This window comes from Eulemur rufifrons, chromosome 6 (assembly GCF_041146395.1).
Source record: "Eulemur rufifrons isolate Redbay chromosome 6, OSU_ERuf_1, whole genome shotgun sequence".
Lineage (NCBI taxonomy): Eukaryota > Metazoa > Chordata > Mammalia > Primates > Lemuridae > Eulemur > Eulemur rufifrons.
Genome location: NC_090988.1, coordinates 78,205,483 through 78,349,661, shown reverse-complemented (window position 1 = coordinate 78,349,661; position 144,179 = coordinate 78,205,483). Strand labels below are relative to the sequence as shown.

At 44.2% G+C, this 144,179-nt stretch overlaps 1 protein-coding gene across 13 annotated transcripts; it reads left to right on the top strand.

Annotated features, from left to right (window-relative positions):
- The first annotated feature begins 60,863 nt into the window (after positions 1-60,863).
- WT1 (WT1 transcription factor) lies at positions 60,864-107,642 on the top strand. 13 transcript variants are annotated; one of them, XM_069469773.1, is made up of 10 exons: positions 60,864-61,693; positions 67,380-67,502; positions 67,925-68,027; positions 77,839-77,916; positions 78,967-79,017; positions 97,166-97,262; positions 99,877-100,027; positions 102,972-103,061; positions 103,682-103,765; positions 106,236-107,642. In XM_069469773.1, the coding sequence occupies exons 1-10, from the start codon at positions 61,249-61,251 to the stop codon at positions 106,355-106,357; spliced, it is 1,344 nt and encodes a 447-aa protein (XP_069325874.1). In that variant the 5' UTR covers positions 60,864-61,248; the 3' UTR covers positions 106,358-107,642. The 13 variants fall into 13 exon arrangements, with proteins under 13 accessions (XP_069325874.1, XP_069325873.1, XP_069325877.1 ...); XM_069469772.1 differs by having other exon boundaries at positions 103,682-103,774; XM_069469779.1 differs by lacking the exon at positions 60,864-61,693 and adding an exon at positions 65,281-65,558.
- Positions 107,643-144,179: the final 36,537 nt, after the last annotated feature.

The following is a 144,179-nucleotide window of genomic DNA, read 5'->3' as shown; positions in this document are numbered from 1 at the left end:
CCACCGCGCCCGGCCTTCAGCCTGGTTTTTAAGCGTCAAGTGGCCTAGACGTTCCCATGAGCACTCCTTGTCTGCTAGCAAGCTCGGAGTGTTCACCCACACAGCACCTGTCCCCTCAGTCCCCACTAAACTCCTCCTTGGCCTTCATACTCCCTTCTCCTGCTAAATCATGCTCTCAGGAAAGAATTTCCATCATTTACTCCAACTTCTATGAATTAAAGCCCACAGGGTACAGGAAAGGAGAAGGAAGCCAGGATTTGGGGGTACACACCAGGCATTGGGTGAGGGGAATCTACATACATTCCTTTTAAAAAAAATGTTTGAGCCTCATATCTAAAATTAGGAGTGGAGGAGATTTGACCACCGTTTTTTGACCACCATGTTCAAAAGAATTTCAGTGAGAAAGTTAAAAAAAAAAATTTCTTTTTTTGAACAGATGGAGTCATTCATTTTATAACATCAGATAGCGACTCTACTCAACCCATTCAGAATGTTGGAGGCAACACCATCTTCCACTTCTGCTTGTCTCTTCCTCATGCCCTGACAAGTCTAGTTCCTTCTATAATAGATTTTAAACAATATTAGCTGAAGATTAAGTTGCTTTTTCTGACAATCAGAACAGATTCTGTTCTCTGGTTGAGTTCATTTCACAAATATTTATTGAGTTCCTGCTTCATAAATCTCATTTCCTGTTAAAGGATGACTGAGGCAGGACCTATCTTTGAGAAGCTCACAGCCTAGTTATAAACATACATACAGAGCGCAACTGGAGAGTATGTGTGTATGTGTTTGTCGCCAAGGGTCTCCATGCCATGTAACTTCTGCTTCCTAATCTCTCTCAGTCTCCAAGGCTCTAGGACGCCCATGTGAAGTGTTCTGATTTCCCTCTAACCTGCCATAAACACAGCCACTTTCTCTGGCTCTCAGATGATAATAAACATGGTGGGTGGGTGATAAATAACTCCAGGAGGACTGTTCTGTTTCCAGCTGGAAGGAGCCTCCTTATCCTTGTTAGTGCTAGGCGGGATTTAGGGGCTTAAGTTTGGTGTCAGAGCACTCTTTTCTCTCCTGAGATACATTACTGTTTTTCACGCTTATCTTGATTCGCTCAGCTGTGTCTCTTTATTGACTCTCCTGCACCAACACGGGGTGGATGTGAGAGTGTGCTGGTACCTTGTCTTCCTGGCAGAGTTGACAGAGACGCCCGAGTCCCTCATCCCAAGAACATCCTCATCCTCCAGGTTCTTTCCCTGCTGATGGGCGTGTGATCAATTCAGAACAAGAAAATAGAATAGTTGGGTTGGCTGTGACCACTGTGAACTTCTTCTCTTCCCCCCTCGTCTCTCTGGAGTCCTGGGTGTGGGATAGGATTCCACTTCATGTTTATTTTCTCGGGGTTTGCCTAGGACTTGATAAGAAAGGTGACTTCTAAGTCTACTCTTGGACTCATCCCAGCTGGTTTCATTAAAATGCCAGCTATTCTGACAGCTGAGTGTCTTGGGTGTACCCTGTTTGTTGAGATGCATTTTCTGAAGGGCCCTGCGCTCTTGAGAGGTGTGGTTCAGGGCTTGGTCATGCCATACGTGGTAACCACAGGGTGGGCAAATCTTGTCCCACAAGCACATACCCCATTTCCTCATCCTCAGATGGGACCATGTGGTGTTGGTTGTTGCAGAGAGATCTCTGTGAGGGAGAGTGTGTCTCTGGCTCCCAGCTTTCCTTTGCATATGTCTCTAAATCTAGAGAAAAGCTGAAGGCAGAGTATTTCCTAGGAAGGAGAAACAGGCCATAGTAGCTATAGCTACTCTGGCTTCACAGAGAAATAAAACAGTTACGGGTTCTCTGACATACTTCCTCATCCCAAACTATTCATAGATTTGGGAACCTAACACCTTGGACCTCCTTGAAGGAAACTGAAAAGATAGCAATGAGGAAGACAAAGCAGAAATTTTGATTTTCTTTGTTGAGTGTCTCATAGAATTTGGGTAAAGACCTCGCAACTCTGCCTACAGTTTCTAAATAACAGCTGAGAAAGATGTCTACGATAATTTGGCCTATGGGGGAAAAGAAAGCAAGTTGCAGAACAATATTAATCATACGTCTATATGATTATCTGGAGTGTGTATCGACACTTTAAAAGTATTTTTAAAGTATTTACGAGTCATGGAAGGATATTCACAAACTGGTTGTCATTGGCTACCTCCCGGGACGGGAGGCATAGAGTAAAAAGAGTGGATATAGACTGATCATTTTCTATTTTATACACCTCAATCTGTTCAAGTTGTTGTAATGAGTAGTTTTTACATTTATAATTAGGAAAAAAAAATAAAGCATTTTGCTTTAAAAAGTAACCAGAAGGTCTGCTTACCTGCCTGAGGCTGTCTGAGAGTCGGATTAAATCAGAGCCTTGCTAATCAGGTGGGAGTGCGCTGGGCCGCATTGAGCCCCTTGGACCGGGCAGAACTGCCCAGTGGTCTTCTCTGCCACATGGAGGAGGTTGAGGCTGGCTGTCGGCGACTTGCCAGCAGGAGCCTGCAGTTCCTCAGCCCTGACCTCCAGTAGATGGATGTCATTGCAGGCACCAGGAGTGATCAATCAAGAGTCTGGCTAGACCTGGGGCTGGAGGGAGGAGCCTGAAACCGAAGGAGCTGATAACCAGGGAGTCAAACGTTGTTTCAAGCTATAGCCAGCACTGAGCAGGCACTCTGGGGCCCGGAGAGCATGCTAGCACTCTGCAAACATCTCATTTGATCTACCACATGCCTGTGAGTTGGTACTGTTGTTATTACCCATCTTACGGATGAGAGACACAAGTTTAGAAAGCTAAGTAATTTGTCCACGGTCAATGCAGGTTTTTGGCAAAAATGTAGTTACAGTCACTATAGTTATAGTACATGAGGTATATGTGTGCATAGTTATGTATTGATATATTTATAGTATATGCTCCTATATGCCTAGTTTTTTGTTTTGTTTTGAGACAGGGTCTTGCTCTGTCACTGGGGCTGGAGTGCAGTGGCATCATCATAGCTCACAGCAACCTCAAACTCCTGGGCTCAAGTGATTCTCTTGCCTCGGCCTCCTGAGTAGCTGGGACTACACCATGCTAGGCTAATTTTTGTGTTTTTGTATTTTTGTAGAGATGAGGTCTTGCTATGTTGCCGGGGCTGGTCTCGAACTCCTGACCTCAAGCAATTCTCTTGCCTCCACCTCCCAAAGTGCTAGGATCGCAGGTGTGAGCCACAACCCCTGGCCAAGTTTCTCCAGCACTTTCTCACACCTGGGTAACCTTCTCTAGTCTGAAGTCTCCTAAAAAGCAACAAACTTACTGGACTGCCTTCAATCTTCCACAGTGCCCTCCATGTGGCAGGCACTCATTAAATAGTTTCGTTGTATTTGTTGGATACAACGCTGACAGGACTCAGAACACAAACAGCTTGGAATAGAACCTCTCCAGGGGGAAGCAGTTAGAAGCAAGTCTAACTCGGGGCAGAGCCTTGGTAACAACACTACCTTATGCAGAGAAAGCGCCTCTGTTTCTTCAGCCCTTTCTTTCCTCGTATCTTTCTCCTTTTCCTCTTCCTTCTCTTATAAAAATATCTGAGTCTGTGCTCTGGGCAAGAGGAAAATGTGGGTTCTGCCCAATTTAGCTCTTCCTCTACTGATCTGATTAGAATAAACAAGGGCCTCCTAGGACTTGAAAAAGAAAAAATACCCTTACTCAGATCTTGGATGAATTATTGCGGAGAGGTTTTAATTGGCTGTGGTTGGCCTCTGACCTCTTGTACAGATTGATTTATGAGGTGAATTTGCCATCAACTGTTGCAAAAATTGATAGCAGCATAGAGTACATGGTAGGAGATAGAAGTTGCTGTTTGAATAGGGCTTGGAAAATATTTATGCCATCCCTGCCCCCACCACACACACACACACACACACACACACACACACACCCAGTTTCTAGTCTGTGCACAACATTCCCCAGGAACACTGATGGGCCCCAAGCTAGCCCTACACGTCCTGCTTCTGGAGTCGCATGAAGCTCGCCATTTTCCACTCTGCAGGAGAAAAAATATAAGTTAATGTGTAGACTTATCTGTTTTATTTCTTCCCATAACTGTTCTTCAAGCCGCTGCAGGATTTTATATATGAAGTTTTCTCTTTCAACACAAAAGTGATTTGTTCTTTCTTTCTCCACCATTTTAGTTTTTCTCGTGGTTCCTCAGGGGGAGTGATGACTTCTACTCGAGAACTGCTTTCTGGAGATTTTGGAAAAGCCCTCATACTAGTGTAGCAGTTTCTCTCCCCTTGCTCAAAGGAGGGAGCCGGATTTAGAGGGACTGCACGAGACAAAGGGAGGTGTGGTCACATGCGAAGCAGTGCAGGCTGGGACCACATCAGCTGTGTCCCTGGTCTTGGGTACTTAAGAATAACGGGAGGCCTGTGCTCAGTGATATTTCTCTTCAACTCATACTACTTGTAGGATGCAGGACACAGTTCAGAGCCAATGAGCCATTCTTAGAAAACGGTTTAGAAACAAGTGATGCATTTCCTTGTTGGAATTGTTGTAGCCCATGTATTATTCTGATTATACAGCCATCTGCTGTCTAGTTCCTGTCTTCTTCCTCCAACGAGCTTCTAAACCTTTCACGGCACTTAGCTAGATACAGAGTCAGTACCTAATAACGTCATATTAACTGGATTCATTCATTCAACAAATATTGATTGAATGCCTACCGTAAGGAGCCTCTCCATAGGCACCTGGTGTACAGTGGTGAACAAAATAGGTGTGGTTCTTACCCTTATGGAGGGGCCTAGAATATACAAGAAGCAGACACTGAACAAGGAAGACAGATGAAAAAATTACAAATTTTGTGGTATGTGTTCAAAAATAAAAGGAACAAGATGCTGTGTGAGAGAATAAAAGGGGATTCTTGCGTTACAGTAGGTAGTCAGGGAAGGACCCCTTGAGGAGGTGACATTTGAGGGGAGACCTGAAGAAAGGACACAGTCATGAGATGAATGGCAAAAAGCATTCCAGGCAGAAGGGACAGCATGTGCAAAGGCCCTGCCTAGCGCTGGGGTTGAATGGAGCTAAAGAAGGCCTGTGTGGCTGAGGCACGGTGAGCAATGCAAAGGTGCATAGGTGGTCAGAAGGCCAATTCATTGAGGACCTTGCAGCCTGTGTTAAGAAGTCTGGACTTGGTCCATCAGCAATGGGGAGATGTGTTGGTCTTTACAGAAACTCACAAAAACCCTGCATTGAACCTTTGCCTAAGGAACCAGGGCCAAATTAAACATGTTCACGTCTTTTGGGAAAGTTTCGTGTATCTCTTTCAATATTTTTTCAATGCATATTATATACTCTGTATGTCCATTATACATCTGCTTGCTTGTGTTCACTTAATGTGCCACAGGAGTGTCCCCATGTCATCAAATATTCTTCTACAGCATGATTTTTAATGATTTCATAAAATTTCCAGTATGTATGTACCCTAATGGATTTAATAACTTAGTAACAGTATAATGACAATATTATTAACAATAATAAATAACTTAAGTAACAATGTATAGAGCTTACTTGCACATTAAACTTTTACACACATGTATCTGATTCTTCCATAGGCAAAACTCCTAGAAATGAAATTGCTAGGCCAAAAGAGCATGCCTATTTTTATGCTTAGGTCAAAAGTGCCGAAGTGTCAGCCTAAAAGTCACCAATGTACACACTCGTGAGTGAAGTTTGAGAGCAGCCACTTCAACTGGAGTACTGTTTTCAAATGGTGTGTATTGGGCTGCAGAGAAAATGGGATGTTACACCCACTTAGGCTGGAATCTTGGATCTGCCTCTCATAAACTTTGGCGATTGCAGGTAAGAGACTTAACATTAAGGACTCAGTCTCCTCATCTGTAAAACAGGGGAGATAATAGCATTTGCCTCACAGCATTGATGCAAAGATTTAGAAAAATCGTTCATGGAAAGCATTGGTACCTGCTCAACGTATGCATTTAATGAATATTAGTTGTGTGGTTCTCTTTCTCTCTCTCTCTCATTGTCAGTGTGTGTCTTGTGGGTGTGAATTTGAACACTCTCTTGAGCAAATGAAAAAAGGAAAATTCCTGTCTCCGTTATCACATCTTTTAGGCATTGAATAAAGTGTTCACCCACTTTCTCCTGACAACTGAGAGTGTAATCTCCGCACTCAAAGGTGAAATTTCTCCCATATGGATATTTCCTTTTTAAGAAGACAGGACATCTTTGGCTAACACTAGCTTAGAATCTATCTGTTTCTCACTTAAATATTTATTTATTTGCTCATATTATGAGCCTAAAATGGGACAGGGGAGTAAGAGCCCCTGAACTCCAGGTTTGAAGGCCGACTCTTGGGTCTCGCAGGAGATGTGGCCTTGGTTGGACAAGTCACTCACACTCTCTCAGCCTCATTTTCTCCTCCTGGAATAAAAGATAATAATCCCGCTTCTCAACATGGTTTTGAGGATTAAATGAGACCAACATAAGCAGGAGCACTTAACCTTTGCTGCATAGATCAATAAATGTTGTTGAACTCACATCTCTCACCCACCTCCCAAGCAATGAATAGTGAGCACATAAAACTTCCAACATTCATGAGAAAAGACATCTGCTTTTAGGTGTAGTTCAGTCTTTTATTTCTACAGTGATCAATTGCCTCCCCCACTTTCATACGCTGTCTAAAAAAAAAAATCACAGTGACCCTGACTTATAACCAAGATAAGAAAACATAGGTGATAAGACACTGATGAATCTCCAACACATTGCAGGGTTATTTGAATGATGAGGTTGACCCTGGATCTTCCTCCTTGGCCAACCTAGAGAAACTCCGAAATGACTAAGAAGTTCAAGGCAGCCAGTAGTCCAACAAACAGAAGCGCGGAAGGAGTGCCTGAGTTCACGGTGGTCCTAAGAAAGTGTCAGCAAACAGAGAACCACTGTTCTGTAAAGTTCACTGTGCAAGGTACATTCAGTCCCATTGGGAGTTGATGGCCCTATTGTTATCATGCCAGAACCAACTTGAGCATACATAGATTTTATTTGGGGTGGGAGAGGGGCCCAGATAATCAGAAAAAGCTTGGGAGGACCAGAAGTTTAAAAGTCATAGCTGAAATGAGATTTTGAGATTTTCTAATTCTTTTTTTTCATCCTTGTTATTTTGGAAACCTCTTCTTCCCACCCCTATAAACAGATAGGAATCCTCAAATTTCAAGTTCTTCAGATATTAGCTAGAGCGCGGGCCTTGAGACCTACTGATCCCTGCAGCCTGGTTGCTCCATCCCTCCTGGACGTCTAACAGACATCACAAACCTCTCTATCTCTGTGAGTGACAGCTCCATTCTTGCATTAGCAGGAGCCAGAAACCTTGGTGTTCCTCTTGTCTCCTGTTTTTTCCTTTTCTCTTTTTTTCCTTGCACACTCTGTCCAATCTCCTGGGAAATTCTGTTGAGATACCTTTAAAGTATATCCAAGCTGATACAACCCTTTGTAACTACTCTCATTGCCACCCCTTTTCCTTCTCCCTTCAGTCTATAACCAACACAGCAAGCAGATCTCGTCAGAACCTTCCAGTTGTTTCCCATCTCCCTGAGAAGTGTCCTCTCTAGACCTTTCAAGACACAGGCACTTGGGCCCCATTACCTGCCTGCTTTTCTTCCCACTCACCTCATTCACCCCACTTCTGCCACGCTGGGCTGTCTGCTGTTCCTCTGACACCTTAGCAGGCACACACCTGCCTCAAAGCCTCTGCTCCTGCCCTTCCCTCTGATTGGAAGGTTCTCTCCCCTTATACACACCTGGCTGGCTCTCTTACTTTCGTCACATCTTTACTTGTGACCTTCTCAGTGGTGCCTTCCCTGGCCACCCCTTCTAAAATTGCCTCCCTGCCACCCCTCACCCCCACCCCGTGTTAGTCAGGGTTCCCCAGAGAAACAGAACCAATAGGAGAGATAGAGATAGAGATAGATTTGTTATTGGAATTGGCTCATGTGGATTGTGGATGTCCCATGATCTGCATCTGCAAGCTGGAGAACCAGGAAAGCTGGTGGTGTAATTCAGTCCAAGTTCAAAGGCCTCAGAACCAGGAGTGCCCATGTGTGAGGGCAGAAGATGGAAGTCCCAGCTCAGACAGGAAGCAAGTCCCCCTTCCTCTGCCTTTTTGTTCTACTCAGGCCCTCAGCGGGCCGGATGACGCCCAGTCCCATTGGTGAAGGTGACCTTCACAAACTCCACCAATTCAACTCTAAACTCTTCCAGAAACACCCTCATGGCCATACCCAGAAATAGTATTTCACCAGATATCTGGGCATCCCTTAGCCCAGTCCAGTGGACACATGAAATTAACCATCACACCCCTTCTCCATCTAACCTCCTCTCCCAGAAATATCTATTTAGGTTTCCTATAATGTTTTGTATTACAGTGTTATACTCTAAGGTCATTAAAATTTAATTGTTTCCATAGTTTTGAAATGATTTATAAACTTTGTATAACTATAACTTATAACTTTATAACTGTAATCTTATAACCTCTTAAGTATTCTTTTGTAAAACTAATCCTTTTGTTCTCAGAAAATTTTGTAGAATAGACAAATAAATCCATAGGAATATTAAAGACTCATAGTCTGTCACATAATTGATAACATTTTATGCAACTGCCTTATTTACTATTTATGAATTTTAATAATGTTTATTTAATGGTTTGGTTTGGTTTTTCTAGGTGATGCATGGCATTCACAATTAATGACAATGAAAATTAGGTATTTTTTAAACTTTATCTCTCTTATGTTTATGTTTTTTTGCATTGTACAGAGCAGGGTTTCCCAACCTTGGCACTATTGACACTTTGTGCTGGGTAATTCTTTGTTGTGGGGGCCTGTCTTGTGCATTGCAGGGTGTTTAGCAGCATCCCTGGACTCCACCCACTAGATGCCAGCAGCTCCCCCATCCCCAAGGTTATGACAACCCAAACTGGCTCCAGCCATTGCTAGGTGTCCTCTGGGAAGCAAAATTTCCACCATGTGAGAACCACTGGTCTAGACTTTTCAAAACATTATAAAATAATAACAGTGATATGGGCATCCCTAGTTTGTTTCTGATTTTACAAGGAATAATGCTTCTGGTATTTTTCCATTAAATATATCAGATTAGCATAGGCAGTCTTTATGAGGTCAAGGAAATAGAATTTTACACTTATTTGAAAATAAATAAAATGTTAAATTGCAACAAGTATCGATTGGTGATAACGTAGGATAAATTCCTAGTGGTCTAAAAGAATTTGTACAATTCACAGGCTCCTTAGGACCAAGGTTGGGGGTGTGTGTGTGTGTGTGTGTGTAGGGAATGTTGTGTAACTCTTGACTCTGGACTTGACTCATAGAAGCAGAAAAGATTATGTGCTAAGAGAACACAACCTAGGCTTTTGCACAGGGAAGGAAAGGAAACCAAATACTAGCTTATTGCTATAACTGAGAACTAACCCCTAGGTATTTTGAGTAGACGGATTCTTTAGCCACTCCTTCCAAATGGTAATTTATAGCTCTTTTTGTTTTTCTGAACTCATTTTATTAGGCTTCTGCTTTCAACATTTCAAATATCATAATGACGTGAAGAGTCCCTGTTATTAGCCTCCAATGGCCTTGAGAAATCTGCTTCTCTGACGGAGGTGATGATGGCAGACTTGGCAAGGAGCTGGGAGGTTATGTTCAAACCCTCCCAAACAGACTGGAGCTGAGGCCACAGGCAGGCGGCACAGGTGAGAGGAAGCATAAATTCTGCGGCTTAGTTGCTCAGACTCCACTTGGCCTGAATGGGCCTCCCTCTGTGGAGGGCTCTGAGGTCCCCTGGGCTGGCGGATTTATGTCAGCAAAGGCAGTGTAGTAGAAAGAGATTAAGAGCTCCTTCAAAGGGTGCGTGAGTGGGTTGCTTCTCCGTCTGAGCAGTCTGGGACACAGAGCTCAGTCTGTGAGGACCTGGGCTGGTGCCAGCGAAGGGAGTAGGGCAGGCCTGAGGAATGGAAGGTCACTGGCAAATTGGGTGCTGTGATAATTATATCCTTGTTTCCTTGAAGGTACCAGCGTCCTTGATTTCCCAGCTTCAAAGTGAACAAGGGGACAGTCACACCTGCTCTGCTGCCGTTGATTTCTGCCTTCCTGGCTGCAGACTCAACAAGACAACAATACGCCTGTTGACATTTCCAAGGCCATATTCATAAACCAAGCCTGGGAAGCTTCTCTTCCACCCTTTCTAAATGAAAACGAAAAGGTTAGTGTGCTTAGTGGGAATTCAGCAACAGACCCAATTTAATGGTTTGATCTTAAATTCAGATGCTTTATAGGTCAGATACTCTAAACCATCACCACCTTATCCTCTCTCCCTCCAGTTCTCACCCCCTCCTACAAGGACAATCACAGGACCGGCAGGTCTAGTAGTGACTAGAGGTGTCAATCTAGAATGCACCTGGAATGGCTTTTTTCCCCCTCTATTTTTTCTTATCCATCTCCAGAGAAGCTGCGCCAACAACATTAAAAAGCATAAGCATAGTTCTGCCTTTCATATTTTCCCTATAACACTTTGATTCCTATGTAACCTTAAGGGAGTAGAGAGAAGGCCCTGTTTGTCTACTGAGTGCAATACCTGGGATCTGAAAGTGGAGTTTGCACCAACTAAACATACATATCTGCCTTTTCACCCCAAATTTCCACTGATCATCTGAACCCTCGCATCATTAAATGGCCAAATTTAAGACCATATTCTGATTTTAAAATTCCACTTGTTAAAGATCCGATGACTGGTTTCTGGCACTTAAAGCCTTCCTAAGAAGTGAACTGGATGTTACACGTAAGTTCCTGGATCCTGTCCTCTGATGTCTTTCTGCTGTCGCTATCAGTTTTATAGACTATGCTTTCCTGCTTTTTCCCTAGGCACAAGCAGGTACTGGTCAAAACCTAGAAATTAGAGAAAGGGAATATTGCTGGGTAGTTCTTGTTCTGGCCATGACAGTGATAAATATTGGTTTCATAGACAAAATATTGCCTAACTCTTCTTGACCCTGCTCTGAGATTGTAAAAATAGGCACTGTTACACTGCTAAATTCCCAGTTCAGTGATACATAAATAACTAAAGTCTTCTCACATTGAAGGAAGATGCTCCCCTACCTCTGTCTTTCCCTCCCTCCCTCCCTCCTCTCTTTTCTTTCTCTCTCTCCCCATTGTTCTGAGAATTTTCCACTCCCTAAGACCAAGGGTAATGACCGCTATGACACCTAGAAGGGAACAAAAGCTTCATCCTCCAAAATCAGCTCCTACCTGTCACCCGGGACCCTGGGATTCTGAGGTCTTGCCTGTGATTTAATGATGAGACCCAGTGGTGCAGCCCAGGTGCTGTATCTCATACCCTCGCTGATTGCCAAGGGAACATTTAATCTGTTGACTTTATTCAGTTATGCTCGTCTGGCAAACATACCTGGAGCTGTAAATTATTTAAATGCTTAATTTATTTGGTGTAGAAGGCACTCTCTTATACCTTAGCTGTCTAATAGCAGAAGATGAAAAACCAGTTCGTTTGCAAGTCATAAAAACTTTAACAGATTTTTGCCTTAAAGAGTGAGAGAGACCTCGCTGACCTTAAAAGTATAGTCGGGGTCCAAACAGGCATCGTTAGCACATTTTTCCCTAAGAGAAAAATCACGGTGTAAACCTGACTGGCTTGGGAGTGGAACGGAAACAAACACTGACCTGAGGGAAGCTGACCTGTCAGATGTTCAGAGCACAAGACTAACTGCAAATGAGGAGTAGTGGGGTGCAGCAAGGACCTTTGTCACAGTGTCCCTCCTCCGCCATTATCACCTACTTCCCAATGACCCAGGGGAGGGAGAAGTTTAAAACTATAGTGCCGGGCACCAGTGGCTCACACCTGTAATTCTAGCACTCTGGGCCGCTGAGGTGGGAGAATCGCTTGAGGTCAGGAGTATCGCTTGAGGTCAGGAGTTCGAGACCAGTCTGAGCAACAGTGAGACCCCTTTTCTACAAAAAATAGAAAAAATTAGCTGGGTGTGGTGGCGCATGCCTGTAGTCCCAGCTACTTGGGAGACTGAGTCAGGAGGATCGCTTGAGCCCAGGAGTTTGAGGTTGCAGCGAGCTACGTTGACACCACAGTACTCTACCCGGGACAACAGAGTGAGACTCTGAGAAAAACAAAAAAAAAAAACAATAAACACTGTAGGAAGTTTGATGTAACTTAAGCCCTGCTAATATAAAAAATTACTACCTAATAGTCAAATATCATTGTTTTACTTAGTGACTTTGTATTCAGTACATTTTATTAAAATAGAAACAAAAAACAAAAATAAATAATCTCATGGAGTGACTGACCACTACCACATCAGATTATGGCCCCAACCTTTCACTATTTCACTCATTTTCTTGATGAAAAAGGGTTGATCCAAAGCAAAAATAAGCATGACCTATAGCAATACAAAAATACAAACTACAGGAGTATAGAAGTTCTTGGGAAAATTTTTCTAACTGCCTTATTTTAAAGCTACTTCTGGAATCAGGTGACATTATTGGGCTTTTGTTTATTGTCATCCAAACATTTTTTAAATTTTTCTTCAGTGAGAGGCAGTACAGTTTTAGCTAAGACTGCTGGTTCTTCAGTCTGGCTGCCTGGGTTTGAATTCCTGACTAAATTTTATTAGCTGTGTGACCTTGGGGAAGTTAGTTAACTTCTCTGTGCCTCAGTTTTCTCATCTGCAAAATAGGGATGTTATCTTCTTCATACTTCTTCTTTACTTCTTTTGTGGTAAAATATATAAAATGGCACCTGACATGTGATAAGCAATGCACACGTTAACTTATTGTAACTAATCATTTACTATGTGCTTTGGATTCATTTCCTTATAATACACAATTCTATGAGGTAGTTATTGTTATTCCCGTTTTACTGAAGAGGACATTTCCTGCAGGTCCCGCAGCTAGAAATAAGAAGAGTCCAGTTTGGATGTCAGGTGTGTATGTCTCTGTGGCAGGGCTGGATCCCCAGGAAGCCAACACTGAGACAGAGATCTCTGTGCAAGACGTTAACCGGGGAATGTTCAGGGGAAGGAGGGAGAAGCTGACCTTTGGTGCAGCAGAGGTGGCCCCAACAAAAGCCTCAGCCTGCCCTGCAGGAGCTCTGGTACTGATATGGCCCTTCAGAGGGGGACTCACTGGGGCAAGGGCTGGCCGGCCATTAACCCTCTCGTCCACCAATTCTCCAGTCCTTAGTTGTAGGCAGCCCCAGAAGGGTATGTGGCTTTGGGCAGAGCAGCTCCGTTCAGCCAAGGACTAGCCCCAGAGAGCCAGTACGCCCAGCCGCTGGGGCCGCAAGCACTTCCGTCTGGAGGGGGAAGCTGGGCCGTGTGTCACAGCGTCCACACCTCTCTGCAGCTTAGCGTGAAGGTGTTCAAAGTCATCTCACGGACCATGGGGGTTGTGGTCACTGCTCTTTTTGTCCTGAATCTCTCAGACCCCATTTGTGTCGGGGAGTCCAGGAGGCACACGGATGGACTGCTGTTTCTGTGACCTGATGACTTGAAACGAGCACAGCAGCTGCTAACCGCCACCAAAACCAAGTAAATCACCGATAGGCCCTGGCCGCCACAGTTTATATTCTCTTTACAGCCCGGTGTAGGATTGATCGCTTACAAAAGACTTAAATAGCCCAAGTTTTAAAAATTCAATCCCTCTAGCAAGTCCTTTTTTATGGTGTATGTCATGATCCATAGGCTAGAACCACAGAATTTTAAAACTGGAAGGAGTCTGAGAGATCCAGCCCCTTCATTTGAGTCAGGGGGGAGGGGAAAGATTTAGTCAAGGTCACATAGCAAGTTAAGAGTTATACACAATGGGATTGGGATCATATGCATGAAAATTGATATCTCAAGTAGAGGTTAGCTGTTTGCCAACTGCAAAGAAATTATAAAAACAAATTCTTGGCTGAAAACTTGAAAGGATAGGTTTGGAATGTTATCTTAATGCACATTACAATCTTGAAGTTTCTTGTCATATCCAAGATAAAGTACTGTGTTTATATTTTATTCATTTCCATGCAAAATGGCTTCTAAAACTAAATGCCAAGAATTCTCACTGACGTGGTGTGGTTCGCATTTCTTTGACTCTATTTTGTTTCTCTTCGACAAGAAAATATTTTATGATTAAAATACTCCTATACCCTTAGCACTATAGTTTTTCTGCATATAATTGGTACAATTACATCAATACTGTATGGTGTTGGAAATCTTTAAAGAACCTATTTCAGATTTGAGAGTAAAGTCTTATCTTTGAAATACTTTCAGAAAACTTATCAGACATATGGAGCTGTCGTGTTTAAAACAGTACCACCAATTTTATAGTAACTTATTATCTAAAGTGCAATATTCTCTGGCATATGGATATATGCATGACCATAAAGATTAGTGCTCAGCCAAAAAAAAAAAAAGTTTTAAATTTTTCATTATCTCCTTAATACACTACCTGGCTAAAGTTAGAGACATTTAAAAATCCCATATGATTGTTCAGCTCTTCAGATATATTAACCCTTAAATTTCCAGCATAAAATGTACTGGTCAATATCTGACTATTAAGAACAGTGGCAGTGGCTGGGCACAGAGGCTCACACCTCAGCACTTTTGGAGGCTGAGGCAGGAGGATCGCCTTGAGGCCAGGAGTTTGAGACCAGCTTGGGAAACTAAGTGAGACCCCATCTCTACAAAAAATTTTTTAAAGAAATAGTCAGGTATGATAGTACATGCCTGTAGTTCCAGTTACTCTGGAGGCTGAGGCAAGAGGATCACTTGAGCCAAGGAGTTCAAGGCTACTAGAGTGAGCTATCACTGTACCACTGCACTCTAGCCTGTGTGACAGAGCAAGACCCTATTTCTAAATAAATAAAAATGGGGTAATCTATGTGAAATGCTTAGAACAGTGCCTGCAAACAATAGTGCTCAGTTGATGCCATATCATAATTTGCTTTTTAAACTGCAGAGGACTGAACCTTTACAAAGAAAGCTAAAGATGAAATTTAAAAACTGGATTCATCTAAGTGATCACATTAAATTTTTGATTCTTACAATGGAATGAACTCTTTGGTGAAACAGAATCATAGGCCTGGACAGACCATAAGTTTAGATTCTAAAGATTCATTCCACAACTTGATACACATAATGAATGAGACAGTACAGTAACAATTTTTAACCAGAAGAAGTTTGATTCTGGAAATCAAAGAATAATGTTCTGATAGTGAGCTCTAGAGAAACAGTCTCAGCTGGCAGCTCCATGAAAGCAGTGACTCTGCCAATCTGGCTCACCAGAGTATGCCCAGCACTTTGCACATTGTCACACAGTGGGCATTTAATGCATGTGAAATGACCGAATGATTGAATATAAGAGTCATGGCCCTTCAATTAATAGAATTTTAGAGTTGGAAGGGGCTGCCTGCTCATGATATCACACATAAGGAACGTGAGGATAAATGACTTAAAACTAGGGCCGAGTGTGGTGGTTCACACTAGCACTTTGGAAGGCTGAGGTGGGAGGATCGCTTGAGGCCAGGAGTTCGAGACCAGCCTGGGCAACATAGCAAGACTTCATCTCTACAAAAAATAAGAAAAATTAGCGAGGTGTGGTGGTATGTGCTTGTAGCCCCAGCTACTTGGGAGGCTGAGGTGGGAGGATTGCTTGAGACCAGGAGTTTGAGACCAGCATGAGCAACACAGCAAGACCCTGCCTCTACAAAAGAAAAAAAAAGAAAGAAATAGAAAAATCATCTGGTTGTGGTGGGGAGGCCTGTAGTCTCAGCTACTTGGGAGGCTGAGGCAGGAGGATCGCTTGAGCCCAGGAGTTTGAGGTTGCTGTGAGCTAGGCTGACGCCACTGTACATTGTTCCTCTGCATCCTGGCATCCCCTGTGCTCTTGAGAAGTCTGTTGACAGTCTGATTATCAGTCCTTGGTAAATGATCTTTCTTTTCTCTCAGGCTGCTTTTAGGATTTTCTCATTGTCTTTGGTGTTTTCCAGTTTCCCTATAACATGTCTGAGGTATAAACCTCCTTTTATATATTCTTCCAGAGATATGCTGTACTTCTTAAATCTGTGGACTGAAGTCTTTTCATCAGTTCAGAAAAATCCCCAGCTACTATTGCTTCAAATATTATGTCTTCTCCATTCTCTCTCTCTTCTCCTTCCAAAACTCCAAATAAATGTATATTAGAACTTCTCATTCTATCTTCCATATCTTTAACCTTCTCATATTTTCCATTTTCTTTTTTTCCTGTGCCATGTTCTAGATAATTTCTTTTGATATTTCTTCAATTCATTAATTATCTTTTCAGATATTTAACATGTTCATTAAATGTCTACTTTCAACAATTTTTATTTTTTTATTTTTAGAAGTTCTTTTTTATTCTTTCTCAAATTTACCCATGAGGGTCTTTTACTTACTTATGTTTGACATTCTACTCCTTAATTCTTTACATCTTCCATATGTAGCCATTCTTTTTTAGGAGGGCAGAAAAGTGCAGTGGTGAAAGTGCGGGCTCTAGAACCAAACTGCTTGGACCCAAGTCGTGGCTCTACCATTTCAGACAAGTTAGCCTAGGACAAATTACTTAATTTCTCTGTGCTTCAGCTTTTTGCTTTATGAAATGAGGATAATAACAATTTTTGCCTAGTAGGCTTGTTATGAGAATTAAATAAGTTAAAATTGGAAAAAAATCTTTATAGTGGTACCTAGTACATAATAATTGCTCTATAAACTTTTTTTATAAATTAAAAAATATTCTATATCTGAGAATTCCAACATCTAAAGTTCTTGCAGTCTAAACTGGTCAGTTGTTTCTCCACTGACCCTCTCTCTCCTTGGCTGGCCTCGTTCTGTGCTTGATCTTTGATTTGGACTCAAACTTTGTGGATCTTAACTGCTTTCTTACTATGAGGATTTATACCTGCTTCCGTTGGGAGGCAGGGGGAATTGACCAACCTGAGGCCCTTTAGCCCTTCTGGAGTGTCCTGGCCTAATGTAGAAGTCTCAGAGTCTTGGCTTCCCCACCTTCCTGTTGTTACCGGGCTTCATGCAGTGCTACTAATGGCATCAGTCCTCAGGACAATGCAGTTTTCTTAGCACTCTTGGCTCCCAGTTCTGGCTTCAGCTAATTTTTTGGGAGAAGGGCTGTCCTTAGACAATTCCCTTACTACTGATAAGCCCAGCAATACATTTTTAAAATGGTCCAATTCTTTTGTAGTAGGAAGACCTTCAGAGTATCTAGTTGTCAATACTGCCAGAAGCTACCTTCTGATTTGTATCAGTCAGAATGGGCAACCTTATGCTGCAGCAACAAACAAGCCCCAAACCTTAGTGGCCAGCCTGGGCAACACAGCAAAACCTCGTCTCAAAAAAAAAAAAAAAAAAAAAAACACAAAACAAACAAACAAACAAAAAAAACCCTGTAATTCTCAGAGTGGAGGTACAAAAGCTTGTTCTTCTTGGGAGCCCCCTACATTCCTGGCAGCCAAGAATCCCAAGACACATGAAGAGTCAGACACTCTCCCCATGGGCAGCCTTGGGTGTCAGTCTAGTCTGGGGTAAACCCAACCAGGTCCTGCACTTGCCTTCCATGGACTTTTGAGGCCATGGGCTGCAGTGGAGAGGGCTGGATGGTGAACGCAGGAGACTTGGGGGTTTCTTCTCCAAGACTAGAGGTTGGATTTGCTGGTGACAGGTTTGGGATTCAGCCTGTACACACTTGGTCTGGCCTTCCCCAATGTCTCCAGACTGTGTCATTTCTGATTAGTCAGGTATCTACTGTACAGAGATTAAATATTTTGGATACCAGCCTTACACTTGGGTCCTACCATGTGAGGACATGTCTCTTGCAGGTCTTCAGAAGACAGGTAATTTGGCTGTCCAGAAACAGAAGAATCACAGGAATTCACTGAAAACATTGATTTATCCTGATTATAAACACTGTCCCGATGACTCCAGGAGCAATTGCTATGTGCGTTATAAAACTGACTTCTCATCACTGGCTTTGTGCCCCCATTTTCCATTCTAAAATTCTTTTGTCCTTTTACTATAAAGTAATATTTTCCTTGGCTTCAAAACCTGTGGACACCTTTCCCATCAATGTGGAAAATAAGAATAGGTGGCTTGAACCCAGAGTTTCTGAGGTTCTTCCTTGGGGCCTGACCACTCCTCCTCGGGAGAAGCCAAATACAAAGAGAGGATGCTGCTTAAGACAGGAAGGCCGCCCAGGAGTACAGACGGTCGCCAGCTCACCGTGGTTCTACGTAGGATTTTTTGACTTTACGATGATGAGAAAGTGACAGGTATTCCGTAAAAAAACATCCTTCTCTCCTGGTGCTGGGCAGTGGCAGCAACCCACAGTTCCTAGGCAGCTGTGCATTTTCAACTTACGCTATCTTCAATTTGTGATGGGTTTATCTGGAGACAGCCCCATCGTAAATCAAGGAACATCCGTATTATGTGTTCTCTCACCTCTTCTTACTTTTGCCACTGTTTCCTCCATCTGGAAAATCTTCTCTTCTCCTTTTCCCCTGGTGAGCTTCTATCCACCCTTCAACACCCCAGTCTATGGTTATTCTGTTTCCAACACACTTGTACAAAATGAGCTAATCATTTTGTAATATGAGTGTTATTTACAAGTCTGTTTCCTACCAGAACTCCGTAAGGGCAGGAACTGGGTTTGATTCTCTGTGTGCCCCATTGCCCAGCACAACAGTTGACAGAGAAGTCAGATGTGCTAGAAACATCAATCATGTCCTCAGTACACTAGCCCACGGCCCTGGGCACAGCTAAGTGAACCAGGCACGCACACATGACCTCGGATTGACAAGTCAGATTTCTTCACAAGATTTTGAAGCAGGAGTAACAGGGCCCAGGAGTCAGAAAACATGGCCACTGGAGGGTCACAGAGAACTGGGACCTCCAAAAGCTGACCTTGAGATACGGACATGAGTATAGGAAGTTTATTTGGGAGGTAGTCCCAGGAAGCCTCAGGGATGATGGGGAAAGTGAGACAGAGAAAAGGCAACAGTCAATAAAAGATGCATTAACAAGCAGGTTACCATCTTGGGAATCTGTGGCTTAGTCCCTCTTGAGCCCGTTGAGAAACCATGTGGGACACACCTCAGAATTGTCCCACTGGGGAACAGAAAGACTGGAGCATTTATCCAATGACTCCCATCCTCCACTGGTTGTGGCTGCGCCTGCCTGCAGCCCAGCAAGCCCTCCCGGAGCAGGAGAAATCTTGCAGAGAAGCAGAGAGGGGTGGGTGTCTGGGGCAGGGAGTTGCCAGCCTGTGGGCAACTGTCTGCCATGATTGCAGATGACCTCCAAGGTAGGCAAGACATCAACAACACCTGCTGCAGTGACCCAAAGCCAAAGCCAAGCCCACATTACGGGGTGGCAGGAACCAACAGCCCTGCAGAGGAGGCTGATCTGCAGAGAGGAAAATGTGGTAGAGAGGCAGGAGAAGCAAAAGAACAGATCATGCAGTCACCGAGACAGAGCAGAGCCTGGCTGTCACACCCATGGTCTCCAGCGGCAGCCCGCAGGAGCCCGCCTAGAACGGTCACCAGGGAGATCTGACCCAGGATTTGTACACCAGCAATGGCTCTTCCATTCTCCTGCCATAATTGCTCCCAGCTCCCGTTCATACAATCTTTGGTGAATTCTTCCAAGCTGCACTGACCTGTATGAAGCCCTACAGAATGTCAATGGATTCCTGCCTACCCCTATTTGCTTTCTGAACTAGACCCTTTGCTGCTCCAATGCCACAGAGGACCTAGGACCGCTGGAAAACCTGCATCCTAACACCCAGCATGATACTCTCTCTTTTATTTCTTTGTCGTAGGTCTGGTATTATCTCCCAAATCCCCTAGTCAGCTAGTCTGGGGTAAAACTCTTTGCCAGAACACAAAAGTGATGGCAGAAAGGGAGGCCAGGGCAGAATAAGCAACATGCATTGTAGGACACATTCAACGTAGGCGGTGCAGTAAAGACCTCACCCACTGCCTGGAAGCGGCTACGGTACTGTACATTGATGCTCATTGGCTGGGAATAGTCAGTTTGGTTTCTTTGCTCCAGGCCTCATTGGCTGAGAGCAAATGATAACACTCAGAAACTGGGAGAAGTTATACACATAAGCAGAGGATTTTTATTTTGGAAAATATAGTATTTCAGATACAAATAGTGCTATAATGAATTGGAATTGAGGAGGTTAATATTGAATATTAAAATTATTTTAAAAGCATCCTCTTAAATTAGCTTGAGAGGTTTTCTGTTCCTTTGCCACAAGACAATCCTATGCAAATGACATGCCACCTGTGTTAGTCGGGGTTTTCCAGAGAAACAGAATCTCCAGGAGGGACATGTGTATCAGGCCACGGGTGAGTGTTAAGGAATTGGCTCACATGACTGTGAAGGCTGGTAAGTCCGAAATCTGCATGGTGGGCTGCAGGCTAGAAACCAGGGAAGAGATGCAATTCAAGTCCAAAGGCAATCTGCTGGCAGAATCCTCTCTTCCTTGGGGGATGTCAGTCTTTTTTTTTTTTTTTTTTTTTTTTGAGACAGAGTCTCCCTCTCTCACCCTGGCAGTGGTGTCATCATAGCTCACAGCAACCTCAAACTCCTGGGCTCAAGCAATCCTTCTGCCTCAACCTCCCAAGTAGCTGGGACTACAGGTGCATGCCACCATGCCTGGCTAATTTTTTCTATTTTTTGCAGAGACAGGGTCTCATTCTTGCTCAGGCTGGTCTTGAACTTCTGACTTCAAGCGATCCTCCCGTCTTGGCCTCCCAGAGTGCTAGGATTACAGGAGTGAGCCATCGTGCCCAGCCCAGTCTTTTTTTTTTATTAAGGCGTTCTATTGATGGGATGAGGTCTAGCCACATTATGGAGGATAATCTGCTTTATTCAAAGTCTACTAATTTAAATTTTAATCTCATCTTAAAAATACCTTCACAGAAATTCTAGAATAATGTTTAACCACGTATCTGAGTACTGTGGTCTAGCCAATTTGACCCGTTAAATTAACCATCACACCATCCATCTGTGATCCATAGCGGTGATTGTCTTGAGGACTATGTTGCAAACGATTGTGAAACCATATCTGGAGTCAACAGTAAAGAACAACCTTATAGACTACTAATGTCTGCTCTGAGCACAGAAGGGAGGAGAGGCAGCCTGTGTCACATATTTGCTATTCCTATAATAGAAATTTGGTTTGTGTTCACTGAGTGAATGAACAAGTGACAAATCTTGCCGATTTTGCCATTAAACTTAGGACTAGCCTTGATGCAAACTGTGCTCAAATAAGATTGTTTGACCTCAACCAGACAGCTGAACAAATTGTGATGTGCGTCAGCAAACATGCACAAGAACGCTCCCAGCAGGCTGATTAGTCACATCCCCAAACTGGAAATAACCCGAATGTCCATCAGCAGTGCAAATAAAAAATACTATGCCTTGATGAATATGAACTACTGTTACATTCAAGGTGGACAGTTGTCACAAATGCAAGGTTGAGCAAAAGAAGCCAGATCCAAAAGAACAATGCATTAATTCCATTTATATAAAGTTCAAAACAAAATTAAGCCATATGCTATATGGATGCACACTTAGGTGCTAAGTCATTATTTTAAGAAGCAAAGAATTGATTCCTATAAAAGCCGTGATAGTGGTTATCTCTAGGAGCATGGGAGAAGCTTCGGGGGAGAGTTAGGGATATTACACGTCTTGACATGGGTATTAACTTCATAACAACGTGTCAAACTGCGTTTTTCTGGATGAGTGTTATAATTTCCCCCAAGGGCTCCTTATGCCAATACCTGAAAAAACCAAAAGTGCAGGGAAACCCACAAACTGCTGACTCAATTTTCAGTTAGCCTCTGGCCAAAGAGGCCAGTACCTTCACTCCCTGGCCTGCCTCCCCGCTAGGGTCCACCCTTTTTTGTTTTGCCTCTTCCTCTAGAGCAAATGTCTTCATTTTAGTACAGTGATGAGATTTACAATATAACCAATTCAACAGTTGAAAGCCCTAAAATTCATCCTCAGCAGAACTTGCAAGGCAGCTGCAAAAACGATGAATGTCACTCGTGGGATCAAAAGCCTAGAAGGTTTTTGGGGAAAAGTTCAGTAGTGTGTGCACGCAAAGCCTATTCTTAGCAGCGGCCCCGTTAGGGGATAGAGTGTCCGTCTGTCTCATTATCAGCTGGAAGTGCCTGGGATGAGTGGGCTTCGGAAGGCTCCCCGTTCTTGTACTGAAATCCCGGTACAAAGGGCAGGCTCTCATGATCCGCCTTCCAGGATCCTAGGCTTAAAATTCAGAATTCAGCTTCAAGGGAGTTAGAGAAAAGGCAGATTGATTTTAAGGGCAGGTGTTGGAGGTTTACTTTTGCTTCTTTCATAGCTTTTAGTACTTAGAAATGTGTAGTTCAATATGCTTTCTTCCCTCTGGAAAACGGATTCCACTCCCTCCCACCCCCATTGTGCCTGGGGAATAACAAATTTCATATGGAAACCTGAAAACCCAAACAGAAATATGCAATGCTACAGACACCTCGTGTCGGACTGGCTGTCACAGACCCTGATTTGGGTCAGGCTGTTTAAACTTCTTTGGAAGAAGCATTTATCTACAGCAGGGTCATTTTATAGATCCATTAAATCTACATTTTCTCTTGGGCTCCTTTCCCCGGCTCCCCTCAACCCCGCTCCAGTCACACACTCTAAAAACCCCCTTAAGCCCCAGAAATAAATCTCTATAAACTGCCAAGTGTTCAATCAGGCTTTTACTATATCTCTTTGCAATTAGAATAAATTTACTGCTTGGAGAGATGGAGGGAAATATGCAAGGTACTCCTTGGATAAATATACCCGCAGTGAGAAAAGTAGAGGCTCTGTAAAAATTATCTCTGTGAATTCAACAAGAATCAAGGTCACGGGAACCGCTACATCCCAGGGAATGTTAATTAATGGGCCTGCAGCTGGTGGTACCACTTGGCTGCTTCGCCCCAGCTGCCTGCTCCATATTTCTCTCGTTTGTAGGACCATTTTTGGACCAAATCCCATCGCTTTTTTTCCTCCAAGTACAAAAAGTACATAAGTCTATCCTGGAAGGATGCCAACCTTTCAGAGAACTAAGGAAAGTGTTGTTTCTTAGCTATTTTTATCTCCTTTTTTAAGAAAGGACACTCTATCACCTCTGGAGCTGGATTTTACTTGTAATCAGCGTTCAAGCTGTGGTCTGAGGTCACTGTTCTGGCACCGTGTCTACAGGGAGATGTCCTGAAGACGGAGAACAGAGAGGGACACTTGTAACTTCTCCTCAAACTAAAACAGAAACACCCAAAAAGATAACACTTATCTTCCTTGACTACACGGTTTGCATTTTAGCCCAGGCTGAAGGCAAGGTAACATGCAACCAGAATGCACTCAGTGTCTCTGAGCTGCAGAGGGAGAGGGAAGGAAATGGGGGAGTTAGGAGAAAAGAGTCTGATGGAGGAGGCAGAAAGTGTTTCCTCCAGGGTCAGGGTGGTTTCTGCCATTTAAACCTGCCAGGAAGCATTAAATGAGACCATGCATGTCAACCACTTAGCACACTTCGCTGAGACACAGGTAGCTATTGTTAATTATAAAATTCTGAGTGGAGGTACAAAAGAAATGTTCAACATAGGTCCACCCCCCTACCCCCCCAACCCCGTACTGCCTAAGAACTGTACTTTTACAGCTGGTTAAGCACAGACTTCAGAGTCAGAAAGATCTGGGTTCAAATACTGCTTCACCACTAAGTAGCTGTGACCCTGGGCAGCTTAGTTAGCTGTCTACACCTCAGCTTTTGCATCTGTAAAATAGGGCTAGTAATAGTATCGCTGCTGTTCGGGGATTTAAAGAAGAGATTTAAAGAGATACTGCATGTAGGACCTTTAGCACAGTGCTGGGCCACATTGTTGGTCTCAATAAATATTCATTGTTACACCTGGGGCTGTTTTAACTGTTTCCATGTGGCTGTAAGAGAAGAATCAGGGAAGAGTTTGCCTCACAGCAGGTGAAGGTAGCTTCAGAAGAACAGTTTTCTGAAGCAGCAAAAATAGTCTCACTTTGCCTCTGTTGGTCCCAGCTTTGTTTTTCTTCTCATTTGGAAACTTTCTTGCCTTGAGTGTTACGGAGGGACTGGGCGTTCTTCCACACAACGACAGACATGAGAATCACACCCAGAAACAACAGGGAAAATGCCTGACTCTGCTTCTTTAAGGAATTCTCCAGGTAGTCATTAGCCGTGAACTCCCGGCTCAGGGCTGGGGGGCGGGGTGGGGGGGGGGTGGCTGCTTCATCCCACCCCTAAGAGAGCAGGGCCACTGTCCACTTGGGCCAGTTCCTTTATGAAGGAGACCCAGCTTTACTGAGCTCTTTTTTTTTTTTGAGACAGAGTGTCGCTTTGTTGCCCTGGCTAGAGTGAGTGCCTAGCTCACAGCAACCTCAAACTCCTGGGCTCAAGCGATCCTACTGCCTCAGCCTCCCGAGTAGCTGGGACTACAGGCATGCGCCACCATACCCGGCTAATTTTTTCTATATATATTTTAGTTGGCCAGATAATTTCTTTCTATTTTTAGTAGAGATGGGGGAGGGGGGGGTCTCGCTCTTGCTCAGGCTGGTCTCGAACTCCTGACCTTGAGCGATCCACCCGCCTCGGCCTCCCAGAGTGCTAGGATTACAGGCGTGAGCCACCGCGCCGGCCTGAGCTCTTTTTTTTTTTTTAAGAAAGGAAGAATGTTCTAAAAAATTGGAAATGTTCTCCATTACTACTTCCAAACTGTAAAATGATATTTGGGCTTTTTAAAAGACTTGAGATATTTTCTGAAATTAAGGAATATGGATTAAAGGAAGCCTTGGGGGATTAGATTTTTTTCCTCTTTGAAGCATCTGAAACAACTTTAATCTGCTTTCAGAGTGCTATCCAATTTGGCATGGCATTCTGGTAAAGTATTGTTGCCTTCTCCATGGAACTGATACTTGTGTGCCTCTTTTTAAACCTGTTTGGAGAAATATTAGGGTATAGAAGAAAATAAAGCTTGAATGTAAAAAATAAGACTATTTAGAGTGAAGAGATGTCTACTAAAAGGCTCGAAAGAAATTTTAAAAGTTTTGTTTGGCATATAAGAAAATTAAACAAACACAAATCTAGTTGTATAGGCAGCTACAAGAATATTACTGTTAATTAATCTCCCAGTTATTGGTCCTCCTATCATATATATGGTGCTTTATAATATGCAAAAAAAAAATATGTACTGTCATGTAATAGCACTGCTCCGGGAGACAGATACTAACAATTCTTGTTTTACTGACAAGGAAACTGAAGCCTAAAGAAAATGTAATATAATGGCAAGAATTTGTGCTTGGAACTTTGAGTTTTGATCCTAATACCTTTTCCACATCATCCCATCACCTTTAACCTCCCATGTGGCCCAGGCAGACGTGATCAACCCTAGGTGCCTCAGTTTCCCAGCCTACTGGATTAGAATAATACCTCTCTGGCTTCCTTTCAGGGGCTGGTGGATAAATTTTCCAGGGCCATGTCTATCTGTCATGTGACCAAGATCTCCAGGAACAGTGTCTGATGAGTCTCAATTAAGTTCACTCGGCAAAGACCAGCGAAATACTAAGGCCCTGTCCACAGCAGGAATGCTTCAGACAGAGCTCCACGGGAGATGTGGGAGATGCTTTAAAATGACACTGTTTGCAAAAGACAAAAAAGGAATGGGTACAAAAAATGGCAGGTGGCCTGGAAGCTGTAAGTAATTGTGAATAGTTCATTATCCCAGGAGCTGGGGAACCTGGAAAAGTGGCAGATAGGGAAGAGGCACACACTTGTCACTCTGAGCCCTTAATTCGCTGAAGCTATAAAAAAGGAGGTAAGTGTAACATCAAAATGAATAAAAACTCCATAGCTATGCAACTCTAGACATAGAGTCTTGAAACGTCTAGGAAAATAATTATACAATTCTCCTTTCTATTTATCTTTTACAAAAGCAGTATCTATCCATTGTCAAAACAGTCAATAGTATAGAATTACAGAGACATTCATTTGCCCCTCCTCTAACTCACTTGCTAGAGTCCCCAATGTCAAAACGTTGTGTATCTCCTAGATCTTTTTCCATTCAGCTACAATATACTTACATGTGTATATATATGTATATACATATTATACAGATTCACATATATATATATTTTTTTATATATATATATATATATATTTTTTTTTTTTTTTTTTGAGACAGAGTCTCATTCTATCTCCCAGGCTAGAGTGCAATGGCCTCACCATAGCTCACTGCAACCTGGAACTTCTGGACTCAAGCAATCCTCCTGCCTCAGCCTTCCAAGCAGCTAGGACTAACAGGCATGTACCACTGCGCCTGGCCTCAAGTCTAATTTTTCTATTTTTGGTAGAGATAGGTCTCACTCTTGCTCAGGCTGGTCCGAACTCCTGGCCTCAAGTGATCCTCCTGCGTTGGCCTCCCAAAGTGCTGGGATTACAGGTGTGAGGCACCATGCCTGGCCAGATTCACATCCATATTTTACATGGGGTCACATACCATATATTGTTCTGCAATTTGCCTTTTTTTTCCAGTGTGTCATAGGTACTTGCTCATACAGATCTCTCATTCTTTTTAAAGGCTGGAGAGGTTTCCATTGTATAGAAATACTACAGCTTAACCAACTCCTTACAGATGTACATATTGCCTATTTCTGTGTGCTATTTAACTATTAAAAATAATGCTTCAGTGGATAATAATGATTTATTAATATGGAAGAAAAAATCTAGGGATAAATGGACTAGAAAAAAATCTGGGGAAAATGGTACGTAACAAAACCTTGACCACTGAGCACAGTGCTGGGAGTCAGAAATGAGCAGATTCTCCTTGGTTTAGCTCCCCATTATGTCAGGCTGATAGCTAGCATCCAAGAAAGAACCCCCCAAAAATAAGTTAAAGGGGGAAAAAAAGCACAGCAGGATTTTTAAGAGGCTGGGTAAACTGCATTATATGCACATCTTAAAGAGAACTAAGAAAGTATCCTTATCGAGTGTGCAGAAACTATAGAGAAATGGTATGATGTATAAGGAAGATCATTTATAAAACTCAGATTGATGGCATTGTAAGAAGAAAAATGTTTGACATGTAGTCTCCATGTCAGCCCCACAGGACAGAGGCTGTATCTTACTCCATCCATTTTGTAGCCGCGATAATTTGGCATAATTCCTGACAAGGGAAAGGCGTTAATAAGTACTTGGAAAAAGAGCAAAGAATACTACTCTTGGCTGGGTGTGGTGACTCACACCTGTAATCCTGGCACTTCAGGAGGCAGAGGCGGGAGGATCATTTGAGGTCAGGAGTTCAAGACCAGCCTGGGCAACACAGTGAAACCCCATCTCTACAAAAAATTAAAAAATTAGCCAGGTGTGGTGGTGTGCACCTATAGTCCCAGCTACTTGGGAGGCTGAGACAGGAGGATCTCTTGAGCCCAGGAGTTTGAGGTTACAGTGGGCTATGATGTCTCAAAAAAAAAAGACTGCTACTCTCAAAAGGACCAAGCCTTCTGGACACGAGCCAGCAGAACCTACCTGAATGTAGATAAATCTCAATTCGTGACTTCAAAAATAAGTGAAAAATTTACAAACATTAAACTTAAATTGAAAAGCAGTAAGTTCAAAAATGGCTTCACTACTTAATATTCTGTTATTTAATTTACTGAATGTGTTTCTCTGATTACTATTCATTGTGTTTTAATTCATTGGCTATTCAAAAATGTGCTAATTTAAACTACAACTGAACATTGAATTTTTAAAAATTATTTAAAAAAATTGACCTGATTTTTCTTGAACCCAGAACCAAGTTGTTCTGTGTCTGGTTGCCAGTTGTGTCAGTGGGCTGGTTTCTGCCTTGTGGCCTCAGTATTCACGCTCCTAAAGAGTGTGAAGAATCAAGTGACCCCTGGCATGTCCTCAGCCTTGTTAACACAGATTTCAGGGCAAAAGTTTAAGACGTGATCCTCTGTGTGATGACCCTTTCCACTGGGTACCCACTGTCCAGTCAACCAGAGACTCAGATAGCTAGGGGTGTGTGTGTGTGTGTGTGTGTGTGCGCGCGCGCATGTGTGTGTGCATTCCTCAAGGTATTTTACTTCCCTAACATGCTAAGTGAAGATAAACAGATATTAGGAATTTACTTTTGAGAGAGAGGGGGAGAGAGAAAGAGAGAGAAAAGAGCCAGTTTGGGCACCCTCAACTTCTACATTAAGGTCAGCCAATTACCAAAAATATGCTAATGGGAAGATTGCTAACCCTGTTCTCCATCAACTGAATTCTCCAGAGTGGTGATTCATCCTCACTATTATGACCTTGAGGCACTATGGGAAGAAAGATTGAATTAAATTCAATAGAATTGCTGTTATTATATTTTAATGTTCCCCATATTCATTCATTCAACAAACGTGATCAGAAGCATTAGATGATTCACAGAGACCATCCCCTAGTCACTCTGAATCAGCAGGGTTGCTTGACTGAGCCTTTTCCCAGTTCAGTTCAGTACCCAAACCAAAGCGAGATCCTCCCTCCCCATCCAGGCAGATGCTCCAGCTCATGACAAGACATGCTTTAGAGGAGTGGTCCCCAACCTTTTTGGCACCAGGGACAGGTTTCATGGAAGACAATTTTTCCACGAACCGGGAGAGGTGGCGGGGGGTTGGGGGGATGCAGAGCTCTGTGGCCTGGTCCCTAACAGGCCATGGACCAGTACTGGTCCGCAGCCTAGGGGTTGGGGACTGTAGATTTAGAGTGTTTGAAATTAGTTTGTGGATAGAATTATCTGCAGGGAGGTGGCCTGCTGACCTTGTAAAAGAGAGGAGTGATCTGTTTAGGAAGACATTTGAAAAATTGTGTTTTGGCAGTATGGCTCAGAGGGCAGAGAACTAGACTCAAGTCGGGGGCCTTGGGTTCCAGGCCTTTATTACTAACTACATTGCTGTATGACTCTGGGCTTCAGTTTCTTCATCATAAAATAAAGAGTTCAACTATTAAAAGGTGATTTCATGGCATGGAGTAGAGTGCCCTCTATTAGACTGTGGGATAAAGGATGCTGATAAAACCAAATTAAGAGAAGTCTCCATAATCCTAAAGATGTGTGATTCTTTACTGAGAAGAAAAAATCCTGAGGATGCTAAGAGTACTTCTCTTGGACGCTAGTCCTAGGTGTGGATTTTTGTCCTTCAAATCAGGCCTTCCATGTACTCAGGCATTCTGGTAAGAGCTTTTCCTTCCCAAACTAGATCATCTGTCAACCCTGTCCGTCCTGAAGGCCGTGAGAACCTGCGGTTTTCATCGGGGACTCACAGCTATAAACCTGGTCCTTTTCCAGTTCTCTCCAGAAAGTCCTTTATTTCCAGCCCCCAAGCACCGTGAGGCCCACCCAGGGAGCTAAGCCTGGCCGACCTTCCCTTAGCTCCCATCGCAAAAGGCAGCTTCAGGGCATCTCAAAGAGAAGCCTTCACAGGGCCATGGGCTGGGGTCACTAATTAAACTGTATTTATGGTCCTTACTAAAGCCATCATTTGTTTGATAATCATGACTGTCTTAGTCTGTTTGGGCCACTGTAACAAAGTACCATAGACTGGGTGGCTTATAAACAACAGAAATTCATTTCTCACAGTTTTGGAGGCTGGAAGGCCAAGATCAGAATGTGACATGGTTGGGTTCTGAAGAAGGCCCTCTTTCGGGTTGCAGACTGCCAACTTCTCCTTGTATCCTCGCATGGCGAAAACAAGGGGAGAAAACTCTTTGGGGCCCCTTTTCTAAGAGCACTAATCCAATTCATGAGGGCTCCACCCTCATGGCCTAATCACCTCCCAAAGGCCTCACCTCCTAATACTGTCACAGTGGGAGTTAGAATTTCAACATATGAATTTTGGGGAAATACAAACATTCAATTCATAACAATGATCAAGTTAGAGAAGTTAATAAAACATCAACTCCAGGGCTTTTAATATCCATAAGTCACTACCAGGTAGGTAATGTCTTGTGTTATCTTTGGTACTTTTAGGTACCTAGAGTGGTTCTAAAGGAACAGATTCGGATGATATTTTTGAATTGGTTCTGGGATTTCTGAAATTAGTTCTCTAATCTAATTTGATTTAAAGTCACTAATGACTGTATTTTCAGTGGTAAAGAGAGCACTGAGAGTGCACAGTGTGTTGTAGCAATAGCGATACACAAAATATCGTCATTGGATACTCCTAATCAAATACTTATAATAGGCAAGGTTCTGGGTGACTATGAAATGCCTCTTCAAGGGAAATCCATTGCTGGCTCGTAGAAGAAAGAGTTGTTCTTCCCTTCTTCCCCTCCACCTCCCACACTTTCCTGTTAATATAAAGACTTAACGCTGGCTTTGGAAACGGATGGTTTCCCTTTGCTCATTGTTATAAGCCCTGGGACTGGGAGCAGTGGCCTGGAGGCAGCACTTCTGTGTTACTTGGCCAGGAGAAATCTCTTGAGGCAAAGGGAAATGGTGTCTCGTTGGGTCATTTGCTTTTTTCCTGCTTCTCTGTCCCATTCTTAAGAGGCTGTAGAGTAATAATAACAACCACAACAATAGCGGACACTCACATGGTCCTTACTACTTGCCAGGCACGTAGCCCTCAGTGCTACAGACAGATTCATGTATTTCATCCTTACCACAACCTTATGGGGCAGGTGTTTACCCATTTTACAGGCGGGAAAACAGAGGCAAAGTCAAACAGCTAACAAGGAAAGAGCCGGGGTTTGAGCCCAGGAAGTCTGGCTCCAAAGTCTATGTTCTTGGTGTTCTTGGCTTTTACACAGGTGCATGTTGAATTCTGGCCCTGCCACTCAGTAGTGATATGATCTTGAACTGCACCCTCAACTCCCTGAGCCTCTGCTGCCGAATGTTATGATAAAAGCATTCACCTGGTAGGGTTGCTGGGAGATTTAAGTGGGATGACAAATGCACAGGGCACAGTACAGTGCCTGCCACATCGTGAGGGCTCAGTACATGGGTTTTATGTCCACCGAGATGCCAGCAGGTTGCCGGCACAGTTAGCCCAGGTCTGGTGCCAGGGATAGAAGGGTGGTTGGCAGGGAGTAAGCTCCTGGTGGTGACCGCAGCACCGCAGGACAGCTCTGAACTTAGGAGCATTATGTGGAGAGGAGGGACACACAGGCAAAGTGCTTCTCTTCCAAAAGAGGTTGGAAAAATGTTGCTTTGGGAAAGACATTTAGTGCTTAGTGTCCTAGAGAGGCAGGTCAGGCCTGTGGCTAGGAGGCCGCTGAACTTGCCCTGCCGCTTGGCAGACAGGCTGCTCGTCTCCGCCCCCTCCCACCCCACAGCCGTTCATTCTGCTGGCCTGCCATCTCGGGTGGGCCACGTGGATACCCTCACCTGTACAGATTCTGTGGATCCCAGTTAATTACTCACCTAATGAAGCACGGTTATTTCAGCAGGTGATGCTGGGCCTCCATAATGCCCCCACAGGTCCGCTTTGATGTGAATGGTGAGTGGTCACAGGTCACTAGCTCAGGCTGGAGAGAGTTCACTGGACTAATCAGATGTAAAAGAGACAGTACAGGAAGAGAACAAAGGAAATTTCCATTAAAAACAAAAATTAAGGGCCGGCGTTGTGGTGGCTCACACCTGTAATCCTAGCACTCTGGGAGGCCAAGGCGGGTGGATTGCTCGAGGTCAGGAGTTTGAGACCAGCCTGAGCAAGAGTGAGACTCCTGTCTCTACTAAAAATAGAAAGAAATTATATGGACAGCTAAAAATATATACAGAAAAAATTAGCCAGGCATGGTGGCGCATGCCTGTAGTCCCAGCTACTTGGGAGGCTGAGGCAGAAGGATTGCTTGAACCCAGGAGTTTGAGGTTGCTGTGAGCTAGGCTGACGCCACGGCACTCACTCTAGCCGGGGCAACGGAGTGAGACTCTGTCTCAAACAAAGGAAAAAAAAAAAAAAAAAAAATTAAGGGCCAGGTGTGGCTCATGCCTGTAATCTTAGCACTTTGGGAGGCTAAGGAGAGAAGATTGCTTGAGGCCAGGAGTTGGAGACCAGCCTGGGCAATAGTGAGGCCCCATCTCTACAAAAAAATAAAAAATTAGCTGGGTGTGGTGGTGTGAGCCTGTAGTTCCAACTACTAGGGAGGCTGAGGCAGGGGGATTGCTTGAGCCCAGGAGTTTGAGGTTGTAGATAGCTATGATTACACCACTGTACTCTAGCACAAGCAATAGAGCAAGACCTTGTCTCAAACAAAACAAAACAAAAATTAAGCACAATAGAGTATTATTCAGCCATGAAAAGGAATGCTGTGCTACAAATGGATGACCCTGAAAACAATATGCTAAGTGAAAGAAGCAGACACAGATGGCCATATGTTGTATGACTCCATCTATATGAAACGTCCAGAGTAGACATAGGGACAGAAGGCAGATTAGTGCCTGGGGCTTGGGAGAGGGGAGGGTGAGGAGGGACCGGTAATGGGTGTGGGGTTTCTTTTTGGGGTGACGAAAATATTCATAGTGGTGATGGTTGCACAACATTATGAATATATCAAAACCACCACTAAATCGTACACTTAAAAAATGCTTAAAATGGTGTTTTATGTTATTTGAATTTTATCTCAGAAAAAAATAGCAAACAAAAATTAAGCAGTAAATTCCAGCATTCTAAAACAAATACCAAAACAGTTATGAATTTTAAAAGTAGCATTCTTTACATTTTTCTGCATATTCTACATTTCCTACATAAGCATGAATGGCTTTTTAAAACACTTTTCTATTTTGAAATAATTATAGGTTCACAGGAAGTTGCAAAGATATACCAAGGGGTCCTGTGTACTCTCAGTTTCCCCCGATGGTTACAATCTTACATAACCATAGTACACATGGAAACCAGGAAGTTGACACTGGTACAATGTGTGTGTAGAGTTCCATGCCCCTCTATCCCAGGTGCAGGCTGTGTAACCGCCAGTGCAGCAGAGACACAACTATTCCATCACCACATGATCTCTCTCATGCTGCCCCTTTGCAATCACACCCATCCCCCTTCTCCCTACCAACCCTAACCCTTGGCAACCGCTCATCTGTTCTCCATTTCTGTGATGTTGTCCTTTCAAGACTACTCTATAAATGGAATCATATAGTATGTGACCTTTTGAGATTGTTTTGTTCACTCAGCGTCTTGCCCCTCCAGGTCCATCCATGTTGTTGCATATGTCAATAGGGTTGCTGTTTTTATTGCTGAATGGTATTCTATGGCATGGATGTACCACAGTTTGTCTAATAATTTACCTATTAAAGGATATTTTGGTTGTTGCTGGATTTGGGCTTTTACAAATAAAGCTGTTATGAGCATTCACGTGCAGGGGTTTTTTTGTTTGTTTGTTTGTTTGTTTTTGTTGTTGTTTGTAGGTGTAAGTTTTTATTTCTCTGGAATAAATTCCCAGGAGAACAATTGCTGGGTTGTGTGGTAAGTATGTTTAAGTTTTTTTTTTTTAAAACTGCCATACTGGTTTCCAGAGTGGCTGGACTGTTTCACACTCCACCAGCAACGTATGAGTGATCCAGTTTCTCTGCATCCTGCCATCACTACTCTTTTAAAGTTTTATTTTTTGCTGGTTTTTTTTTTTTTTTTGAGACAGGCCCTCTCTCCGTCACCCAGGCTAGCGTGCTATGGCGTCATCATAGCTCACTTGAACCTCAAACTCCTGGACCTCCTGCCTCAGTCTCCTGAGTAGCTGGGACTACAGGCATGCACCACCACACCTGCCTAATTTTACATTATTTTTTGTAGAGACAGGGTCTCATTATGTTACCCAGCTGGTCTTGCACCCCTGGCCTCAAGCAATCCTCCCACCTCAACCTCCCAAAATGCTGGGATTACAGGCATGAGCCACTGTACCTAGCCCACTATTTTTTAATTTAGCTGCTCTAGTAGGTGTGCTGTGACGTCACCTCATGATCTTGATTTGTATTTCCTTAAAGGTAGTGATGTTGGATATCTTTTCATGCGCTTATTTGCCATCCATACCCTTCAGTGAAATTTCTTCACACCTTTTGTCCATTTTCTAATTAGAGTGTTTGTTTTCACTATTGAATTTTAAGAGTTCTTTATAAGTCCTTTGTCAGAATGTGTGGTTTGCAAATATTTTCTCAGTCTGTAGCTTATCTTTTCATCCTTTTAACAAGGTCTTTCCCAGAGCATAATTGTTTTTTAATTTTTGATGAAGTCTAATTTACTGATTTTTTTATAGATTGTGCTTGTTGATGTTGTGTCTAAGAACTCTTTCTTCCTCAAACCCTAGATCCTGCAGATTTTCTCTTGTGTTTTCTTCTAAAAGTTTTATAGTTATGAATTTCTTTTTGAAAAGGCATTTTTTAATATAAAAGAAATGCATGCTGATTGTAGACTCTTTGAATATAAAAAAACTCAAAGGGAAAATTTAAATCACTAGTAATACCAACATCCAGAAACATGTTTTGGTGTTAGATGCCTGAGCTCGAAACCTTAATAAAAGTGTGACCTCTTTTATAATGGGCAAACAGAAGCCTCCAACAGCAAACTATGCTAGTGAGTACCAACTGGGAGTGCTGAAGAAGAGGTGTCTCTCTTAATGCTGGTATCAGCTGGGGGAGTTGCCGTTCAGAAAAGACCAAGAACTACTGACCCAAACGGTAAAACTCTTATTTATGAACCGCAGCTGTTAGTCACAGACCATAATTACTCCACCAGATAAAGAAGCTATTTAGGAGAGCAGGTTGCTACAGCTGAAAAGAAACAGAAGATAGAGTCGTTTTGGAAATCATTGGATTGTAACTAAGGGAAATGTCAGGTTTGAGGGTGGAATGGATCTTTGTGTATTTTTGCAGGCTTGAAGACAGGCTGATCTAGTAGGAAGATGGCCAAGCCTGTCTGTTTTGTTGGGGAGTAATCCGTTGAGTTTCCCTTTTTCAAGCCCTGGCATGTGAGGGCTTCTGACAGCCAGCACCCTCCCAGCCTACCCACTTCTGAATCCTGGGTGCCTGGAACTCTGCTTCTTACCCCACATGCTCTTCCCCTACCTGACTTGTGTCACATGGTAACAGCTGGGATCAAAGTAACAAACTCCAGCCACAACCCTTCTCCCCCAACAAACATGAGCTAGTCTTAAAATGAGCATTAGTTATTTCAGAGACATCTCTCCCCACCTCTCACCCCCAACCTTCCAGGAAGCTGATACTCCAGTGAAATTTGCTATTTTCTTTTGTGAAGTTATGAAACAATCCTGAACTTGATTTGGTCAGTTCACGTGTTCATATATCAGGTTTGTACCCAGTAGAACATTGCTTGAATTATTTGACTATGTACTTGCAAAGAAAATCTTATTTTTTGATGACCAAGTAAGAATCACTGTTGTTTGTTGAATATTGAGGAATCAGGCGAAACCCCTGGATAGTGACAGACACATAAAATTCACAAATATTTAGATTAAAAGTTAATTATACGGTGAAAATTGCAACCTATATGTCCATCAAAAGGGAATTGGTTAACATAAGTTATGATACACCCAAACAGAAGCTCGGCATTGATTGCCACGGAAAGGTGCCTACATATGTTGAATTAAAAAGCAGGCTATAAATTAACATGGAGAATTTGATCGTATATTTTAAAGCACTGGGAAAGAAATACACCAAAATATCATTAGTGGCAATCTCTGAGTGATTAAGTTTACAGTGAATTTTATTCTTTCCTTAGTTTTCCAAATCTGGTTGTATTGAGCTTATACGGTATTGCATTAATAATCAGAAAAAGAGGATGAAGAGATTTTGAGTAATGGGTACAAATATTCAGCTAGATAGAAGAAATAAGTCCTAGTGTTCAACACATCAGTAGGGTGACTACAGTTTACAATAATCTACTGTACATTTCAAAATAACCAGAAGAGAATAATTCAAATGTTTCTAGCATAAGGCAAAGACAAATATTTAAGGTGATGGATAGCCTATTATACCGATTTGACCTTTACAAATTATATGAATGTATTCAATTATCACATGTACCCTGAAAATATGTACATCTATTATATATCAATAATAAATAAATTTAAAAATAAATTTTAAAAGTAATCAAAAAAAGAAAACTAATTCTCAGCAATGGTCCCAGGGTGGCATGTTAAACAGAACTGCATAGATAGTTTACTGTTTTTACTTACTGGTTTTATAATATAACTTATGAAAAGTTGATAGTTAAAAATTCCCAAAGGGGACACGGAGTATACGGTGAAAAAAAAGAGTTCTCTTCCTTGTGAATCCCCAGGACCACCACCACATGTAATTACTGTCAACAAAAATGTGTATTTAAAGCAGAAATTGAACAGTGAGAGCAGATGGGAAATACAGAGGCTCACGTGAAGAGACATGAGACAGCTTTGCCGAGAAGCAAGTGAAAGTCACCAGCCCATTGCCTCGGCCACTCTCACAGCACCCCCTCGTAATCACACGCCCTGCACATAAGGGAAGTCGGCCTCTTTAAACTCTGAACTCATGGGTTCCAGCAGACGGTGACACCCAGCAGGGCATGCAAATTAGCATGGGCTCTAAAACCCAAAGGAATCAAGTCAGGTTTGAATTTCTTGGCACATTTCAGCAGCGAGTCACAAAGGCAGTGGACACTGCCACTGCTCCCTCCCCCCATTTGCTTTACAAATAGTTTAATAGCTGACTCCTCATTCTCTATACTTCAGCTTAAATGTCACTTCCTCAGAGAAGAGAGAAATTGGCTAAATTGATGTAGCCTTCTATTCTCTAACGCCATTCCCTGATCGTATCATGGGAGAACTTATTATAATTTATAATTTTTTATTTAATTTATTTATGCCTGACCCCTGCTTTCCTGCTCTCCCCAGATTGCAAACTCCATGAGGGCAGGGACTGTGTGTGTATGTGTTTAAATTAACCTTTGTTTAGTCAGTTTAGAGCCCCCAATAGGCATTCAATAAATATATGTTGAATGAATGATTGTGCTAACAAGATGGAAAATTTGACAAGTCCATCTTTGAAATGAAACTCTAATTTTATTGATGTTTTAGATAACGGCTGACCCTAGAAGGGTAGGTCTGTTCATGCCTTCATTCTTTCTTTCATGGAGTAATCAACAAACTTTAAGAGCCTACTATTTGCCAGACCCTGTGCTAGGTGCTGGGGCTAGAGGTGCCTTACCGACTGCTCAGTCTAGCAAGGAAGACAAATAAACGCAGGTGACTATGATCTAGGGAGATGGAAGTTATGATACGGGCAGTACAGGGTTTGGGGTGAGCGTTGACACAGCTATTTCCTGAGCTTTATGAGAACTGCAGCTAATTTTTTCTCTGCCTGAGTCTCCCTGTGCCATCCGTTCAAGCTCAATCACTTGAAATGCTGATTTGAGTTATCCGTATATCTGTAAGTTTGTATAGAAAGATCATAATCCACTTTTTAAGCAGAGGGTAAATAGTGTAAGAGATTGACACTATAACAAATAAGAAACGAAAGGGACAGTTTTAAAAACTATCTGTGCAAAGTAGGGTTTTATAAAGTGCAACCTCTTCCTCTTTCTTCCTCCCTTCCTTCCCTCTCTCCCTCCTTCCCTCCTTCTCTCTCACACACACAGCTCAGACACAAGACGCTGAGAAGCAAATGTTTTCTGATTCAATGCCTTCAGAGGATTAGTGCTCCTTTGAAAGTGATATTGTTAAAGCCATAACGTGTTTATGTGTAGCACAGACATCTTTATGTATAACACAGACGTGTCTGCGTGGGGAACGTTAACATCCTGGCCTTGTCATTTAGTAAGGTAGGAAGTTCAGCCTAGAACTATAGATCCCTAAAGCTTTGGGGAATCATGATACGGGGGAAGGAGGGAACTAAAGAGAAGAGGGGAGATTTCTTTAAGGGTTATTTATCTGTTCTTTTTTTTTTCTTCTAACTCTCCTGGGCTTAACTCCTACTCTCTGAGAAACAAGCCCTTTCCAACACAGCTGGGACGGCTGTCAGGCAGAGGTATCCTTGTTGAGGATAGCAGTAATCAAAAAAAGGGTCAGGCAATTAGAAACTGCTGGTAAATCACAGAGACACCGCAGTGAAAGTTCCATTTTATAATGAACTGATGGCAAAACATTTATTTGAGACCCTGACACACCCTCACAAAAGAAATAAATTAGAGGGAATATTTTTTCCAATAATTTTCTTAGTATATCAAAATACATCACAGAAGTTAACTTTTTATTTTAACAATTTAAAATTCTTTATTGTTCTTTGTAAATTATGAAAGTAACCCATGCTTAGCATAACAAAATCAACAATATAAAAAGTATATAAAGTAGCAAGTTAAAGTCTAGCCCCTTCCTCTCTACTCGCGAGTGGCACTGTCCAATAACAATGTATTAATAACATGAGCCACATATGTAATTTAAAATCTTCTAGTAGCCACATTAAAAAAGTAAAAAGAACAGGTGCAATTAATTTTAATTATGTATTTTATTTAAATCAGTGGATCCAAAATATTTCAACATGTAATCAACATTATCAAGTTATTAATGATGTAAAATTATTGAGATTTTTCATTTTTTTGTACTGTCTTCTACATCTGGTGTGTTTACACTTACAACACATCTTAATTTGGATGTTAAAGTTTCACTGGAAACACTCCATCTGTATTTACCTTTCATGAAACATTAAAAAAGTAGGTACACATGCTCAAGTTGTTGCAAACATACTTAAAAGGTTTCTGATAACTGAGTCAAGTACCAGTTTTTAAATTAAATATGAAGTAATTAAAATGAAATAAATTAAAAATTCAGTTCCTTGGTTTCACCAGCCACATTTTGAGTACTCAGTAGCTACACGTGGCTCGCGACCATCCTGCTGAACTACGCAGCTCTAGGGGGAACCACTCTTAGAGGTCTGATGTGAAATCTTGTCAACCTGTTCTCCATGTATCTCTATGTAAATATATAATTTGACAAATATGATATTACACATATCTGAATTTTATTTCCGAAAAAATGTGGTCATACTAGATATTTTATTCAACAATCTAATTTTTTCAATGAAAGTTATATTTTAGGTATTTTTCCTTTTCAGTACATAGGGATTTTCTTTATAATGGTTGCCTGGCAGATTTATTTAACCACTTCCCTCCTAACAGGTATATAAATTGTTTTTGATGTTTGGCAGTTATAAACATCCATGTTTGCATACCTGTGCTAGTATTTCCAATAGAATACATTTCAAGAATGGACACTTCTCAGCCAAAGGGTATGCCCGTTAAAAAATTTCAAAGCTAATACCAAATTCCCGTCCCAATAGTTGTGTCAGTTTTTATCACACACTCTTTGCCGTCATTCCTCTCCAGCATCTGTAGCTCTAAATGCCAGAATCACAAAATATCGGAAAGAAAAAGCCTCAGAGATGAGCTAGTCCTGGTCCTTCATTTTATGGACCAGGAAAACCACGCCTAAGCTGAGGGAAGGGGCTACACCTGCAGCGTGTTCGGGCACAGCTGGGACTCGAGCAGCTCTCCAAGCTCTTGCCCTCTGTCCAGGGTGTGCAGAGGGCCTGGCAGGGGCTTTCCGAGGCGTTCTCCGGAAGGTCATTCCTCCTCCTGCTCAGCGGGCCTCCCTTGGCTCCCCCCATCATTATCAGCCCAGCGCTGGCGAGATCAGCAGGCTTTTCAATGGAGCATCGCACCACGCCTCGGTAAGCAAGGAGTGGGGAGCCAAGGGAGCTTTTCCTTGACATTTGTATCCAAAATTGAATTCAGTCTGCTCAAAGGCTCGCTACACTTTCAAAGTGTGCCTTTCCTACCTCCCTTCTGCTCAGCACAGCCAAGTCATAGACCTAGGCAGAAGAAAAAAAAAGAGGTATTTTGTTGCATCCAGAAATAACACTTCAGTGTTCAGCAATTCTTGGTAGGCCAGCTCAGAAACACTTTGCCTTTAATAGGAGTCACTTTGGGAGGACACGGGCAGAAGGCCCTTTTGGGGCCACCCCCAACCTGGTGGGGCCGATTCCCTAGAACAGAGTCCATGAACACACGTGCCATCTCATCTCCTGGAAGGGTAGGCTGAGTAGGGAGGTTATGGGGCTTTCCATGCTCAAATTCTCATTGGTGGCAAAGCCAGGGCTAGAAACCATCTCTCCTGACTCCATCTTCAGATGTTTCCTCTTTTTCATCAGTCCCTGCCCCGTGCTCTACCCTGAACAGCCACAATGGGCCTGGGTCCTCTCTTCTCAGCCTGCTGCCCACACTCCAGCCCAATCTCATTATGGGCATTAAAAGAAAAAAAAAAAAAACCCAAACCCATTTGCTCATGTTACCCATTTATTTTAAAAAAATCAATTCAGACATTTTAATTCTATTTATTTTTCTTCCTCTCTTGTCTTGCACTCCCCATTCTAATTACAATGTCTTCTTCACGAGCTGGCACCAAGAGGCCAAAATTCAAATAGAAGAAAAATCTCCTATTTTTGCTATATGTTGCCAGATAGTTTATGCTGCTATACTGGGTGCTTCTTTTTGGTCCTGCATTTTATTTTTCTGATGTTTCTTTATTCTGGAAAGAAGGAAAAGAGGTATCACAGTAGGAAAAGATGGTGGAAGGGAAGGAGGGAAGCAGAAATACAAAATAAGGAGTTATTTCATATTGTGTTAGCATGTCATTACAAGACGTCATTATGAGTCTTCTGCCTGTGTCATCCTTGGCACATCCTCACCCCCATACGCAATTCAACAGGCCTTGTTGATTTTTACCTCTGCAATATTTCTCAAGTCTGTTTCTTTCCATTTCAACCATCATTGACCTAATTCAATCTTCCCCAATTGGCTCCTGTCAACTTGCCTCTCTAGTGTGTTTCCCACACTATCGACAGAGTGATCAAAAATGGACTTTTATGCCTCATGCTAAACCCTGTAGGGAATAATAATAACAATCATCATCACCATTGTTAAAACTTCTGAGCACTTACTACGTGACAGGCACTATTTTTAATGCTTTCGTGTCTAATTCATTTAATCTTCACAATAACCCTAGAGGAAGATATTATTATTACCCTCATTTTAGAGCTGAAGACATCAAGTGTAGAGATGTATGTAATTTGCACAAGGACACACAGCAATTTAAGTGCAGAACTACTCTAAGAACCCAGATCTGAAGGAGTTATCAAAAAATACCCCCATAATTAATATCTGTATATATGGCAATGCAGGCGGGGTCACAATCAAGTGTAAATTGTTGTACAGACCCCACAAGACAGCAAGTGACTTGCTTTGCACTGACTGATTGGAAGTAGGTTTCCGGACTGCTGGGTTGAGAAGGATTGTGAGGCTGCCTCTGGGTCCAGCGGGAAACTGGGAGGGATTAAGAGGGATACCTGTTTGGGCTGGGTCCTGGCTGGAGTGAGGAGCGTACTTGTTTTCTACTGCTGGTGTAATGCGTTACCACAAATTTATTACCTTACAGTTATGGAGATCTGAAGTCCCAAAGGGGTCTCATGAGGCTAAAACCAATGTGTCGGCAGCTTTGCATTTCCTTCTGGAGGCACTTGTGGGGAATCCGTTCCTTGCCTTTCCTAGCTCCCCGAAGCTGCCTGCATTCCCTGGCTTGTGGCCCTTTCCAGCAATGGCATCGTTCTCACTCTGCTTCTCTTCTCACACCTCTGACTCTGATCCCCCTGCCTCCCTCTCCCACTTTTATAAGAACACTTGTGATTGCCTTGGGCCCACCCGGATAAGCCAGGATAATCTCCTCATCACAGGATCCTCACCTCAATCACATCTGTAAAGATCCTTTTCGCCATGTAAGGTAACACATGCACAGGTTCCAGGGACCAGGGCAGGGGTATCCAGGGTGGTGGCATTATTCTGCCTACCACAGGGGACAATGGCATCATGTGGTGTGAGTGCCTCCCTGGAACCAGGCTCTGGCCCTGTGAGCACAGGGATCCCGGTCTTATTTACTTTGGTATCTTTCAAGTCTGCCACACAATAGGTGTACAAACCTTTGATGAATGAATAAGTGAAAGAACTGGAAAACAAACACACAGAATAATAGGGTGTCTCTCTTAGGAGTGTAGGGAAATGCTGCCATTTTTAACATGGAAATTTGGGGAGAATCATTTTTTTTAATCTTAATGGGGTCCCACTCTTTGGGCAATGCCAAAATTTATGGCAATAACTGAGATTATTAACATTAAGCAGATCTCAGTGCTGAATGAACTTTTGTATTTGCCAGGCTTTTCTTGATATCATTGTCTTGTAACTGCACCAGAGGGCAGGAGTCTGTTAAAGAAGAAGTAGGTAGAATCCACTTATTCCTACAGAAGATGGGGGGAAGGAGGGGTGAGTTACAAGCTCAGCAGAGGGCTCAGTCTCCCGTGCAAAGAGTACTTCTTCTTCCCTGGCTGTAGCAGTTGTGCCTGGAGCAACACCAGTCAGTTCCAGATAAGTTAGATCTTCCAGTAGCTCCCACTTTGCTCCAGATTGAGTTGAAGATTCTTAACAGCATTTACAAAGTCCCACCTGCTCTGACCTTTTTTTTTTTTTTTTTTAACCTCTGCAGCCTTGCCCCTCTCGCCCACCTCTGCACTTGTCTCACTGGCTTCCCCAGAACATCCACCGCCAACCACCCTCCTGCTCAGAGCCTTTTGACATGCTATTCCCTAATTCTGGAATACTCCTGCTATCTTCTTTTGGCAATTAATTCCTACTTATCCTTGAGGCTTAGCCTAAAATCACATCCTGAAAGATATTTTCTTTAACCCTCAAATCTAAATCAGCACCCTCCACTCCTCACCTAGGTTATAAAAAAAAAAAAGGTAGCCCTAGCTGAAATAGCTCAGTTGGGAAAGCATTAGACTGAAAAAAATAAAAGGCATAGTGTCAGGAACTTGGGCTGTGGACTCACACTGCTTGACTTTGCATTCTAATTCCTCCACTCGCTAGCTGCGTGACCTTGGGTAAGACGTGTCGATCTCCATGACTCTATTCCTCATCTCTAAAATGGGGCTGATGGTAGCACCTACAGCAGAGGATTGTTACGAGGATTAAATGAGATAATCCATGTAGAAAGCTTGGCAGAGTGCCTGCACTATTTATTTTCCTTAGTAACATTAATCAAAATTGTAACTATAAAATTATTTTTGTTTTTATTTGTTTAATATCTGTTTTCCTACATGCCATACAGTGTCTCTTGTTCTCCACTGTGCCCACAGTGCCTAGCACACAGCCTGCCATGTTGTAGGCCCTCTGTAGATATTTCTTGAATGGAGAGATGGATGGATGGATGAACATACGCCCTATTCCTGGGCTGGGTCCCATAAAAATGTACCCCTTTGTCAGGAAATAATCAATATTATTAAAAACACTGTAGAAATTTTTGATCGTCAGATTTTGAGCTTACTAATGGTTTAAAGTTAGACCTTGTTAGGTCCAACACTCACCATCTTTCCCTTTCTGGGGCCTGTTCTCATGCAGGGCCTCGTGATGCTCATTGCCAGGCAGATTTATGAAACATCTCAACAGAGCTTACATTCCATATGTTACAATTTACACATTCCTGCTGGGGTCAGGGTGGGGAATGGCATGTGTGCTAATAGCTGCATTTCTCATATGAACTTTCACATAAACCCTCTTTCCAGCTCGTTTTACTGATGCATTATAATATAGTTTTATAAACGGTTTTTTCAAGGTCATGAGTGAACTCTTCCTAATTTCCAGTTTTAGAGGATTACAAGTCTAGAAAGGGCAACTAGAGGTTTCTTAGCCTAGCCCCTTCCACCAGCTGGAACTCTGTCTGAACCATCCTAGCAGATCTCCAAGGAAACAAAGCACAATTTTCAGTGGAGGCTCACAACCTCTCTCCAGTTCTGCCTTCCTTAGGTCTCAAGGATACTGTGGCTGTATGTGTCAGTCGTGCATATTTTATTCTAAGTATGCTTGAAGTCCTGGGAAAAGTGCCCTTTTGTAGAGAACATCCAACAAAATCACCAAATCCAAATAGCCGCTGTTGAACCAGTTCACATGTCGCTGGAAACCCCCCACGGACTGCTTGCTTCCTGGCAAGGAGGCAGACCAGCATCAGTCTTCCTGTGCCTTAATTTTCTTTCTGACCTGAATTGTCAGTCAAACTCTATCTTTGTTCCATTTGTCAAAACACCATTGTTCTCTCTCCTCCCTATGGCAGTTTCTTTTCTATTGTTAAAAAATGAAAAGTCAGAGCAGCCTTGGGTTGACGGAAACAGTCTTCTTGACTGTGCAGTCTGGTTTGTGGCCCTGAGCCAGTCTCGTCTTTGGTGCTCACACACCGTGGAGACCATTGCCTGCCAAACAACTTTGGCTCCATCATCGGAGACTACAACTCATAAAAGAGTTTCTGTCACCAATTGTTCTGTGTCAGGGCCACAACATATCAGATGGTGGGTTCCTGCAACAGGGCGAGCTCGTCTTCCAGCTATAATATCTTTATGTAAAATAATAAGCTCATTAGGAATAAAACATCATTTATCTAAGAGAAACATCTGGTAGGTCTCCGTTTTGAAGGGTCTGTGGCCCCAAGTTGTTATTGAAAAGATACACACTGTTTTGTGCTAACCTGGGCCTACATTGTTCAGAAATCTCAGTAGCAATTTTTATGTGGGGATGGAATAACTAAGGCATTTTAGATGCTGAGAGAAATATTATAATTCTGGATGCTCCCACAATAATGAATTGTTTTCTACTCTTCGTTAACATTATTTGCCCAAAGAATGCATTTTAAAAGAGAATTTAAAATTCAACACCTATGTTAGGTTGGGTTCCAAATGCTGCTTAAGGAAAAAGTGATTTCTCCAAAAATTGATAAGTAATTCCTTTTCCTGTCTCTGTAAATTGGCATTCTAAAATTTGTTGGGATCACTTATGAAATAGGTTGATTCCTGATTTTTAACAAGGATTATTGGGAATCGAATTGGGCACTTTAGGGGACTCCTGAAGAAAAGGTCCTATCAATTTCCAGAGGGGGGAAAAATCTAGTTTCACATATGGGCTCAGGAGTCAGAATGGCTTTTGATTTCTCAAAAGCAATGCTAGAAGCTAAAAGCAAAGAGCAGTGACTTCAAAATCTGAAAAAAAAATTATTTCCAGTACATAATTACATAACCATCTAAATACCAGTCAAGAGAAGGTTAGAATAAAGTCATTTGAAGACATACCAACCCCTTGAAGTCCCTCTCCACCTTTCTTCATCCCACTCTGGGCCCCAGGAGGCTGACCTGTATGGACTGCATCATGGGCTTCTTTGCTTCCAGTAGGTTTGGCCAATGGGAAATGCTGGCAGAGCTTGGAGGGAGACAGAAGTACGAGGTGAGGCTATTTGTTCCCTGGCTCCTTCCCTGCCAAGTCAGCTCAAGTTGACTGTGCTCCTTTCAGAAGCTCAGCCTTTCTGTAAGGTAGACCTTTCCACTCTCTCTAACAACTCCAGTTCCTCTGTCTGGGTTCTCGGAATCACTCCCTCCCTTGTCCCCTCTCTCAACCACAGGGATGTAACCAGCTCCCTGCAGCATCTAGAGCCAGGGGACTTCAGCACCCCTTGCTGGTTTCCCTTAGCCCCCGGCCCACACCTTTTTTTAGTTTTGTTTTGTATTTTCAAGACAGCATTTGCTCTGTCACCCAAGCTAGAGTGCAGTGGCATCATCACAGCTCACAGCAACCTCAACTCCCGGGCTCAAGTGATCCTCCTGCCTCAGCCTCCCAAGTAGCTAAGACTACAGGTGCATGCCACTATGCCTGGTTAACTTTCTTTTTATTATTACTTTTTGTAGAGATGGGGTCTCACTATGTTGCTCAGGCTGATATTGAACTCCTGGGCTCAAGTGATCCTCCCGCTTTGGCCTCCCAAAGTGCTGGGATTACAGGTGTGAACCACCACGCCTGGTTCCTGCCCACACATTTTTAAATAAACCTTGCATTAAATGTTCCTCGATTACCCCATTTGAGTGAGTTTCCTGCAGGATCTTGACCAACACAGTTGCCTGGGTGACCAGTGGATGGTTTCACTCACTCCTCTAAGGCAATATGGCAGTTGGATCAAAGGCTTTAGAAGCACATCAACCTGAGCTCTGGCATTTTCTAGCTATGTGACTTTGGACAAATGACAAGCTGTCCATGCCTTATTTATAAAATGAGGATTTATGACTTTTCACCCAGGGTTTCTGTGAGGATCAAATGAAATAATCTAAGAAAACATGTAATGCCAGTCACTTAACCAGCACTCTATAAAAGGTAGTTACTATTTCTCATTATTATCCTTATGCCATTGCTAGACTGCCAAGAGCTGCCTGTTCCATAAGGGGACTGAATGACCCAAATGAACCCCCAAAGCTTCATTAATGTACCCTGAAGGGTGCAGAAGAAAGCTGAACCAAGTGGGAAGCTTCATGCCTGGCCCCTGAAGTGTGTCTTGGCTTGAGAACACTGCTTGGTTGAACCCGGATAGGCAGGGTGGAGCATCCTCGGGCAGCTGCCTCTGAGTTCTACCCATAGCCCTTCTTAGTTCATGATTGTGGTCCTCTTTGCCAGAGATAAAGGAGTGACAGGAACCAAGACACATTGGTCTAGAAGAGTTGTGATCCCAAATACCTAACTGAGGATGCATGGCTCTCTTCCTAAGCTTTTGAGTACTTGACTCCCTGCCTGGGGTATCTGACCTCTCCCTCTCTCCTACCAACTGGATGAGAAGCCCCAGAAAGCCAACATCAATGGAGATCTGTCCTTCAGTGTATGTGGAAGGTGCCACTTTGCCCCTATGAAGCCATTTTCCTTTTTTATGGGTAACAGTCCATTAGCTCGACACTTCAGGATAGTGTGTGTGATGGAAGTGTAGAAGAGAGAGGTGAGCATGAGAAGGCGCAGCTTAGTAAATGAGAGATTAACTGGGGAGAGAAGAGCATAAACAGGATTTATGTTAAGGGCAGAGAAGGGAAGATAGAGACTTCAGCAATACATGATACAGCTTCCTTAATTCAGAAGTATGCACGTGTGGATGCATGTGTACGTGCGAACGTCTGTACAGAATTATGAGCCTCTGGGTTTTATAAATGCAAAAGCCTCTGCGTTTTTTTTTTTTCTTCCTGTGCCCATCAGAAATGGCCTAGTTCTGCAATCTTTGGAGAGCCACCTTGTTAAAATCCTGAGTGGATGCTTCAGTAGAGCTGCCTTTTGCTCTAGTTAGATACCATATGGGTGTGCTCATACATTCCACCTCCGCTCTACTCAAACTCAGCACATGAAAATGCAAGTTTGGAGACGGAGGGAGGGAGGGGAAGAGAGAAAGATGAGTGTTCACAAGGAGGAAAAATCACCTTGGGATTCCCTGAAGTGGCAAATTCTTTTTGTAACTCCCCCACAGTGTCTTGACATTGTTATTCAGTGTATTTAACAAAAAAATAATAATTTCAGGGACATAGCACAGCCATTGTAGGCAGCAGGGTGTGCTAGAATTTGATACAGAAAGGAAGTAGGTGGGTGAGACTTTAGTTGACGTTGTATGGTGGAAACAGATTCTGTGGCAAAGCAATGTAATTTCACTTTGGCCTGTGGGTCTTGACATGATTGGGCTAGACAATAGTTTGATTCTAAGGATAAGCTAACCCTAGGGCTGGTGCCCAAAGGGATCCCCAACATTTGGTTATCTCCATGTCAGTTCCTCCTGGAATTCTGATGCTACACCATCCAAACTGATGACTGCCACTCTGGCTACATCACACTCGACACAGCTAACAGTGGCCAAGCCAAACCTCCCAGCATCTGTTTCCTCATCTAAGAAATTGTGAACCTTTAACTGAAATGTTTGTTGTGAAAAGTAGAGAGAACATATGAGACAGCCTAGGCACGCAATAAGTGATGGCCAATAATAATAACTATTATTATGAAAAAAAATAGGAGGAGGAAGGAGAGGGAGGGAGAGAGGAGAGAGGGGGAGCCCAAATTCTAATTACATAAAGAAGTCCCCCCACAGAGCCATCTGGGCAACATAAGAATGATTTTATAGTATGCTTTAAAAAAAAATCTTACTTAACATTCTCTTAAATAAGCTTGCTAATTTTCCTGATAGGGTTATTTCTTTGTTTCTAAGCTTCAGCATTTTATTCTGTTTTAATTATACAATATTTTAGCTCTGACATCAAAAAGTGCATCATCTGTTTTTATCTTTTTCAGCCTCATCCACATCCTTGGTTACTGTTGCCCAGTAATCCTGAGGTCACCCAAAGTACTTATGTTCTAGAGACCTTTCAAAGTAAGCCAAGGCAGTGGTTTGAAAACTTGTTTGTAGACAAAAATACATTAAAACAACCAAGGGAGTGATTCCTTTCTGGGATAATTATTTTTAATGCCTTACTGGACACGTTTGAAATGCCTTTCAGGTCCTTTGGGAGTCAAATTAGGAGAAATTCTTTTTTGTCTTAGTTTTGCATCTTGGAACTTGATCTTTGGTAAATGTCTGCATGTTTGCACATTGTGTAATACTCACTTCCCCCCACCCCTAAATGCTGTCAGGATTTCATCAAATAAGCAACAAAAACACAGGGTGGAGAGGATTAATAATTTCTATGTGACTTTCTGGTCATCTTCCTTTGGCTATGCTACTAAATGCAGCTCTAAAAGACTTGTGTTTTGGGGTTTGATTAGCCAGTCACTTCAAGTCAGTTCCAAACCAGAAGAGCTCCCCCTTCGGGCACCCTTGTTGCTAAACCTCTATGAGACATTGACTAATTCAAGCAAAAAGATGCTGTCTGCATGTTAGGTGTCTTTACATGTCGGATCCCCCAGGAAGTACAATGATGCCTTCCTAATTTCAACAATGTTGTGATTAGTTAATTATTTGCATACCCACCAGAGGCCCTTTGTAAAACGTAATGAACTGGCTTTTAGCCTCCCTGAATAACAGGGAGGAACTGAAGAGAATTCTTGGATCTGGTGTAAGTGAGGGTTGTTACAAGTTCTTATAGCAGAACTCACACATCTTGTCTTGATTATGACCAAGTCCTGTAGCACAGCCAGACTATAAGTCAGTTGAGAGCCAGGACTGTGTATCTCCGGTTTGGTGGCTGGGTCTGTAAAAGGTACTCAGTAAGTGTACATGAATGACTAGATCACACACTAGGTGACTTTAAGGAACTAGAGCAAACTTGACCCTAACAGATGTTCATGTTTATCCAGTAATAATAATGATACATTGTGTTTATTTGGAACAGGACTAAATCGTTCATGCCGACTTCTAGATCCCAGTGCAAAATCCTGGATTCAGATCCTGTGGATTTATCACACCCACCGGGGGACATTGGCTTTATAAACCTCTGAATGGATTATCCTATTCCATTAGAGTGGGCTCATCCTTTCCAAAAGATAACATCTTGCTTTTCTGGCCTGAATTTCCCCTGACTTCTTTCAAAACACAATTTGCAAAAACAATGTGTGAGAACACATGACAATGGGAAGTGTTCAGCGGGAATGCGGCAATAAATATGTCAGGTATATAAACTAGCTGATGATATTTATTTGGTTCTTAAGAAGAAAGTATTGGGATACGATAAATTACAATACTTTTTCAACATCTCAGATTTCTTCATAACACATATATGTTGGCGGGCCTTAGTGAATCACACTAATTTATTTGTAAATCATCAAAGGAAAGCATAAAATATATGTCTCCAGGCAACAGAATGGACTGGGAAGCTGAATTGGGCAACAGCAATATTTTCTTACACCAGAAGTAAACATGTCGACATAGTGACGAGGGTTTTGTCCCACTCCTGGATGAACTTTGAGGGGTGAGATGGCTAATATCGAGGGACCCAGCTTTGTAGTCCTTTCTCACAAAGCATTCCATGATTCAAGAGAGGGACAATCTGCAGCGTGACATGGAGAACCAGGCCAGAGTAATATTTCTTAATAGAGAGTCCTACAATGTTGTATTAATTACAGCAGTGGTTCAGAATTTTCTGTGTCTTGATAGGTTGTATTTTTAAGTAGGCACACATTTTTAAATTTAATGTGATATAAAACTGAGTTCCAAGGAATCCCGATTATGTAAGTGGTAAAAAATGATGTGGGGGAGAAAAAGCAAAAATATGTGCATATCCATAGATACACCATGAGCCGGTATTCGAAAGATGGTCTTTCGGAACATAAAAGTTTATGCTGCTCTTGATTTGTGTGGTTTTAAAAAATACTAGCAATATTTAGGGATCTTGGAGCACAACATCAGAACAGAAACTCTTTGCCCTAAATTTGCGTGTACTCTCTGGCTTGCTTTTCTTATTGTTCCACGTGGATTCTTCCTCTTTTCTAATTAAACCAGTTTCCCCACCATTCCCTTTGTGGACTGCATCCCCACAACATACCTTGCCTCTCCTCATCTCTCATCTCCTTATTTCTTCTCCTGACATTTCTTAAGCCTGAGGAGAGACATTCTCCAGCTCCACCGGGGTGGCATGGAGGAATCTAGCCCCAGACCTCCTCCCCCATGAGGTTTTTCTTTTTATCCCACTAGAAATGATGTCTCCATCCCTTCTACTAACAGTAGCCTAGAGCAGGGGTTTCTCAACCTCCGCCTTAGGTTGGATAATTCTTTGTTCTGGGGGGCTATCCTGGGCAGCACCCCTTGGGTCTACCCACTAGATGCCAGTAGCGCTCACAAGTATTGGCAATCACAGATGTCTCTAGCCAGTTGCCAGATGTCCCCTGGGGAGCAGATCATTTCAGTTGAGAACCACTGCCCTAGAGCTCTCCCCAAATCCTTCAGAGATTCTGAAGAACGACGATCAGGTCCTTAGCAGTGTTTTGGTTCATGTCCAAAGGTAACTGATGATTTTTTTTTTTTTTTTTTTTGAGACAGAGTCTTGCTCTGTTGCCCGGGCTAGAGTGAGTGCCATGGCGTCAGCCTAGCTCACAGCAACCTCAAACTCCTGGGCTCAAGCAATCCTTCTGCCTCAGCCTCCCGAGTAGCTGGGACTACAGGCATGCGCCACCATGCCCGGCTCATTTTTTCTATATATATTTTTAGTTGTCCATATAATTTCTTTCTATTTTTAGTAGAGACGGGGTCTCGCTCTTGCTCAGGCTAGTCTCGAACTCCTGACCTTGAGCGATCCACCCGCCTCGGCCTCCCAGAGTGCTAGGATTACAGGCGTGAGCCACCACGCCCGGCCGGTAACTGATGATTAATGAACAAAACATGCTTTTTAAAAATTACTAATAGGGAATTTCTGAAAATTAACAAATCAGGTTAACTTGAATCCAGTCCGATCCCCCAGAAAACTACAAAAAGGGATTGTGTGTGTGTATATAAAATATATGCACACACTTCATATGTACATAAAATATATACACACAGTTTTTGGTTTGTTTGTTTGTTTGTTTGTTTTTTGAGACAGGTCCTCACTCTGACACCCAGGCTGGAGTGCAGTGGCACAATCATAGCTCACTGTAGCCTCAGACTTCTGGGCTCAAGCTGTCCTCTCCTGTCAGCCTTTCGAGTTGCTGGGATACAGGTGTGAGCCACCAAGCCTGACTTAGAAAGGGACTGTATTATTGCCTTTCTCCTCTTAGAAAGAGTTTATAGAACTGTAATTTTAATACAATGGACATTGGGTTGAAATGAGAAGCCACCAGTCAGAGAATGTCTCTGCATCTTTTGAAACATCACTGTTGAAATCACTAACCGTTGTCTGATGATCCTTATAGAAAGGACAATATGATAAATTCCTCTTAGAGTTCAGTACTAGAAAAGTTTGTTTCTTCTGAAAAACTAGTTTCCTTTTTTATTGTATACTGTGAGACATGTAATTAATGCTATTTTCCCTTTTTGACTTGGATATCAGGAAGCCCAGAACTAAGTTTTATGCTCAATTACAGTAACTATCCTTCTCCTTTGATTTTTAATATTAATCTAATCTTTTCTTCTTCTCACTAGCTCCACTTAACCCTTGTCTTTCATCCTTGCTCTAATGGCTTTCTTAAATATCTTTTTTATAAAATAAAATTTTAAGTAAGTGGAATCCTTATCACTTACCATCAAAAGTAGGATACTTTTGAGAGTAAAAGAACAATTAATAATTAAGTTGGGACAACAGCTTAAACTGAGACTGTCCTGGGCAAATTCAAAGTGTGGTATCACTCTAAATAGAAATAATAAATATAACAGATAACATTTATTCCATTCCCAGGTTGGGGATGAGCAAAGATAAACATGTGCCCTACATAGTGAATCAAAGCTAAATTATGTGCTTCTTATTTATCTTGTGTCACATCTGTTGATTAGAGTTTAATATTTATCATCTCTTGGGAAATTTTGTAATTAGCCTCTGTATCAGTAGAGGAAAAAATACTGGGCTTTCTGAAATGTATTTAATTTCTACGAAGGGGGGTCACTTAGATCTGGAACAGTGATCACAATAGAAGTTTCATTGGTTTGTGATTTATGGAGACTTGAGATAAAGGTACTATTGAGCAGTATCAGATTTTAATGACTCTATCTTGTTTTTCCTAAGCAACTTCTCATAAACTTTTGTAATATCTTGAACAGCAAGCTGATACTGTGTTCCAGCCTGTTTACAGAGCTATTAATAAGTGCTATGTTGTAACTCCAGGAAGAGGATCAAGCTGCTTTTTCTCTCCATTGGCTAAAAACAATTTCCTCCTTATTTTGAAAGACATAGAATTACTAAAATCCTTGATATATGCTGGGTATTCTGCAATGAAACCCACCAAAAATACATGGGATTCAAAATTTTAACCTAAAGGGCTCACAGTCAAAAAGGAAACTTGTTGTCAATGCCTTGATGGCAAAGTCTTTCACATACGAAAGAATGAGATTTCAGTGTGGTGCATGTGAGTTTAAAAGAAGATGGAAATTCCTTTCTGTGTCTGCTCAGAATCATACATAAATTCAAGCTCTTGCTGGCTGATCTATTTCTTGAAGTCATGGTTAATACTGTCTGATTAGGAAAATAAAAAGTTTAATAACTACCAGTTATTGATTTCCTACTACATACCAGGCATCATGTAAGCACTTTACATATGTAGTTTTAATGTGTTCTGAAAGCAACTTTGTGAGATGACAGTATTATTCACCCCATTTTACAGTTATGAATATGAAGGCTCAGAGAGAATAAGGAAGTCCCCCAAAGTCATACACAAAATAAGGAGCAGAGAAGGATTTAAATCCAGCCATCAGATCCCAAAGCCCTGCTCTTTATACTATTCTGTACTTGTACAGTAAGAAGCTACCCATGTGAAAATTCCAAGGCTCAGCTCTGGGCCCAAAAAGATGGCCAGAGAAGGGTAACAATAACAGTGTCAGTAACACTTAACATAGCACACGCTCTATGCTAGGTAATATTTTGAAAATGTACACATATAATCTAACTTCTCACAACAGCCCTGCGAGAAAGGCACTATGCCCACTTGGAAGAACCATGAGTGCAAGAATGTGCCCCAGTCCTCTGAACAGACATATTCCTTTCCACATGTTCACGTGTAGCAGATGTCATGATGGGCCTCCGCATTGTCTAGCACTTTAGTTTTCAAATCACTTTAGGATGCTTTATTTCATTTCTCAGAGATTATCATCCTCATTTTACGGATAAAGTTACTAAAAACTTCAGAGCTTAACTTATTTCCCCAAGGTCATAGTCACTGGCAGAGACTGGACTTGAACCCAGGTATTTTATACCTAGCCCAGGATTTTTTATTCTGGACCAGGCTGCACACCTGAAATGCAGCTGTAAGGAACAACACAATGCCAAGCTTTTCAAGCTGATGTTAACCTAGACTTCTGCATTGAAAAGAAGAACTTAAACTTGGTTTTGAAGCAAAAGCTACACATTTCCTGTTTTAGGGCCCAGGTGTAGGGCAAAATGATTTAAATTTCTTTCAAGGTGGCAACAACCTCATTAAAGGTCAGACTCGTTGGCAAAGGCTTCTCTTCCTGCCTTTCTCCCTGATCTAACAAGAATGAAGATTGCTACCTTTTCTTAACTCACACCAATATCGACACTAGGTCTAGAACTTACCAATTAATTAGAAGTAAAGTAAAACATAGAATCTATCGCTATATAGATAATATCTGCCATTTATTGAGTACTTTCTATGGGCTAAGATATTTACATGCCTTACTTTATCTAGTTCTTACAACTTGAACAGGTGCTGTTGTTATTTTTACCTCGAAGAGGAAAAAAACTGAGCTGTTCAGGGGTTAAGTAACTTTCAGAGTCAGTCAGCTAGGGGTGGTGATTTTAAGCCCAGCTCTATATAAACAGCTGCCCCGATGATTCCATAAAGCCCAGTCTTGTAAGCAGAGATTCATCCAGACCACGAATTCCAAATCCTTCAAACCCTTCCTGCTTCTGGACAGGAGAGTGGAATACTTACTGAACATATTGAAACATGATAGTGTGGCAGAAGGTGAAAAGAAGTGAGGGCTCTGTTGCTCCCCATCCCCATCTCACCCTTAGTCACTCTTGAGTCTAACAGATCTCCTTGTTTCTTTATAGCAGTTTTTACTATCTGAAAGTATCTCATTTGTTTCCTTGTAATTTGTCTGTCATTCCTGCTGGAATATAAGCTCTGTGAGAGCAGAGCAGAGCCTGTCATGTCACTGCTGTAGTCGGACTCCCTGCTAGAGTGCCTGACAATCATGATTGCATGGTGCATGAATGAATGGCACCAAAAGGATGAGGATAAACCTAATGGGGAAAAAAGGCTGGGGTGGGGGGAAGGGAGCTATTCCCTTTTTCTGGTGGACAACTTGATTTTTTTTTTTTTAAAAAAAGGCTTGAGAACAATCATTTCTAAAAGGCAAAAAATGCCTTGATTTGCCAGGATTTACAGAGAGCCATGATTATGAGCTATATAAGCAATTGCTTCTTAAACATTTTGTCTGATTTTTGTCTTGGTAAACCTCTAACAGGAATTTTGTCAATTCCCCTCCCACACTCCCCCAGCCCTCTCCTCCTCCACCTCTAGTGAACACACATCTTTCTCCAGCCCTGACTGGCAGCTGCATATCCTTCGCAGAAGGCCCAGGTGGCTCTTCACTAATGGCTAATCTGTTATCTCTGCAAAGAGCCAGTGCCTCTTCTGGTTGGATTTTTGTGAAGCTAAATTAACCTCCGAGGGGGGAAAAAAAATCATTCTACAGAAAGCAATGCCTTTTGCCTTCTGTTCATCTCTTTTTTTCCTTACTCTTTTGCTTCTAATCAAATATATCCTGCATGCATTTCTTAAAAAAAAAAAAAAATCTACAGAAGACTCCAAATGCAATCTGTTGAGATTTTTCTTTTCCATCATAATTTTTGAGCCACCACAATGTGAACAGGCTGCTCTAAAGAATATCCCCATCTTGCCCTGTCGCGCTGCCACTCCTGCCCCCATATTCCTAACTCAACCTTGGATGTTTTTACAACATATATTCAGTTTTAAAGATAATACTGATACCTTGTTTTATATGAACATTTATACACTAGGACCCTGGTGAGGGACTGACTTCATTGGGATACTTTATGGCTTAATACATCTGAATGATTTATATCTCGTTTTGTCTAAGCATTTATGCTAATAAATTTAACAGATTCCCCAGCACTGCCTGGTCCTTCGTTTTCTTCAGGGGGTCAAAGTGAGAGGAAAATAAAGCAGCGTGTTACTAACGAAATTGGCCCAACTCATTTAGAACACAAAATTACAACACAAATAAAATCCCTGATTACAGTTAAGTTGCAGCAGCAGTCAAAAAAGAAAAGAAAAGGAAAAAAAAGTTCCTTGATCTAGGTAGATTTCTGTAATTAAGCTATTTCTCAAAGGGGAAATCACAAAGTGGCAGAATATTTAGCAAGCTAATTTACTGAGGAATATTTTGTTCCTATATAATTAAATACAACACTGAAGACAAACTGACAACTATTAAACTGAGTGCAGTCCGGAGAGGGAAGGGGGATGAGATAAAATCCAGTCTATAAAACATATTCCATTATCTTTTATAGGCTAAAAAAAAAACACAAAAGAAATACTTGGAAAGAATTTTCTAAGATGGAAAGATTTTAAGATTGTGTAGGGATTTTTTTTTTTTTTTTACAGGTGCAGAATAAGTTTTTCTTTCTTTTTTTTTTTTCCTCTTGGGTTTTTTTTCTTTTCCCCATTTTTCCCCTGTTATTTGCAAAGTTGAATCTGGGGTCAGGAGTTCTAATTGTAACCTCAGACTGGAATTCCAGATGGTGCGCTTAGGACTGGAAGCAACTCTCAGTTCATCAATTTCATGGGCCTTCGTATCTGCTCTGGCCACCGCCTGGCCTCCATCCCCACTGTGGCATTAATGCAGAACAAATTGAGACATATCCTCTATATAATTAGTTCCAGAATTTAAAAAGATTTACGGTATAATAATAGAGGCAGCGCTGCGGAATCCTTTCATTGAGGACTCCCGGGGAGCTCGGGGACCATCTCGCGGTGGCATCAGAACAGACGGGTAACCCCGGCGGCTCTAGGCACTGCGAGCTCGAGGACAGGGGGGCACTGCGCGCCGGCAGTGCTCAGCGGTTCTGGGTCCCCAGACCGGGGAGGAGAGGAGAGTCTCAACCTTAGATGGGGGATTAGTCAAAAAGATCGAGTTAATTTTAAAATGACCCGAGGAAGTCGGGGAATGGGTTATCAAAAAGCCCCTCCCTTGTCTTTTGTTTTTAATTTAAAGAAATGAAACAGTAATTTTTACTGCCTGCGCGGGGCAGGGAGCCCCCCTAAGCGCCTGTCCAGCAGTCCTGGGTGGGCAGATTCCTAAGAGCTGGAGTCGGCGGTGAGAGGAGTGGCAGCAGCGGTCGGGCTGTCTGTCCGGTGCGTGGGGCTCGGGGCACGGGCCCTTGGAAAGACGCTAATGAAGTGCCTGTTCCTCCCGAGAGACCGGGCGGTGGGGAGGTCGAACCACTCTTCATCACCGCCTGCGGCCCTGGGCGCGGGTAGCCCCGGGACTTGACAGATCGCAGAGCTTTGGCGTGTTTATTCAGTTGTTGGCGGCCGCGGGGTGACGCCCGGAGCGCTGCCCCAGTGTGCGTGCTGGTCCCCTGGGCCGCGGCTGCATTGGCCCAGCTCCGCGCTCGGTCAGACGCAGTTGACAGCGCTGGGGACAAAGTAGGGGTTGAGAGGTCCTTATTGCCTCCTCCCACCCAGCCACGATTTTTTCATCTTACAGTAACGATGCACCTTTCAGGCCCGGATGTATGCGCTTTAGCAATGTACCAAAGCCCCATGGCTTTCCAAAGGTCTCTCCTTTCCTCCCCATTCCATGAGCTCTGGGGGCAGAGGGGTGGACGTTGAGAGACCTGGGTTTCAGTTTGGCTTTGCCACTAACTTGCTACCTGTTCTTGAACAGTAATAGTAGCAAAAATTGTAAAGTTTATTGAGTGAAAGGCCAACATACTCTCCTATCTAATCCTCATGACAACCCAGTGGGGTGGGCGCTAGTGTCCCATTATCCTGTTTGACCAATAAGGAAACTGAGGCTCAGAGAGACTGCGGCAGTTGTCTAGGATCCCTCCGCTGTTGGTTACCTGGAGAAGCTGAGATTCCACTCTTGGGCCACCAATCCCTTCCTCTTAACCACTGTGCTCCACAGCTCACCTCTCCTTTCTCTGTCTAGGCCTCAGTTTCCTTCTCTGTAGAACGAGGAGTTTAATATCCAGCTTTGCAATCGATGATTCAGACCAGGATCCTCTGTGCCACACATCTCAGCGCAGATGGAGGCGGGAAGGTGAAAGGGAGTGTCCGGTCATCTGCAGCCTTCATTTTCCTGGGACCTTGGGCGGGCCTTGCCAGCTGAACTCGGGCGCAGGAGAGCGCCTATCTGCCAGGGCTGGCGGGAGGTACGACCTTCCTTGGGCCAGGCTGTTTGTCCCGCTGCTTAGCCCAGGGCGCCGAGCAGAGCATAAGGACCGCGTGTCTTAACCGCACGCAGAGAACGTTACCTAGTGGAGGGAGAATAGGGCGCACGGGGCGCCCTGTGCCTGCAAAGGTTTGCAGGTTCCCCAGTGCTGGCTTATCAGCGGGGGTCGGTCAGAGGCCTCCTGTACGGCCCTAGGGCTCTGGGACTGCGGGCAGCTCCAGACTCGTAGCACTTCTCTGCCCCGCTGGCTGAAGAGAGCTCCTCCCACCGCTTCGGAATACGAAGTCTCGGCGAGAGGGCACCCCGGGTTGAAATGGGGATAGCACCACTGCTCTTCCTCCACTCCCCCCGCCCCCCACCAAGGATTCTGAGAAAACAAATGGCAGAATAGAGAGGAGCCCCAAATTTGCTTGGCTCCCCTTTCCTCCCACCCACCTCTGCACCCCACCCCACTCGTGTGCAAAAACTTATTTTTTAAATGTATCGGCAGAGATTTAAGTGTTTCTGGCCCCCCTGGGATTCAAAAACACAAAAACTCACATTCAAGCTAGCCTTCTTCCAGATAACCGCCCCCCGCCACCGCCCAAGAAAACTTGCAAAGGAGGGTAAAAGAGAAACGATATCGATCTTTTGGTTTGGAAATGGAAGTTCCTGGCTTTTCACAAAGGGCTCCGCTTCCCCCGTAGTACTTGTATCCTAGTTAAGAAAAACGACTTGGAAGCAGAAGTAGAAGGCAGTGATGAGGAGGGAGACACAAGGGTCTGGGGTGTTCTAGGGACAACTTGGCCTTGAGAAGTTTCATCTCGAAGGAACTTTCTCCACCAAAAAGACCAAATGTGCGCGCCCTCTGCCCATCCGGGCAAGCCCCGCTACAGGTTCTGGGGGTTCAGGGATGGGGCGTGAGGGAGAGGAGTGGGCAGAGTGTAGGGGGCCGCGAGAGCCTTTCATTTCTTTCTTCTTTTGTTATTGTTTTAAAAAGCTTCTGAGTGAAGACCAAGCAAAGTCAAGTACTAAAAGAAGCGAAGGGAGGTCTCCACAAATGCAAAAGTGGCCAGAGGAGCAAGCGCACAGCTCACGTTTCGGACCGACTTTACCCTCAGGGTGTCCTGCGCCTACTGGATGCGCAACCTCAAGAGGAGGGAATTGCGCGCCGGCGCCGGCGTGTAGGTCCCGAGCCCCCCAAACGCTTTGGGACCGCAGCCGGAATTTACAGCGATGGTGTTTCTTACAAGAAGCAAGTTAAAACTAAAGCGTATGAAGTGGAAAGTATGTTAAGGCTATCGAAACGCTGTGTCTTTGTAAAACTGCAACTACCTTGATTGCCGCTTCACATAGACTTGGCTGGAAAGCTGCGGGCCCCGTCCCTGGCCAGCTTGGTGCGCCAGGCCAGACTGCAATCGGCTACTTTCCTCCCAGGCTGCACTGTCGGAGCTGCCCCCTCGCACTCCTGGGCGTTTCCGCGAGCCCCTGAAACGCACTTCACTCCGGGCTCCATGCGCTTCTCCTTGCTTATGGGCTGTTTCCCAATAGATCCTGACTACTTTAGAAGAAAAAACAAAACAAAACAAAAAAAAAACACCAACAACAAAACCCAACTGAAAACAAAACCAATCCCCAAACACCTGCTCTGGGGCGCGGAACTGCCAAAGAGCGACTAGGTGGAGGAAGGAGTCTGATTTGGCGAAGCCACACTCTGGGAGCTCCCAACTGTTCCAACACTGCTTCGGCCCGTGGGCCCATAGAGGCTCTCCCTGCCCCACTTCTTAGTCTCCGTACTTGGCTTCGCCCTCCTGGTGAATCATTGCGCACCCAGAATGGCAACTCCGAGCCTAAGCGCAGGCAATGCTCGGCGGAACTGCTCTTGGAGTCACCCTTTCCTGGCCGGCTTCATATCCAAACCCTCCCCGCTGCCCCTCCCTCCCACAAACGGGCGCCAGGATGCTTCGGCCGGAAAATACGCAGGCTCTGGCCGTTTCCCTAAGGGTTTTCTTCCCTCCTAAAACCATCAGTTGTTTTCCCGGCTTAACCGTAGAAGAATCAAATACTCTTCACTAGAAAGGTAAATTTAAGTGCTGCTGACTCCGGTTTTAAGTGGGCGGCAACCACCCTCCGCTGGGCGCAAACCACACCAAGTAACCAACTGCCAGACAATCAAAACGTGCCCCCCTTATCATAAATGGTGCATCTCCCGGTCACCCAGCTGGGGCACTTTCGCTTTGAGTCCCGACCTCCGGAACGCAAAAGGGCCACCCCGCTCCCCAGTGACCCCAAGATCATGACCATCACTCCAACCCGACGGCTTTAGAAGCAAAAGCCGGACTCTCGAGTGCAAAGCAAGCGTATCGTCCTCTTAGAAGCCTGAGAGTTCTTTGCGCTTTCCTGAAGTTCCCGCCCTCTGGGAACCTACCTGCCCCTCCCTCCAAACCGCCCTCTTAGATTAGCAGCCCCATCTCTACTCCCACCACGTCCCATGCTGAGGAGACACTCTGCTTACCTGGAGGGACTCGCCAGTGCCACGAGGCTCCCACACTCGTGAAGACCAAGAAGGGGAGGTGGGGGGAGGGTTGTGCCACACAGGCCAGCCGAGAGCGCGTGGCGGGTAGAAGAGGAGGGTGTCTCCCAGAGGGACCGTCCCTCAGGCCCGCCCCCCACCCTCGCTGCGAAGGCTCCCTCCAGGAGCAGCACATGCTGCCCGGCCAGGCTAGGGCTGCTGTGTGAATGGAGCGACCAAGCCTCCTGGCTCCTCCTCCTCCCCCGCCGCCAGCCCCTCTTATTTGAGCTTTGGGAAGCTGGGGGCAGCCAGGCAGCTGGGGTAAGGAGTTCAAGGCAGCGCCTACACCCGCAGGCGCTCCGCAACCAGATCGCCTGTCCGCTCCCCCCTTCCCGCCCTCCCTCCCACTCATTCACCCACCCAGAGCCGGGACCGCAGCCCAGGAGCCGGGGCCCCGCCGCCTCCTCGCCGCGATCCTGGACTTCCTCCTGCCGCAGCAGCCGGCTTCCACGTGTGCCCCGGAGCCGGCGTCTCAGCACACGCTCCTCTCGGGGCCTGGGTGCCCACAGCAGCCGGAGCAGACGGGGGTACGGGACTCGGGCGGCATCTGGGCCAAGTTAGGCGCGGCCGAGTGGAGCGCCGAACGTCCGCAGGGCCGGTGGAGCCGCGGGGCGTCCGGGGCTGAGCCGCAGCAAATGGGCTCCGACGTGCGGGACCTGAACGCCCTGCTGCCGGCCGTACCCTCGCTGGGTGGCGGCGGCGGCTGCGCCCTGCCAGTGAGCGGCGCCGCGCAATGGGCGCCGGTGCTGGACTTTGCGCCCCCGGGCGCTTCGGCTTACGGTTCGCTGGGCGGCCCGGCGCCGCCGCCGGCTCCGCCGCCACCCCCGCCGCCGCCGCCGCACTCCTTCATCAAACAGGAGCCGAGCTGGGGCGGCGCGGAGCCGCACGAGGAGCAGTGCCTGAGCGCCTTCACTGTGCACTTCTCTGGCCAGTTCACCGGCACAGCCGGAGCCTGTCGCTACGGACCCTTCGGTCCTCCTCCTCCGCCCAGCCAGGCGTCCTCCGGCCAGGCCAGGATGTTTCCCAACGCGCCCTACCTGCCTAGCTGCCTCGAGAGCCAGCCCGCTATTCGCAACCAGGGTAAGTAGACTGGGGAGCGCCCCCTACAAGCGGGGCGGTGGCGCCTGGGCTCTAGCTGCGCGCGGGCTCTCCCCTCTCCTACCCCTTCCCTGCCCCAGCTCTAATCCCACTGTCTCCCTAAGGTCTGTGAGGGTAGCAGAAGCGGCGGCTGGGGAGAGGAGACGGCAGAGAGGGAGCATGGGCTCGCGACATTCTCCATAGCCAGCCAGAGCGGGAGCCCGACTTTTCGCAAGAGCCGGGAGGCCGTCTGGGGCCCCTCGGAGTCCCGGAGATTCCGAGACTGCTGGTTTTTCTGGGATTGGGACAAGGGGACCAGTGCAGTGCCTGGCTCTGCCTCGGGAAGTGGTTTTGATGTCAAGGCACCACCAAGTTGTCACTACGCATTGGGCTTTTTAGACGTCTAGGCTGTGGATTCGGAATGGGACCAGCGCGACATGAACAAACAGCCTGTGCTGCCTCCGCCACCCCAAAACTTCCAGGAGCACCTCCAGCTCTTACTAGGGTGTTGGCACACTTTAGGTACGCGATAAGTATCACAGAGCACTAGACTAAGTAAATGTTCTGGCCGGTAATTAAATGGCTTCCCCGCGTATAGTAGCATAGAAGTGGATCGCTCAGGCAGCGGCCACGCAGGCCTGGGGGACGGAAGAGAACCTGAGTTATCCGATTCCAAGCTATGCGGGACCAGGTTCTGCTATAGGCAGTGGGATGAGGCCTGAGCATCGGCCTTCCTTTCCCTGCGTCTAGGGCGCCTCCTCGTCGTGTAAACGCGGGGCTTGGCTGGGGAAACATTTTTTCAAGACTCAGGTGTAGAAGAAGGACAAATGTATTTGCTGTCTTCAGTGAATGTACGAGGGACCTCGGCGCACAAGTATTATGTGTTTTCTCATCCCACACTGGGGCCTGCGCACCTCTCTTTCGCCGAGGCCGGCGCGCACCGATGGTGCGGAGTCCCTGTAGTTTGGCCTCTTCATTTATTCTCATTGGGTTTCTGCGTTGTTGAGAACCTGACAGTCGGTTTGATTTGATATTTTAGGAAGCACTTTACTAACACAATGGTGGGTGCTTTCCCTGGAACAAAAATTCATGGGGGCTTAGGGACTGGGATGTTTCTGGAACGCGTGGGATGGGAGAAGCCAAGTGTGTACTGTTTGCAGGAGGTGCCAGGGCTCCCAAGGCGCGGAAGAAGGGCTGTTCTTGCCGCTCTTGCCCTCGCTTTATAAACGCATATCTCCTACCTTCGTCCAGCCGACAGTACCTGGCCCAGATGAAGCCCTGCAGAACCGACACCACCCTTTCGCCCAGAGAATCTGGGACCAGTGCCCCGCGGAGGAACCTCAAGCAGACCCAAGGAGTCCACCCACTTTAGGTCATTCGTTGGTGAAATTAGTGTTTTCTACTCAAGGGGTATTGGAATAACATTGTGATCTCACAGAGGCTCGTGTTAGATTGTGCCACCTTCCTTTAGCGGGCTGGTGTTACTTTTGGCAAATCTCCAGGTCTCAATTTCCCCCTCTGTAAGAGGAGAACTGAGATGCTCAACCTGCATATTTGGTACAGCCAGAAGGTATATGCCAGAGATTCGGAAGCCTGACTTTTTCTCCCAGCTCGGGGCTCTAAATGCAGAACGGAACAGCCCATCTATAAACATCACTGGGTGAAAAACCCAGCCACTGGCAGGCAGGTGTGTGATGTGACGCTCTGTGTGCATGTATGTTATTTGGAGAAGCCTGAGATGCTATCTGATCTATGCCCCTGGGGCACAAAATACTACTGCACCATTACTATTATTATTATTATTATTGTCCACCTTAGGTCATTGGGGAATTTTTGAAACCTCACTTCAGTTTGAGTGCCCTATGTCCAGCTGTCTTCAGGGCAGGTCTGGTGTTCCAGATCCCATCAACCAAGCATGGGAGTGGGATTGTGGGCTTCACAGCCAGCAGGCATTACGTTTCTCCAGATTCCTCTATAGTAGGCAGGCCTGGCTGCCACAGAGAAAAAGGGCTTGGGAACTGGGGACGACTAGCAGGTGAACGTGTCCTCCCTCTCCACCCTGGGGGAAAATCCCAATGGAGAGAGGGCCACAGATTCAGGTCATATAACCTATAAGCTGGTTCTTGTCTGCAGGCTTAAGTTTTCACTAGAAATGAAAACATGAACAGGTCAAGCATGCGCAGCCTTTGGGGCTCACTGCGAGCTGGGGTATGTGAGAATCCCTCCACTTCTACCCAGGAGTCAGCAACAAGGGCAGCCCTCAGGACTCAAGATGCTGGATTTACTCTTTTGATTTCTGGGGTTCTTGCTGCTCCCTCCAGGAATGGCCTGGCCCAAGGCTTGGAGCTTGGAGAGGCAAGGGTATCAACTCCTCTCAAAAGTGTGGGAATGGCCATCAGTGTGCCAAGGCCAAACTCCAGGGAAGAGGAATGGAGCCTGTCTCTGGATCCCTAGGGCAGCCTAGCCATGGCCCACAGGCAAGGGCAATTGCTGGTGCCCACTCACCCCCCCCCCCCAATTTCACAAGCATGTTCATTTTATAAATTTTCTTAAATATTATAGTTGGGATCTTATATTCTAAACATTAATTTAGCAAACATCACGCGCCTACTCTGCAAGGTGCTGGGACTATTAAGACAATTAATGGCCTCAAGGACCTTTGCAAGAAGCTCACAGCCTGACACTGGAGAAGCTCCTTATTTTTGGGTGAGGAAGTGGAGGGTCTAATGAGATTAGGTGTGCAAGAGGTCTCAGTTGTGGCAGAGTTGGGTCTGGAACCCAGACCATTCTAGGCTAGTTCTACCTCCTTTCTGGGGATCTTGGGCCCACTGTTGAGATGTATTTCTCCTGGTCTGCTGGATGGGCACTGAACTCACTGTAGTCTGTGTGTGAGAGCTGAAGGGTGTGTCAGAAGTAGGGTGAGGATTTGGATAGTCCAAACTAAATGCAGGGCTAAGAGAGGGGGAAAAAATTGTTGCTCGCCAGTCACCTCCTGATCCCCCAGTTCTGCTGTCGGGCAGAACTCTAACACAGGATCTGGCCTTGGGATCACCAGGCACCCTAGGGTCTCCTGGGCCAGCTACGCCCAAGGGCCAAAGGCTCCCCCTTCCCATCACATAGGAGAGGGTATTTCGTTGTGGTATAGGTTTTCTCAGATCTCGCTGCAGCTGCAGTGATCATTTTCAGCCTTCCTAGCACCTTCCTGGCCTAGCCTGCTGTCCATCCACCTCTGGGCTCCCCAGGGGCCGGCAGGGCCAGGCTGTTTCTGGCCTTCTCCGCAGCCGCCAGCAGGGGAGTAAGGCTCAGAGCGCGTCTCGCCTCGTCGTAAGGTCAAGGTTGCGCCTCCCATCTCAGGCCGGGACTAACCGTGGGAAAGGCACTATCTTGGCCACCGTAGCCTCTCTCTCCAAGGCCTGTACAAGGAGCCTTTGAACACGCTGCTCCTTCCAGCCGGCAGCTGCCCCTCCCCCGGTTCCAGCCCCCGCACTCTCTGTGCCAGGCCCAGAGCGGGGCTGGGGGACAGCGTGCTCTAATCAGACTCGCATCCGATAAGCTTCTAATTAAAAGAGCCCTCTCTCGGCCCCGCGGGCGCTTTCACCACTGCCCCACCTGGGGGAACTGAGGGAGGGGGTTCGAGGCCCGGTGCCCGCCGAGGTCTGCGTGTCCTGTCTTAGAAGGGGGCTAGGGAGCCTCGCAGGGCACCGGCATCCTCGGCCCGAGTTCCAGGGTGCGGAGCGACCGCGGCCTGTGCGCAGGAGCTGCAGTTCAGGACCTACCGCCCTCCCCGCTCACTGTTTCGGAGCGGGGCTCTGAGGACTGCGCAGTGCCGCGGCTCACTGCCTGCTCATCAGCCCAGGAATGGAAAAGGGTTCGTCTAGAGAAAATTGATTTGTCGCTTCTATTTCTCCTCTTTACTTAAAAAAATGCCCTTTCAGAAATTCTGCCTTCCCTCTGCGCAAAATGCGTCCCCGGAGCCAAATTTCGTTGGTAAGCTATCTGCAGGCCTAGAACAGGACCGGGCCTCTGCTTTCAAAAGGAAGTAAGTCTCTGGAAGCCCAAGCGAGCTCACCCACCCTGAGAACTAAGGGGGCCGGCCGGGCGTTATGTTTGTCCACTTAGCAGGCGAGAAATAGAGGCTCTCTGGGGTCATGCAGATTGTAAAAGCTGGTGGCTTCTTAAATCCCCAACCTGCGGCTCTGACCGTCCTTGAAACTTAAGCCAGACCTGTACAATCTAAATAGTTACGATTTGCTCCCTCCCTCCCTCCCACTCTGACACACCATCCTATTGTCCCGGAGATACAAGCTCCATTTTTGTTTTTGGGGTGGGTGGCTGTGTTTCCAAGATGGGGGTAAGGGCTTCATTTTTCTGTCCTGTTTAAGTCTTCGGAGACACTTGTTGCAGAATCTTGGTCATACCAGGCAAGAGTAGAGGAATGGAGGTTGTTTGCCCCACCTCACTCCTGAGAATTTTGTGGGGTTTGGAGACCAAACACGGTTGGTCCCTGGGCTGGGTGGAACTGAGGCTGGTGGGGTGGTCCTGCAGGGAGCCGTTGGGAGCAGCCAGCTGGTATCTTTTGCTGCTTGGCCACTGACTCTGGAGGTTGCACCAGAAATAGAGGAGTCCGCCTTTGGGTTCAGGGACCAAGGACTGAACTTTAGCCAATGTTTTTTTCCCCAGAGGTGGCAACAGCTTTCCAGAGGTTGATGGGGTATGTGTTTAAAGCAATTTAATAAAAATCATAAAAGACTATGTTTTCCAACTGAGACAACACATTTCCTTACTCACTTTCGGAGAGATGGGTAAGAACAGGTGATATTGCCCTTGGCAGTTTCTCAGCAGGGAAACGGATGCAGAAGGCCGGTGCACTGCCTAGGAGGGAAAAAGAGACACACTGTGGAGGCACACTCTAAAACCAGTGTTACCGGCCGGGAACGAGGAAGTTGGCCCTCCAGCAGTGGTCAGAGTCTGACCCTCTGGGCGCCAGGTGGGTTGGAGAGGGGTAGGAGGAGGGCGCAGGGTTGAGGCTGAGGGTCCAACTGGAAGGGCCACTTCTTTTCCCCCTCACTTCTTTGTCCCCTCATCGGCTTTCCCGAGGGCCCCGTCGTGGTGTTGGGTCGTGCAGCCCCAGACAGATAACATTACTAGGTAATTACTCTTCCCATTTTAAGACCAGGCCGTTTAACTGGCTCCGAGTAATTAATGAAAGTTGGTGCGCGGGCCTCTGATTTACAGCTCGGAGTCAGCGCGGGGTCAGCCGAGCAGATTCATTTCGCTCGCCCGCGCTGCCCCTTGCGCGAGAGCCGCCGTGTTTGTTTTTTGGGAAAAACAACTTTCTCCGCCGAGTGGGCGACGGTTTTTATACTTAACTTGCCAGGGTTTCGCTGCAGAAGTGGCAGACACCGTGGAAGACGGAGGCGTAAACAAATAGGGAGACAGCGGGGATGTCAGGGTTTTAGTCCGGGAAAGGGTGGGGAAGCCTGTCCCGAGGTCACACCTGGGGATTTGGGGCCGCTTCCCGCTGGAAGTCCTGGAGGCTGTTGGGGCGGGACTACCCTCTGCTGGGCATCCGAATACTGGGGTCGACACCCCCACTCCGCCCTGCCCCGATAGGGTTCTTGCTCCGACCCACGGTCCCTGTCTCCCCGAAGCCCTGCTGACACTGTGCTTCTCTCTGCCACTCCCGCAGGATACAGCACGGTCACCTTCGACGGGACGCCCAGCTACGGCCACACGCCCTCGCACCATGCGGCGCAGTTCCCCAACCACTCCTTCAAGCATGAGGACCCCATGGGCCAGCAGGGCTCTCTGGGTAAGCGGGAGGGAACGAAGTGGGATAATTATACCCTTGGTCATGCTACCCCGCCCCCCAAGGAATTTCCAACCCACAGCAAATTTGGGGAGGGAGAGGAGAAAATCTAAAAGGACCTTAGAAATTGCCCGGTTTTACTCTCTTTAAAAGACTAAGCCTCCTTCCATCCCAAATACGGTAGGGACAGAGCCATTCAGCCAGGTTTACGAATGTCTCGAATGTCTCGAGGTGTACCACGCGGTGACGGTGAAGGGAATGTAAAGTGAGCAGCCTGGCTCTTTACGTTCTGCACGCCCTGCATCCGGCCCGACATCCTTAGCTCAGCCTCCGGGCCCAGCCCGGGATGCTCGCATTTCCCCCACCTGCGACCTCTTACCCGAGTCCTTGGGGCGCGCTCACCCGGCTGTCCCCGCTCTCCGCAGGTGAGCAGCAGTACTCGGTGCCGCCCCCAGTCTACGGCTGCCACACCCCCACCGACAGCTGCACTGGCAGCCAGGCCCTGCTGCTGAGGACGCCCTACAGCAGGTAGGAAGGCACTGGGACCGTGTCTGAGTCCCTGGGACCGCGGAGGGGGCGCGCAAGCCGCAGGCGCGGGACGTCCCACGTGGGGCAACTCGGGCTTCGGGCGTGCAGAGTCCTGGAGGTGGAAGACATAGCTGCTTAGAGCAAATTAAAGCTGATATCCCCGGCCTTCTGGTTGTTCTTTCTTTGGATATAAATGAGGGCAATTACTGTTTGGAGCTGAAGAAGGACGAGTGGCACTTCGAAGTTATTTTTATTTTTTAAAGAGTCTTTGCTGGGAAGAAGTTACCTTCCAAAGATTAAACACGGAGTCCACTCCCGCTCCGTTCTTCTCACTCTTCAAACCCCTCCTCGTCCACTGGCCACACCGGCCAAAGGATTCGAGGGCGTGTACCTTGGCCACAGCCTTCTCCCCACCCCTCGGCAGGCTTGTGGGCGTCATGCCCAGCGCTTGGCTACGCACTGGGACCCCGGCCTGTGAGCGGGACGGTGGTCGGGTTGCACCAGGGCCGTCGGGGGAGCCTGCTCCAGCCCGCGTGTCACCTCCTTCCTGTTCGTCGGAGGTCAAAGACCAGCTTCTTTCCCCTACCAGCTTTTTCTGTGGTCCCGTCTTCTTTTTCTCGCCTCTCGCTCCACCCTCCACCTTCTCTCTCCCAAATTTATTCTTCAACTTTGGGTGAACTTGGCGGGCATCCCGCGTCTCCGATAGGGTTGCCTAGTAACTGTGGCGCACAGTCCGGCCTGCGCCGGGCGGGAAAGTGGGGCGGAGGCAGGGAAGTGGCGGCGCGCGGCCTTTGGGGCCTCAGGATTGGGTGCACATGACCTCATAGCGCCCCCCCCTCCGCCCCCCCCCCCCCCCCCCCCGCCCCAGTGCTGTGGAGATCCTGACACCGACTGCCCCCAAACGCATCCCATCCTCCCACCCCTCCGCGCGGGGACCCGGGGCTGACGTCAAGGGAAGGAGGTAGTGAGGTAATGAAGGAAGGAAAAGAGCCTGCCCGGGGAGATTGGGTGGGGGAACGGCCGCGCCTGGGGGACCTCGCATCCCGCAGGTGGAGGAGGGGCTGGAGTCCTGGCTCCACGTCCCGTCCGCGGCTGCGCATCCCAATGCCCCGGCTGCATTTGGGGGATTGAGCCTGGGACTGGCCTGACTCTCCCATCGGGGACCTTCCTTGTAGTTTCTAGAGAGGTACAGGGACCCACCTCTTCTGTTTCTGACGCCTGAGGTGTGCGGACTGGGGAAAACTTTCCCTTTGATCTGAAAATCTGGCATATCAAATCGAATCTTGGATTCTCATCACTTTTCCGCGGGGTGGGGCGTAGGGGAGGAAGAAATGTGCGCAGGTTGCACAGATAGAAGTAGAATGGTCACACTTCCTTATCCTCCTTTTTCTCCCTTCCTAGCTAGAAACCAATTCTGGTCTGCACCGCAGGCTCAGCCTTCCGCCCCAAGCCCGCCAGCTCAGCGCCTCCCTTCGGTGGTTCACGTCCCTGGAATGGGTGCAGGATTTGCAGCCATTCTGAACCCCCTCCCCTGGCAAAACTAGCAGCAGAGCCATTGCCATCCTTCTTGAGTAGCTGCTCCCGCCCATTGCCAGGTGTCATTGCTGTTATTCTAGTAGCTGTGGAGGGGCAGTTGGAAGGGTTCCCCATGGAATGACCTTGACACACCTCTCCTTTTTTGGCTCCTTGTGGATTCATCTGATGTCTTACCCCAGGCTGAGAGGAAGACCTTGCTGCAGGTGTGGGTGCTATTGAGATGGGCTGGGATACCCCCTTGGGGGTTGGGGACTGGGAGGAGTTGTAGTCTTGCATAGGAGCGACTTCTCAGCTACACACTGCCTCCTTACTTTCCTCTCTCCCAAGCCTGGACTTTGTGGGACATTAGGAAAGGGCCCATCAGAGGGACTGAGTGGCCTAGAAAGAGAAGGAGTCCAGGATAAAGTGCTACAACCACTGGTTTAATAGCCAGTCTCCAAACAGAGTCTCTGTGGTGGATTTTGACTTACATCTGAATTTATGGTTTCTATGGAAGTAGGAAAATAACTCAAATTGCATTTTATATATAAATTTTCACATTTTCTAATCCTATTTCTAGTTGGCCATTATAAAGTAATTTTGCCAGATTCATCTTTCAGATATATTTGCTTATTCTTTCTTTCTGTGCCATTCTGGAACTTCCCTTGGTCTTGTTAGTTTTACACAAATCTCATAAAAATACCATTTTCTCCTATTACAGAAAATTTCTCAAGTAATAACATCTCAAAAAGGAATTTTGTGGCTAGTGTAGGAAAAGTTTGCTCCTTTGAAGTTTGTACTCTCTTGAGTCTCTGAAGCTCCATCTACCCTAAATTCACCTTTCTAATCACTTTTCAAAGATCCTGTGCCTCTCCTGTAGTAACGATGAATTGGCAGGTATAGGGATGTTTTAAAATTGCACCAACATTACTGCAGTTGTATGATTTTCTTCTTTCCTACTCCTAAAAAAATTTGAAAGGGTATCTAAATGCTTCCATGGATGAAATGTTTGAAAAGGCTTAGAAAATAGGACTCATCTTTAATTGCTTAATGGCCTAACTTTTGGATTTTAGATATTCACCTGTGCTTCTACTGGTCTCTGGTTCCGTTCTTTTTTCTGTCCGAAATTGGGAACTTCTTGGAAAAAGCTTGTTTGTATTTTATTTGCCTTGTTGCATCTGACCCCCTGAAGCAGACTACCCCACAAAAGCTTTTGTCTCCCCAGTCTTGGGATCTAGTTTCCCTTTCCAACCTGAACTAAAGGTAATATCTGATATTAAATACACAGTGTACAATGTGAGTTTGCTTTGAGGAAATTCTCAAAATCCCAATTCTTTCCTTGCCCCCTGCACAATTCCCTCCCTTCCCTCAGGTAACAGATCTGAGGACTTACGGCTATATATACTTGTGTGTGGATATGAACAACATATGAACAACAGTGACTAGAAAATGCACCCAGTTAACTTACAGGAAGAGACAGAAGGTGGTTTCCCCACCTCTGCCCCCTAGGATTGCAGATGGGTGGAGGTTTGTCTAAAGATCCTTAGGCTTCTGAAACCTAATGTTGGTCCTTATGGAACCCAGTGATCATAGCTGGATGAAAGCATGAGTCTCTATAACATAATATCTAGTATTGGCCGGGCGCGGTGGCTCACGCCTGTAATCCTAGCTCTCTGGGAGGCCGAGGTGGGCGGATCGTTTGAGCTCAGGAGTTCGAGACCAGCCTGAGCAAGAGCGAGACCCCATCTCTACTAAAAATAGAAAGAAATTATATGGACAGCTAAAAATATATATAGAAAAAAAAATTAGCCGGGCATGGTGGTGCATGTCTGTAGTCCCAGCTACTCGGGAGGCTGAGGCAGGAGGATCGCTTGAGCCCAGGAGTTTGAGGTTGCTGTGAGCTAGGCTGACGCCACGGCACTCACTCTAGCCTGGGCAACAGAGTGAGACTCTGTCTCAAAAAAAAAAAAAAAATAAAAATAATATCTAGTATTCATTGCATGTTGACTACATGCTGCTGGGCACTATGATAAGTGCTTCACTCAGTTCACTCATTTACCCTGTATTTTACTGATAATAAAATACATTTAGAGACCCAAAGTAACTTGCTCAAGGTTACACAGTGAATGAGAATCAGAACTAGGATTTGATTCTCAGTCTCTCTGACTTCAGCGCCCACCTATACTCTGAATGTGTGTGCTTCTAGACCACTCAGGGTTCCCCACCTGGATTAATTCCCCTTACACAGTTTGTGCCAGCACTTGTACTGATAAATAGTAAGAACAAATGCCCGTGGAGACCTACCACATGCAAGGTCACATTGAAAACACTTTACAAGTATTGACTTACTTAATCCACCTAACAAATCTTTGAGGTAGGCAATAGGTTATCACCCCCATTTTACAGAAGAGGAAACTGAGGCCTGGAGAGATAAATTTCCCCAGTGTGAACACAGTAAGGGACAGAATTGGTGTTCAAATTCAGATATTGAGGCTCCAGAATCCATCCCCCTACGCTCTGCACCTTACTTCCTTTCCAAATGGATAAGTGCCATTCTCTTTCTGAAGGTGGCAACTGTGCTTGGTCTTGCTAGAGGAAGGTCTTTATTTCCTCCAGTTGTGAAAGAAGTCCTATTATCTGTTAGTTTTATCCATAGCTTTTGATAGAAAGCTCTTAATGGTTTGGAAACAGTATCTTACCTGGTGGGTATAGTCAGAAGCAGACTTGAGCATTCTCTTGAAGTCCTAACTCACAAAGAAGCTGTCATATCTTTCAAACTCCAGACTCCTCCAGCTTTATCTTTAACACTGGGTGTGAATTACTGTGGTAAATTTCAGTCCAGGCACCTAAGGAATCCCAGGGCAGAGACCTTTCTCCCTGTCCATATAGACCTAGGATGAAGGACTGCTTCTAGGGCCACCCTTGTTTGTACCTGCCCAGAGGTAAGATCCTATAGAAGGGTGTACCCCATGTTCTCCTGGTGGGTGGAGGGAGTAATGAGGTCCAACCTCACTAGGCACAATTTTTTCCCAATTTCCACCCAGAAAAGGCAGCTAGCTGGGGCTTCTCTGCTCTCTTCCCTTGAGCCCTCTTCCCTGGTCCCCCTCTGCCTCTTCTGTTTGCTGACCTCCTTGGAGCCCCAAGTCTCTGACTCATGGGTTGGTCCTTATAGCTACTTGGAAAGTTCTATGCACTGTGTTTGAAGAAATATAGCCATGCATACTGGTTGGTTTTTTTTAGACACTCTAGTCTTTTCCCTTTCTCTTTGCTCTTTTATTAGGTTTGCATATCCTTCTTTATCAACTGCACTACCAATTGAAACAAAGACATTTCTTTTTGCCGTACTTTTCCCCTTTAGCAGGTAAAACTCCTCCAACCCTGGAAGAGATAATTGCTGGTTTGACTATTTTTAATTGAATGTTGGTGATTCACAAATGGTGACTTTGACAGTGGAGCCTGTTACCAATAGACTGTCATTCATGTGAGAGAAACCTCCTTAGCAGCTGTAGAGTTTCTGGGGAATCTTGGGTTCCACAAGTCAGCAAGAAATGCATGATCCACCATTCAGGTTGGCCTTCAACATAGACGTAAATCAGATGGACAGCTTGTGCTCAAGAAAATAAAATCATAATTAACATGTCTCTTTTCACTTGTGTAATTATATACAGTTTACATAGTATTTGCACTTACTACAATATTAGTATTTGTTTCCCACATAGGTAGAAAGAAGGCGGAAGGTCTAAAGTGGCTTCCACGGTGATGGGCAATGTTATCAAAGCCACGGGCTTGAATTAATCTCGTCTCCAGGGAGGGGTAAAAATCTAGTTCCAAATATTCCTGTATCTTTTGTGCTGACCAAGTGTTTATTAATAGAAATTGAATCCCCAGTGGGTTTTTCTTTGGTTAGCTGGTGAGCTTGAGAGAAATTACAATACCAAGAGAGTGACTGTGAAATAATTATTCATCGTGGCCTGCTGGGCAGAAATTTCTGGGCAAGCAGCCTCCAGGGCGCCTTGGAGGGAAGAGGACAGGAGAAGGGTGCGTGGAAGTCTGGCTGCAGCCTCTATGCATGAGCTTTAGTTACCAGGTAGACGTAAACCCACAGAGGCCTTTCTGTTGGTGAGGGGCAGAGCTGTTACAGCACAAGCTGGAAACATGAATTCTGGCCACAGTGATCTCTACTTTTGGCTTTTTTTGTTTGTTAGTTTTGATCCTGTGGGGAAACTCTCTACTTCTACCAAGATGTTGTTTTGCCAGCCACCAACCACGTGGCAGAAGGGACCCTAATCTCAACTAGGTTAGACAGTTCTATTCCAGTGGTGACATGAACTTTTCTTCCTTGTTCTACTGAATATAGTAAACACACTTAAAATTGAAAATATGCTTGAATCACACATGCATTTGAAGAGTGAAGTTCTAGTCTAGATAATAGCTGAGGTTTTTTTTTTCTTCCTTTCTTTTTGTGCAGAGGTCGAGAACTCAGTAATACTGCAGTCCAGGCCAAAACAAACTCTATATGATCTACTACTGATTTCCTTTTAAGTTCCCTTTTTGCTAGGACTGACTTCCTTTTATTTTACTCCAACTTGCATTAATCCCAGTTAGAGAAGTTTCTTTCCTCTCTCCTTTGCCTCCAACTTCAAACATTTCTTACATAGGAAACAAGTGACTTTTTTTTAAAGATCTACTTAAAAATATAATAAAGGACATCATGACTTTTGGAATATATTTTGGCAGCCTGCAATTTCAGAGTTCACTTCCGAGCAGGCAGAGCTAGACGGTTGGAGCTGAAATGCCTACGTGACCACTGCGGTTGCTGGGAGCCGAGCCACCTGCTTATCAGATCTCCTCTGGGAATGGGGTGGTCGACACCTACAGGGGTTATTTAATAATTCGATGCTTCATTTGCCAGAAGCCATACTATTTCTTGAATGATGCTGTCCTTTTCCGTGGGCTTCCACGATGAGAGGTGGGTGTTGGCCGATCAGAGCCTGAGCATGCTTAGGCCCAGTATTTTTAGCTCAAGTTCACATTTTGTCCTCTCCCCAGCAGCAGTTATTGTCATAGCTGTCATTCACTTCCAGTTGAAAAGTTGTGCTAGCCAGACCGACTGACTGAGCGTTTGAGGAGCCAGCAGAAGGCAGGATGTGGTTAAAACTGTGCTCTGATCCTATCTCTGGCCTCAGGAAACCTATTAGTAGCTTGGGGATTTTCTGCAAGTCCTTCTCTCCCATCTGCCCTCCCCACCTTGTCTCCCCTTCTGAGGGTTTGCAGGCTGAGCTATCAGGACAACTAGAATCACAAAAGGGAGGCTCCTACTGGGATCTTGGGACACTATCTTTAGTTAGCTGAAGAGGAGGCATTGGGCATCCTGCATGTTGTCACTTTATGAAGACAGAGTAGGTCACGATGCTCCCTTGAGATATTCTCTTTCACCTGTGTGATAATACTCTTGTGTGTATTATTATTATTATTAATATTATCATTGTATAAATGGTAGTGAGAAGAGGCTGAATGGTAGTTTAGAGGCTAAATAATGCCAGGCTGCCTTTAAAGGGGCAGGGCAGGGTGGGATTGGGGGTACCCGGCATGCCAGCAGTAGGCACCTCTCTGAGCCCCGGGCCTCAACTGATAGATGGGGATCATAAATAAACCTACCTCACAAAGTTGTTGTGAGCAGTGTTGAGAACATTTGAAAGTACTGCGCAAAATTTGGTAGGTTAGAGAAAACGAAAATGTATTATGTGTATCACCTTCAAAGAGCCTTTATGGGCATTACTGTATTAAGGCCTCACGACATCTCTGTAAAATGAGACTGATTGAGATTAATATTCCCATTTGACAGATGAGAAAACTGAGGTGCTGAACTGATTTACTCAATGTCCCAAAACTTACGGAGTAGCACTGTCCAGTAGAAACATAATGCAAGCTATACATGTAATTTGAAATTTGCTAGTAACCCCTTTAAAAAAATAAGGAACAGTGAAAGTAGTTTTCAGATATTGTGTTACACTCAATATAGCCAATATTAGCATTTCAGTGTATAGCATTAGCCATATGTCAAGTGCTTAATAGCCACATGTGGCTACCACATTAGTGCAACACAGAGTATTTATTAAGCACCCACTAGGAAGATTCATGTATGTAAAACATAGATCCTGTATTTGAGCAAGCTTGCTTTCTGCAGGCCAAGAAAATGCCTTTTAAAATATTTTCTCTTTGGGGTACTTCCTTCTAGAGGACCCTTAGGAATCAACTGGACTGTTCTTTAAGTCTGTGAGAAAATTCCTAACTCATAAGGTTAGATATTTGGGATTCATTCACCCTTCTGCATAAACTTCTGTCACTCATCTTGTTTCCTCAGCCCTCCTGAAAATTATGATTTTTCTTAGTCTTATGCAAGGATGAAATAATTTCAGAAAGATCCCACATCCCAACAGGGTCTAGGAAAATTGTCAACTGGGACTGAGTGATTTTGGTTGGCGAACGATTTTTTAAAAATTCGTGACAAAAATATAGAGCTGCCTGGGGAATACAATGCCTGTTGGCGGAGATTAATGGCGAGATTAATAAATGGATTGCTTGATGAAAAGGCACAGGAGAACAAAAACCAGTAGAGAGACTGTGGAGGAGGCCGCTTATTAATGAACTGTCAGCCCAAAGAAAGTTCAAGAAACTCTCCTGTGGTAAATGTAGCAGGCTGGCACTTCTAATAAAAGTTGGGGTCCTTCAGGAATTAATTACACCGGCCTTACAGCAAGAATTTGTGGAATTGCGAAACGTAGTGGCACAGACCAGCACGGCTGCTGCTGCGAACGGGGAAGCTGCAGGAGAAACTAATCATTTTTTTTTTCATTGATATGTAGGATATTGTAGTAGCATAATAGCCGGTCAGACATGGGGATGAATGATGGGCTCCAGATATACACTTGACTAATGAAACTGCACATACTTTGAGTTTGAAGTCACTTTACTTTTCATATGCAAAAATTCCCTCCTGGAATCCGATTTCCTCCTTCTCCTGTGTACCTGCCACTGGGGAGTTCCAAATAATTTTCCAAATAATTTTCAGAGTGATTACATGAGAGTCAGATGGACTCAACCATGATTTATCAAGCTATGTATGTGGAGAGAGCGCACACAGCATTCATTTATTCCAAGTTGCTGTAATTTCCCTCACCTCTCTGCAAGTTCCCAGTTTGGTGGGCTGGAAAAAAACTTTCTTTGGTGTTGCCTCTGCCCAATGAAGCAACCCAAAGGAATGCCATGACAAGATGGAGAGATTGTCCAGGATTTGCAATCTGATCTCACCCATCAGATATTGAATACTTCTTATCTTTTTTCACTTCTGCCATGAAGGTAGAGTGAAAATTTTCTTCTGTAATGAGGGTTCCCAAACAAACCATTAATCTCTTGGCTCTCAAATTTCATAATTAACCATTTTAGTTCAGGCCTAAATTTATTCTTAGCAGAGCTTGATAATTTAGGAGGTTTCTGGTAATTGATTTATTTGCTAATTTTCTGGGAATGAGATAAATATAAAGAGGAGAGAACAGCTTTTGTTTTGGTTTACATGATGGTGTATTTTATTCTTCAGTGTATTCTTTTCTTATTTTATTCTTATGATAAGATTGTAAATGACCATTTGTTTCCCTCATGGAACTGGATTGAGTTTGCCTTTTTTTTTTTTTTTTTTAATTCCATTTGACTTGTAGCAGGATTATAAAACATATAGAAAATGCTTCCTTTGGCTGTGCATAGAGTTTGTCATCCTCTTTCTTTTGCTTGTCACATCTTTGCATCTTAGACCATCCATCACCCATCACTCTTTGACTTTTCAGACCCTCATAATCCACATGATACTTATCCTTTTGATTAAAACAACTTAATGTCCTTTTCACGAATAATTAATCTGCTGTCTTTTTACTTTCAGCTCCAGGCTTTTAACTTTAATGTTGAGTTATCAAGCCTGTGTTGCCTTTCAAAGCTTTACTCCCTTCAGCCTTTTCCCCTCAAAGGTTTAATACCTCTTTAGAAACTTCAACGTTTGCTATACTAAGGTTTTTAAAAGGCTTCCAAGTTGCTTTCATAGTTTTTCTGCTGTGTGTGAAGTGAGTAACTGTGCAGAGATCAGTGGGATGAAATGAAAATCATTTCAGATTTGCATATTCTGTCATTTTGGCAAATGTGGAGGCTTGCACTATGAAGAAAAGTTAAAACTCCATTGCTTTTGAAGAAATAATTGCATATTGTTCTTTGTGGTTATGTGTTTCTAATTCTGATGTTTTCCTAACAGTGACAATTTATACCAAATGACCTCCCAGCTTGAATGCATGACCTGGAATCAGATGAACTTAGGAGCCACCTTAAAGGGGTAAGGTCTTGTCTACTCCATTGCCCTTCAACAGTAACTTACACCTGTTTGGACCATTTTAAAGGTGCTTAGAACTTAGGAAGAGAGTAAAATTTTAGAAGAATGGGCAGAGCTCTCTGTAGCATTAAAATGCTTTCTTCCTTCCCCCAGTTGGTGGTTATGTTCAGTATTAAATTTTCAAAAATGTAAATAGGAGATGTTTTTGTCTGGAGCAAGAGAGTTGGGAATATCTTGGGAACACTTAATAGAGTCTTTCCTTGTTGAATGTTTTAGAATTCTTCAAAGTGGTGTCCATTCAGCCTCGTTTAATGATTACGTTTTGCTAGTGATATCATTCTACTATCTTATCAAGAAATGCTTTGGGTGTACAAAGCCCAGGATCCAAATTTGTATTTGTGTGATGCTGATTTATGCAATACACAGTCAGATGTGCTCATGCCTGATCACACCAACAGGTTTCCCCACCTCACCCCACAGATTATATACAACCATAATAGAGAGAATACAACTAGCAGAAGTAGGTAGGGTCTACTCTTTGCACCTAAAAATAAAAAAAAGGAAGGCAAGTGGGACTTGGCTTTCACAGTGAAAGAACTTGCTTTTGGTTTTCTAACAAGTCTGAGGAGATGGGCAGTAGCATGTAACACTCATGAAATGCCTGCAGTGTATCAGGTACTCTTTTAGGTTACTTCATCTTATCTTCCTGATAACCGTATCAGGTCTAGGTACCATTACCCTGTTTTATAGATGAGTAAATCAAGCCCTAAGAATTAAGTCACTTCCCAAGTTTACATCCTACTAAGTGGTAGAGCTGGGGTTCCAAGCCCACACCTGATTCCAAAACCCAGGCTCTTTCCAGCCTCCCTGAGGTGACTCCCACCCCACCACTGGCCCCAATGGGATGGGGGACTCAGTTCAGCACTCTTGATTAGACAACTAGCATTATGTCTCTGTGTATTTAGTGGCTTCTCCTTGGATTCTGGGACTAGGGGGGCTTGCCAGAGCCTTGCATGCGCCATTCCCCACTCCCCACCTCTTCTTCTCTTCTAGAGTTGCTGCTGGGAGCTCCAGCTCAGTGAAATGGACAGAAGGGCAGAGCAAGTGAGTGGACAATGCGGTGATGGCACAGCAAATGGCGTAGGCCTTGTTGACTGGCACCTGCAGCGGTGCAGGAGTTAGGACTGGCATGTGGGTAACCAGGGTAGCAGTTGTGGGATGGGAGGAACTGATCCCCCTGTCTCTGCCTCTTCTTGTTTGTCATAGACATACTGTGGTGAAATGGAGGTGGTGATGTTTCTCATCAACATGGAAAACTGAGAGATAAAAAAATGATGCAGAAGGAACCCTGCTCATTTCCTTATGAATGTTTCACAAAATACTAAACTTGTGACATTGCAAATGCTCCTTTTAGATCATTCAAGTCTTTCAGTCTTAATTTACTTAACTTGCTTTTTCTCTAATTTACCTTTACATTTTTCAGGGAGAACTTAATTTTTACCCTAAGTCTCTGGCCAGGCTTTTCAAAGACTTTTTTTTTTCCCATTCCCAAACATTTGGGCCTTCCCCGGGCCAGTACCCTGCACTATGGAGACATTTCCTTAGCTATTTCCTTTTATTTTCTCTCCTTAAACACCAGAACCAGCCTTACTCTTTTCTTCTTTCTTTTGTTGGCTCAATCCTGTTTTTGAACCATTCTTCCATGATCAGCAGAGTTGTTTTTCATCTTACAAGACTTATTATTAGATCCTTCTCCCCAATTTTTCTGCTATTTTATCTAAATCTCCACTTCCTTTCTCTACCTGCAAGTAAAAAGCCTTCTGTTGCCTTGAATTTTTTTCTCTCCCCACTTCCATCCAAAGGGCTGCTGACAATTTTAGCATTCTGTCTTTCTGCCTCCTTTCAACTTGTCTTAAGTTGGGTGGCTTCTTGGTCCCACCCTTGCTTTTTGGATCCTTTCCTTCTCTTCTCTCTCTTCTGCTCAGAACTTGGTAACTCTCCCCAAACTAAATACCAAGAACAGATAGACCATGATTGCAAAGTTACGTACGTTTCAATTTTAAAAATTTCTTTATGCTGGAATACAGGGTTTGTTTATTTAATTACAAAAATTACAGATAAGGAATCTTGGCATGTATTTGAATCTGGGTCTTTCCAGAGTTGAGATAATTTTGATACTTTTTAAGGTCTTGTGTTGTTAGTCATTTGCTGAGGAGTCAGAAACCATATCGTAAGGATGAAGTACAACGTGTGAATAATTTGTTTTGTTCAATCTTGTATAAGAAAAAGAAACCTAGAAGAGTTTTCATTGTTTTGTTACATCTTGGAAAAGGATTTCTGAAATGAAAATGTATTTCTTGAATACTAACTGTATTCAGGGAGCTGTATAAAAAGGATCAGATAGCCCCAACAGATAGTCCCACAAAAGAACAACTCTTGTAGAGAGCAAAAAATTATAATTATCTAATTTACTGATATCTTCTGTCACATTGTGCATTTATCCCTTTAGAACATGTTGTACGTTAACTAATTTCTGCTTCCATTTTGTGAATTGAACATTTATCTAAGGGTGAATGTTAACATTATGAGGGGCTGTGTGTGTGTTTCCTCTTCTGATCTTACAACCACCCCAGGATACCATGGTCATATCCGTCTTGCAGATGCGGAGACTGGAGAATTAAACCACCTAACCGAGTTTGCATAGTAAGTGGCAGAGCTGTGTTGGAATCAGTTCTGTCTAACTCTAGGACCTGGGCCCTAGATTAGAGCTGCTTAAACCTTTTAGATTGTCACTACAGTTTGAAGCACCTTTTACACTGAGATCTGATATACCCCCGTGTGTGTGCACACAAACACACACACACACATACACACACAACACACACATTTTCACTAAACAGTCCTTACACTTAAGGATGTTGTGCATGCTGGTATTTTCTGCTCTATCATTTTTTAAATGCTGATTGTGATGCGCTAGATTGATTTTATGGACACTGATATGTCATGCTCACAGAGTTCCTCTCTTTTAGCTCTCAAAAATGGTTACTCTGTAGCTTTCTCCTCCAAGCCCCAGAACAACCCAGAACTGGATTCAGTTGAATATGTAATTCCAGTAGACAGTTTGGCCTTTCCCCAAGGGAGACACAATCTGGGCTGGGATCATTGTTCTCTGTGAAACTGGGATTACTTTCTCTTGCCATGGTGCGAAAAACGCTGTTACTGTGGGAAATACATTTGAGAAAAGATACTCCATGAAGAAAGAGTAAGACAAATAACTTTGGTTTCATCCACAGCTAGTGTCTTGACACTATTTGAAATCAATGATAAGAAAAATCATGATGACCAGGTAGATCTATAACAGGAAAACTGGTGATTTTACTCATGCTTTAGAGAAAAAAAGATACATTTTCCATATCACTCATAAAAATGAGGCATTATTAATTTTTTATTAAAATGTCATGTATTAATATCTCAAACTAAAGCCTACTAAATATTTGTTGATGTCATCTTTTCTTGGAAGTGTTACTTTTTGTAAAACTGACTCCACAAAGAATAGGCTTGCTTCTTTGTATCCTAAGCAAGTGCTTCTGGGCATGTGTCATTCGATGTCAGGGAAGTGTTACAATGGGTAGGGGATAGGGTTTTAAGTAGGACGTGGGCAAGATGAAATGAAAACATGGTATGATGGAAGGGGGATACTCTTGCTGCTTACTCCTTTCTCTTCCTTCTACTTTTACTGCTTTCTTATCTCTGCATGCCCATTGGGATCAGAGCTACTTTTATGACTTCAAATAAGAGACTGTTGTATTTCAGTTTAAGTCAAAGAACAGGTACTTCATGGAATCACTTCCTTTCCCTCACCCGTAAACAAATGAAATTTGATTTTTTAAGCGGGTCCCTAGGAGAAAAAATTGCTGGGGAATCTTTCTAAGCATGAGTCCACCATTATGAATACTTCTATTTATGGCGCCTTGTGTTATCTGCTTTTTGTTTCTTTAAAAACATTTTTCTTTGTGTTCTTAAATGGCTGCTGATTTCCTAAGGCTTTGAACAAGCCTCAGCTACTCTGTTGGCCTCTGTTTTGTCTCTTCTGAAGAAAATATCCTGCAAAATGGAGAAACACATCAACCTTGACTGTGGTCCAAGTTATTAAAACAAGGAAGAAGTTATTCTCCGGGGACACGGGTAGGGGGAGTGGGAAATCGAACACAATAGAAATGTTAAAGGAGTGTTGAGCAGAATGAATGTCCTTTTGCTGGTCCAAGAAGTTCACAAACTGTTGGGAACAAAAAGTATTTGACCTGTGGATGCTTGAAAGGAAAAACAAAAAGACTCAACCATGAATGATGTATGGTGAAAACAAAGCTGTGCGTTTTGGTGGGGCCAAAGCTGTCGAATCTGGAGAAAATCCCCGCTAGACATGGTCTCATCCCTGAGAACCTGTGCCAAAAAAGATAGCTGTCTTCTCTGGCTGGGAGCTCCAATACACAGCCCAGCACCTTCGCTCTCAGGCTCGTGAACATAAGGTACCCGTCCAAGAGATTTATTTCTTGGAAATAGATAGCTTGCTTTCAAGTGGCTCCTGGAGCCCGAGATGCAAAGCAAAGGTGGAGAGCTGCAATTCTGTGAGTATCAGCATTCCTGAGCCTACTCCTCCATCTCTACCCGCAGCAAAAACTTGTTAAGTTCCCCCTTTAAACAGTTCCCTTTATGCTGTTTAAACAGTTCTTTCTTTATTAGTGCTGTGCACTGGAGTTGTCTGGGGTCTGTAGGCTCTTCCAACCAGAGTGAGGAGTGGGACTCCTGGGTTTGATGAAGATGGCGATTGTGACTTAGTGCTGTGTCCCTCTCACTTAGGGTGGACCTAATTCAGAATCTTCTTTGCCTTTGCTTCTCACTTTCCTGCTATTTCTTTTCCCTTCTTGACTGTTGGTCTTACCTACCCTTTTCTTTTTGAGCATGTATTCAATTAATGTATTCTTTTCATTATGTAAGTAATGTATATAAATTATAGAACATTTAGAAAATTAGCATATGGGGAAGGAAATTCAAAATCCCTCCCCACCATAGCTCACATGAGATTACTATTAATACAACGTTGCACCCACTTTTAGACCTTTTTCTATATATATGTATACATTTATGTCATTTCTCTCATATAGAAAATGATTGGCTTCAGCTGAGATCAAATTCAGCAAATGCAAAGTTCTGCTCATGAGAGTATTGACTTTTTGAAAATATTCTCAGCCTCTTAAAAAAAACTTAATATAGTATTTTGGGCTCCTCAGATTTATCTCCATATATGTTTCTAACTGTTTTATTTTAAAGTAAGGAACTATTTTTATCTCATAAAGGTGGGGGAAAATGCCAGGTGTATTCAGATTAGGAGAAGAAAGGAGCTGATCAGGAAAGATAGGAAGTGAAGGTGGTGGTAAAGGAGCCAAGTTGGAAACGAGGAAGATGGTGGTGAAATGAGGTTAATGAGGGCTGATAAAGTGGTATGTGTGTGTGTGTCGTGTGTATGTCGAAAGTGGAGAGGGCACGTCAGATGAGTGGAGGATATCTTCATGCCCCCACTCATCTGCAGTACTCATGGGAGTATTGCAGTCCCATCCTAGTCTCCTCTGAGACCCTTTTCTCACCATTTAGCCTTCTCCCTGTCATCAGCCCAAGACAAGATCATAACCTTGGGGTAGAAAAACATTGATCTAGAAGCTACACTAATAAAAAATCATCCAGATAAATGTTTTCCTGAAACCAGGAGCTACTGCATATTTTAGTAGGTGTTTTTCTGTTAAAAGTGAACATATCCATTTATTCTAGCTTTACTTCTAACTCTTCACTTTAAAAAAAAAGCCACAGATGTAGTTTTCTGTAAGGCTAAGATGGTACCTTTATCTAAAATGAAAACAACTTTTTTCCTCCCTTGATTATAGAAGTAACGGAGGCTTATCATTCAAAAAAAATTCAGACAGTACCAAAACATGATAAAGAAGAAAAGAAAAGTCATCTGTCATCTCACCACCCAGAGATAACTTTTTAAAAAAACATTTTGGGATGTATTTATATCTGCAGAGAAAAAATTCTGGAAACATTTATCTAACGATTCATTGCAGTTAACCTCTGGATAGAGTAGAGGGAAGGGACAAAAAGCCCGATAGAGATGGGTTTAAGAGATAATGGGAGGAGGTGAACTAGAGACATTGTATAAAGACAACTCTTTCAGGGAGTTTTGCTGCAAAAGAGAACAAAGAAGTAGTAGGGGTCTAGCTGGGGAAAGAAGATCAGGATTTTTTGTTTTGTTTGTAAATTGTTTTGCTTTTATTTACTTATATTTAGATAGAAATATTTGCATGTTTGATGGGAATGACCAAGAGGGGAAAAAATTGATCATGGGAAGGAGTAGAGTTGCTAGAACAACGTCCTTGGGGGGTGAGAGAGAAGAGACTCCATAAGCAGTGGGGGCCTGGCTTTAGCCAGGAGCTGGAATAGTTCATCTAGTAACAGTATTGATTTATAAGAGCTCTTTGTTTAACAGAGTTCTTTGAAAGTTCTTTTGCTTGTCACATATACTGCAAATATTTTCTTAGGTTTGTATTTGAACTTTGTTAATGATTTTTTTTCTGTTAGGTTTTTATTTTTATAGTCAAAATTATGAGTTTTTGTTTTATAGTTTCAAGTTTTTGGGTTTTGTATCATGCTTAGATTTTTTCCCATCCTGGGTTTTAAAAATATTTACTTACTTATTCCTGGTATTTTAAATAATTTACTTTTTAAATTTAACCATTGAATTCATCCTGCATTTGTTTGGCAATTGGATTCAAACTTGATTTATTTCCAAGTGATGACTAGCCAGTGTCCCCAAACCATTTTGAATAATTCATTCTTTCCTCATTGTTTTGAAATATTACCTTTATTAAACACTAAATTCCTTGGATCCATTTCTAGACTCTTTATTCTCTTCTTTTGATCAGCTTGGCTCTTTTTGCCAAGTATCAGACTGTCTTCTTTGTGTGTGTGTGTGTGTGTGTGTGTGTGTGATAGAGTCTTGCTCTGTTGCCCAAGCTAGAGTGTAGTGGCATCGTCATAGCTCACTGCAGCCTCCAACTCTCAGGCTCAAGTGATCCTCCTGTCTCAGTCTCTCAAGTAGCTGGGACTACAGGTGCAGGCCACCATGCCTGTCTAATTTTTAATTTTTTTGTCGAGACTGGATGTCACTGATGCCTAGGCTTAGACTGTTCTCTTTGCTGTAATTTTATAGTCTGTTTAAATACCTGATAGGAAAGTTCCCCCCAGCAGTGTATGTACTTCTTTCTCGAAATATTTCTGGCGATTGTCTCTTGTTTATTCTTCAAGGTAATTTAATTTTGTTAATTTCAAAGAAATTATTTACCTGTATTGGTTCATTAATTGTGACAAATGTACCTATACTAACATGAGATGTTAATAATAGAGGAAACTGGGTTTGGAGTATATGAGAATTCTGTGTATTATCTTAGAAATTTTTCTGTAAAAATAATATCATTCTAAAAAAAGATATGTGTTTTAAAAAGTCTTAATGGGAATTTTGGATGGATTGCATCAAGTTTAAAAGTTAATTTTGGAGAAGAAAAAATTCTCTGAATCATTTCTTCAAGAACATGACATTTCCCAACATTTTTGCAAGTCTTGTTCTATGTCCCTATTTAGAATTTTCTCCTTTTTAAGACTTCAACAGTAATACCTCTGGCCTCAAAATCCTTTTGAGAGTGAGCGTGATTTCTATTAATTTATTACAAGGTTTTTTCCTTTCTTCACCTTGAATTACTTGTGTTAATAATGGTCAGTTTGGAGGGTGGGGCCTGAGGACGTAATGGATATGCAATGGATTCCTCACATCTCCAAGCCTCCATTTCATCTGGAGAAGCAGAAGAGATCTTAGTCTTAGAGCCCTCTGCTTAATCCTGGGATTTTATGGAGGAACACTTTATGTAATTCAGCATATTAAGTGAACTTTCTCAGATTTGAGAGTGTGTGAGCAACCTGGATGTGATCCTTTTAACCCAGGCTGAAAAGATTCTGCTCCATCTTTCTGGTGTGAGATGCAGAGTTTGTCTGTCATGCGGATTTGAGACACCCGTTCTTGGAGCAGAGCCAGGAGCAGTCTCTGGCCACAGAGCCCAAGCATTGAGAATATGGAACCCAGTGAGTTAGATGGAATTGAGATTCTGAGGAACTAGCACCCTAATACCAGAGCCATGTAAGGGAAGACCCAGATTATTTTTGCATGGTCTGATAATGTGGTCTCTGAGTACAGGAGTTCCAAAGTTTGTGTGTTGGAGTAGGAACAGGAGTCATACCTAAAGATCCTCTTCCAAGCAGTAGGGGCCAGGAAATACTGTGGGTTTTTTGGACAGTGTTCCCTCCAGACTGTTGTGGGAAACTGTATTTGAGAGTATCTCTCAGCTCTGCTCTGAGTGTGAAATAAGATGAAAAGGTCAGTTGAGGGAGGTCTGTGTACCACTTCAAGTGGTGAGGAAAGCTTGATGGTTCGTAAGGGCTGATGGGCTGATTTATACAAGCACTGTTGTCAGGCTGTCAGCCTAAGTCTTTGTCCCCTGTTGAATAGTGGCTGAGGACTAGATTGCATGGACAGTGAAGGCATATGAGCCATGACTATAGAGAAACTTTCAGAAGAGGAATACAAACAAGGTTTTAGTAATAGTAGTGTGGTTGCAATAAGTGGGCATCCTCCAAAAGGTAATATTTTGCAGGGACCAGTACTCATCTATGGGTGTCATGTTCTGATATATCTGTTGAAAAATAAATCCAGTTACCTTTAGATAACTTGTTAGATTGTGTATTCATTGGGACTTTTTCTATAGCAGGTGATAGAAACCCAGTCATAATTGGCATAAATCAAACAGGACACTTAGCAGGTTATTGTATTGTATTTTAAAACCCCATGTCTGGATTCAGGGACTCAGACAGTGTCTCTAGAACACTGCTTCATTGTCTTTTCTCTGCTCTCCTCTGTGCTGGCTGCCTTCTCAGGGAGGCTGTCTCTCCATCGTGGCAAAAAGAGCTCTGGTTTTTGGCACCTTTAGCCTCACAAGGAGAATGCCTCTTCACTGATTCTTCTCCAGCTAAAGAGCTGGGGAAGGTTTGATTGGCCTGAATCGGGTCATGTGACTGGAGAATGCAGTGGTCTGATTGGCTAGGGCTTAGTCGTGTTCTCACTCCTGGAGCCTGAAATCTGGGTTACAGGGGTGGTTCCCTGGAAGGAAAAGAAAGCTGTGTTACCAGGGGAAGGTGACATGTATATAGGGCGGGAAAACCAAGAGATACCCAACCAGAGCATTTAAAAAGAGTTAGTGAAAGTGGGGTTAGATTCCTCTTCCCCTCCAGAGAAGATGTGGAGCTGAATGCCATCAGGATAGAAAGTAACTGAAGGTGGAGGGCTGTCTGCTTACTAAGGCTCATGGGGAAAAAGTTCATTAGAAAGTATAATAGGCCTGGCATAGTGGCTCACGCCTGTAATCCTAGCACTCTGGGAAGCTGAGATGGGAGGATCGCTTGAGGTCAGGAGTTCGAGACCAGCCTGAGCAAGAGTGAGACCCTGTCTCTACTAAAAATAGAAAATTTAGCTGGGCCCAGTGGCGTGTGCCTGTAGTCCCAGCTACTTGAGTGGCTGAGGCAGGAGAATCGCTTGAGCCAAGGAGTTTGAGGTTGCTGTGAGCTATGATGACACCACTGCACTGCTGCCTGGGCGACAGAGCAAGACTCTGTCTCAAAAAAAAAAAAAAGTGTAATAATTTAGAAGTATCACCATATGCAATTTTTAATGAAAAGTGGCTAAAAATATATTGCATTTGTTAAAAAGTAAAAAGTGCATCTTTTTCTTAAGGTCTAAACTGAAATGAAACACCTGGGGGAAGGAGGAAGGTAAATTGCCCAAATTAAAAAAAAAAAAAAAAAAAAACAACAACTGACTTTTGACTTTTTTCTGTAGACAGTTTTTGAGGAAATTTTAAATCTGTGAATTATCAGAAAGCAGACATTATTTGTGTGTATGAATGTGTGTGTTTTAGACTTAATCAAATTTAACTTGGTTGTTTTCTTTTTTGGGTTTTACTTTCTGTACTGGATTAATAAAAGAATCTTCATCTTTCTCCGTTTCGTTATATTTACCCAGAAGCAGAATAATCCTTTGGTTTTTTTAACGTATCCATCAATTTGTTAATAGTCCCACTATAAAGGCTATATTATATTACACAAAGAGAAGAGAATGGCTAGATGGCATTGCTAATAATATTTGTGGAGAATTGTAATCTTATTTAAATATTGCACTTAGTTCGTCACGCTCAGGCAAAGAGAAAAACGGTATTCATGTTGATCTAGAGGTACCTGTGCCAGGTTGCCGCCAGCTCTGACTATGGATGATCCAGTCTTTATTCATTCTCCAAGTAAAATTTTTATAAGTGGATGTGAAAGTGAGTTTTCAAATTACTCTGGCTACAGGGAAATTGGATTTTCATTCAGTAAAGCTTTAAACCCAAGCATTCTGGTGTAACCACTAACACTTCCTGGGGATGTTTCTGGATCTTTTGGCTCTAAATCCTGTGAGGTTGCTTAGTTCAAATCCAACTATCTCTGGTTCATCCAAGTGCATGGTGAGTATGGTAATTGTGCAGAGGTTTGTTGTTTTGTTGGTTTTTGTTTTATTTTGCTGATGTGCTCTCTTAAGTCTTTTATACTGTTAACAGTTCTCCCTTCCTTTTTTTTTTTTTCCCTCAGACTATTCATTAGTTTAATATAGCAAATCAATTATCTGGTAGAATATCCCACAATCTGGATTTGGCAGATTGCTTCCTCGTATATAGTCTTTTAAATTTGGGTCTCTCTCTGCTGTATTCCCTATAAACGAGTAGTTAGATCTGGAGGCTTGATTAGATTTAGGTTTCTGTCTTTTTTTTCTTTAGGCAAATATAATTGATGAGTGGTGCTGTGTTCAGCTTCATCTCTTGTGTTTTAACTTCAAGGAAACACAATTTCTTAACACAGTTCCTTCCTTCTTTTCCCTCAGAAAGTGGCACACTAAACAAGGGGGTGATGGTTCTCAGGCTTGCAGCAAAGTTTAGTGTCAACATCAGAAGGAATCAGGCATTGAAGCATCTCATATATAAGTCCCGAATATCAAGGATGGAGACAGAAGAGGGGTTGATGGGTAAATTCCATGTTTTGGATACAGAAGAGTTTGGCGTTTTCCCAGGTGCTTCCCTTCAATCTGATGAACTCTGCAGAGGGGAGAAGACAGGGATGAAGATGGGGGAAGCCCACCTCACCAATAACTAAAGGTGGGGGAGAGAAATCACAGGCCAAAATTCCCTTTTTGAATATTCATATTAATGCTAATTGCCTTCAAAAGGCTCTTTCTCCTTTCTTTTCTTTCTTTCTTTCTTTCTTTTTTTTTTTTTTTTATTTTTACCTCTCTTGTTGATAAGGGATTTTGGGGCAGCTCTGGTTTTCCTCATCTGTAAAACCTCAATTCCTTTTTATTAATCTTCATGTGCCTGTGGAATATCAAAATTAATCATTTCTAAAGAAGTTACTCTTTCAAACGTTACATTTTTTTCTGGGCCAAACCTCAGTGTACATGTTTTTAGCGTCAAGAGGGCTCATAATTTGTGTTAGATGAAGGACTTTTTCTCTTTTTGCGAACTTTCCAAGGACACATGTTTATGCATTTTAAAGCTGTCTAGGAAAAGCAAACTTTCTCAGGATACATTTTTATGCATTTCAGAGATACTTAGGACAATGTACAGTGCAGGCCACCGCCAGAAATGCAGTCACAAGGTGCGTGCTCTGCTGCTAATGCTTCTGCTTAGTTTATTTTCCAAGTTAGGGAGAGAGAAATTTTTTCTTTTGGTAAAGATTGTGCACAGTTTGGACTGCTCTGTCACACATAAGCAGCCATTTCTATCAGTTAGCCTCGTGCTTTCTTCACACCAAAATAAACGTCGTACCTCCAAGCAGAACCCTTAGAAAGCTGAAGAAGGACTATTTTGAACTTGCCCTTCCTCATTGCCCCCAAGCTCTTAATCCTCCCCCTCTATCTCTAGTTCATGTTCTAAACTTTCAACATGCCTCATTTCATTCATACTCTTGGAGAAAAGAGCTGGAAATCATTCAAGTGTCATGACAATGGAAGTGAACTTGTAGGATGGGTTACAACACCAGAATTGTCCAGTTTGTTTTGAAGTAAGGAGAACAGCCCTGACCTGGACTCAAACTCCTGCTCTGCCACTTGCCATCTGTCTGACTTTGGGAAGATAACTCAATCTCTGCTTAAACCGCAGTATTCTTTGCAGTGAAGAGGGGATAACACCATATAGGCATCAATTACCATTTATTGAGTGCACACCATGTACCAAGCATTGGGCTTTCTTACTGAACTCATTTGATCCTTCAACAGTCTGATGGGTGGGCGGGGCTTTCATTTTCATTTTATATGAAGCTGAGGCCAGGGATGCTAAGTCATTTGTCTAAGGTGATATACCTTAATGACTCCTAGGGTTCTGCTAAGGATTGAAAGTAGAAATTTTATCGATCTCAATCACCAGGCTCATGAGAAGCATATGATAAATACTTTTGTGGTTGTCAGGCACCAATTGTACATAATCGTAGACCTCCTGAATATTTTGTTGGGATAAGGTTATGGAGAGATATTTAACTTTTGCTCCCCACATAGTTTACCTCTTTGATTTTCAAACAAATCTGTAAAACATGTTGTTAGCTTCATTTTACAGATGATCAGTATTGGATGCAGAGAGGATTAGATGATTTGTCCATGACCACAGAGAAAATAAATGGTAGAAGTGGGCCTGGGATTCAGGCCTTCAGATGCAGAATCATTGTTCTTTCAGACTAATTTGGAGCTAAAGGATCCAGATTAATATAGTTCTTTCAAGTGCACCTGCAAGAAACTGAATAAATCTGGTTTGTTTGGTATGGTAGGCTAAATAATGACCCCTGGCGATACCCAGGTCCTGATTCCTGGAACCTGGGAATGTTCTCTTATATAGTGGAAGGGACTTTGCAGATGTGATTAAGTTAAGGATCTGGAGATGGAGAGGTTAGTCTGGATTATGCAGGTAGATGCTAAACATGGTAACAAATGTTCTTACAAGAGGAAGGCAGAGGGGGATTTTGACTACAGAGGAGTAGAAGGAGATGTGACAAAGAAACCAAGAGATTGGAGTAATGTGAAGAAGGGGCCAAGGAGAGAGTGTGCAAGTTCTAGAAACTGAAAAAGGCCAAGAAAGGCATTCTTCCCTCAGAGCCTCCAGAAGACAGCCCTGCTGACACCTTGATACTTGGTGGGAGTGGTTTTTAGACTTCTGATTGCCAGAATTGTAAGAGAATAAGTATGTGTGTTGTTCTAAGCTACCAAATTTGTGGTAATTTGTTATAGCAGTTAATAGGAAACTAATATACTTGAACTACTGGTACAGCAAATACAGTTTTCTGTCGAGAATTTCAATGCTTAAGGCCAGTGAAATTTAGATGCAAACCACTGAAACCTGTAGATTAAAACTTCTTCTAGACTTTGGTCTACAGCACTGGCCATTCTAGCTGTATAACCATAATATGCTTTCAAGTTTTCAAGGGCTTAGAGGATTCTATACCCAGTTTTCTAAGACCTGGGCATATCCCCATCTCTATTTTGTTACCAGTGGGAGGAGACAGTGGAATCAAGATGGAATTTTCCGGTCTATAGCTTAAACTTCACTGCTCAGTCTTGAAATGCCAAGGTTGCAGATTGGTGGCCCTTAGGCCAGATGTGTATTTATTTATTTATTTATTTTTTTTTTTTTGAGACAGAGTCTCACTCTGTTGCCCAGGCTAGAGTGAGTGCCGTGGCGTCAGCCTAGCTCACAGCAACCTCAAACTCCTGAGCTCAAGTGATCCTCCTGCCTCAGCCTCCCGAGTAGCTGGGACTACAGGCATGCACCACCATGCCCGGCTAATTTTTTTTTTTTTTTTTATATATTTTTAGCTGTCCATATAATTTCTTTCTATTTTTAGTAGAGATGGGGTCTCGCTCTTGCTCAGGCTGGTCTCGAACTCCTGAGCTCAAACGATCCGCCCACCTCGGCCTCCCAGAGTGCTAGGATTACAGGCGTGAGCCACCGCGCCCGGCCCAGATGTGTATTTAATTTGATCTGACAGCGATTCTTTAAAATTTCAATTATTTGCAAGAATTTACAACTCAGGTGATTTCAGAAAGATCCAGATTCCCGACTTTTCTTGGAGAGTGGGAAGATGTGGCAACACTGGATTCATATGTTGACAATAGTTGGCTGGCATAGCTGGGTCGTGGCTGCCTCTATGGCAGGGGCTGGTGTGGCCAGAGTGGTGGTCCCTGCCAGTTCGGTGCCATTTTATGCCTCTTTGTGGCCCTCTCCATTTATTTCTCTTACTTACTTGGTCCCTCTAGGAGTTCTTTTTTTTTTTTTAATAAATAAGAACCAAATCCATATTCTGACCAGTTTAGCAAGCACATAAAATAACTGCCTCCTTAGCCAATAATCTAGAAATGCATGGAGAATAAGAGAGGTGACAGAAGAGTTAAGACAGGTAAATGTCTTAGCTTTCAAGTAGGAAAAAAAACAGTGGATTCTGGAAACTTCAGAGCAGTGAGGTTAGCATGAGTTCTTGGGAAAGTTATTAAGCAGATCTTTGGGAACATGCATGGGAGAAAGCAAGAGTCGTTAGGAACCAGGATTGATTAGCCATGTACAGGACGTGTGCCCAAGGCTATTTCTTATTATGGTAGAGTTACCAGTCCGATAGTGGAACTTTACTAATAGACTGTATCTTTATTGCAAAAAGATATTAGATAGTTATTTTTTTTATATCCTTGTGGACAAGATAGGGAATAAGAGGCTAAATACTTAAATGGATGATTTGTGCCTAGTTGAACAATAAAACCAAAGGAAATGTCTAAAGTGCCTTTGTCAAGCTAGCCAGTGGTTTCTTGCACAGTGGCCTCTGTGGTAGGACAGGAGAAGCAATCACCTTTCCCTGAGCCTCCTGTATCATATCTTTACCTGCCGGTACCTGACCCACCAGCTCTTTCCCCCACCTGGAACCACAGCCGCCCTCATTACACCTCATCGTAAATTCCTGTGAACTCGCTGATTATCTTGACTGAGGAGTCATCAAATCCCTTTTCTCTGACATTCTGCTGAATCAAGTGTCATATCTTTCAAAAGGAAGTTTACTAGGCAACAAAACATAAAAACATGAAACTTTTCATAAAGCACCAGTTTCTTATCCTAAGAAAAGTCCAGCCTTACCCAGGCTTGCATCATGTGCCTTGCTGTGCATGGTGCCAGGTTTGTTTTATGTTTCTTCTCTTTATCTGGGTTGGAAAGTAGATTAATCCATTGCATGTATTTCTGCTGTAAGGGAGGTTTGGATTTCTCAATTACTTGGCCTGGTGGCATTCATACTCTGTTCCAGAACCTGCTTTCTGGTGTCAGCTCCATGAATGATAACACTCTCTGTCTCTGGCTTGTGTTGTTTTTATTTGTTTGTTTGCTTTTTTTTTTTTTTTTTTTACCATACAGCCATCCAGCAGGGATCTATGGTTTTTGTTATGTGGAATATGATTTTTTTTTTCTTTTTTTTTTTTGAGACAGAGTCTTGCTCTCTTGCCCCAGGTAGAGTGCAGTGGCGTCATCGTAGCTCACTGCAGCCTCCAACTCCTGGACTCAACTGATCCTCCTGCCTCAGCCTCCCAAGTTGCTGGGGCTACAGGTGTGCATGATGGCACCAGGCTAATTTCTGTATTTTTGGTTGAAACAGGGATCTCACTCTTCCTCAGGCTGGTCTCGAACTCCTGAGCTCAAGCAATCTTCCTGTCTCAGTCTCTCAGAGTGCTAGGATTATGGGTGTGCCCTGCCTGGAACGTGCATCTTTGAACTTAGAAATCTCTTCACTCTGCTGGTAGCTCCCTGCCATTCTTGGAAGGCCTTCTGGCTCCAGACGTCTAGGAGTACTACCCTCATTCCCACCCGGTCCATCCACAGCATGGTCACTGGATATTGTTAAGGATGGTTCTCTCTTGGGGTAAAGCTTGGCCTCACTTGACCATTTATGCTAGCGGTGGGTCTTACCAATGGCTGTTGTCCCAATGACAGCCTCCATCTTCTTGAGCTTTTCTGTCTCAGATTAATGCCTGCTAATAACTTATGCCTTGGTGGACTAGACCCATCTAAGTGGCTCCATTCTCTATGATGTCTTCCCTCACGTTGTGCCACAAGGAGACTTTCTAGAATCCTATCAATCCCTGAATACTATGGAAAAATATTTTATATACATTATAAATATAATAGGTCATAGTAACAGCAAGGAAGATCATTTCTTCTCATGCACAAACAGAAAAGGCACTTTTTAAACGTAGAGATGACATGAAACGGGAAGCAAATGTATTGGGAGCTGAATCCAGAGTCAGAAAGATTTCAGCAGGGGGGGATGACTTGCTGAAAGAAATAGAATGGAATTTGAAGAATAAGTGTATAGTCCTGAATTCCAGTTTAAAACAATCATGTATTCAAGCTCAGTGTTGGAGATACCTGCCTTAGTTCATGCTAGCAGGTAGGAATGGGGTTAGGGTTTTAATCAGATTTTATTTGACTGGGAAAAGTCATTGTCACCTGAGTTCAAAGGAGTTATTTGCTCTCAGGTGTGTTAATAGCAGTCTTCTGTCCACACTGAGCAGCGGGCCCCAAGCCCTCTGCCTAAGGGGCCCCCTGCCTATGAGCCTCTGCCTATGAGCACTGGCAGCCCGTGGGCCAAATGCATCGTATTGTGTTTGACTAATGTATTGATTTTGAAAAATTTGAAGTGGAATCCCTTTGGGTGAGGCGTGCTCTCTCCAGTCTTCAACATCTATGGGACTTTCCTGATTCCAGAGGCTTTGGTGTTTGTGGATGGTTCTCCCTTCCCACCCTACATAGAAACACACTTCTGGGGCACTGAATCCATCTACGCCGACACTTTGAGAAGGACTTAACAAAGGGAAGGGGATCAAGAAGAGGATACTCTGGGTGGTAAAGGGATCAAGGCACCAGTTCACATGGTGACAGTTGAGAGAATCACAGCTCTGTAGCGTGGAGAGCTGTCTTCAAATACCTTCATCAACTCTCACTTCCCCACTATCTCTGCAATATGATTGTAAGGAAGGCAGGCACAGCCTCTTTTTTTCTGGCAAACACATTCTAAAGGTCAGAAAGGCAGATGCTCTCTGGTTTTTGCGTTTCTCTCCAGTTTTTGTGTGTTTGACTCTGGATTAGCTCTTCAAGACATTCCCCCCACCCCAAATATGCTAAAAATCACTTGAAGGATGTAGAGACAAGGTGTGATAGGTTAGAGGGAGCAGAACTGCCACCCATCTCCCCAAACTATGCAGAGCAGACAGGCAATTCTTTCTGAACTGCTTGCAGCCAGAACTAAATATGAAACCCCACAGCTACTGTGACCCCAGGGATGTGGACATTTCAGTCGTCCTGGCAGACACTCTTCCCTTCCAGGAACTGTCTGTTGGGGTGAGTGAGCGTTGAGTCAGCCCCAGGCCTTCCCCACACCCTATCAGATGGAGTGGGCTGAGCTGACAGCTTACCTGACTCCCTGCCTGGGACCCCCAGAACCAACCGCTAGAGCAACAGGGGCAGAGGATGGAGTTTTCAGCCCTGACAGCCAGTTAATCTTATCTGGAGGCTTTAAAAAATGCTGATACATGGACCCCACCCTCCAGAGGTAATTTTTAAAAAACAGCTTTGTAGATTTCACGGACCATATGGTTCACCCATCTAGAGTATACAATCCAATAGTTTTTAGTATATTCATAGTTGTGTGACCATTACCACAGTTTTAGGACATTTTCAGCAGTCACTCTCCACGTCCTCCAAATCCCCTAATCATAGGCAACCAACCCACTAATCTTTTTGTTCCTGTATAATTCACCCATTCTGGGTATTTCATATAAATGGGGTCAAGCAATATATGGTCTTTTGTGAATGGCTTCTCTTTCACTTAGCATAATGTTTTCCAGGTTTTATGAATCAGTCCTTCACTCCTTTTTATTGCCAAATAATATTCCATTGTGTGAAGGTAGTGTATTTTATTTATCCATTCATCGGCTGATGGACATTTGGGTTGATTCTACTTTTTGGCTCTTATGAATAATTCTGTTAAACAACAATGTATACAAGTTTTTGTATGGACATCTGTTTTTATTTTTCTTGGGCGTATACCTAGGAGTGGGATTTCTGGGTCACATGGTAACTTTATGTCTAACCTTTTGTGGAACTGCCAGGCATTTTCCAAAGCAGCTGCACCATTTTGCAGAGATATTTCACGGAAACTCCCCGTGGTGATTCTAGATGGGATTCTGATGTGCTACCAGTATGGACGAGAATCTTCACTCTGCTCAACTAGGAGTAAAATAACTGCAGAGCAGATACCAGCATTGTACCTAAAGGCGAGAATACTTTTAGGGCAGAACGTCCACCCCTTCCAGGTTGTCCTTTCCAACATTCCACATCTTCCAAGCTATCACTAATATTCCAATTACCCTGAGCACCGACTAGGGGACTAGTCAGTCTAATGTTGCAGGACTATGATCCACTGCTCACTTGTGGCACAGGGTGGCTACAAAGAGTTCAGTTCATCTGGGAAACTGATCTGTAGGTTAAGCTGAGTGGGCCGTAGATGTGTAATCCCTGCTTCTGAGGACGTGACATCTCTTCTTGTAAGTGTCATCACTTTTTTGGTGCTATCTGGTAAAAACTGAGTCATGAGGTGCTGGCTGACAAAAATCCAGTGCACTTAACATGAAATTTGAGGCATTCTGCTCATTCCTGAGATATTTGCAGCTGTCCGCTCTGCCATTTAGATAGCAAACAACTTGCTGGGGATGAAGTCCTGCCACTGTGGCTTTTCCTGGCTTGTCTGAGTGAGGCATAGACCCAGCCGGTGCACCTCCGAGAGTCTGAGGAAGAGAGAGGGCCATGCAGAGGTGACCTGAGCACCGAGCTGCCTCGCCCTCCTCAGAGTAGCTCCATGGAGGGAGGCAAAAGCCAACTATTTTTGTCCTGTGAGCTCTCAAAAAAACATTCCCTCCTGACTGCAGAGGAGCATTTCCAAATGGCGGCTGTGAACCAACCTGAGACTTGTTCTCGTTCTCCCTTCTCTGTGTTTGTAGCCATGGCACAGGGTACGAGAGCGACAACCACACAACACCCATCCTCTGCGGTGCCCAGTACCGGATACACACCCACGGCGTCTTCAGAGGCATCCAGGTGAGTACTCAGAGGTGCCCCAGCTGGAAGCGGGCCTCACTGCCTCTTTTCCTGGTCCAGGGCCTTGCTGGGGGACCTTTGGCCCTGGCAAGTCTATTCTTAATTAATTATAAGCTCCTCTGACACCAGGGACCCCCCCTCTCCCACTGGGTAGGGTAAGTCAGCTTCTTCCCTCCCAGAGATGCCGCCTCCTGCCTAACTCAGACCAACATGCTACCTGCAGAATGCTGCCATTTCCCCCTTGACTGCTCAATTTGCCTTCTCTAGGGTGGGCTGCGGGCGTAGCTCTTGTATTTGGGCTAATTGGGCTTGAATTAACCTCCCTGACCCTTGACTTCTAAGAAGATTTGGCCTGCATTATAAAGTGCCCAAAGGTAGACTCTGTCATGCCAAGGGTGGTTGATAACAATAACAGTACTAACTGTGCCACCTATGGCTGGGCATTTTCTATATGCCAGACATTGTGCTAAGTTTTATACAGAGACTTTAAAAAAAAAAAATGGACTTTAGTTTTTAGAGAAGTTTTAGGTTTACAGAAAAATTGCACAGAATACAGAGAGTTTCCGTACCCCCCGCTTCCCACCACCCTCACATAGTTTCCCCTGTTATTAGTGTTTTGTGTTGGTGTGGTACCTTTGTTACAATCAATGAGCCAGTATTGATATGTTATTGTTAACCAAAGTTTGGGGTTCACTTTGTGTTGTACAGTTCTGTGGGTTTTGAGAAATACATATGTAATGCCCTGTGTCTATTATTACAGTATCACCCAGAATTGTTTCGCTGCCCTGAAATTGCCCTGTGCTCCACCTATTCACCCCTTCCCCTCTCCTCTTCCCCTCAGCACCCCTGATCTTTTTTCAGAATGTCATGTAGTTGGAATCATGCTCTGTGTAGCCTTTTCAGACTGACTTCTTTCACTTAGCACTATGCATTTAAGGTTTCTACATGTCCAAATGCAGCCCATTTCCCTTCATTTCATCCTGTGTACACCCGTATGAGGTAGGTGCTGCTATTAATATTATCTCCATTTTATGGATTGGGAAACCGAAGCCCAGAGAAGAGGAAGAAGTAATTTGTTTAAAATCACATAGCTAGTAAGTGGCGGAACTGAGACTTATAACGCAGGTCTTGTCTGACTCCAGAACCCCTGTTTTTAACCACCATGTCATACTGCTTGTTAGGGAGACAGAGGGCTGGGGGAGGGGGAAGTCTCCGAGGAGAGTGAAGAAAGTAAAGTAGAAAGGTAAAAGTTTCAGAGAATTCAGTAAATACCCCCTTCGGTCTACCACCTCCGCAGAGCCACTTTTGGGTGGTCAGAACCACATGCAGTTACCAAGGGTTTGCATTTGTGACTTATAAACGGGACTCCGTGACTGGCTGCGCCGTAACAGCTGTGATACTTGCACCAGCATAGTTGGTGACCTAGAAATAAGTTGTGTGTGGGCCAGGCCCCATGTGATATGTGGGGAAGGCAGCTCTGAGATGTTCTGATTGATGTTCCCAGAAATGTCATGAAGATGGAACAGTGTGCTCCTCATCCCAAGCCTCCCAGTGGTGAGAAATAAAGGCAAAAGGGTTACAGAAATACGGAAATCTGACGGAGGTTCAGGAGGAGTCATCCAATCTCTCCCCCAACAAATACCATTAGAATCCTTCACCAGGACCCTGACTGACATTAACAACTCAGTTTTATATCTTCTTCCTGTGCACTGCATGTAGGATGAATTAAGGGAAATGAAAAGTGATTCCTTTGTCTTCTCTCCCACTAAGCCCAGTTTGACAGACCCACTGCCATGACCTCTAATAAACTCCAACTCAGACAGGTGTTGATTATACCAAACAGCTGGCTTGACATTTAATTTTATGCCACCGTGTTCCCCGAGACACCATGGCCTATCAATACCAGCCTTGTATGTCACTACAGCACTTTTTCCTCCAGAAAAGAAAGTGACCTCTCAGTGCAAGGCAGTGTGGATAGGGACTAGAACATAAGCATGGGCAGAGGTTGTACTGGCTACACCATGGGCTTCTGGTGGAGTTGGCTTCCCTTCACAGAGAGGACCCCCAAATGCAGGAGGAGCTCCTTCTTCCTTGTCATTTACTTACATATGGACGGTCTGGTCAGTTTGGGGCTTGTGCAGTATCCCACGTTTTGCTCTAATAAGGACTTCCCCGCCCATTGCAAACTCGGCCCAAGGTCATGTGGTTGTGTCTTCGAGTGGGGGGGGATGGATAGACTCTGGGACTTTGGACTTCCAGACCTCACTGCCTCAAGTGGAGAAGCTGAGAGGCAAGACGGATTGGGAGCTCTTCCACTCACTAGCATTTCTTTTCCAGAGGCCCTGGGTCAGCGACTTCAAATAGACTCCATTTCAAGTACCAGTTCTGGTTGATCAGTAGCGATGATGTGAGAGCATGGCATTGTAGAATGTCCTGATCTATCATCCATTAGTGATGTCTGCCATGGGCATCTGGGGTGTGGATGGGAGTGTTTTTAGGTCTGTACCTGCCATCTGTTCTTTGGGTATATTCCAATGCTCACTTTCGCTCAGGATCAACATGAATGTTCACACGTGGCTTAAATCTTCCAATTCCTCTTGTGCTCTGCTTGCAGGATGTGCGGCGTGTGCCTGGAGTAGCGCCAACTCTTGTCCGGTCGGCATCTGAGACCAGTGAGAAACGCCCGTTCATGTGTGCTTACCCAGGCTGCAATAAGAGATATTTCAAGCTGTCCCACTTACAGATGCACAGCAGGAAGCACACTGGTAAGTGTGCCCACTGCCCTGCCGCGGGCAAGGGTGGTTCAAGCACTCCTTCTCGGGGCTCTCTGGTTGCTAAGGACACTGGTGATTTCTGGGATGGAAAGAAGGCCCTGCCATGAAAGTTCTGGCTGGGTGGTGGGAGACGGCTGCAGAGCCATTTTGCATCCTGATTGTTCATCCTTCATTAAAGAGGTCAGTAAATTGTCTTCAAGAAGGAGAGATCAGAATGGTAGAAAGAAAATACTATAGAATCAGAGACCTGTGTTTGAATCATGTAACTGTTAGAATACTATTAGTACCTCTAAAGAGAGAGGAGCTAGCCTGGGAATATGGCAATCAGATGGTTTTGAGAGGTTGCTGAGCAAGGTCATTGTCACACTCAAAAGAGATGGTCCAAGGAAAAACTTAATTGCTTGGCTTAGTAAATAACCAACAAGGCAGGAATGGGAAAATGGATTGTAGGTTTAATCTTTGTCATCACTCTTTAAAAAAAATAAGAGAGAGATGGTGATTTTTGAAAATATGTCAGTGAAACTGAATTTCCCCCCAGGTCAAGGACTCTGCTTCTGGGAAAGAGAGAATTGCCTTGTCGGGTTCTTGGCCACCTTGCATGTGAACAGCCCTTTAACAAATGTCTGCTCTTGGCCGTGTGGGCGCTAGGTGGGAGTGTGACTGGGTCTCCCCTACAGGGAACAGTTCGAAGCCCAGGCTTTCTTACAGAGGAGCTGGTGCTGTTCTTTCCATAACCGAAGGACAGCTTTATGGTTATGATCATTATTACGATTTTATCATCACTGCTCACTTTGCTGCTGGGAAGCTGGAGAAGAAAGTGAGGTGCACTCAGATCTCTTTAGGCCACTGGACTTTGCTGCTTCGTTGTGTCTGGAGGATGCAATTCTGGCATAATGCCGAGTTTGCGCTCAGTGGATCACAGACTTTGTGGCTAAAGATGAGAGAACCAGTGGTGTGTTCTATTTTTACATATTTTCTCACATGGGATCATTTGAAAAGTGTCTGTCAAGATTATAAGGAAAATGATAAAGTAAGTAAAATTGTGCCTGGAAAAATGCAAGGGAGCACATGGCAGGCAATATGGTTGTAAAAGCTTTTTAATGGGCAAGAGGCACTTAGAACACAGTGCAGTTAGACAGCCATGTGAGGGGAAGGCAGTGAACAGGACAGCCAACCCCCCAGACCTGCTGGAAGCTCTTCCTTGCCGAAGACAAGGAGGGCAGGTTGGTATTTAATAATCCTACAGCCTCTACTTGAAAGAATGCAATATTTTCTTATTTATTATAACTGCACGGACTATTATACTTTTTACATGCTGGGCTCTCTCTATATACTATTTCATTTAATCCACACACACAAAGCAATTACCAAGAGAGTAGGATATAGTGGAAGCAGGACTCAAACTCCTGCCTTTTAACTGCAAGTCACAGTCCCCCCTACTCAGAGACATTTAAAGGTCTGCTTTGGTGTGAGGATATATGCAAATGAAAAGGGACTAAGAGAGTGTATGATCACCTACTGAATCAGAGACCAGAGGAACTGAGGAGTTCAGAGGGCATTGGTTTGAGCTCGGGTCATCTGAGGAGGTTTCTTGGAGGAGGAAGGGCTTAGGTTAACCATCAGAGGCTGGTAATGTTAGGCAGAGAAAGTAAAGAATGGGCAGACGCTCAAAGGCAGGGGAAAGAAATCAGACTGAAGAGGGGTGTTGTCGTCTCCAGGTTGCAGAGGTGAAGTGTAAGACACTGGGCGGGATATAAATATGAAGTTAAGGAAAGGCTCCTGCCCTCCGGGTTTTCCAGCCCGTGGAAGAATGTAGACCTGGACATGGCTCACCACATTAGATGAGTGTTACAGAATGTTCTGGAATACATTCTGTAATGAGGGAAGGAAGGGCTTTAAATCTGAAGATGCAGCTTCCAAGCAGGCATTGCAGAGGAAGTGGCATTTGTGAGGGACATATGGTGGGCTTTTTGGTTGGAGGTAGAGACAAAGGGCATTTCATGTGAGCAGAGTACAAGGAAGGCTTTGGGAAGAATGGTGAGCTCTGGGGTAAGATCTGGGAATGTAGATCGATCGGGGAAGTATCAGGAGTTTTAAGGCTGGGAAGGGAACTGGGCTCTGCCCTGCGACAGCAAGACCCGACTGATCGTGGAATGGCTTGCTGTCTGTCCCCGAATGCCGGTGACTCGGGAGTCTCCTAAGAAGGTGGGCAGGTCCGCAGCTGGCTCAGGGCACTCATGGGGCTCACAGCCTACTATTTGGCTGAACTCCTAGCAAGGATGGGGTGTGGCTTCTCCACTCTGTGGCAGGAGGTTGTGTAATTGCTCTTGTATGAACGACACCGAAAACTATCTAAGTGCTTTGGCTTCTGGTTTAACTTCAGTGCCTCAGAACCGTGGAGTCATTTATGCTTGACTCCAGAATGAGAAGCCAGTGGCAGAGAACACCAAATCTTTGGGCCATAAAACACTTATTTTATGGGGTTGGCCTCAAGGCACAAAAATCCCAGAATCCTGCCTCAGACTCAGCCTTAGGAGTTACAGATTTTGGTTTTTATTTGCCTAAATACTCCCTGCTAATATTTTTTGAGCATTTCCTCCATGTGAGACACAGAGCTGGCCCTTTACACGATGGTGTGGTCTGATCTGTCCATATCCTTTGAAGCTGTCAGATTACTGGACCCATTGCACAATGGGGAAACCGCGCCTCACCCAGCATTTTAAGTGGCGGAGCTGGATGTGACCCTGAAGTCTGACTTCGGCACCTGAACCCTCATTTATTCCCAAGTCACAGGTTAGGGACCATCTACTCTAACAGGCGTCACCAAAGTACCTTCGGCTTTTTGGGGTCCCTTCAGTCCCAGTAGGAGAGGTGGCCTTTAATGAGATCCCCATTTCCAGTATCATTTTCAAATAGAACATGTGTCTTCCCCAAGGTGAGAAACCGTACCAGTGTGACTTCAAGGACTGTGAGCGAAGGTTTTCTCGTTCAGACCAGCTCAAAAGACACCAAAGGAGACACACAGGTTTGTAGGTTCACTTCTCACTGCTGCCAGTCACGTTCCCTTGGGGTAGGGTTGATTTCCTCATTCTCTTTGTTGTGGAATATGGATGAGAGGGTCAGACATGTGTTTGGTTTTTCCAATAATTTTTCTCCTCTAATCTCTGGGAATTTTCCTTCTTTTAAAAAAAAGAGAGAAAGAAAGGAATGAAAAGGAAACATCCCACATTTCTCCTGCAAACCACAGAGCAATGTGGTCCCACTAGCAACGGGCTGATGATACGCTGAGTATCGGCAAAGGCCAAGGGTGGCGGAGGGCGGAATCCGATCTGTAGGGTGTGATTCAGTTTTTCTGTCTCTTACGCAGCTGAGACCTTCCAGCTGGTGAGAAGCTGGGCTGCTGTGGTTAAGGCATGGTTGTTCCCAAGACAGAAGCAGGTCCTTGAAGCTTACTGTGCATAATCAGGTGGTTCCTGCTGGCCTGGGGTGTTGGGGAAATCCAAGGGCGAGGCAGATGTTGGTGAGACAGATGTTGCCAGCGTGGCTGGAAATGCCGGGCTCCTCCAGCCGCCAGGAGCTAGCCTTGTGGGGCTCGCTGGGCCCCACATTATTAGGGCCGAGGCTAGACCTTCTCTGTCCGTTTAGGTGTGAAACCATTCCAGTGTAAAACTTGTCAGCGAAAGTTCTCCCGGTCCGACCACCTGAAGACCCACACCAGGACTCATACAGGTAAAACAAGTGCGTAAACTTTTCTTCACATTTATTTTTCATTATTTTTTTAAAACGACTGTTGAATGAAGTTGTCTGTGATGAGAGAGATGGGAAAAGGCTAGTGTGAAAGTTCCAAGGTTTAGACTCGGTTGAGAGAAAGAACAGTACCTGGGCATCTCTAAATAATAAATAACATTTTTAAATAAGGGGAGGTGGGAAATACAGGAGAGGGATGTGAAAAGAATGCCCTGAGTGCCCAGACTGAAAACCAAGAGACAAACTAGGTCCCTACTGTTTCCAGTGTGTTACATCACATTCTTGTCACCCTGTTTGACGTGATAATCAGCCTCACAGACAAACAGCAGAAATTCTAGCACGCCAGCTGTTTATTCTTCTGAGAGCTCCTGTTTCACCACACTATTTTCAGAGAGCGGAGTCCTTGCTCTGCTGAAAGTTAGTGCCCCAGGGGCGGTCTTGGTTTCTGCCAGACTGAGGTCAGATGTGGAGATCATTCCTTCGTGCTCGTATAGAGGGGACAACAGCACACGGATCTGGCCGCTGAAGGTTTTTGCTTTTCCACGAGGCTGGTGTGACTCACTGAAAACAGCACCGCCTTTGTTGCATATTTTCTACCTTGGGAAGGAGGGCCGATGCTTAGGTTATCTCACTTCATCTTCACAACATCCTTGTAAAGAAGAGTGAGGTAGGCAGGCTTTATCTCCATTTTATTGGTGAGGAAACTGAGGCTTCCTAGTGATTAAATGACTTGTCTGAAGTCACAAAGGTAGTAAGCAGCAAAGCCAGCTCCATCTGCTCCCAGCTCGCCTTGTCCCATTGCCTCCTGCACTGGAGAAAGAGCCTGGGTTCACTCAGCGCTCAGGGAGGGTAGAGCGTCAGGAAGACAATCCAGGTCAGCAAGGCTGGGGACCACTGAGGACTGAGAGGAGAAAGGGTGACGAGATTCGTCCATCAGGAGCTGGCCTTTGACAGCACCGTGGGAGGTGGGGTGGGGAACAGAAGCCAGACCAGAAGAGCAGAGGAACTGTGAGTGGGCAGTGAAGGCAAGGGTGACATCGCAAGACCCTGGGCAGTCCCAGATCTCAGCCCAAACAGGCCGCGCTTAAAGACAGAGCCAAGGCACCTGTGCCCCAGAATTGGTGAGATGGGCATCTTGTGCCTCTCCCAAAGGTGCTTTTGATGTCGCGTCTTGGACTTAGTCCTGAGCTCACAATTGGTAGCAAAGAGTTATGGTCCTGTGTTCACCACCCCTCCATCCCTCCAAGTACATGTGAAGTGACCTGTGTCACCAGCAGACTGTTGAACACTATATTTGGCCCCCACTCTGACCTTGGGACACCAGCCCTCCTGGGACATTTTTCAGTTCTTGTCCCAACCAGTAGTTCTCAGAGGAAGCAAAGCGGGACCAGCAATATCCCAAGGGGAACCATCAGGTGGCAGAGAGGATTGGTTCCTGCGGCATTTCCTTTAGGGTAAAGCCACAGCTGTATTTGCATTATGGCCAGGCCTGGGAGCTGTGATAGAGAAATAGCACAGGCTTTAGAATTAGACAAATCTGGATTTGGGTCCCGCCTGGGTCTGCCCTTCCCAGATGTCCAACCTCATCTGTAGAGGCGGATACTAATGCTTCCCTTACGGGGCTGTTGTAAGGAATACATGAGGTAATGTGTGTGTGTGTGTGTGTGTGTGTGTGTGTGTATGTATATGTATTGTACAAGGCTTGGCATTTTAAGCATTGAACAGATGTTAATTACTGTCCCTAATGAGAATTAGGCTTGGAAAGAACTTCTCGGGTGCTCCTTAGATGAGGAAGCCTTGATCTTTTGGCAAGCTTGTTAAAAATCTCAGACCCATGCCTCAGCTAGAATCTTCCATATAACGGATTATGCTCTCGGTAACACTTTAGGATAAAAAAACAACATGCAAACTGGTATCAGTGATTTCTTGAAAAATATTCAGCCCATCCAGAATGTCTACGCAGATGGAGATGCTAAAGCTACAGTCACAGCTCTACTGCTAGACAGTGGTCCCTCAGGAATGCCCAGGGTGATGATCCGGAGGCTCCCGCAGCCCAGTGAAGCCCAGTTCCCTACTGAGACAGCAGAGGTGAAAAATGTACATGGTTCATAAAACACTCTATCAGCAGAGGTTGGGACAAATATTTTCCCCTTAATTAAATTGAATTGGCCAGACATTTCTACTAACTAGACTTAATTCCTTCTCTCCCATTTTCCAAGTCTTCTCACCTAAGATTACTTTGTCATTTTTACAACATTTCAATCCTCAAACCCCGCAGAGGTGCTGCCATTTCAAGGCTGCCTGAGAAGTGAGCCCAGTTGATTCACTTAGGGAGAGAACTGTGGGGACTCCGGAGTGGATGCGTTGTGGTGACTTAACACGGCCTTTGCTAGTTGAACTTGTGCCCAGTGTCTCCGCTGCAAGTGTCTCTGACTGGCGATTGTGTCAACAGGTGAAAAGCCCTTCAGCTGCCGGTGGCCCAGTTGTCAGAAAAAGTTTGCCCGGTCGGATGAATTAGTCCGTCATCACAACATGCACCAGAGAAACATGACCAAACTCCAGCTGGCGCTTTGAGGGGTCCCACCCAGGGACAGTTCCGTGTCCCAGGCAGGACAGCGTGTGAACTGCTTTCAAATTCCTCGTCACTCACCTCTCTAAGAAGGAAACTGCGGTTGATCTTCGTCCGACTTCCAAGACAAGACACCTGTGCGACTGGATCCTACCAGGTTTGCCCTGAGAAGTTGGTCTCTGCTTTGCTGACTTTTAGTTGACTCACAGGCCCTGGAGAAGCGGCTAGCAGCGTCTGGTTAGTTAAAAACCCATGGTCATTTGGTCAGGATTTTCCACTGTAAGAAGAGCCGTTGTTGATAATGTCCCCTCACCCTCCCGTTCTCCTTTTATGCTCGTTTTCACTAGGAATGGAGTTATTGTACCATTTTCCATCATGGAATATTTATAGGCCGGGGCATGTGTATGTGTCTGCTAATGTAAACTTTGTCATGGTTTCCATTTACTAATAGCAACAGCAAGAAATAAATCAGAGGGCAAGGCTTTGGGGGTGACTTGCGTCTAACATTCCGGAGGTCAGGCAGGCTGCTAACCTGGAAGGCAGGATGTAGTTCTACCAGACAACTTTCAAAGCTCATGTGTTTCAAGCAGCTTAAAAAAGAATCTGAACTAACCAGTACCTCTGTATAGAAATCTAAAAGAATGTTACCATTTAGTGAATTCAATGTTAACATTAGCACAATGCTCTTAAGAAACTGTGTTTGAAGATCTGAGATTTTATTTTTTGTGTTTTTGACTTTTTCTGAGTTATAATCGGATGTGTCTTCAGAGATGTACATATCTCCTCACACAAAGGAAGTGGAATTCATTCTCATCATTTGGGGTGTCCTTAGAGTGTACAGACCACGCTGGTTATGTGGCTTCAAGTTGTAAAAATTAAAGTGACTTTAAAAGAAAATAGGGGCTGGTCCAGGATCTCCAGTGATAAGACTGTTTGTTCTTAAGTAACTTAAGTAACTTTGGCTCTACAAGTATATGTGAAAAAAAATGAGACTTACTAGTGTGAGGAAATCCATTGTTTTAAAGGTGGTTGGGTGTATGTGTGTGTGTGTGTGTGCTGTGTTTTGTTTTTCTAAGGGAGGGAGTTTATTATTTACTGTTGCTTGAAATTATTGTGTAAATATATGTATCTGACAATGATTTGCTCTTTGACAACAACTAAAATTAGGAAATGTATAAATACTAGATGCATCACTGTTTGGGTGTTGATCTTGCAAGGTATTGGTGATAACACTAAAAATGTAACCTTCATTTTCACTTTGCTCTCAATTAAAGTCTGTTCAAAAGGAAAGTGGCATGATTCCATCAACTATATTGTGTTTAAATCTCATGGCCATTTGAGTCTCTTTTAAACAGGTAAGAAGATGCCACTGACATTGATGGCTGAGCCCATCCAGGCAATGACCGTGATTTATTTCTCTCTGTCAAACCTCAGGGTGGAATCATCTGTCCTAGAAGCAGCAGAAAGGGCCGTCTGCTCCTTGCATTATAAAGCGATTGTGCTCATGCTGTGGTCGGATGGGGTTTGTGGATAGTATTGCAGGAATTGTGCTTTAAGGTTTATTTATTTTGAGATAGGGTCCTGCTCTGCTGTCCAGGCTGGAGTGCAGTGGCATCATCATAGCTCACTGCAACCTCAAACTCCTGGGCTTAAGCGATCTTCCTGCCTCAGCCTCCCAAGTTGCTGGGACTTTAGGGTGAGCACCACCATGCCAGGCTAATTTTTCTATCTTTTGTAGAGATGGTATCTTGCTATGTTGCTCAGGCTGGTCTTGAACTCCTGGTCTCAAGCAATCCTCCCTCCTTGGCCTCCCAAAGTGCTAGGTGTGTAGGGTTTATTTTAATCGGGTTATCATTGCATCATTTCTTATTTCAGATCAGCAAGAGAGAATAGAGAGATGCTAATGGTTGGTCTTTTTGAAAAGTTCACAAATACATCACTGCCATCTGGAAGGGCATGGGCTGAACACCTAGTACAATTGAATTTACAACTGTAGTTGCCATAAATCAGCTCAGCAGGTTGAACACTGCTTAGACTCTCTAGGGCAGCTGAGTGTGAAAGCACAGATCTATATTATCTAAAAACTATAAACTTTCTTTCTGGTTCTGGTGTATGGTTTTTCAATTGTAAATAAGGAGATTAATTTGGTGCCGCCCCTCTCAGCTCTGTTATCTTGGAGCTTGCATGCACCAGGTTTCAGTTCTTTATTTTAAATATGTCTCAAGAAGACTCTTTTCCGCACTGAAGTGCAGCTCAAAGCTTGGGCAGCCTAAAAGTCAGGTCCGGAGGCCCTTCTTATTTTGCATCTGGCTCTTGCATCACTGTTAATTATAGTGAGTGTGGTGACTCATTTATATCAGCCGTTTTTATCTTTTCCTGCCAGAAGACAGCATTTCTCTGGAGAAGCTCAGGACAAGCATGGCAAACGTCAGCCAGTCGGGGAGAGCCAGTTTTCACAACAAAAGTACAGCCACATTGTCTCGGCCGCAGGAGGAAGACCAGAGATTCTCTAGACGACCTTAGCAATTCAGCTTGCTGTTAAGGTCATGGGCTTTGCAAAGCAGTCCAACCTGGGTTCAAATCCTAAGTCTCCAATTTCCTTATCTATGAAGTGGGGACAAGAATCCTGCCTGATAGGATCATAGTGAAGATTAAATGAGAAAAAAACAAAACAAAACAAAAAAAAAAACAACCTGTGTGAAAACATCCAGCACATAGCAAAGGCTTATAAACATTATCTAGGAAATCACCCAAGAACTCACTTGCTAATTTCCGTTACCTCCCCTTTCTCCAGGTGTCCTCTTGCAGTGTCTAGCCAACCTCACAGGTCAGCTCTGCAAAATGACCAAAAGTCCATTCCCCTGTACCCCAAAGAAGAGTTAAGCATTGCAGCAATTGGGCTTCTTGCCAGCTTTGCCACAGAGACCACACCTGCTTGCTTTGTGTCTTCTGTGAAGCACCCATGAGCTTTGAGAGTATTTCTAAGACTCACGGTGTTGACCTGCCATAGACTGTCAGGAGTCAATTGGTGAACGTAGGTCAGCGGCAGCTCCTGTGGCCCAGGCTAGAGGCTGCATTGGGTGCAATGGTCAAAATATGCATTTTTGCATCTTGCTTTACTCTAGTGCCTGGTTCAGTGTACGATTCAATACTTCCAGTTCCCCCAACCCCTGCCTCTTCCCATACCAGTCCAGTCATCCTGAGTGCTCTCCTCTCTGAACTTTTGTAGCGTTCAGAGTATAGAGCATTACAAATGGTACCTTATATCAATGTATCTTTTTTGATCTTTAGGACAATCCTGTAAGGTAGGCGAGGAAAGTGTTGTCCCCACTTTACAGATGAGGAAATTGAGGCTCAGTGGAAGTAAGTGGCCGAGGCAGGACTTATTCTTGGTCTTCTGTATCCAAGTTTCCTACCAAAACATGCTTAATGACGTAGACTTGACCTCTGCTCCATCGTTTCACATCTATAAAGCACATCTTCCCAGCTGGAGTGTGAACTCTTCCAGGGAAGGAGATCTTCTCCCCCTCCTGTGTTATTTCCATCAGGGCTTCTCAATGTCAGTTGTCCACAGACATCACCTGGGAATTTGCTGAAGTGCAGACTCAGGTTCACAGGTTTGGGACAGGGCCTTGAGAGTCCTTTCTAACAAGCACCCCACTAGCTGTGGACGACACTTGTAGCAAGGACCTACAGGATAGGCTCAATACTTGCTGAGGGGTGACTGATGAGATTTGCATTTGACAATCCTGGGATGGCCCTGAACCCTGCTAGTCCCTGAGAGTGGCCAGTGAAGATGGCCCAGGGTCCTGCTGTGAGGGTCCGTAGGACGGTGAGTCAGGACATTCATGCTGATTGCAGGCAGAATTGTGTGCACCAGCCCAGGTGAATTCATCCACAAGGGGATTCATTTTCAAGCACAATTGGCCAGTCCTCTGCCAGTAACTTTCCACAAGCAGGGGAGCCTTCCCAAGGTAAGATCAGGTGTGGTGGATGCCCACACCTGCATATCCAGTCCTTGCACCTCCCACAGTCACAATCTCAGCAATGGGCTCCTGCCTCCCTGATCCCGTTTTCCAGCGTCCTTGAACTGAAACCTTATGGCTTTGGAAAGGATTTGTTTCCTGTGAGTCAACAGCCTCACTGGCTGGCAGGGTTTGCCCAGGTTTTGCTGCTACTAGGAGCCACTTACTTAGCTCTCTAGGGTACCAAAGGGCCAAGGAAATGGCCCTTGGAGGCCTGTCCTCCCTGCAGGGTGTTTGTACCACTGATCTTGGACTCATGGATGTGTCAGGAAGAACTGTGTGTGTGTGCACATGTGTGTATAGAACAGTGGTTCTCAACTGGGCAAGACTTTGCTCCCCCAGGGGATATTTGGCAATGGCACGACATTTTGGATTGTCATGATGAGGGCCAGGATGCTCAAAGGCATCTGAGGGGTAGAGCCCGAGGATGCCGCTAAACAAGCTACACACAGTGCGTGGAACAGCCCTTCCCTCTCCTTGGCCAAGGAATAATCTGGCCCACAATGTCAGTAGTCCCTTGGTTGAGAGACCTTGGTGTAGAAGAGGGGTTTGCTTTCCCCGGATAGGACTGCACAAGGTCAGAGGGGAAATGGGGAGCATTCCTTGGCTGGTCTGAGAATTGCCGTCCAGTATCTCCTTAATCCACCTTTCTGAGTTAACTGACTCTTGGAAGGTATTTTTCTGCAAAGTCGCAAAGCCGGCAGTGGCTGCAAGAATTTCTCACAGGTGAATGCGTAAAAACCACAATGAGGAAAACGCCTCCCTAAGAAACTAAGAAGGTCTGGGCTCTTTTCTTTCAGGTCTTTGCTTCTAGTGACTATTTATTTATCAAGTTATTGAAGTCTTTGCAATTATTTACTTGATAGAATCTTGCAAAAGTTAATCAATAAACATACATTTTCATGGTGATCATCACACCCGGTCCAATTTCTGTCAGCAGTTGATGCTATGCTGAGAACGTGGCTGCTTCCTTGGAGGATTCTGGGCTTTTCTGACTTTTCAAGTAAAATTATGATTCTGTGAGTTCTACTGGCCTCGAGAAGGAAAGAGAGAGCGAGACAGGATGGGAAGGGTGGTGTCTCAGGGCTGGAAACCCACCAGACTGGCCAAGAGCCCTGCGAGGTCCACACAGTGCAAGGCCAGCGCTCAGATCTGCCGCAGACCCGTGTGGAAGGCTGGGCTTGAGAAACCGGTGAGGGACGAGGACAGACTCCCGAAGGTCAGGGGTCTGGAAGGTCAGAGCCTGTAAGCACAGACTGAAAATCAGCCCGTGACGAGCTGGAAGCCTCAGACAGAGGGAGCGTGGATGTAAGCAGCGAAAGCTGACCACGTTGGCAAATGTGAGTTTAGGAGTTAGCGAGGGATTTTCATGGAGCAGGGGGGGATTGAAGGATGGTCTGAGGGGGGTGGAGCCGTTGGTTGAAACAAATGGCTTTCCCCTCGCATCATCCCAGGAGCATTGGTGATGTTGACGGGGGCAAGAAGGATTGCCTGACACAGTGGGGACTCGGAGGGCCACTGAGGAGGAAGCCGGCCTCCGAGAGAAAGAAGAAGGAGGGGTGGAGAGAGGAAGACAAGTCTGGGAGGAGAGATGAGACAGATGAGGAATGGAGTGTGGATGTCAGGGAGGTCTGCAGGAAGACAGGGCTTCTGTCTGACAGGGCCTGACCTGGGCGTGAACCTGCACCAGCCCCGGGAACGCACACCCCAGGATTTCCACAAAGAGAGGTGCTCGAGTGCTAAAAGGCAAGTCATTACAATGCATGCCACTTACTGAACCGTTGCGTGCAGACCAGTGCCATTGTACATGCATTCTTTTGTTGAGAGCAGTCTCCACTTCACAGATGAAGAAACTGAGGTTCTAAGAAGTGCCTCATGTAGAGTCATGCAGCTAGTGGGTATGGCAGAGTTGAGATTTTATCCTGGCTATGACTCACAGCCCATACTCTTAACACTCCCACATTGTACCATCTTTTTTTTTTCTCTTTTCCTTGAGACAGGGTCTTGCTCTGTCGCTTGGGCTAGAGTGTAGTAGTGTCATCATAGCTCACTGCAACCTCAAACTCCTGGTCTCCAGCGATGCTCCTGCCTCAGCCTCCTGAGCAGCTGGGACTACAGGTGTGCACCACCACGCCTGGCTAATTTGAGGTCTCCCTTGTGCTCAGGCTGGTCTTGAACTCCTGACCCCAAGCAATCCTCCTGCCTTGGCTTCCCAAAGTGCTAGGACTATAGGCCTGAGCCACTGTGCCTGACTGCACAGTGTACTATCTTTATCCCCCGGTCCCGGGGCATGTTGGCCCCACAAACCAGAGGAGAGATTGCAACAGCGACTCCTTGCCACTTGCTAGGGTACCAGGGATGTTTGTCAGGTACCCAGAGAAAGGATAAGCATGATTGATGAATGTCCCCTCCCCCCGTATCCAGTTGTGGAGACTGTTTGTGAAAGATGTTTTCATTCAACATTTTATATGAAATACCGGAACTCGAGAAATGACATGGCATAATGTTAGCTGGATAGTGATAAAAGGAGAAAATTGAGAAACATTTAGAAAGTTCAAGGTCAATGATTACTTTTTAAAAGCAGCATCCTGCTTTCCCAAGGAGTTCTACGTCATAGGCTGAGGAGGAAGCTGCTGGTTTCCAGTGATGGGGAGGGGGGCGTCTTGTGGATGTGACCCCATGGATAGGATTGTCCCTCTTGTCAGCAGGCAGCCTCCATTTTTCTAAGATGTGTCTGGGTCCTTACCATCCAAAAAAAGGTCCAGGAGCCTGTCCCAGAGAGGTCTCCTAGCCCAGTTTTTCTGAGGTCTAAAAATACAATGATACATGCCAGTGGCCTTTATCATTCAGTGTGGGCACAGCCTTCTTCCCAGCCCTGGCCCCTGGCAGCATCTTGAGAAGAAGAGGCTTGTGGAGGTCTCGTTGAGGGGAAAGAAAGGGAGAAGGTCAGCATCTGCCTTCTGTCCCCCAGGAGGCAGGAACGTCCCAGCAGTGTCTGCAGGCGACGAGCACAGGCTTGGGGCTTCAGCCCAGAGAGCACAACTCTGCCCCTCCCAGCTTGTCCCGAAGGTGAAAGGGGAGGCCGCAGGAGCTTAGCCCCCGTGCACTCAAAGGCATCAGGGGACCAGGTATCCCGGGACACTTCCTCATCTGCCTCACCCTGGAGATGAGGCTGCTGTCAGGTGGGGCTGGCCGGGACCCACCCTCATCAGATGTCAGGCCCGGGTCCCAAGTTCCTGTGCATCCTCTGAACCCATCAAAGTGCCGCTTGCTGGTTTCAACATCCCAGCTAGGAGGAGAGGAAGGAAGTTTGGTGAGGATTTGGCATAGCCACACGTTCTTGTTGGCAAGAGGGACAGTATCCAGGACTCAGGATCAGATCATGGGCCGATTTGGAGCTTTGGAGACACCGTGCCTCCTAAGTTACTGGCTCCAAAGGAGCAGAACAGTGACTCAAATAACCCAAAGCAACAGTAATTAAAAACTTCTGGTATTAGGTTCTGAAATGACTTTATAAGTGTTTTTTTTTTTAATCCACCCTGGTAGATGCATCTCTCAGATTATGGTCTTCTCTAGATGCTACTGCATCATGGATAAAACTCAAGTTAACTCATTTATTTGACCGTATAATGTCAAATCTCCAGATATTTCATCTTATTTTGCCTACTGTTCCCCCTATTTGTCCTTTTAAGATTACAGGATCTGTGGATAGATGAATCTCGGTTTTATTCTCTGGATCCGCCACTTACCAGCCTCATGACGCTAGACAGGTTTGCTTAACCCTCAGTTTGAAAGTGAATAAATAGCAGTGCTTGTTATTATTGCCTTTGACACTGTGGACACCCCCTGGTTGTCTGGCTTGATGTGCCCTGGGGAACCTCTTGGCCTTGCCTGGGTGCCCCGCAGCTGGAAGTCAATGAGGGTGGCCCAGGACGGCAGCACGGTGGCCTGGCTGAGGCAGGGCATTCAGCCCCTTTTCCTTGCCGACTGTGCGAGGAGGAATGCAGACACCAGGCGAGTGCGGTACCATGCCCCAGACTGCCAGGCTGCGCTCCCAGGAGCAGATATGTGTAGGCTCCGGCCCCTCCGAGGAATTCATTAGGACAGTCTATGATACGGTGCTGAAACCAGAGGCTCGTTCCACGGGCCAGGGATGGGGAAGTCTCGTCCCTGCTGAACTTCTACAGCTGATAAAGGCAGTGTCTGCTGGCAGAGTCCATTTTTCACGGGGCCATCTGCATCCAGTCAAGGATAACTTGACTTTCCGAAAAAGCTGCTCGTCAGTGTCGGCCCTGCACAACCTCCCCGCGGTGAGTCAGGCACCAGGGGTCACGGGGGGCGGTGTGGTGTCAGCTAACCAGTGTCATCGTAATATACACGGAAGCATTGAAGTGGCCAGGGTGTTTATGTGGCTGATGCCCTGTTGCTTTTTATCAGCCCAAGTTAGGGCCGATTTAGTTCTGTGTTAGCTCGTCTATTAATCTCCAGGGCTTCCGTGTTTTTATTTTCTTAATTTTGTCATTACTATTATCACCTGTTTATATTAGAGAACGTTACTACTCTCTCCAGTCATTCTTGTTCACCCTTCCTCCTTTTCCGCCTTTTCATTCCGTCCCTCTACTTCTCTCTTGCAGGTTAGAAATTCCCAGTTTGCGGCAGGAGGTCTAGGCAGTTGGTCTGCCCCATTCAGTTCTCTGTTTTCAGGGCAGGTCCTGAGGGGACATCCTGGAGGACGCCCTCCCTGCCTGCAGTCCATTCCCTGTGGAGCTTTCAGGTTTTAGGGGCGAGGGACCAAGTTCTGGCCTTAAAATCCCCCTCCCTCCCCTTTTCTTGATTGCCAAAAAGGTTAACACAAACTATAGCGGTCTGAGTCTTGCTAGGACATCCTTCGAGAGCTGAGATTGGCTGGGACGAGCGCTTTCCCCTGCTGTGGTCAGTCCTGCCCACAGTTGGAGAAAAGACATACCCTATTAGCTGCTGTAGCCTGACTGCCACCATTAGAATTACTTTTATCAACCTTCTGGAGACATGGGCGTTTAACCTTAACTGGTTAAGGAGTGACGTCATCCACTTCTTCATTTAAAATCAGAGATAAGTTTATAACTTCATTCACCTAGCAGACATTTATTGTGAGCCTCCTATGTGTACAGCCCCTAGTTCAGAGATAAATCATGTATTGCCCTCTCCCCAAGGGTCTACAGTCTAGTAGAAGAATCAGAAACTTAAGGGCATGAGCAAAGGATCAAGACCAAGCTTCGCCTAAAGAGGCCAGGGAAGCTTTAACAGCATTTTTCAGTCTGAGTCTTGAAGGGTGTATAAGAGTTTCTCAGAAGGAAGAGAAGGGAAGAAGTGTCCAGGTAGAAGGAATTGCAAGAATTAAAAGGACAGGGAATATCTTGGTATGCCTGGAGTCATAGTAGGGAAGGAGAACACTGGGCCTTTGTCTGAAAGACTCTTGCTCTCTCGGGATGGTGTACCCTCAGAGCTGGCTACCCCTGGCCTCCCATGTTACATGGTGCCAGCTTCCCCTGGTTTGCTAGTAGTAGTAGATATTCAGGAATTTTGCAAACCAATTGTTAAGAAGTGTTAGTAGCTTGAATTGGGAGGGTTTACACCATGGAAATTGGCAAGTGCTACAAAGCAGGACTGCTTTTGTTAGTCTGTTCTCCACAGAGCCAGTTTGCCAGTATACAGTGTAGGCTGTTCTTTAGACGGTGGGTGTGAAGTTATATATCCCAAGAAGTCTGGGCAGCAGTCACTTTGTACTTAATTATTCCCTTGTTTCAGGAAGGCCCAGCTGTGTGGTTCTTCTCAATCATGTAGTCTTCAAAGATGGGGTCAAAAGAGAAAAAAAAAAAAATCCAGTTCTTTCCCTCTTTGAAGATGGCTTGGTTTGCACAAGCCTTGTTCCTGCCTCACTATATGTTCTTGTGCTTCCTCCAACGTGCCTGTTCCAAAGCCTCCTTGGGGTCTAAGCCCTGAGTCAGTTCCCATCGAGATCTGTAACAAGTTCTTGATTTCTTCTCTCAAAGGCAGGACAGCACTCTTCCAGGAAGAGCACCTCTGGGGCAGGTGCTGTGCCTATACCTAGGAGGTCTCGGCTCAACCAACATCAAAGAAACGATTAACTCTTTAAAGAAATATTTTGTCTTCCTTTTTACTGAATTGACTGGTTATTTCACTGTCAGTTGGCACAATCTTGGCATTAATACATGTGGGTATGGTTGCTCAGGCCCTGAAATCTCTGGCCACAAAAGATCAGTTGTCCCAATGTAGCATAACAGAAGAGGTCCAACACAGTATGCTCAAATCTCAGCTTGGCTGCTGACCACGGGGGGTAAGTGGACAAGTCACTTAACCTCTCTGAACCTCAGTTTCTTCATCTGTGTAATGAGAACAATAAACTCAACTTACAGGGTTGCTGTGAGCACTAAAAAAGACCATGTGTATAAAGTGCCTGGCTTTGCTGATTAATGACCTTTTCCCTCTGCTCTTTGGCTCTAAGCAACCCCTTGACTGCTCTCTTCTCTTGCCTTATCCTCTTGTACAGGTAGTGGTGCTGATGCTGACTTAAAAAAGAAATCAGGCCAGGTGTAGTAGCTCAATGCCTGTGATCCTAGTGCTTTGGGAAGCTGAGGCAGAAGGATCAGTTGAGGCCAGGAGTTCAAGATCAGCCTGGGCAATATAGCGAGACCCTATCTCTACAAAACATAATTAAAAAAATTAGCCTAGTGTGGTGGTGTGTGCCTGTAGTCTTAGCTACTCGGTAGGTAGAGTTGGGAGGATCCCTTGAGCCCAGGAGTTTGAGGTTACTGTGATCTGTGATCATGTCACTGCACTCCAGACTGGGTGACAGTGTGAGACCCTGTGTCTAAAAGAAATTTTAAAAAAATCAATCATGGATCTATCTATGTTTCTCCTACTGGACCCCATTTGGAACATATTCATCAAGTTAGGGGAACAGACAGTAACCCATCTAAGGAGGGGACACATTGGTGTGAGTTTTATTAATCTCTCTCAATCTGTACAATGGTGATAATAGTGTTCACCACATAGGTTTGTAGTGAGAATCAAATAAGATAATGCATTTAAGGTCGTTGAAGCCAGGACTCAAGTCCAGGTATCCTAACTCGTAGTCCAGAGTTCACCAGCTCTAATCAGCAGGAAATGGTGACTCCCCCTATTGGGCTCTTTTTTTTTCCTCCCTACCAAAGCTGGAAGACCAGAACCCTAAGGAAGATCATTAATATTGGGGTTTGTTATTTTGAGGCTAATTAGGACTCACATTGCTGTTTTCCCCGAGGGATAAACTGTAAGAGGAGGTCGGGGCTTCGTTTGCAGGAATATGGAAGCTGTTACATGCTGCCTCTGCGCACAATCCCAGGGGGACCAGAGCCTCTCTGAGCTGGGACATACATCATCCAGAAATCTGGCTGCTTTGAGCTAAATACAAATACAAGCGAGACCCAAAGCTGGGATTTCAGCCCTTTCCATAGCAAGATGAGGCATTTTAGCAGATAAGACAAAGCTGAGGAAGTTGGCAAAAATCAAATAGCTTCGAAATAAATGTATTTGGAAGAGAATATTGACCATATGTAAAGTGTATAAAAGTGGTTTTTAAATATATGGGGTGTTTTCCCCCTTCTTTTCCTGTGTGTTTATTTTGGCCATTGTCTCAAGATGACTATTGACATTCTTGACTGTTGAAAATCTTCCTCTAGGAGCTGACCTCATTTTTGCATTTTTTGCCCTTGTTTTTTAATCTGAAATCCAGGACACATAAGTATGGGAAGGGGAGCAGGGGAAGGCCAGCCCACTCCTCTGCCTTCTGTATTTAATAATATCTTTACGCTAACTCCTGGTTAGTGTAACAGAGTGGTGAACACCAAAGGCTTTAGAGCCAGACAGTCCTGGGTTTGTGTCCAGCTGTGCCACATGTGATTCTCAGTAAGCCATTTCGCCTCTCTAAATCTCATTCCCTCATCTCTAAGTGGAAATAATAATTGTATCTGCCTGTATCCGTCTGCATCCAATCAGGAGACAGAAACCACACAGTGATTTGAACAGGGCTGGTTTAATCTAAAGAAATATTAAACTACGATAGGCGAGTGACTGTACAGATGTGAAGAGAACTCTAAAGGGTGCCCCTGGGCCCAGGGAAAGTACCCAGGGAAGGACAAACTTGGAACGGGGAGGCATTCCAAGAGGCTGGGGTTGAGACTTGCCTGGAGAAGGCGTGGTTGCAGCCGGCTGATTGGTGAAGTCTGGAGGTTGCCAGGCAGCAGGAAACGGCCCTCCCAGGTGCGGTGAGCCAAGGTGAGTGGACAGAGAGAGTCAGGATGTTGAGAACCTGCTTCCTGGCAGGGTGACCCTGGCCTGGGGTTCGTAGTGCCGGTTAGGAGGGTCACGAGAAACACTCCTCCAGGGCAGGCAAGCCCAGGCTGGTGGGCGGGTTAGGGAGCCTGTTGGAGACGCCTGGGGTATACCGCTGTTTGCAACAGGAAGGCCACAGCAGGGTAGTCACAGAGCCCCAGCAGGGCTGCAAGGGACCAGGCACTCTGGGAGCCTGGGTTGAGCAGAGGCCACTGGACGTCCCCACACGTGCACGGAGGACCCATAAAGCGGCAGGAGCAAGCAAAGCAAAACCGCGCGCCAGAACAGGAAGCGAAGCGTCTTCCCCCGTGATGTCTCTCCAGCGCCCTCTACTGACAAAGCTTAACATGGTGCTCAGTAGAGTCCAGGCCAGTCTGTTACTGCAAAGCAGGTACTGAAGGGTGAATTTGGAGCTGAGAGGCAATAATTGATTAACCGGTACATGATTTTATAAAGTTGTTTAGGGGATTAAATGGAAAAGGCCATGTAGAACCCCTCGCAAAATTCCCAGTAGTCTTTCAGTAAATGGGATCTAGTCTCTTGATTCCTGTTAGACAGTATCAATCTACGTTTTCCTAAGGTCTTTAACTTACGTGGTAATAAGCCCTGTTGTTTAACGAGAAACTGGCTCTGAAGAGCAGCCTGACCGTCCTGTAGAAGCCAGGATGAAAGCAGCCCCGCAGACCTTTTTATGTATCTTTGCATGGTGATCATTAACAAGCAACACTTGTAGAGATGCTTCCCAGAAGCTGTAGCCTGGGAGGCTCTGGAAAAGAACTGTAATACCGCCCCTCCCCCACATTGTATCAATTTATGCCCTTTCTGCAGCCTCTAGTATTGTTACTCGATTCCCATGTTTCCCTGCATGAAAAAAGTTTCATCGGGCCCCAAAATCTTCTGAGTAGTTAAATTGAAAGGGTCCTTAGAGGCCATCTCTCCTGACTTCAGTACTCGGATGAGGCCCAGAAAGGTGAAGTAGATTGCCCAGGATCACCCAGATAAGGCAGGACAATGACTGCAATCCAGGACTTCGGAGTGCAACACAGTGTCTGCACAGGGTGCGCGACAAATGAGACATATGTTTTATAATCCGAAATTGAGTTGCCAAAGATGAATGAATATGGGTGTGGGTACTGGTTTGTATAATGTCTTCTCCCCCCAAATTCATGTCCTTCCCGGAACCTCAGAATGTGACTTTATTTGGGAATAAGGTCATTGCAGATGCAGTTAGTTAATATAAGGTCATCCCGGAGAAGGTGAGTCCTTAATCCAGAATGATAGGTGTCCTTTTAAGAAGAGAGGATAGACAGAAAGAGACAAAGGTGGGAACACCATGTGAAGATGGAGGCAGAGATGGGAGGGATACATCTACAGGGCAAGGGATGCCAAGGATTGGTGGCACCCACCAGCAACTAGAAAAGGGGCATGAACAGATTGTCCCTCTGAACTCCCAATGAAGACCAATCTTGCCAACACTATGATTTCGGACTTCCAGCCTCTAGAACTGGGAGAGAATAAATTTCTGTTGTTTTAATCCATGTAGTTGTGGGAAACTAATACAATGTGCAAAGGCAAAGTTTCAATCATTCTATTTGTCAGGAGATAACGTGCCTAACACTGTCCCATGTCATGGCAGATTTTGTCACAAATCATCAGTCTTGCCGTCAGGGTTCACAAGGTGTCTTCCATTCATCCATCCACTTGCTCAGTGTTGTGGAAGATACTGAAGCTCAGATAAAATAATTTGTCAGGTCATAAGGTTGGTGAGTGGCCAGCTGACATCAAGAACAGTTCTGTTTTCCTACCAAGTTGATGCTTTTTCCATGGCACCATAAACAATACCTTTATTACATAAATTTTTACAAGATATTGGGGGAATGGATGACCTATGGTTAACTGAGGTTATTGTATGAATCAAATTTGGTGGGGTTTTTTTTTGAGACAGTCTTGCTCTGTTGCCCAGGCTAGAGTGCCGTGGCGTCAGCCTAGCTCACAGCAACCTCAAACTCCTGGGCTCAAGCGATCCTCCTGCCTCAGCCTCCCAACTAGCTGGGACTACAGGCATGCACCACCATGCCCGGCTAATTTTTTCTGTATATTTTTAGTTGTCCAGATCATTTCTTTCTATTTTTTTAGTAGAGACAGGGTCTCTTGCTCAGGCTGGTCTCAAACTCCCAAGCTCAAACGATCCTCCCGCCTCGGCCTCCCAGAGTGCTAGGATTACAGGCGTGAGCCACTGCGCCTGGCCTCAAATTTGGTTTTGATCCTTCAATCTGTCAAGGACACAGCACTACCTTTTGCCTGCCCTCCCCACCACCAAATAATTTCAACTAATTCAACATGGGAAAAGATACAAAAACAGTATATCAAATTGTATCAATTAGAATATAAGAACACATACTAAAAGAATTGTCCACTATGATAAAAGAAGATTTATTTTGGGAATGGAAGATATAAATTACAAAACTATTAATAGTTTTCTAGTTGACAAGAAAAATAATTATCTTCATAAATACAAAATACCTTCAACAAAAAATCTTATCAATTTCTTTGATAAAAAAACTATGAAAATTTGATAGGAAGAATCTCTTCACACATACACACATACACACATTTACACTTGTGTCTTAGTCCGTTTGCACTGCTATAACAAAGTACCATAGACTGAGTGGCTTATAAACAACAGAAATTTATTTCTCACAGTACTGGAGGCTGGGAAGTCTAAGATCGAGGTGCAGGAAGAATTGGCGTCTGGTGAGGGCCTGCTCTTGGTTCATAGACAGCCCCTTATGTGGTGAAGACCGGGGAACGAACTCTTTTAGGCCTCTTTTATAGGGGCACAAATCCCATTCATTAGGGCTTTTCCCTCATGATCTAATCACTTCCTCAAAGGCTCCACCTCCTAATACCTTTCACCTTGGGGGTTAGGATTTTAACATGTGACTCTGGGGGAGCACAAACCTTCAGATCACATAGCAACTTGCACATTAAAACAACGGGATAGATACCATTTCTCATCTGCTGGGATGGCTGTGGTGGGAAAGACTGACAACACCAAATACTGCCAAGGATGTGGAGCAGCTGGACTTCTCACACATTGCTGAGGGGAGTGTAAAATGGTAAAGCCATTCTGGAAAAACTGTTTGGCAGTTCCATATAAAGTCAAATATATACCTACCCTGTGACCCAACAATTCCACCTCTTAGTATCTACTCAGAAGAAGTGAAAACAAATATCCACATTTAGAACTGTACAAGAATGTTCATATTATCCATATCCACAAAGCGAAAAATTGGAAAAAATATATATGTCTATCAATGGGAGAATGTTTGAACAAATAAATTGTGGCATATTCATACCATGGAATGCTATGCAGCAATTAAAAAAATGAACAACTGATGAATGCAACAATATTTATTGCATTTAATGGATGAATATCAAAAAAGTTTGAATGAAAGAAGCCAGACAAAGGGAACATACTGCACGATTGCTTTTACATGAAGTTCAGGAAAAGGCACCATTTCTGTGGCGATAGGAATCAGAACAGTGGTCGCCTGTGGAGGGTGGGGATTGCCTGAAGGAGGGCATAGGGGAATTTTCTAGGGTGATGGAAATGTTCTATATCTTGATCGTGGTGCTGATTACTTGTGTGTGCATATACATTTATCAAAAGTCTTCAAATTATACATTTAAAATCCACACATTTCATTGATTTTTACCTCAGTTAAAAAAAATACTCCAGTTTGCCTCACCACCATCACCCCAAGCCAAAAAAAAAAAAAAAAAAAAAAAAAAAGAGGAGGAGAAAAGAATGTTTGGAGTGGGATTAGTAGATAAAACAAAAATGGAGAAATGTTAAGAAAATTGTGAAGGTTGGGTGTTGAGTACATGGGGGTTTAGTGAACTTTTTTCTGGCCCTTTGTGCATGTTGAAAACTTCCATAATAAAAAGTTTTAAGAGCTGGGTGCGATGGCTCACTCCTGTAATCCCAGCACATTGGGAGGCCAAGGCAGGAGGATCACTTCAGGCCAGGAGTTCAAGACCAGCCTGGAAAACATAGCAAGACCCCGTCTCAACAAAAAATTTAAAAAATTAGCTGGTCATGGTGGTGCACACCTGTAGTCCCAGCTCCTTGGGAGGCTGAGGTGGGAGGATCACTTGAGCCCTGGAATTTGAGGTTGCTGTGAGTTATGGTCATGACACCGCACTCCAGCCTGGATGACAAAGCGAGACGTTTTAAAAATTAAATGTAAAAGCCAATAGTATCCTTAATGTAGAAGACCCAAAGTAATTCTCCAAAACAGAAGCAGACAAGGATGTCAAACAAGAGATAATGGCAGAATACAAAAATAAAATACAAAAGTTTTGAACAGACCTTTCATTGAAGAAGGTATATGGAAAAATATATTAAAAATATCACTTATATAAAGTTATTATATAATTATATATCTAGTTGACCTAAGAAAACTGCCCAAGAATGACTAGTGAGAGAAAATGAGTCCAGTGGCCCAAAATATAAGAAAATTCGTTAAGACAGATTTTATTTGTGCATCGTATCTGAAATACCACATACATTCACACACATGTATTTCATGTACTGACATAGTTTAAAGTTTCTATTTTAACAGATACACATATATATTAACACATGTACACACATAAACATATATAAAATGTTAAATAGAAATAAAAACTATCACTGCTTATAGTGATGGAGAAATATGTTCATCCACACTCATAAATATGAATTAATTATTATTTATTTTATATCCTTAAGGGTATACTTTGCTACAAAAAAAATTTTTCCAAAGTTTACTTTGGTTTTTAAAAATCAATATTCAATTTGGTAAGGTTACAAAATCAATGCTTTAGGTCTTCCATGAGCTTCTAAGTTCTGTTATGTGTTTATTTTCAAAACTAGTATAATGCATAACTCTTTGATTGATGTTTGATTCCATTTTAAAACTTTAGCTCTTTTTAACATTTTAAATTGCAGATATACATTTAACATACTTGATTTTACTTTTAATACTATACCTATCTGAGTCAAACAAAACTTTCCTGAGAATGTAAATAACTCTTTTAAATGTAATGAATTAAACTTTTAAATATAGTGATTCTCAAGCCTTCTTCAAAATTTGTATGGAAATTTAATCAGAGTTCAACTTCAATATTACACGTATACATCAGTCACTCAATACATTTTAAAACAGAATTGCAAGACTCACCTGTCACCTCTAATTAGACCAAGTTTTCTTAAACGTTACATTTAAAATACCAAATACATGCAGATGTCTTAACATAAAAATATTAATATTTCTGCTTAAATCTCTTGCTGTCTCTATACTTATGTATTAAAAAATCCTCCAGGTTTCAGAATTAAGGAAACTTTTACTCTTTAAGGAAGTAATTTTATTATTCTGAATACTTTGGGGGTTACCTTGGGCATGGTTGAGTCTGAAGGCTGAATACAAAGCTGTCCATGAGACTAAGGCGACCCACTGGACCTTATGTATGGTTCTATATCTCAAGCTGTCCAAAGGCAGGTGGTCTTACAGCCAAATTCCCACTCTTCTCTCTACTTACAAAAGTGTGCACACCTCCCAATTTGCTACTTCACTTTACTGGGTTTTGCATGTCTTTGACTCTTAAAATATTAAATATCTTTGGTCTAGTTTTAAAGACTTTTCTACTTGATGAAATCCTGCATTCTTTCCATATTTTTTCAGTCTTGGAGTCCCACAACAAATCAAAGTTATTAAAACAACACCCAGCTGAATTCTGGATATTTCTCATTGCATTGTCTGACCATGTGCTCACAACTTCCAAAGTTATATTATTAACAGTGAAGACTGGGCAAGGATTTGAAATGCTGTAATTATTTAGAGGTTAATGTTCCTTGAATTCCATTTTTCTCTTATGAAGTTGCTGCATTCATAATGATAATATTTAAAGGAAATAAATGGTCTCTGGTGCTTCATTAATCATAAAACTTTCCCTTGTACCGAATGGTACTTTTGCCCAGGAAAATTAATTCTTCTCTCTTAGGGGCAAGTACTAATATTAAACCACTAGGAGAGATTGCCCTATCTTCTTATAAGTGCCTGTGTCTTGAGTTGTGTAGACACAGAACTCTCTTTGATGGCAACACGAGGTTGAAATCTGTGTGAAGGGAAGAACCCACTCATTGCTGATGTTGCAGATGTTGATGTTGTTAAGAAAGGACTGTCCCCGTCCCTCACACCCACCCAGCCTCCCATTAAAAACAAAACAGCCTGGAGTAACCAGCAATCAGCCCAGATTTCCCTCCTGTCTCCTCACGGGAATATCTGGAGACTCCTCACCCATGGATGTCTGATTCTTCCTAGAATTAGAGAAGTAAGTGCACTCAGGGTAGTTTGTCACACCCTCTGGATTTGGTTAATGCTAACTGATGCCCCCATGTTGGCAGGCAAGCTCTGCCTCCATCCTTTCCCTGTTAACTAACCCATGGCACTGAGTAAGAACATGGACATATGTGCTGCTACAGAACCATCCTTTTCCTTGCTCTCCCCTCATTTATTTATTTTCTTTTTATTTTCTCCCAAATGGCTCTCAGACCATGGTTTAATGAGGCACAGCACAGACCTGAATATAAAACTAATAAACTATAATAATAATAATACCACCTCATATTTATTAAGCACTTACTATGTGCCAGCCACTGGGCTGAGTGCTTTCCATGGATCATTCGTTCAATCCTCACAAGACCCCAAGACAGAGCTGTAGCCAACTGCTTCCCAGCAACTCGTAGGCACCAAGTCACATGCTCAAAACAGAACACATCACTTTCTCCCCTAAGCCGCCTCCTTCTCCTCTGTGTCTCAAGCCAGAAACCTGGGAGTCATCCTGGACTCCTCTTTCTTCTATATCCCTACCCAACAATTGCTGACCCCTGACAGTCCTAAATCTAAATCTCTCTCCGCTGCCTCTGCCTGTCTCCAGCCCTCCTACACCCAGCATCTGTCTCTGGGTTATTGTCACGCCTCTGAACTGTGCTCCCCATCACCATTCTTGCCCCCTCCCAATCTAGACTGTCACAGCAGCCGAATGACTTTCTAAAAAGCAAGCTATCTCACCTCAACACCTGTTGCACTTAGGATAAAGCCTAAATTTCCCAGGGATTTCCAGGCTTTTTTTCTTTTCTTTTTGAGATAGAGTCTTTGCTCTGTTGCCCTGGGTAGAGTGCAGTGGTGTCATCGTAGCTCACTGTGACCTCAAACTCCAAGGCTCAAGCCATCCTCTTGGATCAGCCTCCCAAGTATTATAGCTGGGACTACAGGAGTGCGCCACCTTGCCCGGCTAATTTTTTCTATTTTTAGTAGAGACAGGGTCTCGCTCTTGCAGGCTGGTCTCGAACTCCTGAGCTCAAGCGATCCTCCCGCCTCAGCCTCCCAGAGTGCTAGGATTACAGATGTTGAGCCATCGCACCTGGCCTTTCCAGGCCTTTGACACTAAGCCCTTCCCTTGCTGTCTTGCTCCACAGCTCCCAGCTCCAAAGATCTACTTTCTTCTCTGTCGCTGTTGAGCCTTTGTTCTAAACTTTATCTGAATTCCTCCCCTTGTTTCTTCCTTTTCCTCATTCCTCCCAAATCCTTCTTATTCATCCTCCAGGTCTCAGCTTAAATAGAGAAGCTTCTCCTGATCCCCAAATCTGGTATTTTTGTTATCTCTTATACCCTACCCTAACACAGCAACTCTAGACTAAACCCTTGTAGGAGGCAGAATAACGGTCCCACAAAGACGTGTGTGTCCTAATCCCTAGAACCTGGGAATACGCTACTTTCCAAGGTAAAGAGGACTTCGCTGATGTGATTAAGCGAGATTTTCCAGGATTATCAAGGTGGACTATAAATGTAATTGGGGTCCTTATAAGGGAAAAAGGAATGCAGGAGAGTCAGAATCAGAGAAGACGATATAATGACGGAAGCACAGCTCCAAGTGATACAGGGCCATGAGCCAAGGAATGTGGGCAGCCTCTAGAAGCCAGAAAAGGCGTGGAAATGAATTATCCCCGGGAGCTTCCAAAAGGAATGCAGCCGTGTTGGTATCTTGATTTTAGCCCAGGGAGAACCATTTTGTGCTGATGATCTCCAAAACTATACTCTAATAAATTTTTGTGGTTTTAAGCCACAAGGTAATTTGTTACAACATCAATTGGAAACCAATACATCCCCTATGTAGATTTCATTCATTTCTGTATCCTTAGCATGCAGAAGAGTAACTAGTTCATAGCATGTGCTCAATAATAGGTAGTAGGATATTATTTTTGAAAATTTAACCTCTTTATTTTTTACTTTAGCATTTTCCCCTTCCCCTCCCTACTGTAGCAGCTAGTCCCTGGGCTCTTTTCCTCAGGGGAGAGGTATGATTAGAAGAAATGGCCAGCTGGTCCCTCTTTTGAGTTTTTATGTATTTTTAGATTTGCAATTTGCCACTGAGTAGCGGAAACACCTCTGAGAAGAAATCCCCAAGATTTAAAAGAAAGAGAGATTTCTCCTGAGGACCAGAATAAGATTCCTTTAGGCAGGAGAAGGTGGAAAAGAAAATGGGGCCTGAGAAGAGATGGCAGGACCCCAGGAGGGGGTGGCTGAGTGATGTGTCCAGGTAGACAGGTCATAGAATGCCACAGACAGCCCAGCTGGCTGGCTGGTGCCTTCCAGGCCTGGAGGGGTCAGCCAGGTGTCTCAGTGAATGCTTGGAACAACAGAAAGACCACCTTCCAGACTTTGGCAGTATGTGAGTGTCCTGGAACCTTTAATATTGACCAAGATTAAATTGCTCTAATGATCTCAGTGACATGGGAGTTTGACATAGGAATTAAGTTTTATTTTAGGAAAATGATATTTCTTGAGCTCTTGAAATCAAACGCACCACCTGTGTCAATGGAATGACTGAGTGATCCCATGGCTTGCTCTCTGTACTTGTTGCTGTCACATACCTGCCAAAGTCAGCTTTGTTACTTCAGTAACTGTCCTGCCACAACTCAAAACTCTTCCTTAGCTGGGAAGTTAAGAAAATATATTTCATAGCAAAGATGTGGAAACAACCCAAATGCCCATCAATACATGATTGGATTAGTAAGCTGTGGTATATGTATACCATGGAATATTACTCAGCTATAAGAAATAATGAAGATACGACATCTCTATGGTTCTCCTGGAGAGAGTTGGAACCCATTATATTAAGTGAAGTATCCCAAGAATGGAAAAACAAGCATCACATGTACTCACCAGAAAATTGGTTTCCCTGATCATCACCTAAATACACATCTGGGAATGACATCAATCGGATATCAGACTGAGGTGGGGGGTGGGGGAGGGGATGGGGGTATGCCTACACAATGAGTGCATTGCGCACCGTTTGGGGAATGGTAACGCTTGAAGGTACTGACTCGGGAAGGCGGGGGTGGGGAAGGGAGGGATATATACCTACATGATGGGTGCAACGCGCACTTTCTGGGGAACAGACACGCCTGGAGCTCTGACTTGGGGGGGAAGGCGGTACCTGGGCAACGTATGTAACCTGCAATTCTGTATCCCCCGTAACAATAAGATGAAATAAAAAAAAAAAAAGAAAATATATTTCAGTAACCCATACCACAGCAAATGTTCTAAGTCTAACATCTTGATTTTTGAAGTGAAGATTCAGATCTCAAAGGCTAATATTTGTGTTCACTTATTCATTCAAATGTTAAGGTTGTATAGTACAGGGTTTTAGAGCAAGCAATCCGCTGGGTGTAAATCCTTCTTCTGTCTCTTGTGATCTATGGGACCTTGGGCAAGTCACTTAAGATAGGTATCTAACAACATAGGCTTCTTGTAGAGATTATTTGAGTTCATATATGTAGACTACTTCCATCTGGGTTGCTGCCTAATTTACTTTGTGTTGAAATTTTTTTTTAAACTTGATATATGCATAGAGACTGAATTACAGTCAGCCCTCTGTATCTACAGATTCTACCTCCTCGGATTCAACTGAGGGTCGAAAGTATTTAAAAAAATAACAATATAGCAATGAAAAATAATACACATAAAACAATACGTATAACACCTATTTACATGGCATTTGCATTGTGTTAGGTATTATAAGTAATTCTAGAGATGACTGAAGGTATATGGAGGATGCGCATAGGTTACATGCAAAATATAAGGGGCTTGAGCATATGTGGCTTTTGGTATGTGTTGGGTTCCTGGAACCAGTCCCCTGCAGACACCGAGGGACAACTGTAACATCCCTTGTCTTAGTAATTGGAGATAGCAGAGATGATAGCTTGGTGTAAAAAGCACCCACTGTTGGGTCCGTCATTTGTATAAGTGTTAGTTGTTATTACTTTGTGCGGGCTCTGTTCTAGGTACTGGGAATTTCAATGAACAGAGTAGAAAAATCCTGCTCTCTTAGAGTTTACATCCTATTAGGAGAAATAGACACAGTATCAAGAGCATCAAATGAATATTTATTAGGTCAGATGAGAACAACAAAATGGGGTAGAAGGGATAAGTGTTCTGTTTTAAATGGGATTGTCATTTGGGCAGAAACCAGAAGAAAGTAAGGAAGGAGTAAGAACATTCCAGGCAGACCAGCCAAGAGCAGAAGTCTGAGGTCTTGGTGCACTTGAGGACCAATAAGGAGGCCAGTGTGTTGGAACCAAGTGGGTGATACCAGATGAGTGCAGAGAGGTCAGAGAAGCCAGATCACAAAGGACTCACCTTGTAGGGAATTAAAAGGCATTTTGTTTTTGCTCTGGGATGAGAAGCCATTGCAAGATTTTGAGCAGAGGAGTAACATGATGCGACTTAAAAATTAAAAGGACTATAGTTAACAATGTATTGCATATTTCAAAGTAGCTAAAAGAGAGGACTTGAATTTGTTCTTAACACACAGAAATGGCAAATACTCAAGGTGATAGATACCCCAAATACCCTGACTTGATCATTACACATTCTATTCATGTGACAAAATACTACATGCACCCCATAAATAGGTAAAATATTATGTGTCAATAAAAAAGCATCAAGACACAGCAATTCTACTCCTAGTTATATACCCAAAAGAATTAAAAACAGGTATTGAAACAAAAACCTGTATAAGAATGTTCACAGCATCACTATTCATAATAGTCAAAAGGTAGAAACGACCAAGTGTCCATCAACCGATGAATGGAGAAACAAAACGTGGTATAACCACACAATAGAATATTATTCAGCCATAGAAAGAAATTACCTACTGATACATGTTATCACATGGGTGAAACTCAAAAACACACTGAGTGAAAGAAGCCAGACACAAAGGTCACATATTGTATGATTCCACTGAAATGAAATATCCAGAATAAGCAAATCCACAGAGACAGAAAGCAGATAAATGGTTGCCAAGGGTTGGGGGAAGGGCAGATTGGGGAGCAACTGCTTAATGGGTTTCCTTTTGGAGTGATGAAAATGTTTTGGGATTAGATAGAGGTGATGGTTGCACAACATTAGCAATGCACTAAAAGCCACTGAGTGGTACACTTTAAAATGTTTAATTTTAGTGCTATGTGAATTTTACCTCAATAAAAAAAAAATTAAAAGGATCCTTCAAGCTGCTGTGTGGAGAATAGACTGAATCGGGGCAAAGGCAAAAACAGGAGACCGTGAGAAGGTCCTGGCAGTCATCCAAGTGGGAGATGGTGGCGGGAATAGGCTGACGGTGGAGGCGGTACGAAGTAGTCCCATTCTGGCTACATAATTTCAAGTTCCTCAATGTCTCTGAGGCTTCCTGCTCATGGGACCCCGTGGGCTCTACACCCACTGCAGCCCTGGTAGATACTTTCAGCTCTGGTAGGACTAGATTTAGGAATCCTAGGAGTTCCCTATCTTAAGGCAAATACTGAGCTCGGGGATGGCCACAGAGACGTTTTGCCCGGGACAGTGTGTTGGGAGTTACATTATCCTCGATAAAGGATTACATTCCACTTAAGAGTGGATACGTGCTAAATCTCTGTATAAACTGTTTTCTTCCCTTCCATCAATAAACATTGCTTTGCGAGGAGCCAAAGGCACTTACGGGTTTTAATTGTTCAGCACAGTGACTAAGCCCCACTTGGTCAAGATTTTCTTGACTTAGCAGCTGTCCGGAAAGTGACAAATTTATGATTTGAGAGCAATTTCATTTTTCTGCCTGAACCACACAATAATTTGTGGGAATTAGCTACCTGATAAGATAAGGGGTGGGGGCGGGGAGCTGCGGAGGGGAGGGGAGAGGGCATTCAATGCCCCTCAGTGTTCCAGGGAGGGCTGTGGAATTTTTGGAGCAGCCCTGGACACACTGCAGGGCCCATTAAAGGATTAACCGGCCCTGACGGAGCGGCTGCACAGCGGTGAGGTTAGTAAATCATGGGCGGCCGGGTCATTATCCTGGGAATTAGCTCAAGTTATATCCGCAGAGACACCAGCTATCAATCGGGGTCTCCAAGGAGAACGCCAAAACCCGAGGCTGAACTCTGGTACTTGAAGGGCTGAGACTTCCAGGTCACACGGGCGGCAGGACTTGCTCTCTCCTTTTGGCAGAGACCTTCTCCAAGATCTTAAATCCCGCCTTCGTTATCAGCACATTTTTGTGGGGGCAATCCGGTGCAAGTTTATTTCTCTTCACCGAATTGTATTAGCTTTGTGCTTAGTTCCTTTAGGGAAAAAATTGTGCTGAGACGCAATTACAAGCATTTATCGGATAAAGAGAAAGTGTTTTTTTCATGGCATTGGTCAACACAGAGGGTTAGGTTTTTGCCTTTTTCTTTGCATGTGGTTTTTCTTTTTATTTGGTGGAGATGGGAAGGGGGAGTTTGATTTCATTGAAACATAAAACCATTTTAAAAAACCCTAACTAATCCGTCTGGCCTATGGAATATGGAGGTTCTTGACAAAGGCAGTAAGTGGAAATAAAAAATGTATCTGAATTGCTTGTGTTTCGCTCCCCAGATGCCCAGCAAAATGGCAGCAATCTTTTTCCCTGGCCCTCTTCAAGACATTTATTAATGACACTGCCGACTGAGCCTCTGTGTGAGGAATCTGTCTTTGTGTCCTCATGGAGTTGACCGCCATCTGAAAGAGCGATTTTGCAGAAAGAAGGGATTTGGGGCTGCTGGTTTTAGGCCGCTAATGCGCCATCGCTGAAGGGGTGTTAACAGATGAGGTGGAACTATTTGGCCTGATTTGATCAAGTAACCTGCTACCAAGCAAAGGTCCTGAGGGCACCAGGACCAGGGGTGGGTGGCCTGATAAATGAATGTTGGACAAACCCACTGGGAGAAGAGACCTCCACAGTCCCAGGGCCTAGAGGAAATCCTGGCAACCGCCGCTTTCTGTTTGTGATTGTGGACAAGTCATTTGATGTCCTGAGCCTCAGTTTCCTCATATGTTAATATAAAATGAAGAAAATGAGGGTAGTTTCTAATTAGCGTAGTTGTGGGGATCAGGAGGGATAATAGTTGGGAGGGGTTTAGAGCAGTGCCCAACCTAGAGTAAGGGCTTAGCACATGTTCACTAGCTGTTACTATCTTTGTTTGGGGGGTAAAGAAGTGTTTCCTTTGCTATGTCCATGGCAAAGACAGATCATGCCCGGGGACATTTTCTGGCTCAATTCTGGGCTGTGTTTTTTTTGGCCACCTGTCTAATCTCAGCTAGTGGAGCAGAAAGAGCATTGCATTTGGCGCCACAAGAGCTAGTTGCAGGTATCTTCACCAATGAGGTGAGCAGACTTGAGAGAAAATTTTTGTCCTCTCTAAGCCTCAGTTTCCTAATCTGTCAAGTGGGGACATTCATCTGGACTTCACCGAGGTGTTGTGAGGATCAAATTAGATAACTAATTCACGGCACACATGGCTGTGCTGTGTAGGCTGGAAAGCGCCCTGTGACTATAAGGCAGCAGCAGTTATAGCTCGTAACGATGCAGTCGTGTGGGCTATCGATGTCATGGGCTGTCCCTCTGACAGCCTTATTCCCAAGGAGGGGCTGGGAATGGAAGACAGGAAAGATCAGGATGACTCTAACCCTATAAATGCCTTTACTCCCTGGCGGTGGGACAAAAGTGTCACCCACACCCATAGGTGTCGGGTAGATCTGTGTAGGTATAACCCCTTTCTTGCAGCAGCTCTGCCCATATTATTGAAATCACATTGATAATAGCTAACTTGAGCTGGGTGGGGTGGCACACACCTGTAGTCCCAGCTATTCAGGACTCAGGAGGCTGAGGTAGGAGTATTGCTTGAGCCCAGGAGTTCAAGGGTACAGTGAGCTATGATCACATCACTGCACTCCAGCCTGGGCAATAAAGTGAGACCCTGTCTCAATCAATCAATCAATCAATGAATCGTTCTTCATGAAAAACAAACAAACAAACAAAAATAGCTCACTTAATCACTTCATTCTGCTGCCTTGTCTGGAATCGCTGTTTTGAAGTGTGGTGATTAACCCTTTGTCCTGCTCAAGCTCAAGAGGACAACGGGCCAAGCGCACAGCAGGTGGAGTGACTCCAGTAGATGAAAGTGGCCTCCATGCCTCAAGTCCAGGGGGAAATGGAGGAGAAGCTGGCTGAGGCCTGCTTTCCACAGCTCGTGGTTTCATGGTGAGAGGAAAGCAGGGAAGAAGACAGGCCAGGACTTAATTCAGAGAAGGGCCCAGTCTCTTTTTTTCTTGCACAGCTGAGTTCCCTTGAGTGCTAAGCTGCATGGTTTTGCAAAAACCCACCCCTAAAGCAGTCAATGATTCCTGAATGCAAAGTGCCTTATTGAGACCTTTCGTAAGGTCTACTCACCACCTTAGCAGGAAGCAGCCCTAGGTCAGATGACAAGAGCATCATGATTTGCAACATGACATACCACGCATGCATGATCAAATGCCCCCAGACGTAAAACTTCCTGTGAAGTGTGGCCAGGTATGGAAGTGTGGAAGCTGAGTTTATCCCGACCATTTGTGTTTCAGCTCCGTTCCTTTCCGATGAGGACTCATCATGGGCTACTAACTCTAAAATGAGAGATCTTTGAGAAAAATGCTTTATGTAGTAGGCCTTTCTGGTACAGGGTCCAATTTAACCTCAAATGATCCTAGGAGACCATTCTACACAGCCAATTTGCTCTTTTTTCATTAGATGAATTCTATCAGAAATACATTTCCTAGTTATTTCATTGTTACCCAATTGAGCTTTTCTAAATCCAGCAGCCCCATATCTACAACAGCGCGAGATGGACCTTCTACATGACCTTGTATCCTGCCCCTTATGGTCCCATCTGCACCAGTGCTCCTCCAACTGCTGATTCTCAATGAAGATCAGTTGCCCAGAAATGCTAACTGCACTGTCTGATTCAGATCTGGTGATGATTTCTCTATGTGGAAGGCTTCATTTTTAAGAAAACTATTATTACAAAAGTAATGTATTTGCTATATAAAATAATTCTAAATGAAGCACATAAAATAAAGTAATCCTTTCATTTGATTCCACTCCCCTCAAATACCAAATGTTCATTTATATATAGCATTTAAAAGAAAAATGGATTCATGCTATATGTACTGTCTGTAATTTTTTTCACTTAAAAATATCTTGGATATCTTTCCATAAACATAAATTTTAGAGCAGGAAACTGGGATCCATGGATTCTCAGGGGAACCCATGGATGGACTTCAGGAGTTCATGGACCCTGAAATTTTATGTGAATGCACATGTGTGCATTTTCCAGGGTTCACGGTGTTCCACAGGTCTCATAGGGCTCTATTACCCCCAAAATGTATAAGCAAAACCACCCCAACCTCGTGTGCAAGGCTTTTATGTATTGGCTGCTCTAAAATCACAGCTCATTTTTTTAGACATCATTGTTGATTTGCCATTGTGATATATTAGTCTAATGATGACTTTTATGAAATGGCCTTTAAATACTAAGTATCTTCAAGCATAGAAACTCACTTTAAGTCAGTAACTTGCTCAGTAGACCACATTGTACCTCTCTTTGCTCTGTAAATTTTGCAGCAGCCTTGGGCCAAAAGCAATAAAATCTGACCTGGACAAGTCTCTGTAGTAACAACTGTGCTATTACTGGGATCCCTGTGCTGTAAGGCTGCATGATGTTCCATCCAAACAAAATGGAAAGTGAAAATAGAGCAAAAAAATCATCCTTAGGTAACCATTTTACAAACGAAAGGATAAGAAGAACTTAAAGTCTGCATTGCAAATCAGTTTCAAGTTCTTTCTTCCTCCAACCATAGCACAGGTTAATCAGTGATTTAAAAAACACTCCTTCTTCATTACAACTAGAAATTATCTTGTTAATTTGCATGTTTCCTTGTTAATTACTTGTCTTCACTGGCACCTCTTAGAATTTAAGCTCCATCACTGGTCCTGGTCGTGGCTGTATCCTCAGTTGCCTAAGAGGTGCATGGCAAACAGTATTAATACTTAATCAAATTCAGTTCAATGAATGAATGAATGCTGCCCTGAGCACTCCGATGGGAGTTTGCCTATGCTTTCTAATTTCCACAAGCTCTATCTTACCATGAACCACAGGCTCAAGTTCCTAAAGGAAGGACAAACATAGAAAGATGCCTATTTGGAAGTTGCAACTCAGGCCTGCAGCATCTCAGCCCTAAGAGAACCATTAACTCCAGTTGTTAAGGGATAACAATGACAAACATCTTTTCCATTCCCTGATTATGGAAAGAATGGGAGAATGCTGCTTTTTTATTTTTAACCTCGTCCTGGGTTTTAGGATGACAAAGTGCACCAGCGTGTACCATGCAATGATTTCACCCTCTGACACAGTGGAAGAGGTTGAGTGGAGACACGAAGCAGCTGCTGTGTTGCTCATCGGTACCCTGACCCTGTTCCTACCCAGAGCAGTCTGCAGCCTGTCCTCTTGGCCTGACCTGCAGCCTGAAGCTAGGTGAGGCAGCCAAGGCTCCCTGGGGAGAAGAGGTGCCCCCTCTCTGTTCCCTCTCTAGCACGGCCATGTCATTTCTTGGACTCATAAATTCTGAGCCAGTATTTGATCCCACAAAGCAAGATTGTGGTTATCTGGGTGGATGGGCCTGTCATGGGGCCTGTAGACAAACCGCAGCCAGGCTGGGCTGTGCTAGATCATTAGTCACCAGGACAGAAGTTCTGCGCCGGGTCAACCCCAGAGCCAGTCCAGCTCTGGCCTCAGACAGGGCCCCAGGAGGACAGTTCATTATATTGTTCTGAGGAGCTCAAAGTCAAGCCTTCCCATTCTTTTTGGAGGTGAAGAGGGAATGTAGGTGAAGAAATAAATCTCTTGCATCTGTCTGCAGTGCTTCTCAAACTTGTGTACATAAAAATTAGCCTAGAGAGTGGTTACAAATGCAGGTTATCAGACTCCATCACCCAGAGATTCTGATTCATGGATCTTTCTCCAAGATGACCCTTCAACCACCTTAAAACTGTCTGCCACACCCCCAAAACTGGTTTCATGCTATCTAACCATAGCTCCTCTCCCCTGCACCCACCCAGCCCCTGTGTAAGAGGCTGGACAGTGAGACGGTAGGGTGTCTCTGGAATTCCTGCACAATTCAGTACATACCTTTCTGCGTTAGGGGACAGAAGGGGACCTGCCCTGAGCAGGACCAGGACCAGGACCAAGGAGCCAAGAGGGCAGAGCCTGGAGCTCCTGGGCCTGCCACTGAGAATGGTTAGCTTTTCAAATTTTTTAACATTATGGGTGATAACAATAATGGTTACCATTAATGGAGCACTTGTACACGCCAGGTACGGGGCTGAACAGTTTCTGTGTGTGATCTCATGAGGCAACAGCCTGTGTGATAGGTTCACTGTTATTCCCATTGTTCAGATGACGTACTGAAAGGCTAAATGACTCTCCAGGCAGTGTCAGTGAGCCTGTACGCCAACCTCAGCAGCATGACTAAGGACACTGTATTCTAAGCCCTTGTCTCTCCAAGTGTGGGCTAAGGACCAGCAGCAATGGCATCTGTGATGGTTTTAAAAATATGTCTGCAAATTTATTGATTCTCTTCCTTTCAAGGGGTGGAGATAAGTTCCTCTCCCCTTCAGTGTGGGCTGAAGTTAGTAACTCCCTTCTGACGAATAGAATACAGCAGAAGTGATAGCGTGTCACCTCTGGGATTATTTGGAAGAAGACTATGGCTTCCATCTTAGGGAAAGCCGTGTCATGAGCAGCCCGTGGAGAGGCCCACACAGTGAGGGGCTGCAGCCTCGGCCAACAGGGGCAGGAGGCCGGGGAGTGCAGCCCCTGCACAGCCGGCAGCCTGTCACTTCACGACACAGCCCAAGCCAGAATCATCCAGCTAAGCTGCTTCCAGATTCCTGACCCTCAGAAACTGTGTGAGATAATAAATATTTGTTGTTTTATACTGCTAAGTTTTGGGGTCATTTGTTACACAGCAGTAGATAATGAACATAGTGTCATCTGGGAGCTTTTTAGAAATGCAGACCCCGAGCCTCAGCCCAGATGTACTGAATTGGAAGGTGCATTTCAGCAAGCTCCCGGGGGGCCTCTTGTGCAGGGTAAGTTGGAAAAGCACTGTTCTAAGCCACTCCATTCTCAGTCAAGTATAGAGATATAAATACATGTATGTCTCCCAGGGAAAGTCCTTTAAGCTAGTTCATCTTGCGTTTTTCCTCTTTTCCCCTACCTTTCTCAGTCCAGCAGGGAAGCAAGCAGCCTCTGCCAGTTACCCTCCCTGGCTGCCATCTCGCTTGGTTTGCTGAGCATCCTACCCCTCTGCCCCAGACCCAGCAAGCGACAAGTGCCTCCTTGCACAAAAATCTCAGTAATGGTTTACTGGAAACAACTCAAGGGAGTGCTTTAGATGAGAACTCAGGCAGAGTCATGGGTGCCAGATAACACACTAACTGGGAAAATGACCTAAGGATATGATGTCATAACATAAATGTGTGAATTTGATCCTTTTCCTTGATTTGGGACTAGCCCACTTCTAGTGGTCTCCTCCTTACGGACAGTTATTAGGGACTTCAAAGGCCAGTCAGCATGTTGGAGAGGGTAGTAGGGAGAGGGAGGAAGGGGTGCTTTGATTTCAAGTTATGAACCTAGGATCACTGAGAGGACCCATACTGGGATGACTGTTTCTTATGTCATTGTTTACAGTGTATGCCTGTTCTAGGTTTTGGGGCACAGACACTTTCTGGGGGACTGAAACCAACTAAGTCAGCCTTCAGACCAGGAAGCAGCCCTGCTCACAGAAGGACCCCAGGAGGAAGCCTCTGCTGTTTCTGAGCTCCAAGGTGTTGGGACACATGGCCCAGTGCTGTTCCTACATCAAACCATTCTTCCTCTGCCTTTTTTCTAGAGCCACGCGCCAGTATTCTTGGGAGTGTCTGGGAACACCACAGAGTAGTTTGAGCAGGTGGGTGATGTGTGCCTCCAGCCAACCTTTTTAGCTGCATTTCTGGCCAATCCCCATTATGTATTATTATTATTATTATTATTTTTTGCTATAGCCAAATGGAGCTATTTTCCATTTTACAAAAATATCATGGGTTTCACATCTAGATCTTTGAGCATACTACTCCCTCTGCTTTAGGTCTCCTCCTCCTTATGACTGACTTCTACGTATCCTTTAATTCCTGGAAGTATCACCTCCTCTGGATGCCACCCTAGATTTCTCCGGCCTGGCTCTGGTATCCCTCCTCTGAGCTTTGATGGCGGCGCCCTGTGCACTCTTCCCTTGCATTGATCATCACTCTGCTGTTGCTGATCGATTTCTACCCCCTGCTAGCCTGGGAGCACCGCTGAAGAGCTGTGTCTCATTCAGTGGTGTCTGGCACAGAGTAAGGGCTCAATATTTATTCACTGAGCAAATGCATGAGTGAATATTCCCTGTGCCCAGAGCAATGCTTGGCCCTGGTATGTGTTCAATAAAGGCTTATGGGATGAATTGGTGTCTGCTGCTTGTTTCCCTTGAGAGTTTAGAAAAGCCGTGGGGCTCCTGAAGAACTAGGGGTCCTGAGGGAGGAAGGCCCTGGACATCCCTGGAAGCCTGGACACGTTCTGCCTTGGTCCCTCCCTCTTGCACCGGAGCTGACTGTAGGCTCAGCGAGCGCCCTACTTTCATCTCGCTTGTTGCTTCTCTCACTTCTCTTGACTTGATAAATAGAACTGAACTTTCTGGTCTGAAAGGTGGTGCCTTATTGATTCAAACGCAGGCAACAGTGACCCCAGCCCAGAAACATTTCCTGGGGATCAAATAACTAGCTCCGCTCAGCACTCATCAATCTGCAGCCTGGCTAAACGTCCACTTACTCTAGGACTTACTACCTGAACCATAACCCTAAGTCCCCCAGGCCAGGGGATGGCCTGAATAATTTACTATCATCTTTATTTCCCAGGGTTGTAATTTAGAAGGGCTTGCTGTTTGAGGCAAAACAAAGCCATACTTTGGTTCACTAAAGGCTCTGAATGGTGCTGCTTTCATGGAATAAAAATAATAATCCTGTATCAAAAATACTTTTTGTATGCATTTCTTATCCATCTTACATAAAAATCTAGAGATAACCATTAATATCTCCAGGTTATAAATAAGGAAATAAGCTCAGAAAACTTCCTAGAGATTGTCCTCTAGCCAGGGATACAATGCTCCTCTAGCTGCTGATAGTAAATATAATAGGAATATTTATTACTAATTGTTTAAGTGAATTATTGACAATAATATTAATAATATAAATTATTGTTTTTATTACTAATTACTTAAATAGTTAGGAGTTGCTTCTTTAGCATTTATTGTGTGTCAGGTACTATATGTAGTACTTTATATGGATAATCTGATTAAATTGTCACACCAATTTTATAGGTTATGTATTATTAATACTATTATCCTCATCTGACACTTGCAGATATTGAATCTTAGAGAAGTTAAATAACTTGCCTGAGATTATGAAGCAAGTCGATGGTAGTGGCCATCGTCTAACCCCAGTCAACTTGACTCGTGAACCAACATTCCTTGTTGCTAATCTGTGAATCTCACCAAAGCCAGGACCACAGCCACAGAGCCCATGGCTGTGTCCTCGTTGCCTGGCACAGAGCTAGCAAATGACAGGAACTCAATGAATTGCTGTAAGATGAAAAAGCCCAGTCCTGCTTCCAAACTCCATGTTCTTTATAAATTTTCTGTTCTGTCTCAAACATGAAGAAAGCAGCTCTGAGCTATAGGGTCAGAAGGCCAGCTGGGCCCATTTCCCATCCATCGCTGAGCCTTTTCAATGACTCCCCCTGCGCCCCAGCCTCAGTTGGCTCATCTTCAGAGTGGTCACAAGCACAGCTGCCGTTTATCAAGTACTAACTACACGTGCAGCGCCATTCCAGGCACTCCATGGGCATGAATCAGATCTTCACAACTCTGCAAGGGAGGCATTGCTACCTCTGGTTTTCAGAGAGAGCAGCTGTGATTCAGAAAGTTTAAATAACTTGGCTAAGGGCATGCAGTAACTAAGTGACAGAGCTGAGATTGGAACCCACCTAATGCTGAAGCCATGCTCTAGATGTTCTCTCGTTCTCGCTCCCTCTCTCTCTCCAGCTTTAATGAGCTATAAGAAATCACACAATTCACCTATTTACTGTGTACAATTGGATGGCTTTTAGTGTATTCACAGATTTATGCAACCATCACCACAGTAGAGTTTAGAACATTTTCATTACCAGAAAAAAGAAACTCCTTACACCTACCTTGGCTAACTCCGACCTCAACCCAGCCATACTCCATCAGCCCTAGGCAACCACCAATCTACTTTCATCTCTATTGATCTGCCTATTCTGGGCATTTCATATAAATGGAATTATACAATAGATGGTCCTTTGAGACTTACTTCTTTCACTTAAAAGGATGATGTTGTCAAGTCTCATCTATGTTGTATCTTGTATCAATACTTCGTTCCTCTGTATTGTCCAAAAATAGTCTATTATATGGATGTACCACATTTTACTTATCTAGTCATCAATTGATGGACATTTGGGTTGTTTCTGATGCGACTTCTCTTACGCACCCTATTTACTTCCCAGGGATGTTCTGAAGACCAAGTAGAAATTAGACAAGAAAGCATTTTCATACTAGGAAGCTCTCTACAAGTAGGAGGTAGCAGTTTTTATTGAAACTGCTGGTGGAAACAAATGAGAGCAAGTTGGCTTATGTTTGTTTATTTGTTTCCAATGAGCACAGCGCATCCTGAAGCAGTAGTTGGAAATTTAGTGCTGGAATAAGAGCTGTTTGTGTTCTTATCGCTGCTAGTGCCTCTTCAGCATGCCATTCTGTGATAATAGTTTCTATCTCAACCTTTATTTTCTGCTATAAAACAAATGATAGCAAGTGGCTCTTTAAGGGAATGATTTTCATTTGGAGTGATTCAAAAGTCTGGCATTTAACTTTTATGGAAAACAGATCTATCTTCTACCACTAAACTAGGGAATTGTTGACTGGAAATAATCTTACTTAACCAATTAAAAAACTCTTCATGGATCTTTCTCATCAGCAGTTCAGCAATTCATATATCTTTCAGATATCAGAAGAGGCTAATCATGCATGTGTTACTAAGGAGTCCACTGTGTATATTTTGTAAACACACATAGATGAATCCAAGAAGAAAACCAGGACAGTTAGGAAACTTGCATCCTCTTTTCTTTCTTATCCTGGGGTGAAATGAAACAGAAGTGGGAGATTATGTTCTTTTCCCCATCTTAATTTAGCAAACTAGGAATTGTTTCAACTAAGTCCTATAAAGATTGCATATGCTGCACAAATATTCCTCATATATAACAAATTTGGGGGTTAGGTTTTTCAGCAGCCAGACTGAAGGCAGTGTAAAAATATCCCTGTAAAATCTTTCCTGTTGTCAGCAAAAGGCTGCTTCCACCATTTTCAAAGGGGCCTCTACACAGTTCAACAGATTTATTGAGTGCCGACTGTATCTGGCAAAGGGCATGGAGACAGACATGCAGAGAGGTAAGAGCCAGAGCATGAGAAAGGTGATCATCAAGACAGGGGAAGAGGGTGGGAATGGGCAGTGGCAGAGCAGAGAGAGAGAGAGAGGGTCTGCATTGGCACAGCAAGTAGAAGAGCCACTGTGTGCAGGAAATACTAATAGCTAATATTTTTCATACATTTACTGTTTGCTGGACACTGTGTGTGCAAACACAGTGTCTCCTAACACATACTTTCTCATCCAATCACAACAACTTTATGATGTGGATACCATTATTAAACCCCCTTTTAAGATGGGACTTACTTGCCCAAGGTGCACCCTTAGTAAACTGATGGAATTGAGGCCTGAAAATTCAGACTGACACCAAAGCCCAACTTTCTAACCGCTGCCCTAAAGCACCCTAAATCAAACAGAAACCAGTCTATTCAGGGTGCTCCACGTGCAAAAGTAGATACATTTTTTTTCTTTTAGGATAATGAAGTCTAATTTTGTCACTGCAAATTAGATAATAAAACCCCAAAATCTGAGTGTTGCATTTGAAGAGACTGGAATTTTACATTTTTATCATTTGAATATTCTTGGGATGAATATGGTATTTCAGTGGCCCCCTTCAGTGAAGCTAGGAAGAGGGTGACTTTGATCTGGGATACCCCAACCCTTCTCCAATGCTCAGGGATAGTACCTTTTCTCTACCACCTTTCAAGTTACCTTTTGGGTCCTCATTACTCCTGGGATGCCACATGTCACAGATCTGACCTGTTTTCTTAGGTATTAGAGAATGCAGCAGCCTCTAGAGCCAGAAGGAACTGCAAAGCATTATCTGGTCTAATCCTCCCATTTTGCAGAGGAAGGAAACTGAGTCCCAGCGAAGCGAATCACCCCAACTCACAGAGCTGGATAATAAGTCTCTGAAGGATTGCTCCTTTTTGCGTGTAATGGTGTTATTTTTTTAGGAAACATGAAAGGGGCCCACAGAATTCCCCAAAGCCTGGGATAAAGACCACTGGAGGTTCTCAAGATGATTTGGGTGACGTTCAACAGCATTTAACTTCTCCGTCAATGCTTCTGGTTTGGGTCAAGGAGATAATCTCCATTTGGCCCTGCCTTTCACACCTAACACTTGGTAATCTTTCTCTTGAACAGACAGAACAAAGCTCAGGCTTTGACAGTCAACTAGCCAGCCAGAGTCTAATAACATTGTTTTGTTTTCATTGCTTTTATCATTTTGCCCCTATTTGTGGCAAATGATACTGACTTTCAATTTATAGTACTGATATAAAGTTTCCCCCCAAATATATCTATTTATGTTTTTAAAAATTGACCTAAACTGTTAAGCAGATAGTTCATAAATATGACAAAAACCTTGATAATGGCAAGCAAATGACTAAAAGCAGGAGACACGGCAGTAAACCATTTGTGTGGCAAAAAGTAATGATTTGGAGCCCCATACAGGCCCCTGAGGTAGACAAGTTTCCAGTTGCACTGCCTAGCCCCTTGCCTACCTTGAGAAGGGTCACCATTGTGTGAGGATTAGGGACAAACTGATGTTGGCCAATCACTTAGCTTCTTCCATCCCATGTCCCAAGATTCCACCTCTCCCATGGTCTGGCTTCTCCTGGTGTGCCTGTTCTTCTGCACCCCAAAATGACCTCCAAGTTCCCGTCTCTTCTCCCTGTGGACTCTAACACTAAAGACACCAAATAAACTCACAGGGTATTCCTTCACATTGAAGGATGGCGATTCACTGTGGCCTCCTTGATCAGGCTTGGGTGACAGAAATAATGCCATGTCTGGCAGGGGAACCATGCTGGCTTGAGGGCCCCTGGCTCTGCCTCTCAGGAACCCCATGGGCCTTGCGTGTGTGTATGACAAGTCACTGTTCTTCCCTAGGCCTCAGTTTCCTCATCTTTATAATAAGTACCCCCTCAGCCCTTGAACTCTGAGTTCAAATGGTTCTGTCCCTCATTTTTCTCACCTCCTTGCCCACAGGGAAGGTGGGATGAAGAAAGCAGGCAGGAGAAAGGAGATGGCCAGGGAAACCGGAAATGTGTGTAGTCAATTGGAGTCCCAGATTCCTAGGGCTGTTGTGAGGATGAATTAATTAAGATAATGATTGCAAGCATCTCACCACAATACCCAGCACACAGTAGGGGCCCAAACATGGCGGCTAGACTGCTGAAGAGCTGGGCCAGCTTCCACAGATGGTGGAGGGCCCTGAGGGGTGGCAGGCTTCACCCAGGGTCCTTGGTGATGGAGCCACTCCTCAGCCCAGACTGGTCTCTCCCTGGGCTGGACTGGAGAATGGGCTTATTCCCTTCCCCTGGGTCTGACCAGGGACAGAGGGCACAGTCAGAAAAATAACACCAGGAAGAGAATGATGGGATTGCAGGCCCTTGGGTGGAGAAAGAAAAAAAAAAAATGACAAGGAACCAGTCAAAGGTCA

What these genes read in the sequence shown, in the direction of transcription:
- WT1 (XM_069469772.1), top strand. Translation starts at nt 61,249, where the DNA reads ATGGGCTCCGACGTGCGGGACCTGAACGCCCTGCTGCCGGCCGTACCC. An exon ending in GCACAGCAGGAAGCACACTG is followed by an intron (nt 100,028 to 102,971) that starts GTAAGTGTGCCC and finishes GTCTTCCCCAAG; the next exon opens with GTGAGAAACCGTACCAGTGT. An exon ending in ACACCAAAGGAGACACACAG is followed by an intron (nt 103,062 to 103,681) that starts GTTTGTAGGTTC and finishes CTGTCCGTTTAG; the next exon opens with GTGTGAAACCATTCCAGTGT.